General features: G+C 38.0%; 2 protein-coding genes and 1 non-coding gene across 3 annotated transcripts; 1 reads left to right on the top strand and 2 right to left on the bottom strand.

Moving 5' to 3' along the window:
* The first annotated feature begins 9079 nt into the window (after window positions 1-9079).
* SH3D19 (SH3 domain containing 19) lies at window positions 9080-86948 on the top strand. The gene is made up of 24 exons (XM_016211212.2): window positions 9080-9605; window positions 9685-9724; window positions 35713-35828; window positions 38419-38459; window positions 41752-42000; window positions 42970-43010; window positions 44615-44657; window positions 46386-46524; window positions 46655-46808; window positions 47530-48531; window positions 57490-57597; window positions 60004-60116; window positions 63949-64010; window positions 65046-65310; window positions 68028-68096; window positions 68263-68403; window positions 73147-73219; window positions 74224-74354; window positions 76412-76473; window positions 78183-78385; window positions 78843-78895; window positions 80542-80728; window positions 81125-81222; window positions 84431-86948. The coding sequence occupies exons 6-24, from the start codon at window positions 42995-42997 to the stop codon at window positions 84545-84547; spliced, it is 3036 nt and encodes a 1011-aa protein (XP_016066698.2). The 5' UTR covers window positions 9080-9605; window positions 9685-9724; window positions 35713-35828; window positions 38419-38459; window positions 41752-42000; window positions 42970-42994; the 3' UTR covers window positions 84548-86948.
* A 4800-nt stretch (window positions 86949-91748) lies between these two features.
* Window positions 91749-95728, bottom strand: RPS3A (ribosomal protein S3A). Its single transcript, XM_016211220.2, has 6 exons — window positions 95623-95728; window positions 94773-94876; window positions 94224-94411; window positions 92774-92982; window positions 92090-92199; window positions 91749-91914 (listed from the first exon to the last, which is right to left on the bottom strand). The coding sequence occupies exons 1-6, from the start codon at window positions 95682-95684 to the stop codon at window positions 91793-91795; spliced, it is 795 nt and encodes a 264-aa protein (XP_016066706.1). The 5' UTR covers window positions 95685-95728; the 3' UTR covers window positions 91749-91792.
* On the bottom strand, window positions 92416-92487 carry LOC148093265 (small nucleolar RNA SNORD73). Its single transcript, XR_015714439.1, has one exon. It is a non-coding gene; the product is annotated as a small nucleolar RNA SNORD73 (small nucleolar RNA).
* Window positions 95729-121896: the final 26168 nt, after the last annotated feature.

Genomic DNA, 121896 nt, shown 5'->3' with positions numbered 1-121896 from the left:
GGCAGGGGGGAGCTTGGCTTGCAACTGAGGTATGTGCCTTGGCCAGAAGTGAACCCTGGGACCCTTCAATACAAGGGCAGACACTCTACCCACTGAGCCAAACTGGCTAGGGTTGTGGGTGGAAGTTTGTCAATGAAGTGGAGAGGATGATGAGCGGGCCTGAATTTGCCAGAAGCACTGTGCTATTGTCCAGAGAATACATTCTCTATCCTTAGGTAAGGTGATGTGGCAAGGGCTGGACGTGGCTTTGCCTTTTCTTAAATAAAAGAAAAAATTTTTTATCACTCTAGATTAGAGACCAGGACTGCCCCACTGTGGATAAAAATCTCAGTTTGAAGACAGATCAGAAAAATACTCATCCATGTAGGAAAGGTTTGCAGAGCCTTACATCAGAATGAGGTGCCTGGTATTGGAATACTGTGGTTTTCCCTTTGTTTTCTGCTTCTCCGGAGTGGTTTCTGATATTTGCTCATTTTGCAGAGTCAGCTGTACAGGGTAAAACTTTGTTAGAAGAGCTGTGAATTAATCAGAAATAAAGGAAGAGGAAACAATAAGAATGGGCATATTGCTCTTCAAGGAAAAAAAATATCTTTTTACCTTAACAGCTGAAAAAGCAACCTGTGGTTAAATGTTATCTATCCTTTGCCAGAAATAACAATTTAAATCTTCGTTTTCTGGATTCTTGTGAAAGAAGTCCATACGATCCTAAAATATGGAGGCAGATTTCAGTGTTTCCATTCATTCATCCTACTCAGGAAATTCATTTTATTTAGACTTCTTTCTTGAGTCTCAGAAAGTGACTGTGAGGGCTTAATATGCACAGGGTGAATAGGGATGGGGAAAGACTTCAAGGGATGGGATTCAGGAGGGGGGCGATGGCAGACTGTGCTTGGCACAATTTTTCATCCTGAAGGAACTGCCTGTTTGCCTTTTAGTTCTATTTCTCCCTTCTGCTGCTTACTTTAGGGATTATTTATCACTTCTGTCAGAAGCTGCATTGGGAAAAATTTTCACAGTAGCCTTTGGTACAAAAGGGCTGGAAGAGGAAAGAAGCTGGAGCCATTGGATAAGGGAAGTTTTGGAAGCTATTTATGAGTACATTCCTATCTTCTTGACCAGTGATAAGCAAGAAAAAAATCTTACAGAATTAAAAGCTCCATATTGGACAAAGGACAATTAATCTTTTAGATAATTCTACTCACAGTATTATGAATTCTACCAATATTCAGTATCCCTGGTATTACTGTGGTAATAGAAAACATTTATTGAGCACTTATCATAGTCAGCCACCTTACTATCCTTTATATGCATTTCTTCACTTAATCCTCATTCAACTTGACGAGATGGGTGCTACTATTTATCCCCTTTTACAGATGTGGATACTGAGGCTTACAGAAGTTAAATGTCTTGCTAAGATCACCCACATAATAAATAGTAAAGCAAGAACTCAAAAGAAGGCCTGCCTGACTTAGAGTTCTTGCTCTTAACCTCTCTAAGTTGTCATACTGAAATATTTATGGATTTCCCATTCTAGGTGTGACCCAGTAGTAGATACCTGGGGACACTGAGTGCTAGCCTTCTTTGTGCAACCTTGTAATTCTAAAATGCACAAATTAACCTAAACAACGCAAAATCAAAGATAAATGATAGGATTAAATAAAGGACACATTTAATATAATCTTAAAAGATCAGGATTTGACCTGATTGGATTGGAAGGGAAATTCATTTGTCATTACTTTCCACTTCCTTTTGTGTTTGGATCCTGTGCCTGGCCCTGCACCAGTAGGACTTCAGTTCATTAGAGAAGTATCACCGATGTGTCAGGCATGGTGCTGAACATGGAGGTGACAAACACCAAGCTCTGTATAAGGGAGCTTGGTTTCCCAGGGGAATGGATGGTGATAATTCGATATAACACTGTTCATGCTGAGGTACTAGATATCAAGTCTGATTTTGTAAGACGTGTTTCATCCTCAAATTAGTTTGGGAATGCTGTGTTAAACAAGACTAAATTTTGTTGCCTGGTCAGCGCAACTCAGTGGTTCAGCATGGACCTATGAACCAGGAGGTCACTGTTCGATTCCCGGTCAGGGCACATGCCCAGGTTTCCGGCTCTGTCCCCAGTAGGGGGCATGCAGGAGGGAGCCGATCATTGACTCTCATCATTGATGTTTCTATCTCTCTCTCCCTTTTCCTCTCTCTGAAATCAATAAAAACATATTTTTTTAAAAAAAGCTAAATTTTGTTAATTGCAAAATTTGTCAGAGCCTTCGAGATACTAATAATGCTTTGTGATTATCCAAGAGGTTATTGTAATTTGGGAAACACTGAAAGCATTCCCTGTCATTGGGTCACTTTTGTCAACATAAGAATCGCCCAAACCTGAAAGAATTTTTATGAGTTTATTTGAGCCAAATGACGACAGTTGCCAGGAAGCAGAGTCTCAACAGATCGAGAAAATGCTCCAGAGAATGGCAGTTTTGCACCTTAATTTATACATTAGAACCAACGGAGGAGGCATATAAGGAGGGTTACGTGAAATTCATTGGTGATAGATTAGGGAGGCAGAGTGGGGAAATCTCTGGGACTGGATAAAGAGTAAAATGAAAAAACAAATACTTCTGCCCTGGCTGGTGTGGCTCAGTGATTAGAGTGTTGGTCCTCGAACCAAAGGGTCATGGGTTTGATTCCCAGTCAAGGGCACATACTTCGGTTGCAGGTTCAATCCCCAGCCCTGGTTGGAGCGTGTGCCTCTCTCACATCGATGTTTCTCTTTCCCTCCCTCTCTCTCTCTCCCTCTCCCCCTTTTTCCCTCCCTCCCTCCTTCCCACTTTCTCTAAAAATCAATGGAAAAAATATCCTTGAGTGAGGATCAACAACAAAAAAAGGAGACAAATACTTTTATATTGGTGGATACAGCATAGTTAACAATAAACATTTACAGTACAAAGAGATGGTATTTTGGGAACAAGATAACGATGAGGGGTTCTGTGTGGTCTTGCTTTGGTGGGAGATTGTGCCCTGAGGGGTCTGGAAAAGGGGATTACACAAATATTCCAAAGGTATGTTGTCTAAGATGCAAAAAAACAATAGACGGGCTCAGGTAAGGTAAAGATTAACCTTTGTCAAGAAAGATTACAGTCTAGGACATGACTACCCACCATCACTCTCTTTTAGTTAAGTTTTACATTCAGACCATCCTATATGGTTACTTTCCATCTCTGAGTTTGTAAGGCCACCAAGCAGGCCTCCCTTGAGCTTGCCAGGTTTAGTATGTGGCCCCTTATTCGTCCACACACTCTCAGGTTGCCTTTCTTATGGCATATCTTATTCCAGGTAAAATTTTTGACTTCTTTAGAAAAAAGCCATAGAAATAGCCTAATACTTTGAATATGCGCCTAATGTTTTTAATTTGGCAGGAATAAGATTTATATTTGACTAAAAGGTCTTTTTAACCTTCCTTAAATCACAAGTTTCATGTACTGAAAAAGTGAGATTTTTGTAACGAGAAGAGGTATGAAAGTAATTATTAAGATAAGAGAATCATTAGGGAGCTTCAGGTAAGGAGGGTTGATGGCACCCTGTCCTAATCCTGCTTCTGCTCCCCTTACCACCTTGCTTCCCACACCTTGAGTGGCACTGATGAAATGTCCATCTTTCTAAGCCTCTACCAAATTCACCTTGGGGTGAAAAGGGGCAGTACAGATGGTGGCTCGGATTTTTCATCTCTGAAACTACTGACATAAAAAACCCCGAGTCATAAAAAGCCTGATTCAATAGTTAGTTGAACTCAGCAATCAAAACGATTCAGTTGAACCATTTTAAAGAAGAATTATTAAAAAGAACTAGCAGCCCGTTACTAAATAGCTGATTATTCTTCTTATTCAAATGTGCTGTGTTTTTTCTCCTAAGTGTGGTTTGATTTAGTGAGAGCTGCTTTGAGACAAAAGAACAGACCAAATGTGGATTGTTTTAGGGCAAAGGTGACTCTTAAATTACTACTCTGTTTATAAAAAATAAATTATGTATGGGAATTCTTAGGAAGACACATTTTCCAGCAATATCAGTTATATCAATGAACCCACTACAGCCTTAAGGACACAGGGCAGAAGGGGAATGGGAGGGCATTAGAATGACCATTGTCAGCAAACATTCACAGAGGGCTGGCTGTGAGCAGAGTCTAAAACAGAGTTCTGCCTTCATCAGACACACTGATTAGCTATACGAGGACAGACACATGCCTAAAACCTTAAATAATAATACACACTGTTGGTGCTAAGTGTCAAGTGAGTGGTATAGGTAGTAATGAGAGTTCAGATAGCGTGTGGTAGGCAGAATAAAGCTTTTAATGACATAATGGAAGCTGACATTTATTGAGTGCTCACTGTGCACAGACAACGTGCTAAGATGTTACTGTCATTATCTCGTAATCCTCTCAAGATCTCTGGCATGTAGTGATCTGTAATTTTTCTGAGGCATGGTTTTATCTGGCTGAATTGGAGGGAAAGGGCCTGGAACCAGAAAACCCAGTCAAAACAACAGTCCAGATAGGTGCTGATCAGAACCTAAAATGCAGGTAAAGACAGTGGGTATGGGAAGGAAAAAATGGGTTCCACAGACAATCTGCTTCTTTATTGAAACATAACTCCTGTATTGAAAAATTTTCACTTCTGTCTCTAATATCTCCTCCCTGTGTGATTAGGGTGCTGCATTTTAATGAGTTTAGGCACTTTATAACAAGAATTAATGAAAGGTGTCAGTATTGACAGTGCTGTTAGACCAAACTTTTCCACTTACCCACAAGTGTGGGCAGAGGGCATCTAAACTTCTTTATAATAAGCCTCATTTTTCTCCTGCAGTGGTAACTCACAGAAATTGTCTTTAATTTCTTAGTGTTTTAGTTTTAAACCAAAAGAGATAGTAACTTTCTCACTGAAGTGCCAACAACAATAAATGTATTTATTGAAAACCTGACATCTAAAACAGCAATATACTAGTCACTGTGGGAGTCTCAAAAGTGACTAAAAATTGTTTTGTAAACCCACCTGAACAAGGGTGGTGAAATGGAACTAGAAAGCGGAGGTGAATAGGTATTGCTTGGCATCAGTAATATTGTAGAGTGAACACTGGCTTCTTTTTAAGTAGACATGGATTTGCAATTTTCTCTGCCTAAATATAAAAACCATTTAAAGATTTTAGAAAACCCTCTGAAACTCTGGTCGCAGATATTTAAAATTCCATTCACATTCTATTTGAGTAGAACCAGTTTTGTTATCTTTTAAAGAGTTATGAAAGTAAGGTTCTTGAACCCTGAATATCTTTTATCTTCTAATGGACGGATTAATTGTTTTATTTATTCTGCTTATCATAAGTAAATAGGTAATGATATTATAGCTGCAAAGAATTCTTGGTGAGTGGTGCAAAACATTTATGTAGGATTGATCCATTTAAAAAACGTACTGCATATACACCGAAGCTGGAATTTGAGAGTAATGCTTGAGAGTGTGATACAGAATCCCTTTATAGGTAATACTCATTCTAAAGAGAGATTTCAGTACTCCAGTATGTACAAGACAGATTCCTTTACACCACTTCGTACTCTATTTCAAGTGTTCCTGAGTGTATTCATTCACGTAGACTGAGTCTTCCCACTAATTTCAGAGAATGTTTTAGGACCTTCCACTGCTGACTTGAATTAGCATTGTTAAGTTCCTACCCAATGGAGTTTGATTTTCTCTTCAGTTAAGTGATCAAAGCCAAATCCTTAAAGCCTGTGTGTCTTATAATAGATTCTCAGAAGTTCTGAGTTAGCCATTCTTCTTAGTTTTAATCAAAGCAAAAGATAATATTTGCATTTTTGTCATCTTCATTCCCAAGTGTTTGTCATATTATTAGATTCAGAGTAACCCTGAATGGTTACACATCCATAGAATCTGTCTAACCATTCCCCAAAAGCTGTCCCTGCCAGAACAGGAGCCCATTTCTATATTAAGTCGAATACCACCTAAATACGTAAATATTAGAACCATGTATGACCAGATTACTTAGGACTAGAAGTCATGGCAGGAAAATTTGGGTAATCTGGAGTTCTCACACAGTCACTGACTCAGTGCAGCTTCCCATCACTCTCCTGATTCTCAGTCCCCTTACTGTGCTGTGGGTTCCCCCATTGCCTCCTTTACCTCTCCCCACAGCATTTGCATGCACGCAACCAGTGGCACCCTTTGTACCTGTCCTGCCTTATTTTCTGCCTTTTTCTGCTTGCAGGGTATTCTTCCATTTCCTCAATTAGCTTTATTAACCAGGAGACATGGATGAGTAGGGACAGGGAATGCAAGTACTCTCACACCGTGTGTGTGTGTGTGTGTGTGTGTGTGTGTGTGTGTGTGTGTGTGTGTGTCATGAGTAGGGACAGGGAATGCAAGTACTCTCACACCGTGTGTGTGTGTGTGTGTGTGTGTGTGTGTGTGAGAGAGACATAGCTACAAAGCCAACAGACTTACATAGCCATTTAGCCATGCTGACCTTCACATTGAGAGTGTACTGCTGACCTTTGACCTAAGTCATTATTGCGCTCATCTTGGTGGGCCCAGGGAGTTAATGCATTATTCACAGTAAATGTGCAGCATTTGGCAACTAAATTTTAGAATTAGAGCGGGGGACGGGGTGTGGAAGTGGAAGAGAGCTTAGAGGGGATAAATGGTAATAGCGGGGGAGTTTCTTACCAAAAAAATAATTTAAAAAATAAAGCTAAAAAATCTTTTTTGGTTAGAGATGGTGAGACTTTGGGCTAGTAAGTTATTTACATGATTTCTAAGTATGTAAAAGTTTAGGAAGTATATTCTCTTTTAATTATTTAAAAATTAGAAACTCTGAATAAAAAATTGGGGGGGAATGCGCCCGAAAGTATTTGATTTGAAATAAGTAAAATCCATACACTTATGGCACTGTATATAGAAGATGAAATTTTCATGTTTGCTATAGATCAGTTCTCATTTTTCTGTAGGGGATTTTATCCAAATGTTTTCTTATTGTTGGCAAGATCCAGATCTTGATCTGCCCTCAGTGCTTTGTTTTGTTCAGTCTTTGCTTCTGGACCAAAATAATAAGCACATATTATTTTGCCAGAAATTCAGCATTACCACTGAATGTATTTCTTGACAATTGCACAGTATTCTTGGCTGTCATGAACATTACTTTGCTTAAAATTAGAATATAAAAATATGTGTAGACACAGACAAACAATAGACACACACTACATATTTATATGTATTCAAGCTAAAAGATGGCATATGACAAAATTTGAAGTCAAATTATTTGTATACTTTGAGGAAAAAAGATCATATCAAGAACATGTATTTTAATTTGTTTTCTATTGTTAAGAGGTGGGGGGTGGGAATATTGTGTGAGTAATGGATAATTTATTCATACCTTCAAATTGTCAAATATATGGGATTTAGGAGTAAGATGTTACAAACACTGTGTATGCGTATTTACATAGAAATGTAACACTGAGTGAATTTGAGAGGAAATGTTTAAAATGTCCTTCAGCAGATTATCAACTTATTTTCTTGGACTTTAATTACTAGCTCCAGAGAAAAGTACTGTGGGGAGGCATTTGTATTTTCTTAGAACAGAAAGTATAAAAATCACTGTAAATTTTCCTGTTGTAACCAAGAATGAAGGAGAGCTGTGAGCCATTCCCTTCCTGAGTGGCCATATTCCAGCTGTGCAGACTGGTCATAGCACATCTGCCAATCAGAACAGGCCCTGGAGGGAAGCCCTCAGATGCGGAGTCTTGTTTACATGCATTGTGACTCTGTTTCTCTCCTCCTCCTATGTGTTGTACCACTAGGAAGATTTAGGGGGATTGCATGCCTGAATAAACTTTACAAAGAGTAGGATCACAGCCACAACAATGGTATTATGGGCAGACTTTGAGCTCATCGTTAGACACAGGTAAGACTTGTTGCTTTGTTATCAGAGGATAGCTGATCTGCATCCAGTTTCTAGCTTTACTTTGAGACATTATACTTTTGTTAGCAAAACTAGCAGGCTAACAGCTGAAGAACGATTGAAAATATGGTTAAAATGTGCGCTGTATTGCTATGACTAAATTTTTAGTACTCAATAAGTGAAAAACCGTGGTATTTTTATTTAAAGGCAGGGTAAAACTGAGTTAAGTTAAAACAAAAGTTTTAAAAGCATCAGTAACACTAAGTTACTGTGTAGAGAAATTGGAACTGGAAGCATATTAACAGCGTGCATTTGGGAGAGCATTATATCCAAACAAACATGTTTTGTTGTGAATCATCCTCCTTTTAGTCTTTCAGACAACAATGTCTTCCTGTGTACTAACTCTTTGGTTTAAAAAGACATTTCTTTATTATTATGAACCCATTCAGAAAGAATTGATAGATACACTTAACTATAAATCTGATTCCTTTTCTTCCATAAGTCTCTCCAGAAGTTTTACAGTACATTATCATTATGTTTATGCTGTTCCACCAACAATAAAATGAAGGGGAACAAAAGAATTCCTGTCTACTCTTATTTTGGGTTAAATTTTATTATGTTAGTAATAATTCAGAGGATACTTTAGAAAACTATGTTTTGACAACATTGCATAGGATTTTTTAAAAAAGTCATTGCGTAGGATTATATTGTGGCTTACACATTGCTTTCTATTGTTAGTTTTTCCATAACACTGAGACCTTTTACTTTGTCTTATTTTTAAGCATGTACTGAAAAAAAAAAATGTTATTAAGAGTCAAAAAAGATAACCTTTGGGTTTTGTGGTTCTTTCTCTTGTATATAACAGTCTTCAACATGATTGATAGCATTTTACAGCATTCCAAAGAGGCACTTTTTTGAAAACTTCAGGCATTCAGCTCTTGTCTCTTACCCTCCAGTAAGGGTTTCTCAACCTCAGCCCAGTTGACATTTTGGTGAGATGACTCTTTGTTGTAGGGGTGCATTGTAGGATGATTAGCAGCATCCCGGGTCTGTACCCATTAGATGCCAGTAGCACTTTCCTTTCCAGTTGTGACAGTAAAAAATGTCTCCAGATATTGCCAAATGTTCTCTGGGGGAGGGGTTGTAGGATCGCCCTGGTTGAAAACCACTGCCCCAGTAGACCTAATTATCTTTCAGATACTGAAATCTAACTTGTGAAATGCTCTGGGTGATAGAGAGTTAAGGATGAGGTTGTACTGGTCTTAGTGTATTTGCAGATGTTGCTGTAGCTGACTGCTGAATTTTTTCCCCTCCCTATCCTGTTAGAAGTTTTTGCCAACCATGATTCATGGAATGATTTTTTGGAGCTGAGTAATTTGTGGCTTTTCAATTTCCTTTCTTTCCTTAGCTAAATTTGTTTGGGTTTTAGCAAAGTGTTTAAAACAGCAAAGATCTTTGAAATGAAATAATACACATAATGATATATTTTCCAAGTAGACGATTTTAACCAACTGTGAAACTGTATATGCCTGTCTTTCTCTGTGTCCTTTCTACCTCCTCTGTCAGACATACTCTCTCAACTCTGATGAAGAGCCTTACACAGGACAGAAGACACAACAACCTTTGAACAGTTCTTGTGAAATATAATGGTATGGGAGCTGGTATTTAACAACTTTTCCAGGGCTTCTAAAGAGCATTTTGACATGTAACCATCTTCTTTCTTTACAGATCGCAACGAACGAAATAAACCAGAGCATCGTTCTTCAAGGTATGAACTTATAATATTTAATAATTCTGCATAAAGCTTCTCATTTGAAAAATACTGTTTGGAGACAATCCAAGTATCCCTTTCAGAGTTACTGTATATTTGAATCTTCTATGGTATTCAAAGACACTTTACAGGGAAATACTGTTCATTTTTTGAACAAAGATTTTTTATAAAATTATTGACTACTTACATATTTTATTTTGAGAATTCTATCAATTACAGGTAAATCCTTACAAAAAATTATTTTATCCCTATTTCCTCCCTCTTGTGGTTTATTTTCCTCGCCTTTCTTTAATTGGTGTTTTTCATGTGTATTGCCTTTTTTCTAATTGTAAACTAACATGGGATCATTGTAGAAATTTTAAAAATATTTTAAAAAGTAAAAACATTGAAAAGGAAAACAGTCTGCCTTTTATGAGCTAGAGATGGCTAGCTACTGCTAAATATTTGGTATAATTCCTCCTAGATTTTTTATTAGTATATATGTATTCCATTTGAATTCTTTAAGTTCTTATTAGATAGTTTCAAAGGGCCAGGAAGGATATATTGCTTAAGCCTCTTAATCACTCTGAAACTGTTTGACAAGATCTTCTTTGGCACTGAAGAATATTTTTTAAAATCCTTGTCAAATTTGGAGGTAGAAAATTGTTTAACTTCCACTCCTAAGAAAGAATTTGATTTTTAAAAACCCAGTTCTGTGAAGGATTGTAATTTTTCTAATATTATTTTCTCCTTTTTCCACATTCCATCACTTTTTCTTCACATTTTTGTGTTGTGGGAACTGATAAAATGATGATAATTCATTCATTGGGTTGACTGGCTTGGTAAATCAAACTTCGATGCTTTTTTTTTGCAAGGTATCAAACCCTGGAATGCATTGATCTCGAACAAAAATAAGTTAGTGAGCCTGGCCGGGCGTGACTCAGCGGTTGAGCATTGGCTAGGATCTAGGACATCACTGTTCGATTCCCAGTCAGGGCACTTGCCTGGGTTGCGGGCTTGATCCCCAGTCAGGGGCGTGCACGAGGCAGCCAATCAATGATAACTTTCTCATCATTGATGTTTCTCTCTCTCTCTCTCTCCCTCTCCCTTCCTCTCTCTGAAATCAGTAAAGATATGTTTAAAAAATAATAATAATAAGTTAGTGAGACTAATCTGGAGGAAAAATATAGCTGAATATTTGAAATATAAGACTGATATTTTTCAGGTATAATTCACATATATTAAAATTCACTCGTTTTGGTGTATGATTCTATGAGTTTTGGCAAAAATACAGTTATGTGACCACAACTACAATCAGAAAAGTTTGTGAAGTTGATATTTTTAATACTTAAAAACAAAAAAGCCCAGCTAGTGTGGCTCAGTTAGTTGAGTGTCCTCTCATGCACCAGGAGGTCACTGGTTTGATTCTCCATCAGGGCACATGCCCCGGTTGCGGGCTCAATCCCCAATAGGGGACATGCAGTATGCAGCCAATTGATATTTTTCTCATCAATGTTTCTCTCTCTCTCGCTCTCCCTTCCTTCTCTGAAATTAATTTTAAAAAATCTTTTAAAAAAGTAATAGTAGAGAAGAAAGACAATGTAAGGGAGAGAACTTTGACAGCATACTTAACTGTGAGTGACATAAAGTTGGAAGGGTAAAAAAATACTTAAAATTATACAATCAGGATCCATAAGACCTTTGATATACTGACGGTTTGACTGAATCAAAGAATATGAGTTTTAATTGGAACAAATGTAAACCCTTACACTTAGATCTGAAAGAAAATTTGAACACAAAATGGGGGAGATGTGACTTAACAATATATTTGAAAAGTCTTGAGGATTTAGTTCTTCACAAATTGATCATGAGTCAACATTTTTATGCCATTGTGACTTTCTCAAAAATGTAAACATTGATTTAATTATATTGAAAGAATTATAGTGTCCAGTATAAAAAATGTAACAGCTCTAGACCATACTTTTTTTTTTTTTTTAATATGTCTTTATTGATTTCAGAGAAAGGAAGAAAGAGGGAGAGAGATAGAAACATCAATGATGAGAGAGTCATTGATCGGCTGCCTCCTGCACACCCCCCACTGGAGATTGAGCCCGCAACCCAGGCATGTGCTTCGAACCGCGATCTCCTGGATCATAGATCTATTCTCATCTGCTGAGCCACGATGGCTAGGCTCTAGACCATACTTTTGATGTTGTATCCAATTCAGTCCATAAGGCCTTGAAAAATCAAAGTGTTCAGTGGTTGATATCACTTGGGGAGCTTAAAAAACACACACCAGAGTCCTAAGCTCCCAGAGATTCTCATTCAGTAAGTATTGAGTGAGTAGATCCTGGGAATCTCTATATGAAAGAAGTCCCCTAATAATTCTGATATATAGCAAGGTTGGGAACCCCTGGAATAGAAAACAGCTGAGTTGGGACAGGCACTATGAAAGAGGAGAGTAGGGTAGAAATCAAAGCTAAAGTCACAGGAAGACTATGTAAGGAATTGGGTGAATTCAGCCTAGGTGTGGAAGTTTTGGGAGGTGTATGAGGTAGAAATGACTGGCTTCAAACATTTAGAGAGCTGGCATGTAGAAGAAACTAGCAAAATTATTCCTCAGAAATGCTGTATTACCTTCTAAAAGGAAACAGAGATTCTTGGAGGACTGACTGATCCCAATTCTGGGGAAGGGGAAAGTACAGGTGAATCTGGACTTCTGATGTGACAAAAAGATAGGAAATGCTCAACTAATGGAGTAATATCAAAAGGCCTAGGAAGCAGCTTCAGGAGGCTCCCACTGGCCAACTGTGGGATAATTTGAGTATCAAAAATGTTTTAATGATAATGGATTCTAGCACATTGGCTTTTAAAAAATCCTCGTAGAAGAAATCATAGAATCAGCAAATCATAATTTTGTAATTTTCAGTATAATAGTTGGTTCAGACAAGGATCATCAATGGCTCCTAACACTTGGGCAGAAAGTTGTTGGAGGAATATATGTTCACAGTGCCTTAAAATGTGTTATTCCATTTTTAATTACTAAAGGGAAAATGTACTTTTCCAATAAAAATATCTCGTAATTGCATTCTTAATCAAGTGGCCAATTTATATATCATCATTAGTAAGACAACCTGACAGCATGTGCTTCCAGATGATGCATCAGCAGTACACATAGATAGCACTTATGTAGCTGTGGTGCTGGCAAAAAACAAAAATAATGTCATGAAATATGCAAAAAGGCTGGAAAAATATTCAAGATTAAAAGAGACTCTGAATTTCTTTTTAATCTGGAATTTTAAAATCCAGATTTAAAACAAAACACTATGGGGATAATTAAGAAAATTTTAATGTGAATTTCATTTTAGATAATAGTTTTTGTTTTGTTTTTTGAGAGTACATTTATTAAAGCTGGGACAGTGAAACAAGGAAGGGCTTAGGATAGAAGAAGCAACAGGAGAGAGACTAGGCAGGGCTGCTTTGGCTCTCTAGAAACATTATGGGAAAGAAGTGAGCCAAGGCGGGGTTGCTGTCCTCTCATTACATAGTAAGAGAAAAGGGGGCCTTGGAGACAGATTCAGGGGGTTAGTCAGGAGGAGCTGCCTCTGTCCATTGCTCCCCTGGTTGCAAGTTTCCTGGGGACTGTTAGAGTTTAGGAATTGCATACCTGTTGGGGAGCGGGGAGAAGAGGGGAAGGGGAAAGGTGTAATCATGCTCCTAGGAGGAAGAGTGAGCTGATAATAAGTTTAATATTACTTTTTTTAGATGTATAATAGGAATACTGTTATGTGGTAGATATAACAGTATTCTTAGGAGATATATGCTGAAGTATTAGGTGTGATGTAGTCTTACATTTGCAACGTACTCTCAGATGATTTCATGACAACAACAAAACACAGCAAGAGATAAAGCAGAGCAAATATTGGAAAATATTAATAATTGGTGCTTAGATGAAAAGTGTATGTGTGTTAACTATACTGTTCCTTCAACTTTTCTGTAGACTTGAAATTTTCAAAATAAAAAGTAGCAGTAGAAGTAACCCTTTTGTGTGTTCCATGGAATCCCAGAAGGCAGAATGTGAATCTGTGGGTAGAATGTTGAGGGAGTGGATTTCTGCACAATGTGAGAAAGGCTTTTGTGACATAGCTGGTCAAAGATGGAATCGACCGCATGTGAGGGAATACTGGCAAGGAAAAGATAGATTAGAAAATATTCACACATGCCTGCAGGTCTATGCACACTCAATAGCCAATAAATATTTGTTGAGAGGCCCTAATCCAGGATACAAGAGAAAACAAAGAAAGTTTCCAGCTTTGTGGAGCATGGAGCAACCATTGTTTTGTACTTACACTCCCAATCTCTTAGAGCTTGTTTACTGTAAAGTCAGGATCCAAGTCTTCATAGTTCTACTTACAGGCAGTGTTTTGGTACTCTTGAGGGTATTCAGAAAATATTTTATTCTTTAATCTCTAATTTATACTGTTAGGTTCTCAAGGACTGTGCTATTAGTCTTAGTTACCCTAGCTTAATGTAGTGCCTGGTATACAATAAGCCCCTAATAAATAAATGTTCATTGAATAAATGCCAAATGTAGTTCCAAGAGAGAAAGGGAAATGCCAGTATTTTCCCCTTGCAAATTGGGAAGAACTTGAGCCTCAAAAGCTTGCCCATGACTGTTATTGAATGTTTGTTAACAGCAACAGCAAGAAGTAATGCCCCGTAAGAAAGGAGAAATGGGCTTTGGCCCATATGCCTCAGGTGGGTTGGCGTCGCCTGTGCACCGAAAGGTTGCCGGCTCGATTCTGATCAGGGCACATGCTGGGTTGTAGGCTCCATCCCTGGTAGGGAGGCCATTGTTTTCTGTCTGGGTGTCTACTGAGATTGACAGTGATCTGTTCTTCCCCTGCCATCCTCAGCTGAGCAGGGCTACCCACCAGGCCAGCAGTACATCAAGCAGATTAATACCTACTGCATCAACAGAGCAGAAAGAAGATACAAAAAGTCATTTAATTTCGGTATGTTTGTTGGTTCTCTTCAGGCCATTTGGCTGCAAGAACGATGGGCTCAAAACCTAGCAAGGATAAGATAAGTGCATTTCTTTTTTTCCCTTTTTTTCTTTTTTACAAGACCAAAAACTCCTATAGCTTTTATAGTGAGAGATCAATAAATCTGGGACATCTTTCATTTTGGTGCTGAAATAAAAAGGAAAGGATAACTCTTATCAAGTTAAAGGAAATGTTTTATCAGGTATAGGCCAGTGCTAAGACCCCAAGGTAAAAAACAATGCTTAAGCTTTTTTTAATAAGTCTTGGTGGTGGTTTTTTGTTCTGATGCTGACATTTTAAAATTTTGCTTATTGCTGATTGACCAGTGTGGAAATCAGAAATCTCTGAATTCTTCTTGTCTTTTTCTTATTTGTTTAAATACATCATTTCCCAAATTGATGTCTCATGGAACATTTTTCTGTAGGATATTAATCAGTATGCAAGAAATAAACATTCATGCACAAAGACTTTTGTGAAGTGGTGAAATTAAAACAAAATTGTAGATATTTCTTTACTGTGATTCCACTAAGAGTCTTTGATATACTAAAGTACATTATAAAACTCCAAGTGAGAGATTTACTATACAGGATTTAAACTTTTTTGTTTGAACTTGTAACTTCCTTTCCCAGACACAGCTATTAACAACATCGTGAAAAATGTACTATGGAATGGCAGTTTGGTAAACTAATCGAGAGGGGAGTAAGAGCTAAAGATAATAGAGAAAGTTAAACCTTGTGGCAATTGGTGGCACGAATGGAATATTAGGTACTTTTTTTTTAACCACCCCACTAGCTCTTAGTAATAGATCCCAATGACTTATGCAGGGTGCAAAACCAGCTACAACAAAAGAAGGCAGCAAAACAGAATTCGAAATCTGTGCCTGAAAAATTATTATTTGAATCTGTCTTTCTAAAGCCCTCTTGAAACCACTTGTTATAAAATCTCCTTTGATACCTATTCATAAAATTCAATTAAATTTTAGTAAAAATCACAAAAAAGATTTTTGAGCTCAAGACAGTGATACTAAAATTCATAAGGAAGAGCAAGAATAACCAAGGTATTTTTGAAGATCAAGAGAAAGAGGAGGATTCTTGCAAGTAATAGTGTTTTGTTAGCAAACAGAGAAACAGGTCAATGAACAAATTAGAATCCACAACAGACAGATGGACACATGTAATTCTGCATTATGTGCTATGATACAGGCAGAATTGCAGATCAGTGGGGAAGGTGGATATGTCAACAGATGGAGCAGAAACAATTGATTACCCATATTTATAAAACTTTAGATGCAGTTTGTTTTATTGTATCATGTGAGGTAGAATATAAAGACATAAAAGTACAAAAGTAAAACTGAAACATTTTGAAAAAATATATGAGACTATCTTTATGACGTTGTGGTCAGGAAAGAGTTTGTAAGGCTCAATAAGTACAAACCACAAAGAAAAAGATTTGTCCACGTAGGGGGAAAAATCTAAAACTTAAGTACATGAAGACATCAAAAGCACGAGAAAAGACAAGTCATGATTGTGCAATTGCATATAGGTGCAAAAATTAGTGTCTGACCTTAAAAAAATACACATCAGAAAGAAAAAGACAAATAACTCAGTAAAACAGGGACGGAGAGCTCATGAAAGATGAAACCCAGGTAGCTAAGTATTTGAAAAGATTCTGTACCTTGCTACTATTCAGAAGGTATATAGTAACATGATAATGAGATACCATTTTGCTTACATCAAGTTAGCACAGAAATCTCAATGACTGACAAGTCTGTATGGGAATAATTTGGTATATCATTTTTAGAAAGCAATTGAGCAATATCTGGTAAAGATGAAAATGCCCATACCATACAACCCAGGAGGTATTATTTACCCTAGAGAAATTCTTTCACATGTGCCAAAGGAATCATGTATAAGAATGTTTAGAATATCACTGTTTGGATTAAGGGAACTACAGATAAACATGATGACAAAGATAAATCTCAGAAGCAGAATTGTAGGTGATAAAAAGCAGATTGCAGAAGGATAGGTACAGTGTGATATCATTTATAGTAAGCAGAGGTCAGCCAATGGGCCAAATCTGGCCTGCCACTTGTCTTTGTAAATAAAGTCTTATTTACTCATCCATGCCCATTTGTTTGCATATGTCTCCTTTCACATCACAGCAGCAGAGTTGACTAGCTACAACAGAAACCATATACCCTCAAAGCTGAACGTAATTATCTGACCCTTTATAGAAAAAGCTTGTGAACTCCAGATACCAAAAAATAAATTGCAGACTCTGTCCTAGGCAAAACAAACAATATGTTTACTGCATGTTTTTATGGTTACATATACATAATATATATGTAACCATAAAAACATGAGAGTATAATTTTTTATAAAAGTATTAAAAGATGCATGGAAGTGATAAATAGTGAAGTTAGGATATTGATTATCAAAGGAATGGGTCAGGGAAGGGTCCACAGGGAGCTTCAAGTGTATCTAAAGTGCTTTCTTTTTTTTTTTTTAATGTATCTTTATTGATTTTAGAGAGAGGAAGGAAGAGGGAGATAGACAGGAACATCAATGATGAGAGAGTTATTGATTGGCTGCCTCCTGTACACCCCCCACTGGGGATCAAGCCTGTAACCCGGGCATGTGCCCTGACTGGGAATCAAACCTCGATCTCCTGGATCATAGGTCAGTGTTCAGCCATTGAGCCATGCTAGCCGGGCTAAAGTGTGTTATTTCTTAAGCTAACTAATGGGCTTTATAATATTATCGATATATATTTAAAAACCCTGAAAAATTTCATAATTAATTAAAAAGGTGTGTTGAATCCTGTGGCACCAATAAACATGTTTTTATAGGACATGGGTATAAAACTGAGTGAAATTTTCTTTGATTATTTCTGAAACAGGAAAATAAAAAGGAGGAAATAATCAAGAATGTTCAGAAAAAAATATGATTAAACACTGTTCCCAGTTCACCTCTGCTCATAGTCTTACTCCTATAGTTCCCTTTACTTGAAGCATCATTTACTGCCCTGTAGATGTTGATCCCATTTTGTCACTGAAGAGTTACACAAGTAACACATGAAAACATTTGTTAGTAATAAAGAAATATGTGGTATCTGCCTTTATTCCATAGGCAGCTATCATTAAGAATCTGCTGGTACAATGTCTCTCCTAGTCTGCTTTCTATGCGTATATATGTACATAAATATATTCTATGCATTCATCAGTCTCATCTATGCTTCCATGTCATTGAATCTATTCTGTTCATCAGTTTATTAAGTTCTTTAGATTCCACGTATAAGCGAGATCATGTGATATTTGTCTTTCGCTGCCTGGCTTATTTCACTTAGCATATTATTCTCCAGGTCCCTCCATGCTGTCCCAAAGGGTACGAGATTATTATTCTTTACAGCTGCGTAGTATTCCATGGTGTAAATGTCCCACAGCTTTTTTATCCACTCAGCTACTGATGGGCACTTGATCTGTTTCCAGATCTTAGCTATTGTAAACTATGCTGCTATGAACATCGGGGTACATATATTCTTTCTGATGATGAATGTCAAAGGGATGGAGGAGGGCGGGTGGGTGGAGGGGGAGAGAGTAACCAAACAATTTATATGCATATATGCACAACCCAAGGATATGGACAATGATGGGGAGAGGGACTGGGGAGGGGGAAGGAACGGGGTGGAATGGGTCATTGGGGAGAAAAAGGGACATCTGTAATATTTTAAACAAAAATAAAATTAAAATATATATATATTCTATGCATATATATTCAAATAACATTTAGAATAAATGGAGAGATATATGTGTGTATATGTAGGTGTGTATATATATGTGTGTGTGTATACCAACTTGCCCTTTTAATTTATATTTAAGAAAGTTTTACCATGTCACTTTCCACTTCATTACTTTTTAAACTGCTACATAGAATTTTATATTATTATTTATTTAACCAGTCCTTTATTGATAGCATTTGAGTCGTTTCCAGTTCATAACAGAAATAATGTTGCAATAAACAGCTGTGTATACATGTGGAAGAAAAGTTCTATTGCTCCTTCCAAGATAGATTTTTTCTCAATTTTCTATTGAACACCTACTGTCATTCACAATTATTTTATGTTTTAAAGTTTTATATGCCCTACACTTCTATTCCCAATTCTCAGCTGCATGGTAGTTTGGTGCCACTCCAGCTTTAGTAGGGCTTGTTTCTCACCCCCCCCCCCCCCAGTGTGGCCTGAAATGTCACCACTGGGAGGGACTTAAATTCAACATGCAGGAAATATTTGCAGCACATAGTTCAGTACACTAAGAATAATAGTTGATGATGTTAAAACTCACTTTATCATTAAAATTTGAAGGGGTCTTGGTCCCCTGCATTGGTATCCTGATGTTGATCTTATAAAGATGTTGAGGATTTTATTTTGACACTTTATCATCATCATGTTATGGTTTAAATAGATGAGCTAAAAGCAAAAGATATAACTTGTTTTTGCTTTTCTCCTTTCTAAATATGTCTATTAAAATGTCATGCTCTGCTGGGCTTAGTTTAACTACTGTAATTCTGTGGCATTTCTCTGCCCCATATGTTTTTATTCCTATACCTCTATAAACTATAGCTTTTGTGTAATTACTTTCTGGCATTATGTTTTCTAAGCTATAAGAGAAACATTACTTTTGCTGTGGCATCTGTAATGCTATAAACAAGGTGAAAAGTTAAAGTGTACACAGGTTTTTTGGGAGAAAAACGTCCTTTTGCAGTGGGAGATGTGAAAGGATTATTAACATTTTATGTCATTCTACAGAGAATATATATATTATGTTGTTTTATTGTAGTTTTAAGAAATGTCACTTTAGCATTTCCCCCTGGTGTGATGGGAATGAAAATGAACTATTTATATGGTGTATCAATTGGGTAATTGAAAAGTTTTATCAGCTGGCCTACCACTGCCAGCTTAGTGTGGCACTTAGTGCTTAGTGTGGGGGCTTCTCTGAAGTTATTTCAAATTAAACTATCAGCAGGAGTTAACTCTGGAACAGCAGCTGCTCCTGTTTTATTACTTTTTCTCAAGATGGGCATGTATAGCCAGCCATTTCTCAGCAGTTTAGGGAGCACATGGAACTCCTGATCCTTAAATTTTTTCATCCTAATTCTTTCCTCTCTTTCCCCTGGGATAGTTATATTTCATATTAGTTGTTTAGTTTTCTTCAGTATAATTTAGAAGCAGTTATTTACACAGTTCTACAAAATCTATATTAAATACCCTTTAGTTGAGTAAACTTTGTATATATTTTTGTGGGTCTCAGTCTATCCCTGGGTTACGGTTTTATACCCCAGCTAATAAATATCCCTGTACAACTGGACTTTAATTTTTAAAAAATGTTTTCTCTTACTGGCATAGCATATATCACATTCTTCAAATGTATTGATTAGGACTATGAACCACAGAAGTGTACTAGCTAATTCCTGGAAGAATCTTAGTATGGACAGAATTGCTAAACAGTCATTCAGTAGCCCGGTCACCCCTGTGTCATTAACAGTAAACTGCTATTGATCAACATTTAGTCTTGTCCTTATACATAAATCCTTCTCAGAACCAGAAATCAGGCCTGGTCCCAAAAATACAATTTCAGGGTTGGGGTTTCCTTTTTTATTAGATGCTCCTCTAGATCAGCTATTTTTAACCGGTGCACCATTAAAAATTTTAAAACATGCAATACCTGACTCTTTTCCCTAGATTGTCAAATAAAAAAAATTACTGTAAACCTACTTTTGTCCCACCCTGTAAAAACATCCCTTCAATTATAAATCTGTTTCCTGAAGATAATATTGTTCCTAGCACACTGCGTTGTTTCCTGAAGATAATATTGTTCCTGGCACACTGCGTTGTCCAGACAGTGTGGGGATGCTGCTATCAAGGGATGACAAGTAGGACCTAAAGTTTAGCACCATCTACTGCCCAATAGTTTCTCTTTTGGTTACAGATTCTAAAGAGAAGCTCCAAGTAGAAAAAGTCCTAATAAGCTGAACTACCCTGTTAAGAATTTTTCTATATGGTAAATTCCTATCTTGAACATCACTGCTCTTTTTGTTTTAAATGAAATTACATTCACTTATTCTAATTATAAAGCAGAATATGTTCATGATAGAAAATTTGGAACAAATAAGTATATAAAAGAAAAAAAATCATCTATAATTCCAGCTTCTCATAGTTAATCACTATTATATTTTGACATATTTCTTCCTGGTTTTTATCTTTTCATACAATACTATAATTTTAACAGAGGTTCATGAATATACTGTTTTTAAATTGTTGTTTTCATTTTAACATATCGTGAACATTTTCCCATTTCAGTAGTCCTATAAATTATGATTAAATTTTCTGCTACAGAGTAAGAAATTTTTATTATTGGAAGTTTATTTAAAAATAAAAAAGAAAAGAAAAAATTGAAATCATTCATGATCCAACCACTGAATAATAACTACTCTTGGTATATTGGTGGGTCAGCCTTTCTGCTGTGCATACTTGGTATATTTTTGTAAAACATAATTAGGGTCATACGGCACATAGTATTGTATATTACCTTCTCTTTTTTACAAAACAGGAGTTTATAAACATGTTCCTAATATATGATTTTTAATAGTATTCCATCATGTAGGTATATCAAACTTTAATTATTTTGCTGCGGTCAGACATTTAGGTTATTTCCAATTTTTTCCTGTTATAAACAATGTTTTGGTAAGATTCTTATACGTGCATTTTAATGGACCATCACTGATTATCTCCTTGTGATAAACTCTTAGCAGTGGAATTAATAGATGAAAGTTCATGGATCAAAAAATTTTTTTCAGACTTTTTATATTTACTACCAAATTGCCTCAGTAAAATGCTGCATACTCACCAGTATAACTTTATTTAAAGATCATCCCTTACCCCATGTTGCTTATGGATGAACCAAAAGAAAATAATCAGTAAGGACTTTGTTTCTTTCAACTTGACTTGTATTTTTATGTTAGAATGCTCAGATTTGTTACCAAGACCCATTTATGTAATTTTTAGGCCCCCAAACAATACTTCCCAAAGGAATCTTGTATTAATCCAGAGCGCTGTAAATCCTCTTGCCCCGAGCCTTTTAGAGACCTCGTGGAAGGCATTTAGGAGTCGGATCACTTGGGTTAGAGGCATAGATGTCAGTGTGTGTCCCTTATGCCTATAATTGAAATCAGGACTGTTTGTGCTCAGGCTTGGGGAACTTCTAGAGTGACCCAAAATGAATACAAAAAATATTCCCAGATTATGCCCAAGATTGGAGGATTTTTGGAGGCAATCCAAACTGGATTTTGAAAAATACTTTTTCAGCTGTTTAGGTTCTGCTTGTGTTGGTAAAATCATTCAGAAAGGCAGTGGAATAGAAGGTAAAGTGCTTAGGTTTGAACTTCAGGCTACCTGAATTAGAATCCAGCTTTCCTTTTAGGAGCTGTATCCCTTGGGAAGTTTCTTAATTTTTCTGTATCTCAGTTTACTTATCTATAAATGGAGCTGATAATAATCCCCCTTAGGGTTTTCGTGATGATTATTTAGTTGCTGTATCAGTTAATGTTTCAACCAGAGAAATAGAACCAGTAGGAGAAGTATATTAAGAGATTTATTGTAGCCCAGCTGGGCGTGGCTCAGCAGTTGAGCGTTGACCTAGGATCCAAGCAGTCAGGGTTCGATTCCCGGTCAGGGCACATGCCCAGGTTGCGGGCTGCAGCTGATCAGTGACTCTCTCATCATTGATGTTTCTATCTCTCTCTCTCCCTCTCCCTTCCGCTCTCTGAAATAATAAAGATACATTTTTTTAAAAAAGAGAGAGATTTATTGTAGCTAATTGTAGGGGCTGACTAGGCAAGTCAGAAATCCATTGAGCAGATCACCCGGAAGGGCAGGCTGGAACTTACGCGGGCTGAAGCTGCCTTCCACAGGTAGTATTGTTTTCCTCATCAAAGAAGCCCCAACTTTGCTCTTACGGCCTTTCAGTTAATTGAATGAGGCCCACTCAGATTATCTAGGATTATCTTCCATAAAGTCAACTGATTGTGAACTTTAACCACATGAATTTGTGTTTAGTTGGGTAACTGGAGACTGTAATCCTGGCCAAGTTGACACATAAAATTGATCGCTGCAGTTGCTTTGGACCTCAGTTAAGCAGACTAAACCCACTTGGGACTGAATTTCAGTGTTACCTCTGCCTTTTAAGCTCAGGGCTCTTTAAGTGTCTATAACCCAGTTCTTTCTGACAGGTCTATTTGATGTCTGTTAGTTTTGTCCTGAGTAACTGTACCTTTGCATTATTCATGGTGCTAAATGGTTCCCTCTGTTGGAGCCAGATGTCTGGTCATGGCAGGATTCTATGCATGAATAGAAACTGATATCTGCATAAATACACTGGGTGGTATCTGCTGTTACCACATTTGTGTTACCCTTCCATGCTTAGATGAGCACACTCTACAGTGTGCTTTGTGTGGACTGGTGACGTCTGGATTGCCAGGAACCTGTTGAGGGTCCTACAGGCTTCAGACAGTGACAAGATACTAGCTTTGGATACTTAGAGAAAAGATACGGATTTGGTCCTCTCTTTTTACTAGCTCAGATTTTTCATAGCCGATTCTACGTAGCAGATGAACTTCCTTTTGGGAAGTTAATTGTAGTCCTTTGAGCATAATAAACTCTAACCTCCTCTCAATCTGAATACAGGAGGCTATCTTCTTTGTTCCCTCATGCAAAGTAGGAAAAGACTGGCCACTCAGAAGTGAAATAGCTAGCTGGAAAAGCGCAATAAGCATTGTTGGATACTTCCTTGTGGTCTTGGGTTTCAAAGCTTTTAGCAGTAGCTCTGGAAACAATGCCTGTAGTTGATCCTCTTGTGTATTGTTTAGGCCTACATTTCAGCAATTGGTTTGTTTGCAGTCCTACTAAATCTTACCTCATGCAGGTGTGGTGGCTGCAATGCAAGCAGCCCTTGCCTGCTTCTCTGAGAACTACCTCCCAGCTGAGGCATACACTCCTGGAACCAGGTTTCCACACAGCCTTACCCCATTTGTTCATAGCTGGCCAATGACGAGACTATGACCTATATGCTGTGATAATCAAGTTCTTTCTCTTGAAAGTTTAAACAAAAAGTACAGCTTAGAGCTGTGATTTTCAGAGCTTGAAAATTGTTTAGATTTGGGTTTGGTGCAACATATGTACAGATGAACGCTCGTGAGGTATGCTGATGAACAAGCAGAGAGAATCCAACTGTAGAAGGAGATTTGAAGAGGGAAGCAGAGATAGTGGGGTCTCAGAGAAAGTGAGGAAGAGTGAGGGCTTGTGCAAGAAGTCCCCTTGTTTCCCAGGGCAGCACGAAGTTCACCTGTACTTCCTGTTTGTGGGAATTCCCGAGATACTCTTGTAAGCTCATAAGTAAAACCTTTTTTAAAAATTTGAGTTTAAAGGGGTTTCAGTTGCTTTTACCCTCACAAGATAATATAATGCCTTTAGAAGAAATAACCATAATGATATTATAACTTAGAAATGAAAATTACATACTTATGTTGCCTTTGGGACTAACCCACACTCTAACCTTCTTTCAGGATTTATTTCCACCTAGTTTAGGGTACCACGAATATATTGAAAAAACAGAGCAGCGTAGTACTTTAAAGTATTTATGCACAAATCAGATCGCTGCCATATAATATAGTGTGTGAAGAAAAAAATGTATTGTTTGTCTTATGAACACTGAAATCAGATCTATGCCTTTGTGAGTAACATAAGCCTTTATTGTTTTGTCTTCTTCCACCAACAAAAAGCAGAAAAACCCCCACAAAAACCCTCTTTAATTTAGGATCTCCTAAAGCAACACAAAATACAGCCAGACTCATGAATTTCCAAACATTTATCTGCAAACACCCTTTGGCATGTTATATATTATGAATAAATTCCAGAAGTGATGAAAGTGCTAAATCATTTTCTAATACTCTTCAAGACACCTCCCCCTTCCTCCACCACTGCCTCCAATTTAAATCTTCCAAGCCATGGGATATTCAGTGGAAGAAGACAAGTTCTCAGGGTTCCTTAGTAATTAATTCACAGTTGTCACCTATATAAGTGATTTTTGTGTTTTCCTCTTAACATTCAGCTACAGGTGAACTTTTTGTGAGGCAGGAAAGCACAGTAACTGAGAACTCAATCTTTGGAGCCATACAGTCCAAGTTCAAATCCTGGCTTCATCATTTACAAGCTATGAGACCTTGGACATTTAAATTACATAAACTCTTTTCTCATCTGTAAAACTGCAGTAATAATAGTACCATCTTCTAAGGGTGGATGTGTGGATTGAGTGAGTCAAAAGATGTAAGGCATTAGAACAGTGCTCAGTTAGGTTAGATGTTATTATTGGAGATTAGTTATCAAGCCCAACTTTCTTTACTCCAATTGGATTAAGTAATTGATTCTTATTAAGTGGAATTTAAATTGAGATCTTGAATTTTGTTTTGTTTTAATAAATTTTTATTTTAGAATCATTTTAAATTACAGAAAAGTTACAAAGACAGTACAGAGAGTTTCTAAATGTCCCTCACCCAATTTCCTTGTTAACATCTTACATAACCCTGGCACATTCGAGATCTTGGAATTTTTTAAGTTTCATATTTTAAAAAATTTAGAGTAACTGGTAGAAATCATCCAGACATTTCCAATACTGTTAGATTATAGATGAGGAAACTGACATTAAGTTATACAGTTATGCTCACAGAGCAAGTAGTGACAAGGCTGAAACTGAACTCCAGCCCCCTCACACAGTTCTATGTCTGTAAACTATCAGAAGGCTCTTTGGTCCTGAGCCATCCATACCCTGTGTCTCCAGGAATTCAATTATAGACTTAATGCAAGCAGATGCTTTATGTACAAGGGTTGGTCACCCCTCTCTTCTCTTTGACCTCCTACTTACCTAAAGAAGCAACTTGATGTAGGTATTTAAATAAAGTAGTACCCTTTAATTTTTTAAAAATAGTGTTTGCTGATATTGTAGCTTTCAAATCTCCCATAGGTTTGTTCTGTGTAAGACCTGAGGCAAAACCACAGCTTGCATTTATGGTAGGCCTGTTGTTGGAAGGGTCACAACTTAAATATCATCTCTATGAAACATTGATAAATGCATATATATCAAACAGATGTATTGGGGTTTCTATACAATGATATATTTCAAAGCGGAATTCACTTATAATAGTTACTGTGTGTGATAAGCACTTTGCTAGGCATTGTGGTAAACCTAGGGAGTTGAAACCCTAAAAGTTAAATCTACAGAAATATTGCCCTACCCTGATTTACTTTAAACTCTACTAAGGTTTGCAGTCTTCCTGTCTCCTGAATTCTTCTTCCTTTTACTAGAACTTCTCTTTTCAAAACAGCACCCCAAATAGACCCCAAATGTGATCGGCCCTGTGAATGGGCCTGCTTGACCTCACTCCTCAGTTTGAACATGATTTCACCTTGAGAAAAAGTATTTGGGTTTTGACAACTTTTGTTGCTCTGGGGAACAATATTGTCATTCATTGTTTACAGTTCACTGTTACACATCTGCCTGTGGGGGATCTTTTCTAGTTCCTTCTGTAACATCTTACAAATAAAACATGGAAAAGTAGAATTTGCCTATCAGTGTTTAAAAACACACATGCATAATTGTGACAAATGTTTCATTAATGTAAGATGTGAATAGTAGGGGAAGCAGTGTGGGGTATATAGAAACTCTGTCTTTACAACTGTTCCATAAATCTAAAACTACTACAGACTTTTAAAATTTATTTTAAAAAAAGATTCTCCCCACAAAATATACATACAAAATTACTATGACAAAATAATTTGCAGTGATTCAGTATTAGCATGGTGAGCAGGTTTTATTCTGTTTCACTATATAAGATAAAATGATCAAGACTGATAAGCTGCATCTTTATTTAGTGGGTTCTAGGTCAGCACTAGCACAGTAACAAGAACTGAAAGTTCAAGGTGGAGTCAGACAGGGATCTGGTCCAGCCCTTCCCTTGCAGAAGGTCCCCCACCCTTCCTAAAGAAAGGTGGCGCGGGAGAGATGGCCCCACAGAAATGGGAAGGATTTGTCTTAAGACCGGTCACCCCGTCTGTCTTGGGCTGATGCAGTGAGGGCCCGGTGGTGCCCTGGGCTGCTGTGAGCTGGAAGGATCCAGAGTGGCCAGCAGGGCTTAGAGGTTTACACAAGCAAATGTTCTGTAACTGTTCTACTAATCATCTGCCTTTGTCACTTCATGCTGCTAAGAAAAAAATAACACTGATCCCCCTTGAAATCTTAGGAAGGCAAACCTAAAACCCACGGGAGTTACATGCAAAGAGGAAATCCAAGGCCAGGATGTTCAAACCATTTCCCCAGAGCACTTGGGCCCCTGCAGAGGCAAACACTGAGCCTGTTACTGGGGCTGGGAGACAGTGCAGAGGAAGGGACCCAAGAAGGACCTGCTTTGAAAGAGGCCCTGTGTGCCGTGCAGGCTCTAGTGACTAGAGATTTCTTCTTTATTCTGAGACATTTACTTTACCAGTCTCCATGTGGCTTCTTCTTTATATTCTTAGTTGTAGGACTTCTGTTCAGCTGAATTTCAGGCAGTTCTCAGTGATGGTTGTTCTGTAGTTTAGTTGTAATTTTGATGTGGTTGTGGGAGCATGTGAGTACACATTTACCTACACTGCCACCTTGATTGGAAGCCAGCACTTATACTGTCTTTCCGAGGGTCGGGGATCTGGGAGCAGCTTAGGTGGGTGATTCCAGCTCAGCATCTCTCATAAGTCACAATCCAAAACAAACATTTCTAATGAGGTGTTAGCGTTAAAAGGGAATACAAGTGCAGTCATGTGTCACATGATGATGTTTTGTTCAACAATAGACCACATATATGATGACAGCCCCATAAGATTATAATGGAGCTGAAAAGTTTATATCACCTACTGATGTCATAGCCATTGTAATGTTGTTACAATGTGTTTGTGTTTTTAGCTAAATGCTACTACACAAGAGTCAAAAAGTTAAAAATGTTTATAAAGTAAAAAAGTTACAGTAAGCTAAAGTAAATTTATTATTGTAGAAAAAATATTTTTATAAATTTAGTGTAGCCTTAGTGTACAGTGTTTATAAAATGTACAGCAGTGTACAATAATGTCCTAGCCCTTTCTGTTCACGCACCACCTACTCACCCAGAGCAACTTCCAGTCCTGTAAGCTCCATTCATGGTACCCTATACATGTGTACCATTTTTTATCTTTTATACCATATGTTTATTGTACCTTTTCTATGTTTAGATACTATTGTGATACAATTACCTATAGTGTTCAGTATAGTAACATGGCCGTATAGACTTGTGGCCTTGGAGCAATGAATAGGCCATACCATATGGCCTAGGTGTGTAGTTGGCTATACCATCTAGGTTTGTGTAAGTGCACTCTGTGGTGTTCGTACAATGAAATCACCTAACCGCCTTGTGGTTAAGGAATGCATGACTGTCAGTCTTTCTGTTAAAATTTTAAAAGGCTGCCTAAAGTTTGAAACATTTTGATATCACAGGGACAAAAACAAAAAAACTAAAGGCGGCTTCCTAATTACGTTGGCACAGTTGCATCTAAAGCACAAATCAACTTGTATTATAGTTTATAATTATGAGTTTATGAGTCTGGCTCCTCACCCAAAAGCAGTTGTTCATCTTTGTATCTCCAGGTTTGGTACATAACAGATGATTGGTTAAGGTTTCCTAATTTGAGACAAGACACTTTCAAGTGAACTATAGAAACAACTAGAAATCTGAGTGCCTCAAGAAATGTATTTCTTTTTGAGGTTTCTTGCAAAAGTAAATAAATGAGGTAGAGAAAACTTTCTGATTTGTATTTCAGTGTTGGTTTTCTTCACGCACTTTCGTCTTCTCAGGCAAAAAAATCATCCATTAGCCCTGCTTCCCCACTACCTAAGGCTATTCCACATCAGCTGACTCTCTGGGGGAACTGTGGCTGCTGTTGGTGATTGCCCTGTCATGGGGATTCTACCCAGTCCTTCTTAGACCATTGGTATCGGGGTTGTCAAGATGCAGGTGGCTTTTGGGAATGAGGTGGCATCAGGAGTAGAGCTTGCAAGCATGTCTTCACTTCTAACCCCACCACCAATAGTTACATTTCTCTCTGTTCTTTTCCCTCCATCTCCTTCTTGTTCTGCTTTTCTTGAAATTCTAGGAAGAATCCCAAATATCCTCTGAGTGGTTTCAACTCAGCATGCAACAGCTGTATATCTCTAATTGTGGCCTCAGTTTTAGCAGTCAGAGTATGTGTCTGGAAGCAAAATGTGTAACTTTATCACACTAGCTTTGGGTGTTTGCAGAGGCTTTCATCTTTTTGCCACTCCATCAAAACAGGAATGATATTTGTTACCTAGCCAGGTGGACCTACAGGTAGAGGGAATTACTAAATAATGTATCTCCTTTTTGACTTGTTTTTTCTTAACAACCTTACTATCTATCCATCTGCCTGTCTGCCTACCTACCTGTTCATTCATCTATCCATCCACACATTGATTTCAGTTGATTTCTCTTGTTATGAATTCTTATAACAAGAAGGGACATGGCCCAAGAAATAATTAGTATATCTTACAGACATTTGTAAGGTGACATGGCCATTGATTAAAGGTGTGAGCAGGATGATCTTGAGCACCACTAGAAGTTTGAATTAGGACTCGACTGTCCTGCCAAGCCTGTTCTAAAAATGCCAACACTGGACTTGCTGGGAGTTTGAGGAGTGACTTTGGCTTTGGCTTCTGCAAGAAGGTAAATATCCGCACATTCTTGCCAATGAGAATCTGTTTTATTATTTTTTAAAGTTTGGTTATACTTTAATCTCTCTTTCAGTTGTATTTAATTTGAATTGACATCCATGATTAGTTCTATATTTGTGATATATTTTTAAAAGATTCTAGATATCTTTAGGTGGTTCCACATTTTCTAATCTGTGTTAAAATTGCCAGCCTAAAAGAAAAGACACCTAAAAACTAAAAGCTTGACTGTTTACTTTTCTCTCTTCTCCACTTAACTATAAGCTCTTTTAATGCAGGGCTTCATCTTTTTTACTCTCATCTCAGTACCTAGGAGAATCCCTGGAACCTAGAAGACACTGAGGAAATAATAGTTACATTAATGATTTTTAAATTCTAAGTGTTTATGTTCATTTAATTTGATTGTTAACTCATTTTTTTATTTTATGTTTAAGCCGTGCAGGTTTGTTAAATATATAGATCGCTGTGATATTTTTGTAAGCTGTTTTGAAGTTGTATGCATGCTGCTGTTCATATTAGAATGCTGGGGGGGGTTTACCCCTAATGGCCTGTAACATTTCACATCAGTCTGTTTCCAGAGAATGATTGGTTATCTGATGGTTTGAATGTAATTTTAATTATTCAAAGGACATGTTTTGTTTTGTTTTTGCCATAGCAAATCTTTTTAAAAAATAACTTAAAATTATAAATGAATAATGTTTATTACATAAAGTAGAGACATAGGTAGAAAACAAATCAAAATTCTGTACCTCTCAGAGCCAACTATTGTTAACATTTTGGGCATATGCAGTGATGTGCTGATAAATGTTTAACAACCAGCTCCCGTAGTGTAATTCCAATATGAATGTTGGTTGATATTTGTATTAATATTAATGAATAAGATGAAAGTGAAACAACCAAAACATATGTCAGAATTTCTACTCTTTTTGTCAATGACGGATAATAGTTTTCAAATACTGGAAGAATGTTTCCTCAATTTTTTGTGCTATTCATAATGTAGTAGCAACAAACACAACAGGCTTCTAAGTTAAACCTGCATTATTAATATTTTCTCCATTACTTTTTTAAGTCTAGAAAGTGAATGAAATGATAAATTAGGCTATTGTTTTGCCAGTATTTTTTATGTAAAGAACACCCAGTATGACCAGTTTCAAGCTACCAACATGACACCACCAATGGTGAAGTGGAAAGAGATTCACAGTAATACTTCATTATGTGGTATTTCCATGGTAAAGACATGATAGACAGAAAGAATCTCAAGAGCATAGATCATAGTAAAGGTGGTAAAATGATTAGGAAATGATGAGTTTTGAGTATTTATTGCCTTTGTTTTAGTGTGATTTACTTAATTACAAGTTTATATAATGTATATAAGTTTACATAATTTTAAATAATGGCTATATTTAACAACTGGGCTGCAGAATTTCTGAGAATTTAATTGTTAGCTCTGTTGAGCCAGTATGAACAGACTCCAGCACATCACTGAATAAATATGATCTCACTTTTCTTGTATTAATATAAATATATATGTTTACTTATATATTTGTATGTATATATATGTTTTAAAAATAAGATGGGGCCTGGCCGGGCATATGGCTCAGCGGTTGAGTGTCGACCTAGGATCCAGGTGATCGGGGTTCGATTCCCGGTCAGGGCATGTGCCTGGGTTGGGGGCTCGATTCCCAGTCGGGAATTTGCAGGAGGTGGCCGATCAATGACTCTCTCATCATTGATGTTTCTGTCTCTCTCCCTCTCCTTCCCTCTCTCTGAAATCAGTAAAGATATATTAAAAAATGAATAAATAAAAATAAGGTTGGGATCATACTGAATATTCAGTTTGGGTACCTGTTTATCTACCTCATAGAAGTAAATTCAGATATCAGTTGGTCATGCTCTGTTGCTTTGCCAGACTATCTACTTCAGGCCATTTCACAGCAGGTATAGCTGGTCACATGGGGGACTAGGTGAGAATGGGTGAATAAATGCCTCTTCTCTTCAGTATGGAGAGAAGAGGAGAGATTGAATGGGAACAGAGGCAGCATAAGTCTCCTGTGTAGCAGGCTGGTGATTGTAAAGTATGGAGCCAGTGTGGGCTTCATCATTCCTCAGGCAGCGTCCTCACCTTGAGAGTGTTTGGAAACCTTGCTCCTCTCATCCACAATATATTGCTCCATTCATTGCTTACCTGGACCCCATATCTGCGCTTCTCTCCCACATTTTCTTCTCCATCTCCTTGCTTGCTTTCTTTCTGCTTCTTTTTCATGCTTTTAGAAAGCAAACTTAAATTTACTCTCTGTGAATCTTTTTAAATATCCTGAAAAAATAAAACTACTTGTTTGTGGGCACAGTGTCTATAGACTTAATGAACACTCTCATACACTTAAATGGAGGTATCCTCAAATACATAAAATATATCCTAAAACTTGCTTTTCTTTGGGCTCCTCAATCTAGAAATTTCATAGATTGAGTAATTTCATGTAAGTATTGGTGGTCATACTTTTAAATGACTTTAGAGTCCTTTAACTACCAGATTTGTTCTTGGTATCTAATGGAAGAATTTCCCACTGACCTTGCAAAAAATATTGTCTGGTGGGCATGCTGCTTATACTCCTTATGTAATGTAGAAATTGGAAAAGTTGTTAAATACTTCCAGTAAAAGTTTTCATAGTGATGGAAGACGATTTGACTTTGAGTGTTGGGCACATAGTGCAATATACAGATCTTGTGACATAGAAATTCACACCTGAAACCTAATATGATCCTATTAACCAATGTCACCCCAGTAAATTTAATTTAAAAAAAAGTTTTCATGCCTGCCTACTCGAAGTTTCTTTTCGAATTCCCAGAGAAGAGCAAGCAAATCCGTGTGTTGTTAGAGTGAACTCAGCTGTTTCTGTGTTCCTTGTCACATTCTGGCTCACAGGCTTTGGCTTTATGACAGGAACTCTTAAAGAACTGCCTGTTTTTGAAGGACTTGGTTAAATGAATGTTTTTAATGGATTTGTTTTTATTAATAAAATAAGGACCTTATCTGTAATTACATTGCTTAGATGTTGCTGTTTTGTATATGTTTACTACTTCATTGTTATTTCCCCCACCATAGATTGAGCCTGTTTTATTCTGGCTTAGACATCAGTGAGATTTGGTGAAAAGATAGAAATGTATTGCTGTAGGAAGCTCTAAAAGGGTAAAAGGAAAGGTTTAGCCAACCTGAAACATTTGATCAAGTGATTACAAAACTAAGAAATATGTGGCTGAGGTATTCACCTTTAAAAGAGTTTTGTTTGTTTTTTAAATTTTGGTGTAGGAAAATCTTAGTTTCTCATAACAATTTATTTATCCATTTCTATTAATAACATTTAAACCAAAATATCTGCCTCAGTATTTCAAATTTTAAAATGGAGCTAATATTTCAGAAGTTCAACTTTTTTTAGATTTTAAAAAGTCAGAGTTTCAAACTGACCTAATTTATTTCTAACTTTTTGGAAATGTCAATGCTTTAATCAGTTACAGATGCTTAAAATGTGTATTTGGTTTTGCAGTGAAATACAGCAAACTGTCATTCCCTCGCCACAGTTTTATTTTAATCCCACAAAGAATGGAGAAACATGGAAGCATGTTTCTCACCTTTTTTCTTTCCCTGCTGTCTTCTAATAAACTCACTGATTTTTCATACATTTTTATTAATTGTACAGTTTTATTTTTCACAAGAGAATATTATACTGGTTAATTGAGATGAATTTTTTCTCATTTGAAAACTGCCACATGCTCAGGCTAAGGCATCTCCTCAAATATGCATATGCGTGTACACACCCCTTTGTTTATAACATATTTTGTTGTTATCCAGCTCCAAATATAAATTGCTTCTGAAACTACAATTTGGGTTCTGGTTTTGATTGCCACATCATCAGGAGATACCAGGCACCTATGCTATGCTATTCTCTCTTCTAGGTTTTAATACTAAATGATTCAAAGTGAGCTAGGAGTGATGTCAAAACAAAGACCAAAAATATTGATCTATATTAATTGTACCTCCACTAAATAATTAATCCTCTTATTTTATAGGTGTTAGGACACTGTATGTGGACTGTGATGAAGGAAATATTTGCCTTTAAGTTTTCCTTCTATAGCATGACCAAGGACTCTTTGGATTTCCACCAAGCTTTCTGAGTCCTAATTTCTTGCCAGGTGGTATCCCCTGATAGTCTCATGTCTTTCGAAGGAATTTTCCCTGAGCCACGTTTCCCCTTTATGTCCATAAGGAAGTGTCCAAAGGAATGTGTCAACCTTTTTTGGTAAAAGCTCTGCTGCATGTGGTTTTTGGAACCAGGATGACAGGTTTAGAGAAGGGTGTGGGTGGTCTTTTCCTTTTTTAATTTTTTTAAGAACTTCTCTTTACATCCTTTAAAAGTCATTATTAAATAGGGTGTAATGGATGAGTCAGTTGTTTTTAGGAGACTTGTTCTTAACCTATGATCTAAAATATTTTATGGTCCAGAATCTGAACATGCTGAGAAGACTTTAAAAATTGGCTTAATTTCTTTAATTTGCCATTATTATTATCTTGTAGTTTAATGTATTTTAATAGCAAACTCATAGAAACAGCACAGAAGACAGACAACATTAAAAACATGTACTTGCATGTAGGACAACTCAGAAAAGTATAATGAATGGGTGGAATCTACTGTATGATAAAAATGCTACAAACAGCATTTAGTTGCCATCAATAAGAAATTTACTTGTTTTGAACTCTGCATCTGGCAGATTGCTTGCCTTTTTCTGGAGTTTCATTTTGTTCTTTTATTTGGGACATATTTCTTTGTTTCCTTATTTTGGCAGCCTCCCTGTGTTTGTTTCCATGTATCAGATAGAGCTGCTATGTCTCCCAGGTTTGGGATAATGGCCTTATGCAGTAGGTGTCCTGTAGGGTCCAGTGGCACAGCCTCCCCATTCACCCGAGCTGGGCACTCTAGGTGCGCCCCCCATGTGAGCTGTGTGCACGCTCCTGTTGTAGTTGAGCCTTGATTGCTTTTGGCATGTCAATGGGAGGGATTTGCCTACAAGTTAATCGGCCGGGAGGACTGGCCGTGACCACCGTGAAGGGTCTGCTGTGCAGGGGCTGACCCCACAGAGCAGAACTCACTTCACTGGGGTCAGGTACCCACTGAGTCCACCCCTTGAGTGTTGCTGCTGGAGGTGGTTGGGTGGTGCTTCAGCATGATCTGAAGTTGCCCACCAGATACACTGGCTCTGGGGCCTCCAGGCTCAACGTGGCTTCTTCTTTATATCCTTAGTTGTAGGACTCTGTTAGTTAGATCTCAGGCGGTTCTGAATGGTGGTGGTTCTGTAGTTTAGTTGTAGTTGTGGGACATTTTGAGTACCAGAGTACCGGGTTTACCTATACCGCCACCTTGACTGGAAGCCTGCCTTCTGCTTTTTAAGCACTGCTGCTCCTGTTATCAGGTGCCCTTGTTCTCAGTGAGGCAGATTAAAACTACTCCTGAGGTGTGAGAGTCAAAGACCCTTCCAGGAGGGAAATGAATGGTTAGGGGAAATGGCCTTGAGATCCTGAGGAAGAGAACCAAAAGGGATCAAGAGAGAATTGTCTCAGGTCTCATTGCCTGATGATGTATCTTCTTCCAGGACTCTGGGGCTCCTTGGCTCTTCAGAATCCCATTCTAGCCTTTCATCCCACTCTCTTATGATAAACCCTTATCAGGTTATGCTGTAGGATCACTCTCTACCACCACCTTTGCACATAACCTTAGTTAGTAGTTAAGAAGGTATTTTCAAGAATGGAAACTACATTTTTAAAGAAGTTTCTTACCCAAATGAAATGAATTTCTAATGATGAGATTTCAGTGGTGAAGATGATGATAACAGTTTATTATTATGTGTGCCCAACATGCAATCCATTTTACCAATGAAGAAAAATAAGGCTTTGAGCTTAGGTATCAGGCTAATCACTTCATAAGTTATATAAATGTCTAATCATGGAACTGTACACCTGAAACTGATATAATACTGTATGTCAACTGTAATTGAAAATTTAAAATATATATATATATTTTTAATCCTCACCTGAGGTTACTTTTTCCATTGCTTTTCAGAAAGAGTGGAAGGGAGAGACAGAGAGAGAGAGAAACATCAATGTGAGAGAGACACACTGATTGTTTTTTCCCCACACGCACTCTGACCAGGGCAGAGGATTGAGCCTGCAACCGAGGTACGCGTGCCCTTGGCCGGAATTGAACCGGGACCGTTCATTCCACAGTCTGATGCGCTAACCACTGTGCAAAACTGGCTAGGGCAAAATATATTTTTTTAAACAAAAGAAGCCAAAGGCAAAAGATCTGGATTAACTCTGGCAATGGCCAGGACATAGGTTTATAAATTTAGAATGGAATGAAGATGCAGCTTTGCAGTCCTTTGTTTTGTCATGGAGTGGCCTAGGCTCAGGTTCCATCTGAACAGCAGAAACCAGAGGACAGCAAAGTGAATCTCTAAAAAAAAAAACCACTGTTTTTTTAATCCTCACCCAAGGATATGTTTTTATTTATTTTAGATAGAGGGGATGGAGAGAGAGACATCAATGTGGGAGAGAAACCGATTGGTTGTCTTCCATACCCACCCCGACTGGGGATTGAACCCTCAACCTAGGTATGTGCCCTGACAATTATTGAATACACACTTTGTTCCAGGTACTGTATAAAATGCTTTAATGGACTCTCTCTCTTACTCTTTATAACAACCTTGTAAAGAAGTTGAGTTATGCTTGCTTTTACACAGGAGGAAACAAGGGGCCTTAGAGAAAGTAAGTAATTTGCACCAAGTCATACCAGCCAGAAAGTGGAGACACCAGAAGGGAATATGGACAGTTGGACTCCAGAACTAGCAACACTCAAGGGGTGGACTCAGTGGGTACCTGACCCCAGTGAAGTGAGTTCTGCTCTATGGGGTCAGCCCCTGCACAGCAGACCCTTCACGGTGGTCACGGCCAGTCCTCCCGGCCGATTAACTTGGAGGTAAATCCCTCCCGTTGACATGCCAAAAGCAATCAAGGCTCAACTACAACAGGAGCGTGCATACAGCTCACATGGGGGGCGCACCTAGAGTGCCCAGCTCGGGTGAATGGGGAGGCTGTGTCACTGGACCCTACAGGACACCTACTGCATAAGGCCATTATCCCAAACCTGGGAGACATAGCAGCTCTATCTGATACATAGAAACAAACACAGGGAGGCTGCCAAAATAAGGAAACAAAGAAATATGTCCCAAATAAAAGAACAAAATGAAACTCCAGAAAAAGGCAAGCAATCTGCCAGATGCAGAGTTCAAAAAAAGTAATAATAATATCACACCAAATCAGTGTTAATGAGTGAGGAGATTATGATGTAGACATTCAGTAACGTCCCTATGTGTTGCCTGGGCACACTTTGAACTTTGACTTTTTTATCCTTGCTTCTAAATACTGATTTTGATTCTTTTACTGTACCTGAGTCAATAGATACAATATTAACACCTTGCTGATTGGCTATTTTGAGCCAGAACTCGCTCATACAGCTGGCTACTTTGGTCAGCAAGTTGTTTAAAATTACTTGAATTAATGTAAGTGCAAACACAAGTTACCTCGTGACCAGTCAGCTAACATGCAGATTCATTCCAGTTTTACACCAAGAAGTTTCTCCTAAAGCCTTCATCGATCTACTTGCGTTTCAGTGCTATTATCTCTTCTATATTACCTCATACTATATTTTTTTAAGTAGTTGTTTACAGAAAGCCTTCAAGACATTTTTAAAAAATCAGTATTGCTGAAAACACTTGTCTTTATATTATGGTCCTAGCTGCATGGTATTGTAGAGCTTTTTTTTTCTTCTGTGGCAGAATAGTATATATTTTAAGTATGTCTCCCATAAAAGGGCTGGTATGCTGTTGTGTCTTCCTATTGTACTTATCTGAGAAACAGCAAGAGGATTTATACAGATTACCACAAGTAGAAATTTTAAAAGAGCATAAATTTAAAAATAAGTATAAATTTTTAAAGATCATTCTGAAAAAAGCTGAAGAATTTTATAAATAAAAACTTTTTTTCCTAAATCATATCATTAAACTTTCATGGTTGTATATTTTTTCTAAATGATTGAAAAAGTCCAGCTGGTATGAATAAAGACAACAGACAAACAGGTCCAAAAACCAATGGCACAAATCTTTGCCATTCCAGAGGGTTTGAGCCCTGTGTACACAGAGGCTCGGGAGAGTTCTGTGACTTGCCCAAGGTTACACAATTAGAGGCAGTCAAGACTGACCATCTATTGAACAAACATGAAAGCAGAAGTCTTCTTTTTAGATGGTGATGTTTCAGTTCTGATCTTAGGAGGAAATACTGTTGGTCCTTAGGTCAAATTCGCTATAAAAATGATCTGTTTTGACCTGAGAAGTTAGGAATTCCAGTGTCAAACATCAGATGGGGGCAGGGTTCAGAATTTTTGAGCACCATGTAATTGCTATGACTTCCTGAAATTCTCTGGAAGACACAGTACATAGGTAGCTATAAAAGCAACTTCAAGGCAAAATTTTATTTATACTGCAGATATACTTCACCAGCCTCCTCATCTCCCATAAAAGATCTTAAATATCAAAGGCAGTTTTTAAATGTTTTTTAATTTGTGTTTTGTAAAAAGTATAGACCAGTGATTAATGTATCAGACTTGCTACTTGGCGCCATATTGAGTCCCCGAAATGACCTGGCATGATGAATGATTCTTCTTCAAAGGATTAATGAATGTGTAATAAGTTTCCTTTCTTTCTTTTTCTAGCCAAGGACCCTTGTCATCCATTAGAGCGGTAATCAAGAGATGTAAGTTTGTTTTTTCCTGCTCTATGTTTTCCTCTGTAATAATTTTAAATGATGGTTTAGATTTCTAGCAAGCGATTGTGTTTGATGAATCTTACAAAGAATCCAACAAGGGGAGCTTCTCCTAAGGAGTAATAGGCCATTTCAGACATGCAGCTAGTTTTTCAACTTTCTTTTTAACTTTCATTCATTTATAAGCCAGTTCCTCAGAACATTTTTCTCTTATAGAACTAAGTTGTTAAAAAAAAAATCTGGATTATCTAGTCAGTTTCTATGATTTACTATAAATTTTATGTAACCATTTTCTATGGGCCGTGACATCTCATGGGTTTGAAAAATACCAAACAAACCCTGTCCTTTTTTATTTATTTGCTTCCACAGTATTTTTACTTATCTGTAAAAATGCCTATGTAGATCGGCTCACACTTCTACAAGGTAGAAGTTCCGTAATGGAATTCTATCCAGAATGGTAGAGTCATACTTAACTAACTTTACCTCTTGGTTAAAGCATTAAAACGTGCTCTTGGTGTGTAGGATTTTAACATTCTTTTTTATAAAGATTCTGCAAAGATCCCTTTTCCAAAAGGAACATGGTTTACCCATTATAAAAAAAGATAAGGCAAGGATTTTAGGTGTTCTTCACTTTTTTGAGCTGAGATCGCCACCTAAGGGAGATATATACTACTTTTAGAAACATAATTTATAATATGCAGTATGAATTTAGGATACCCACGGGTCGTGAAGAGCATGCATTTGAACTCATTGCGGTGAATAATTTGTAAGGTGGCAATACAGAAAGATACTCCATAGTTTCTGCGTTTCCCCACATTTCATTTTTGTTGTTGGTGAATTGTAAGCATATGGGGCTGCCACAGTTTGTGTTGAAGGTAGTTCAGATATGAAAATAAAAAATTCATGACAACTTTATATGCCTTCGAGTGGGGAGAGAGAAGGGGCAGGGAGGTAATTTAAATAGGAAATTAGCGCCTGGAGTTTAGGCAAGTATTTCTTTCTGAAGATGCAGTTCAGGGGTAATCAGGGTGATAGGCCAGATCCTGGGAATCGCTGACCATTTAGGGAGGACATGCAGAGGATAAAATGATGGCGAGGGATAGAATCTTGGGAAGTTATGTCTGGGACCAACCTATGTCTGCAGGGTGCTGTAGGGCAAGAGATGCACGCCCCAGACGCCCAGCCCTACCGAGGAGAGGGCTTCCTTTCATGAGTCCTGTCTGCTGGCTCCTGCCTTCGTTCTCTGGCTTCTTACCTGTCCTTTCTCTTGGGCTTCAGGACTTCTTTGTTGGGCGTTGTAATCTGTACCTGACTTCCCATTGATCCTTCAGCATAGATCTTGCTTACCCTGAGGCCCCGTGCCATGCAAGGCTTAAGAAGAAGGCAGCTAAGGAGGAGTGGGCAAAAAAGGCTGAAAAAGCATAATAGAAAAACTAGGAGATGGCTGTGTGTTAGAGGTCGAAGGAAGCAAGGTTTTGGAAAAGAATGAGTGAACCACAAATAGCTCTTAGTGCTTTAGCAAAGTCAGACACAAGGCGGCTGAGAATAGGTCATTGTATTGGGCCCTCAGGAGGGCAGCAGTGACCTCTGAGAGAGCAGTTTAAATAGATCACAGTTGGAAGCCACACTTCTATTTGGACAATGAATGGAATATGTAGAAGCTGGGACAGCTGGGTAGGCTACTCTTTTATTAAATTTGTTGGTAAATAGGAGAAGGAAGGGTTGTAGCTAGAGAAGGGACAAGGGTCAAGCAGAGAGGAGATTTGAACAAGTTCACAGGCTGTTTAGGAAGAGGAATCTTGGAAGCCTCTGGAGGCAGCAGGGAAGGAATCAGTGGAGAGATCAGACTGGAGCCAGAGAGAAGAGGAAGTTGGCAAAGCAGCCCAGCAGAGAGGAAGGAGGAGGTGGAACAGTGGGAAAACTCTTGCTTTGAGGAAACTTAAAAAAATTTTTTTTAACTAACCCAGTTGTCTTTTAATTCTTATGTGTTACTTTGTATACACTAAAGAAATATTTGTTGGTTGTACTTATTACTGAGAGGGCAAACAGATCCTCACATGATGCCATGTAAATACAGAATGAAGAATCACTGTGGCATCCCTTCTCTTTTTCTCTTTGCCCATTCTATAGGAAAAAGTTTTAAACAATTTTTTTTTTTTTTTTTTTTTAAAGTCTTTATTTCAGAGAGAAGGGGAGAGAGATAGAAACATCTACGATGAAAGAGTCATCGATCAGCTGCCTCCTGCATGCCCCCTACATCATAGGTCAATGCTCAACTGCTGAGCCACGCTGGCCAGGCTGTAAACAATTCTTGTCTTACTCAACCCACTGAAGTGTTGGCTTTATTCCAGACTTAATCATCTAACCCTGCCAAGGAGAAAGACTTGATCACATTTTTAAGGCTATGTTCCTTAAAACAGAGAGGAGATTTGAACAAGTTCATAGGCTGTTTAGGAAGAGGAGTCTTGGAAGCCTCTGGAGGCAGCAGGGAAGGAATCAGTGTATCTGGGAATCTGTATCAGTCTGATTTCAATCAAGCCTTGCGGTCTTTTTTTTGCATTTATTCTCATCAGCCCTAAATATTTTGGGTAAAAACCTTAAAGCATTCCAACTGAATATATCTAGAATTCCATGATTTTCCTTTCATTAACTTTTTAAAAGAAAATTATTCTCTAGCCTGGCCAGGCGTGGCTCAGCGGTTGAGCATCAACCTAGGATCCAGGCGATCAGGGTTCGATTCCCGGTCAGGGCACATGCCCGGGTTGTGGGCTGCAGCCGATCAGTGACTCTCTCATCATTGATGTTTCTGTCTCTCTCTCCCTCTCATTTCCTCTCTCTGGAATCAATAAAGATATAAAATAAAATAAAAAAAAGAAAATTATTCTCTGAAAATGAGAAATAGCTAACATTCATTGCCTACTGTAAGTCAGGAATTGTTCACATACATTATAAAATAATGCTCTACATGATAGGTGTTAACCTCATTTTACAGATGGTAGGACACTGAGCCTCAGGGAGGTTAAATGGCTTCACAAGGTAGAACTTAGATGTGAACCTAGACTTCCTGACACTGGTGCCATGAGCTTTCCATTGCATGGGCCTTCTTGATACCATGTCACATGCATCTAGCTCACACCATGTCTCAAGCAAATGTAGTTAGTTATTTTTTACTATTTTGATTTTAATTGGTAAGGATTATAGCAAGGATGCTTATAATGTAATAATCCTTCTGTGTGTTTATTTCTTCTGGTCATTATTTAATCAATATTTTTGAATTATTTAGAATCAGGACAAGCATCCACCTCTCCTGGCTCCACAAGGAGTTAAACTGCTTCAGGGAACAAACTGCTCCCGGCCCTTCCTGTAATGGGCTGTGTGCCCTGGGATAATTCATTTAACCTCTCTGTATCTCCGTCTCCTCATCTGTAAGGTTGGAGTAGGACAATCACATGCTTATGATCCTGGTGGAGTGTAGACGGAGTCTTTATTAGTATTAATATTGCAAATCCAGATCTCAATCTCTTGTAAACAGGTGAATATGAATTTGTTTTGTACTTATAATTTAACCATATGAGCTAGAAAATTTCAAAATAATTCTGTAAAATATGATAGCTTTAATTGAATATACTGCCTTTGTTCTGTGGCTTTAATCCAAAACGCACGAGAGACCATCAGCAGCTTGTAGCAGGGGTTAAAGGGAACATGTTGGTCTGTCTGTATGGGCTTTGGTGGCAAATTCAGTTTTGCTGGCAATGAGTACATCAGATCTGTTTAATCTGGGAAAGTGAGAATGGATTAAGCAGATAGTTAAGAAATTAGCAGGAAGAGTGTGAGATACTACATGAAAATCTGCCATGAACATCTAAAGTGTCTCCAGCTGCTAAACTTGTTCGACGCTTATAAAAATTGCCAGTCATTCTGTAAGGATCAAGAGAGAAAAGAGATTTCATAGATGAGTGAATGTGAAAAAATAATCAGAGCAGGAGAGGGGAAAACAGTGCTTCTGAAAGGATGTAGAGATCTGTGAGTATGACTGGGAGACCTTTTCCCCTCATTTGGCTACTTCTAGAGGGGGCCTGTTACTAATGGCCTCTGATGTGAAAAGGCAGAATCAAGTGAAAAGGCACTGATTTAAAAGGATGTAAATTGACTATTGAGTTTCCTTTTAAGTATATTTATACTTTAATATTGATTCCTATTGAAGTAGCAAATTGATTTTGTAAAATGGTTTTTAGATTTTTTACACTGTTAAAAATTAAAGGTAGATTTTAATTTTTTTACTGTGGTTATGTGTGTGGATATCTGGTCTCTACAGACATGTCTTTGCCACAACATACTTCTTTACTCCCTGAAACTGGTTCATCAGCTTTTCCTTTCCGTAGAAGTATGCAGAGTGTCGTGGCAAGACAGTCTTGCTCTCGAATTCCTTTTAGAGCATAGGCAACTGGGTTCACTCTTTTCTCCCTTTCCTCTTCTATAACCCCTTCTTTTTTTCCCTTAGCACTCATGAATAGTGCACAGCAAAAATGCCCCGTGGAAGAGGTATGTTTGTGACAATAAATAACGTGATGTCTTGTGCAAGTGCTGTGTCTGCTGATCCTGGCTTTAGTGGTGATGGGGATGTGATTGTAATACTCAATGAGCCTCTGACTTAATGAAACCATTCTTACAAATCAGACACACCACTCTAAGCTTTAGCCTCTCTGTCCTAAATAGACCGATACACCTCAGCTTGGTTTAACTCTTGATAAAAATGTAAGTCACACTAGTTGATGATATGAATACAGGACATCCTCCAACTTGAGATCCAAAGGTTTTGGTTTCAAATATTGGGTTTGCTTTGCCAACCCAGAATCAATTCAGCTGTCATAGCTCCAACCCCAGCATAAAGTTCATTCTCACCTCCCCCCTCTACCCCTGCCTCCCTAGTTTTGTCAACCTCCTTGTTCAGAGAGAATCAGGAGTTAATAGGAGGAAGAAAGAGAAGATTCATACCTTCAACCTTTATAAATCAGAAGAATTGAAAAATTAGAGTATTGGAGGGATATGAAGGTAACTGGTAGAAATAGTTAATATCTGAAACAAATTCCTGATCTTTTCTGTATAGTGTATGAAGATTTTTTAAAAAGATATCTTTAGAATGTACTCCTTGAAAATAGGGGTATAATTCTCTATTGCATATATGTGTAATATGTGACCCTATATGTGACATAGCGTCCAGATAATCTGATAAGATATAATTTAATTTTTAAATACAGTTTGGAAAAATTTAAATGATCCAGCTTTCTGAGATTGAGGCTTGAGAGAAAAATCAGTGCTGCATATATAATATATGCTATAAATGTGTTTATAAAAGTGATTTGAACATTTTTGCATTTATTATCTATTAATTTAAGTACTAAAACAGCTTAAAGATGGTAAAACTCCAGAAAAGTTAGAAAATAGATGAAAATTTGACCACCCTCACTCGCTTTACAATAGAGTTATAAACAAACATTACAAAAGTATAGTCATGGGTAGGAATAATATGTAACAAAATTTTCTGCCCATTGTTATTTCGTCATAATAAAGCTCTTATCATGCAGTTTCTATTTATAACTGTCTCTCTCTCACTCGCTCTCTCTTCATTCATTCTTTAACTTACTTTCAGAACTGCAAAATCTGCTTTGGAGAATTTTTTAAATCTATGCTTGCTTATGAATTCAAACATATAACTGTAATTAACTTTATACCATATGAAAGATCATTTTTACTTGCTTTTCTATTATAGATGTTAAAATCCATACATTCTGCTTTTCCTCCATGTTCCTCTCAGATATTATTCCCTCTAACCTAATTCAGGTATAAAATGCCTTTATATTCTTTCTCTCTTCTATCCTTATCAAAACATTCTCTTTAAGGCACTATCCTGTATCTCTATATCTATAGTCCAGTATGTAGAAATATATCATTTATTAGCTACTGATTTTTAATAACTATAATTTATTTTGCAAAAAATAAATAAGTTATTTTAAATCCTTCAAAAAATTAATATATATGACATCAAGTATAAGTTAATTTTTTTCCAATAATATACCCTATAAAAATTTAAATAGTTATTGAATATACTAATTTTGTACTACATCAATATATTCTTTCTTTTATAGCTGCTCGGACTTCTATTCAGAGTGAGCTTCATCGAGATAGGAGGTATGGTTATATTTATAATAGAAGGTATATATTCTGCTAATAATGAAATGAAAGTGTTATCAGTTAGCAAGTTAAATATTTCCCTTTCATAAGCAGTGTATTACAGCATTCTGCCTCATCAATACATTTCCTGAATTAATCTATAAGTTTGAGTGATGGAGATTTTGCTTGAAAGAAGAAGCAATACAAGTCTGAAAGTGTTCTTTTGAGAGTAATTATTTACTGACATGAATTTGAAAATGTTTATTAAGCAACTACTATGCATAAACCATTATTGGAACTGCTTTAAAAAGTACTTTGTACCTCATAGCTACTCAGTATATGTTGCATAGATAAGTGGATGGATGACAGGATAGAAAATTGAATGGAAGATAAAGAAAGGAAAAGAGGCGGGCAGGCAGGCTGGACCGATGATGGCTGGCTGGAGAAAGGGAAGGAGGGGAGGCAGGAGGACTGAGTCACTGGATACATAAAAGGAACGACAGATAGATAGAGGGCTGAATGGATGGAAAAGGTCAATGGGTGGATAAGCGGATGGATGGGTTTTTGTAAGATATCCTCCCTGCTTTCAAATTTCTTATGGTATAGTATTGGGGAATGAAGAACAAGTACTTTAGAGTGAGACATTACCCAAGGTCAAATCCTAACTTTACTTTCTCACAGCGTGACCTTGGGCAAGCTACTTAACCCTTCCTAACTTCGATATCCCCATCATTAAGGTGGTACAACCTTATAAGGTTGTCATATGGATTAATGCACGTAGAGTGGTTAATATTTGTTAATTAGTAACTTATTATTTAGTTAGACAAAAGATATAAGCAGAGGTTCTTAGGTAATACCATTCAAATTTAATCAATGAGCAGGTTCCACCATTTCACAAGCTAGCATGAGAGTGTGTCCGTGCACAGTTTTGATAATCATAGTGCTTTTTGTTTTTGTTTTTTTGTTTTTTGCACAGAGTGCTAGAGAAAGGAAGAGCAGGTACCATCATCTCTATTTGTTTGGACAGAAAATTGAGGCCCAGAGAGATTGATTGATTGGCTCAGTTACACAGTTGGTATTTGTTAGGAAGTCAGGTTTAGATTTAAACATGAAACTATGAAATCAGGTTAAGACAATGATGAAAGAAGCCATGCCTAAATCACTATGGCTCCTCAGTGTTAAAGATTAGTCATCAAATTCATCTGTAAAACTGACGAGGAACACAGGCACACACACCAGGGTCTAGAAATGAACATGTGAACTCTAAACACTTAACAATAACTTTGAATTGGGACAGAGATGGAGTGAGGGGGAAAATTCTATTTACATGGTATCATTTTCAAGTCTATACTTTATAATAACAGAAAATGAAACAATTCTATTTGAGCAGTATACTTTTCTACCTTATCGTGTATTTATCTTTGTACTATAACCTAGATAGCAGAGCCCTGGAATGAAGAGCTTGTATGGGCCTTATTTAGTCCATATTCTTATCAACCAAGTCAGAGCTAAGTGTGGTTAGGGTATATCTCTAACTTTTTGAGGCCAAAATCGTAGAGGATGACTGCCGTTTGATCCCTTGAAGCCTGCTTGGGTGTACTGTTAGAGACAGCCCAAGCCAGACAGGTCATTTCTGTGACTATGGTAGTTCCTGTCTAACTTTTTTGGGTGGTAGTTGTTTTCATGAATCTTTGAACATAGCTTGTTACCAACCTTCAAAATCTCACTGAGGCTTCTGTCTGCTAGGCGCCCGGAGATCACCATTGTGGCAGCTGAGCCGCTGAGGCCAGCCTCATGGTTTCCAGGAGCCCCACCCCCAGGATTGGGATTTCCCTCGTCCTCTGCAGCAGGCCCTTGGAGGCCCAGTGAGCTGGTTCCTGCTGAGGTGAATAAGTACCACATTATCTCTTTGCATTTTATTTTTTAAAATGAAGTTGAAAGATTAGAACAGTGAGATTATTAACATGTTGGCTGGCACCCATAAATGTCTAAAATCTTCATTCTTTATGTTACAGCTCCCACCATCTTATGAACAAGTCATAAAAGAAATCAACCAAGTTCAAGTTAATACTACAAATAATAATAATGCTGCTGCCTCTCCAAGGCACACTATTACTTCTGCAACTCAGACTGACTTTTCAGAAGAAATAGACAACCATCTGCCTCAAAGTAATGCAAGTAATTTATCTTCCCTAATTCTGACCTAGTTTTCTAGGAAAGTAATCAGTAGACTCTAGCCTTTAAAATAATTTTCAACTCATACATAATTTATTGAGCTCTGCTTCCTAGTCAGTGTGATCATGTGTGCTTTCTTTATTTGAGTTTGCTGTGATTATAATAGCTCATTCTCAGAACCCGAAGCTCCAATCTCTTGGGCTCACCTTAATTCATATCATAAAACATCATCCTTTTAACTCGTGGTTGTTATTACTGCTGATGCTCTTTATTCCCATCGGGAAGGATGTTATATTTAGCAACTTAAACTTGGTAGGATGTTAACAGTGGTTGTCCTGTTAGGCTTTTTAAAAGCATTGTATCAGGATAACAGATGAAAGTAAGTTACTTTGGAAAGTAAAGCAAGAACCGTTGGAATTTTGATAGCAAGAGAGAAATGATTTGTATGATAAGTCTACTGAGAATCCAAAATGTAATGGTGTTTTAAAATATTACAAAATGAGTATTTCTTATATGAGTAAATATAACTTGAACACTTGTGCAGGAAGCTGAGTATAAACATTTTCCCATTGATTTTGGAATTACATTTTACTAACTAAGGAAACCAAATTCTCTTGATACTCTACATGTATATCTTTAAAAAATCTGTGTGTCTTCTGTTATGTTTTTAAGTTATAATGTTGCAATTTCTTTTTGTTCATTTTGGTCTTATCAGCACTACAGGCACTTCTCAAACCTCTTCAGCCTCCCCTAGGGGTCTCAGCCAGTGATCTTCCCACAAATGTGGCGCCTTTAATAGTCTTTGACAATTCTGAAGAACAGAATTGTCCAGAAAACTCCAGTGCTATAAGATGTCCAGTGCCAAGACCAAGATCAAAAAGCAACCTCAGACCAGTAGCCAGAGAAACTCACATTAAAAAACAGAATCTCCAGATCAGCCCAGAGACCACAGAAGAGGAGTCGTCTCCCAGCCGACCCCAGTCTCTGCTGGACTATACCAGTGACTTGGATAGTCAGGCAGCGATGAACATTATGAACACAGAACAAAGCCAAAATAGCATTGTTTCAAGGATTAAAGCATATGATGGTCAGACAAATACAGAAACCTCTGGACTGCCCAAGAAACCAGAAATTGCTCCCCGTGTACTACCCCCAAAGCCTGCTTTTCCCTCAGGAAAACCCTCCATAGCTCCCAAACCAGCTGCTAACAGAACTTCTGGAGAATTGGACTCCTGGAATGAAAACAGACACATGGTGGCCCCTAGGGAAGGGCTCACCTCACACTCTCCACCGCAAGAAGTAGGGAGCATCCCAGTAACCAAACCTGAATTGCCAAAGAAACCAAATCCTGGCCTTACACGAAGTGTTAATCATGAGCTTCTGGGAGGAGGGCTGGTGGCTGAGAGCCCTGATAGCAGGAAGAGAGTCCCAACTCCTGCTCCTCGGCCTTTGCTGCCGAAGAAATCAGTTTCCTCAGAAAACCCCACCTGCCCTGCAGCTTTGCTGAAACCAGCCACTGTTCCTCCCAGGCCCTCAGTGGCTCCACAAGCCAAAGCATTCAGGTCACTGGGTGAAGGATCCTCAGCCAACCACCCAGTCCCAAGTCTGCCAAGCAAGCCTCCAGGGGACATCGACCTCATCAGCTTTGATGATGATGTCTTACCCACCCCACCTGGGAACATGGTTGAAGACTCTGTTGGTTCGGAGATGGTTCTGGGTAAGTAAAAGTCAGACGTGGAGGGGAATCTAAACTAATCATAGGGTCCCTCGAACGGCATTTGCTGTTTTAGTTTCCAGTACATACGTTATTGAAGTATGTCTGTGCATGTGTATGTGTAGACAGGGTGAAACAGAGAGATTAAGAAACATGGAACTGGGTAGGAGATGGAAATCGAGAGGGAAGGGAAAGTATGGGATGAGGAGATGGAGACAGAGAAGGAGGGAAGCATACATTGATTACTATTATACAAGCCAAGAATGAGCAGCCTGGGACTAGGGACTAAACTAGGTGTGAGGCTGGCTCCCTTACTCTGGCAGGTGGAGATTCAAGCATTAGAAGGAAGGAGGGGAAACTTCTCATGGATGGGAAGTCATGCAATGGTCCCAGAAGGGCTCCTGAGATTGAACTAGCCCTGCTGGGAGTCCCTGAAAAGGGGCTAGCCCTGGGGAGGACTCTGGCAAGAGCAAAGCAAGGAGTAGGGACCCAGCCATATGTTGCAATTTTTTCCCCCCATAATCTTTTTATAACCTCTTCCCTTGAGAATGCAAAGTTTTGTAAATAAATGAAACAGTTGTAAGTTTCCTGCCAAGATCAGGACAATTAAATTTCCCAAGAGGCAGAGAGTATTTTCTCTCTCTCACTTTCTTCAACTGGAGGGTGTGATGGCGAAGCTTATCTTTGATTTGTCAAACTAAGCTGCTCTACTTGTCATTAATAAGATTTCTTCTACTGCTTTTTACTTATTTGGGTAGAATTTTTATCGTATAAGCTTAATGGTATTTTCAAAAGGTTAGCTGTCAGCTTTAAAAATGTTTATCATGAATCAATGGTATATAAGCTCTGTGATTCAAAACTAGATTCTGCACAGCATAGGTGTATTTCAATGATAACAAATACATATTTATTAAATGTTTATCATGCACACAACATGGTAGCTGACTGTACCATGCTTTTTTCATAAGGAGTAGAAGGAAAAATGTTAGAATATATTGAGTTTCCACAGTGTTCCAAACCCTCTGCTAGATACCCTGACATCCATTATTTAATTGAATACTAACAGTAACCCTCTGCAAGCTATCATTAGCCTCAATTTTCAGATGAAGAAAATGAGGCAGAGAGAGATCAATGGGTAACTTGCCCAATGTCATAAAACTATAATTTTCCAAAGCAGAATTCAAACTCAGTCTTTTTATTTAAAAAAAATTTTTTTTTTAATTTATTGATTTTAGCGAGAGGAAGGGGGGGGAGAGAGAGAGAGAGCACACAGAAACATTGATTTGTTGTTCCACTTACTTATGCATTTATTGGTTGAGTCTTGTATGTGCTCTAACTGGGGATCTAACCCACAACCTTGGCACATCGGGCCAGCACTCTAATCAACCGAGTTCCCCAGCCAGGGCACTCAATCTTTTTATTCTAAGTGCAGTAGTTTTTTTTCACTATATCATGTTGCTACCCAACATTTTCATGAAGCCTTAAACCAGACAACACATTAAAAACTTTTCAAGTCTTGGTTATATCATTTTCTTACTTAAACCTTTTTGATGTTACAAGGTTCAGGGTTAGGACAGGGATGGGTAAATCCAACAGCAGCAAGCTGTTTAAGGGCTGGAAACTGTATAGGCCAAGAAAGATCTCCTTTTGTAGAACTTCCCAGATGCTGTGGGAATGGCACTTAGTTAGTAATTGCTGAGACTATATTCTGTGTCATTAAGCAGATAATTACAGTCATCTTCAAAAAAGAAAGGTCAACAATATACCTTCAACATGAATGCAGTCTCATGCTTCATCCTCAACCTTTTGTGTCTTGATTTCTACACTTCATTGCACAATGTTTAATTATTGAGTCAGTCTTTTAGCAAAATGTGTAACTTGCTTGCCCTACCTAACTTTAACCATTGCTCTTTTTTTCTTTTTTTAAATATATCTTTATTGATTTCAGAGAGAGGAAGGGAGAGGGAGAGAGAGAGAGAGAAACATCAATGATGAGAGAGTCATTGATTCGCTGCCTCCTGCACGCCCCCGACTGGGGATCGAGCCCGCAACCCAGGCATGTGCCCTGACTGGGAATCGAACCATGATCTCGTGGATCCTAGGTTGATGCTCAACCGCTGAGCCATGCTGGCCGGGCTAACCATTGTTCTTGACTGTGGAGTTACACTGAACTGAATACCTTATGTTCTTTCTAACCTGCTCCTCTTCTATGTTCTGCTTCTCTCTTGGTGATACTGTCAGACTCCCAGCCTCCCCTAGAGAATCCTAGAGATTGTCTTTGAGTCTTCCTACTTGTCGCACAGTGGCTAGTTGTTTGGACTTGGAGTCAGACTGGCCTGGGTCTACTTAATTAGTATATGACCTTGGGCAATTTACTTAACCCCACAATGCCTTGGTTTCCTCATCTATAAAACATGATAATAATACTCCTCAAGATATTGCAGGGATACATGGTGATTATGAAGGAAAGCCCTATCTCATGGTCTGAAACGTGTTAAGTGCTCATTAAGTAGCAGTTGTTGTTACTTCTTGCCCTTCACATCCAATTGGTTACCGACATCTACTGCTTTACCTTCTGAATCATTCTTGAATCTTCATCTCAATTTCATCCCTCCTGCTACTGCCCCACTTTAGGCCTTTATGCCCAGGTGACTGCAGTGGCCTCCTGAATTGATCCCTCTTTCTTCCTCAAACGCAGCATCCACCATGTTATGGCTACCCATGCGATTCTTCTAGAGTGTACATTGGACCTTGTTGCTTCTTTGCTTATTGCCATCCAGAGGCCTTCAGGATCATCTCTGAATTCCTCAACATATAGAGGGCTTTTTGTTTCTTTTTTGATTTGGGCTTTGTGACTTTTTGATGGTATATCAATAGCACTGTCTTTGTAAATAAAGGATTATGGTCTCTTTGTGAAACCTTGCGTAAGCATCCTGGCATGAGCCAGAAACTGGGAGAGGAACACAGAACAAAGGAGAGCAACTCACAAATACGTCTTTCCTTCTCTCTCTTTTCTGAAAAATAAAGAAAATCTAATAAAATAGTTTTCATAAAATGAAGTTGCCATATTAATCTCAGGAAATAGAGATCAGAAAATACTGTAGCTATGAAAACATTGTAAAGATTAGAAAATTTATTAAAGAAAAACTCATAAAGCCAGCAATTTAATATTAGATTCATTTCATGGGTAGAATGCCTTCCAGGTTAATGTAATGGAGCTGAGAAGTGTTAGCAATTCCTCTTCACACCTTTACAAATCATATCCAGTTGTCAAAAAAAAGCAGAATACTTCTGCTGTCAGCCCCATTACACAGACCAGAATAATAGTTTAGCAATCAATTTCTGCTATTAACAGAACTCAAGGGAAAGAAATGACAGAAAAGCAAGCCAAGAATGGTGAAACTAATTATGATGACAAGCATATTATTAGAGACAGGTAATGGGCAGAAAACTACATTACCATCAGTGTTTTTCTCAACCCAGTAATGAAGAGTGTGCAGATATCTGTGTAAAGGGGCCTGTGAGTTTGGCAGCAGGTGGAGAACAATTGGTTATGTGTATGAGGGGCTAGAAAGAGGGCAGAATAAACACTAAAAATCAAAGTAGAGAAAAATGCCATTGACCTTCCTGAGATCTAGACAAGAGATTCTTTTGGAGAAACTTTGTGTTTTTTCTGTAGAAGCCAGAGCAAACAGTCAGTAATGGAGAGACTTGTTGCACTGCGGTTCTTACCCCTTTCCGGACCACAGAACTCTGAGAATCTGATTAGCTTGTGAATCTTCTCCCTCTTTTGAAAAGGTAGTTATATTTTTCAAGGTTACAAATAAGAGCTAATTATTATGAACTAAACCTCTCTAAATTAGACAAATTCAAAAATACATATCTGCATTATTTCCTATTAAATAGAATCGCTGAGGAATAGTCTCAAAAAGAGAGCTTTTATTTTTTTAGTTACTTTGTGGAAAATTTTATGGCCATTATTGCCTTGATAAAGCAACAGAAGGGACAAGAATTTTCACTTTTTCCCCCTTATTTTTAAATGGTTTTTATTTTGGTTTGTTTGACAGGGGTGTTCATCTTACAACTTTTTTCTTGATATCGAATATATTTCATTGGATTTTTTTAGTTACAAAGTAACATATATTTGTTGTAACAACTAAACCAGTATAAACATTTAGTGAAATAAATTAATCTCCAGTCCATCCAAATCCCCAGAGTAACCAGTGGGAACACTGTTGTATGTAGCCTTCTGTGCCTTTAAACATTCCAAACCAAAACTTATAAACAGATATACATACATATACTTTTTCCTGATTTTTACAAAATTAACATGCTATACCCATTACTTCGCAGCTTGCTTTTTTTATTTAACAATGAGATTCCTGGACTTCTCTTCAGACCAGTAGATGCAAGTCTTAAACCAGCTTGAGTGCATGCATCACAGTTGATTAACTTTTCCCCTGTTGATGGACATGCAGGTTGTTTTGTTTGTTTTCAAATTTTTGGATTTTTTTTTTTTTTTTTTTTGCTACAACAAAAAAATGCTGCAGTTTCTCTCTTAAAAAACATTTTCACTTCTACTAGTGCTTTTTTTTCTGAAGAATAAATTTCCAAAAGTGGAGCTACTAGGTCAAAGGTTATGACCTTTAAACATAAATTTTTTATTATTATTTTTCAGTCACAGTTGACATTCAATGTTACATTAGTTTCATGTGCACAGCATAGTGGTTAGACATTTGCATAGCTTATGAAGCTATCCCCAATAAGTCTAGTACCCACCTGACACCATACATAGTTATTACAATTTTGTTGTTGTTAATCCTCACCTGAGGAATAATTACCAATCATCTGAGTGCTAATTATTAAAGAGCAGCTAATGACATTAAAAATAAAGATCCAAAAAGAGTGGGTGGCTAGGAGACTTTGAATACTTTGTATTGAAGTTTATCTATGCTACTTTAATTTAAATCCTTTAGGTTTAAATAAAATGCCTGGAGCCTTTAATGCATAGTGTGCAGAATTTGGGGCTGGGCTCCCTGAGGCCAGTTCCCCAAAAGCAAGCACATTTGGATGCCCCCCCCCCCCCCGCCGTGTCCAGCCCTTTAAGGGCACTGATTGGCCTCTTTTCTCAGTTCCCTGTCCCCTTTGTTCAATGCCCTCACTCCTGGAATTTGAGAGAGAGCGTAGGTAATATACTGACCCAGAATTTAGTATGAGTTGGGAAACAACTGCAGTCATTTCATGCTCAAGATTTTTTTTTACCTCCACACCCACCCCCCAAAAAATCATCAACTAAAACCTATAGTCAAACCTCAATTCTCAAACATCCCCTATCTTGAACAATTTGGTTCTCGACCAAGTTGTTCACAGAAAAATGTCTCGGTTGTGGAACAAAACTTTGGTTCTCAACCCAACAGCCCTTTCATGCCAACACCTGTGTGATCAGTCACGTATTTCTCAGGCAACAAAGGAGATGATGCACGAGTAAGAATCAGTTTACCTCACATTGTTAACATATCAGGAAATTGTGCTGTGAATATTTTTGTGTGGTTTTTTTTTTTGCTTTTGTTGCTGTTTATTATTAAATACATACAGGAAGTCACCATGGGTCCCAAGAAGATTAATGATAGAAGCAAAGTGAAAAGGAAAGTTGTAAGAACGGAGCTTAAAAAAGAAATAATTGCAAAGTATGATAGAGGTGTTTGTGTGTCTGATCTGGCTACCAAGTATCGCCTGGCAAAATCAACGAATAGCACAGTTATAAAACACAAAGGGGGACCATCACGAATGCTGATGTTGCTAAGGGTGTGAAAGTGCTCAGCTAACAGTGATCACAGGCAACTGAGAAAGGTTAAAACAGTATCATTTGGGGGCCTGGAACAGATTAATTCAATTTACATTATTTCTAATGGGAAAAATGATTTGATTTTCAAACAAATCACTTCTCGAAGAGCCTTCCGGAACAAATTAAGTTCGAGAACCAAGATTCCACTGTGTTAATAACCAGCAGATTACAGGTCCCAAAAGTAGCCTTTAAAGCAGAAATGCCACTTGAAAGATAGAACACATTGAACAGTTATCAGCCTTTATCCTTTTCTAGAATTTTTGGTCCTTTTCCCAGCAGAAAACAGAGCCCTGAGAGAATGGGATGTTACAGCCACGGTGGGGAGAGGAAACTTGGACAGGTTCCTGGGCAGCCAGGTCTCTGCAGCAGCCAGGGGAGAGGGTGGCTCCGTGGAGTTCACTGGGTGCCAGCAGGGGCCACGCTGGCAGAGCAGAGGCAATGACAGGAGAGAGAACAGAAGGGAAAGATACACGCAGAGGAAAGATACTATGTTTCTGTATTTGAATAAATGTTTACATAGGTCTTCAGATTCTTTTGTTTTAGCTAAGTTTACTCAGAATAGATGAACCATTCAGGGAGTTCAGATTTGGGTAATGCTTGCAATGATGGGCAATAACACAAGAGTACCTACCCCTTTCTATCCATTGGTACTGCTGTTTGCTAAAGACTGGATGTATATTATTCAAGTTGGAAGAATTATTAGAATATGTAAAATCCAGTTTTTGGAAAGACGGATATGGCACCCTCCCCAAGCTTACCCTCCTGTTTCATGCTGCAACCTGCTTCCCTTCTGCCCACACCCGAAGTGCCTCACTTGCTCTACTTTTTCCTTTTTCAGTCATACCTCTCACCTTCTAATACACCACATAAACTACTTATCTATTATATTTATTGTGTATTGTCTCCATCTCCTTGCTGCAGCGTAAGTACCATGAGGGCAGAGTTTTTGCTTTGTTCACTGAAGTATTCCCAGCACCTAGAATAGTGTTTGATGTGTAGCGGGCGCCCAACCAATATTGAATAACAGAAGTGGAAAAGCAAATTACAAAGAAATGGATATAAAATGATCCTGTTTTTGTTTTGTAAAATACCTACATAATAATACATGTACTATAGGAAAAAAATTGTAGGCAGATAAACCACATTTTAGATAATAATTACTACCAGAGGGATAGGATTACAGGAGATTTTCTGTCATATGTTTCTTAATGTCTCCCATTTTTACAGTACTACTTTTGAAGTAAAAAATAATGCTATAACAAAATAAAGATTAAAGAAGTTGGTTAGACCTAAAAGGAGCTTTGTTTGTTTTGCAGGAACATACATTACAGTGAAAGAAAGTTATACTGTTACAAGAGCCTTTATAAAAAGTTTGATGTTGTTTTGATAATCTTGAGTTGGTTTTTTGAACTGAGACAAGACTCACCTCATTTGTGAACTGATAGGGTTCCACTGAGGGACCATCTAATTTTTTTTCTTCAGTAATAATTTTACCTAGCATGCCATCTGGGGGCCCTTCTTAGATGGTAGATAATAAATTTGAAATAGGATTGTACTTTATTCTTATATCTCCCCACCCAGCACTGGCACATGGTAGACATATGTAGTTGAGCAAGTGGCAAGTGAGTGATACCTTTGGTGGGTATAGGATGGTAGGGTTGCCTGACAAGTGAGTGGCAGAGAAGGAGAAGCATTAGGGAGCGGAAAGGCCTTCTTACCCTTAACTCTGCTCTTCACGTATCCTGCACAGAGCTGGTCAGCAAAAGCTGTTTATTGAACTGCAGCTCATAACAGGCAGAACATGAATGCTGTTCATTGCAGGAAGGAGCTACGGAGTGCATTGTTTGACAAGGAGTGTCTTCCTGAGGCAGGATCCATAGAACAGGTGCAGAATTACAGCGTATACTCATCCTGCCTCTTGTTGAATGAAGGCAGAGGCGGCCTCCTGAGATCCTGTGTGCTGTATAGGGTATCCTTTACACATCATTTCATTTTATTTTTGCTGATCTATTTATTTTTAGATTTCTCATCTTTAAAATTTTTTATGGTCATTTTTCCAAACTACTGAAAAGAACATTGACATTAAAGGCAAAAAAAGGCTATTCTTTTCAGTAAAAAAAAAATTTTTTAAAATTGTTTAAAATACTTTTTCTAAGCATATACATGTCTATTTTATTTATTTATTTAATTATTATCTGTTTTAATCCTCACCCGAAGATATTTTTTTCCATTGCTTTTCAGAGAGTGGAAGGGAGGTAAGGAAGGAGAGAGAGAGGGAGAGAGAGACATCAGTGTGAGAGACACATCAATTGTGTCTCCCACACAAGCCCCGACCAGGGCCAGGGATCAAGCCTGAAACCAAGGCACATGCCCTAGGCTGGAATCAAACCCAGGACTGACCCTTCAGTCCTCTGGCCAACGCTCTAACCACTGACCAAAACCAGCTAGGGCCATAAAATGTGCATTTTAAATGAATCAGTTAAGGTGGAGAAATGACAAGTCATATATCCTTACCCCAAAATTAAATATTTGAAAGGAAATGTCTATTTTATTTCCAGGATAAAACGTTTTTCATTTTCATGTTGCTGAAATGTAGTTTTACTAAAGTGTTAAATTCAAGACTCTCCTGAGCACCCGCTTTGTGCTAGGCACAATGCTGGGTAGGATGGCGGCCCCTGGTGAGCCCTGTGGGTAAGTTTTCCACAGGAAAACACAAGAAGGCACAGGAGTGTGGGCTGCAGAGGTCTTTCTTCCTAGGGGTGTGGGAGGCTACACATTAGGGGGAAAATTGCTCCTCGGTTCAGTTGCCCCTCATTTTCAGGCAGATACTTATGAAATGATTGCACTCCCATGAAAGATAGCTTCTACATAATTCAAGATTGTCCTGATCCCTCTCATCAGAGAGGAAGAAAAGCCACATGAATTATTTACAGAGCATCAAGTTATTTCCTTTCATGAGCTCCAACTTTGTTTTTGTCCCTGCAAACTGAGATTTTGTTTATCCGTGAATAGTTTTCCTTGGGACATGAAAAATATGACTCTTTAATTATGAATGAGGTTTTTTGTTTGAGCCCATGTTAACTAAAACATGCAAAATAAACTGTGTTTTTCATTAGATCCTTTTCAGCTCCCCACAAAAACAGAACCTACAAAAGACCTAGCAGTTCAACCAGCACCCACCAGGAAGCCCACTGTGATTCGAATTCCAGCCAAACCAGGAAAATGTAAGCACTTTTCTGCCTTCTTTATTTGTTTCTCCAAGAGCCTGGGAGAAATATATGCTATTTTATCAATGCCTGCTTTTGAAATCATGTGTAATCAGCCATTTATTATTATTCATAGTCAAGACATTTAAAAAAAAGTTGTTTTTTACAATTCTTTAGACAATTAGTACATTAAATTTGGATTTTATTTCTTTTTAACATTGTCTTTTGGTAGAGAGACTAAAGGAAGACCGAAACTCAGAATTATAATATCCTGTCCTAGTGCCCTTGGTAAAGTATGGTAGGAAAGTAATTGAAACTGATAGCAAATGAAGTTATATGCGTCTGTAATATAGAGTATATTATTCCAGTATATATGGGAAATATATTATTCCAGTCAGCATAATCTAAACATAACGATGTTTACTCTTTTCTGCACACTTATATATTGGAATAATAGTCCTGAAATCCTGAAACTGGTATATGGAAGAAGCACCTTTATTTCTTATCCTGACAAACCTCCAGGCACTATTAGAAAGTTGAATTCTATCCTGCTATAAGTGAGAGAACTGAAGTGCTAGTTTCTAGACTCGAGAGTTATTTCTATTTCAAAAACCAGTTCCCCACAATTTTATTATTACAATGATCAAGCAGTGCATATATGCTGTGGAGGAAGAAAAGCATGACTTTTGGTGTCTGAAGAGCCTCGAATGGACAAGTGAAGAAAGGAACAGGTTTATGGTACAGGACTCCTGACGGTTTCCTCATTGAGACCTCTGTGGACCACATTATTTGAAATTGGAAACCTCCACCTCCCCCCACACCCACACTGGATAGTTCTTGTGTCCCTTACTGCCAGTCGGCTGTCTCCTCTCTACTTTCGTATTGTTTCTACTTTGTACTCTTAATTGTTTGTCACAACAATATTATATCCTAAACGATTCATTACTTGTTAAGAATAAGGAAACTGTAGCATAGAGAAAGGCTTCCAGATGGTGACTGAGTTGGAATGTTTCCATGCATGTTAATTCCCAGGGCAGCACTGCCTCTCACCAAGAACGCTTACCTGTCTCTAAATCACTGTTTGTCTAGTATTTGGCCTGGGTGTTTTCCTCCTTTTGAGTGTTTTCCTGTCTGTGGATAAAATAGGGACCTGACAGATCATCCTCTTGTTCCAGGTTTTTCCCGTGAAATGGAGGCAGAGAGTGTTCTTTCGAAAGACAGGGAAAACCTCCCATCTCCTTTGAATGCCTAAGCCATGTGTAAAAGATGGGTTTAGCCTCCTTTAGTATGTAACAGCCATCCTCTCTCCAAGTGTTCCTGCACACAGATTTTAATTAACTGTCACTAATTTAATCTGGTCATCTTTGTTTTCTTCTTTTTAAAATGAATTGGAGGTGCACAATCACTGAGGGAAGAATGCTGGTTGGATGTAAAGATATTGTTTGTTAAATTGAGGGAGCAATCAGGGCCCTTAATCTGGAGATAATGAATTACAAAACACATTTAACTATTTGGATGGGGGAAGGTTGGATACCTCACCTATGAAGAAGCAGCACACCTATTCCAATGAGCGTAGCCTTTCCAGTTCAAAACCCTGGTTCTGACAGTTACTAGCATTAAGACCTTGGGTGGCTCATATATTTTCTTCTCGGTTTCAGTTTCTTCATCTGAAAAACAGGGAGGGTATTATTTAGTGTAGCGCTGTCCAATAGGACTTTCTTCAAAGACGGAAATATTTCAGAACTGTGCTGTACTGTATGGTAGCCATTTGCCACATGTGGCTATTGAGTACTTGTAATGTGGCTAGTGCAACTGAGGAACTGAAAATTTAATTTTATTTAATTTTAAATAATTAAGATTTAGGTTTAAACTACCACATATGACTACTAGCTAATGCACTGCGCAGATCTAGCACATAGATAGATCTTGGTTGGAGAAATGTATGTGGGTAAAGTGCCTTAATGCCTGACATTTAGAAGGTTCTAAAAAATGTTGGCTGCTGTAATTATTTAATATCATTTTTACTCTCTATAAAACATTCTGTAGCTGATGTCCACTAACCCATCAATTTTTTTTTTTTTTTAATATATCTTTATTGATTTCAGAGAGAGGAAAGGAGAGGGAGAGAGATAGAAACATCAATGATGAGAGAGTCATTGGTCAGCTAGCCCACAACCCGGGCATGTGCCCTGACCCAGAATCGAACCCCAATCGCCTGGTCGATGCTTAACCGCTGAGCCACCCTGGCCAGGCACCCATCAATTTTCTGAAGTTTGCTGGGAGTTCTTTCTCATTTGCTTAGCTATCCATGTTTGTGTGGATCTTTTATGGTAACCATTTTCCTAAGGAACCAAGCTGCAATCATTTCATCCTCGGAATCCCCAAAGACCAGAAATTATTGATGAATTACTGCTGTTTTTCCAGGTTTACATGAGGATCCACAAGGCCCACCTCCTCTCCCTACTGAAAAGCCTATTGGAAACACTTACAGTACAGTATCTGGAAAACCCAGTAATGTTGACAGAACTAGAAGCTTGGTAAGTGGTCATTATAGATTGTCGTAGGTTGAAGACCAAGCGATGCGCTAATTTTAAGTTACGTTACTACTGGTCAGATTAAAAAATACCTTTATTGCAAGTCATTTTCTAAGTTCCATGTATTTATTTAATGTGATGTTTTATATTTTACAAATCCCTATAGAACAAAAGAATTAGGCCAATTCATTGTACTGCATCATAAAATAATTTGTCCTATACCAATATAATGGTTATGTCTTTTAAGTGGCACTAATAATGAGGAAGTTATGAAAAAATCTCTAAAAACTGCTAATATTTGTGGAAATAAATTTATTTCAATTGTCAGTTTTTATTTAAAATACCAATTAGTGACATAATTTTAAGAATTACCATAAGAATTTGTTACTCTGAAATTTAGGGGAAAATTATTTTTAAATTAAACAAAATAGTGCTTTACTGTGTACTTCTTAACAAATGGTGGGCAAAGAGTTTTAAATATATATATTTTTTCTTCAGCCTTAATGCAATTTCCCTATACTTTTTGAAATTCCCATAAGATAGATAATCTTTAAGGTTTGTTTCAAAAGAAACCAATACTTAAAGTCTGTGAAACAACTTTTCAGTTTGAATTTCATAATAGTTTTACATTGTGCATTAACTATGCTTATTTTACATGCAAACCATCTAATCATCCAGTTGAAAAGAAATTTCTTTGAAGAAGACATTAAATTGAATTAGCTAATATTAAGTTAATGAGATTTTCCTGTAGGCTGAATTAAAATTTAGTGATCACTTGCATTTTCAAAGTGCTTGGTAATACATTTTTATTAAAACTGGGCCAAGAAATCCCAAAAGGGGATGATACCATACTATTGTTGAATAGGAATATCCCAAATTTCCACGGAGGAAAACTTACCTGAGAAGGTCACAGCATCTGCTCAAAGGGTTATAAAAGGGAGTGAGAGAATGATGAGTATTAGGCATACATATCATTCACTGAAGTCATGGGCTTTGTAAACTACATGTGAAGCTCTATTAAAATACGAGGTATTACATTTGGTGTTAAGCAGTCCACAAAGCAACTCCCACATTTTAGAAAAAACAAGAAAAAGAAGTTAGAATAAACTAAACCATCTGGAGAAGTACTATATTCATAATTGTTTATACCTCACATGAACAACATGAGGAAAATCCTGTCCTGCACTGTTTACAAAGGTGGAGGGTGGGGCCAAAGCATTCTGTGCTGAACTGTAATAAGTACATCCCATGAGAGACACACTGGGTCTGAAGGGAGAAGAGGTGAGAAATAGACCACAAGTTAAATGATTTGGCTGAAGTCACACAAATAGATTTCTAGGGCCAGAAAGTCAGATCTATGAGAAATTCCTTTTGTTTGAGAGTTACAATTACTGAATGGATTTTAGACCAGAGGGCATAAAGGCTTCAGGTGTGGGTGAGGATCTCTGGAAAAACTATTTCTCCAGTGTAATGACCCGTAAGAACAGGCTTGGTCTTTTCCAGTGTGTCATCTGATAAGGCACAGGAAAAAAACCTCCACTGTTTCTCCTGCCTTCAGTACTGGGGAACTTTCCATCTCAGGACAGATTTTGCAGCTTTCCATCGTTGCAAAATCTCACTTTCTTCATTTAAATGATGAGGGGCTCCAGGGTGAGGAACATCAGGACCCTGTGACCATTCTGTCAGCAGAGGCAGATGTTTCTGTGTACCTACCATGGGAACCCGTGGCTCCCAAAACCTTCCCCAACGAGGCTGCCAGCCGGTGCAGGAGGGAATCATAGGTATAGCACAGAATGTGGCTCATGAATTCAGGACCTAGAAGTGGTACCAGTTCCTGCAGAAAGTAGAGGAGAAGCATCTGCAAAGGCTGCTCAGTCATTCCAGCAGATGAGAGTGTGGTCTTAGAAGAAATGTTTGTCTTTTGAAAATATAGCTAAAAACTGGGACTTATTTTGATATTAGAATATAAAAAAGAATTCCAAAGCAGATGAACAAAAAAGATGGCATCTCCAGATCTACAGGGACAGTACAGCAGAAAAACCAACTTCTTCAGGAACTAAAATGCCTATCCAAACACATCAAAAGCCAGAATGCAGGGATGTCAGAGCAGCTCCAGTTATGTGTGGAATATTATTGAAGAGGAGGAAAGCCCTAATCAATAATCTTCCAAAGAGTGTTGGCAGAACCTGTGCATAAACCTGAATTTGAGCCAATACTAAGGCAGTTATTTCTGCAGTAACCATTTCCCTATACTCAGTGTGTCAGATACAGCAGTGTGTTTCAGAGGTACCCAACATTCCTTGGGGATTTGAAGATACTGCCTTTTTTCTGATTTAGAGTTTGCTCATTGTAGAAAATTGAGAAGAAGATATTTAAGATTGTTATAAAATAGCACCATCTGGAGAAAACTACATCTGGTATCTGGTACTAGATTAGGATTATATGATATCTATTTATTACAGTACATCATCTACAACTTTCTATGTCAAATTTATATGTCTATATTTTTTAAATTTTGCTTTTAATTAAGGTATCTAACAACTATAATGCTGAGAAAAAGCAACAAACGTTCCTGTCTATCTACTATAATGTTTCTCTGCTTTTTTTAATTTTAAAAGTGTCCAAAGAAATAAATGATTTTTTTGAGTATCACAGTAGTATTTGTCAGGGGGAAATATCGGCAGCAGTGTATTTATAAGGCATGGATTATAGTCTGTAATATTACAGGGTTTATGAGCTGGTGACTTTCTTCACTACATTAGCTGAACTCATTAGTGAAACCAAGTTTTAAGGGCAGCTTAATTTGTTTTTAAAAATGAGATTTTAAAACATTGAAACATATTTCAATGATCGCAGCTATTGGCAGTTAATCATTTGATATTTAAGGAAAAGTTATAAATATTCAGTTTGAATTAAAAACCATGGAAGTGATTTTTAACTCATTTATATACGAGAAGGAGGAAAAGTCTGGAATAGCTCAAAGATCTCCCAAGGTATAGTTAAACCTCTTTTACAAAAAAGAAAAAGGGCAGTGTAATTTTAAAAGGCTGGCATTTTTCTCCCTTATGAGTTCCTGGAGAAATATTATTTTCTGGAAGTCAGTGTTAGGGGCTTAGAAAGTAGAAAAGGTTGAGAGAGACAGAGAGAGAGAGAGATCAGAATTAGAAGAATTTGGTGAGTACTCTTCTCAGCACATCCCACCCTTTTGCTGTAATGATATGAGCTCTCTGCTTTCTTGGGCCACGTCCTTTTTTCCTCAAATGCCTTCCTTTCAGGCCATCCCTTAAGCTTCTTTTATTGCTCCCACATCCTTCCAGCTCAGAACCCACCGCACCATCCAGTGATGCAAGATCTGCCTGTTCTAAGCAAAACAAATTAATCACCACTTATAATGTGTTAAACTTAGGAGCAGTACATATCTTGTGTGTCATCATGGGTCACATAAGAACCATATGTTTTGTTTTTTTTAATTCCCTACACTTCTTGCTTAAATTGCTACTGTGTAACTTATCACTGTTTAAACATCATTCTTGATACCTTTTGAATCTGCTGAGTGTATAACCATGCAGGGCAATTGGTTGGGCCATGGTCCACAATAACAGATCACCATTCTCCTCCTCTATGTCTTCACTTGTATAAGGATATGGACAATTTAGGTGGGAACATGGAATGAGTTAATATTGCTTAAGACTAAAAACTTTCTAACTTGTTTTACTTTCTCTAACTCAGCTATGTTTCCATTTATAGATCCAGCCAAAAAGTTGTCCACAATTCCTCTTGACGAGGTCTTGTTTCAGATGAACCTTAACTAAAAAACATTCTCTGATACTTGCAGGAATCAGACCAGGCTGTTCAAACAGGAGGCTCTGTGCGAAGACCCCCAAGGCTGCCACCAAGGTAAGTGTGGGAAAGCTTTAAAAAAGTAAGTTAGAAAACAATGACTCAGAGACTGGGCTGTCCTTCTTGTCATCAAAACCAAGTGCTGTTGGCCTTAGATCTCCTTTTAGAGATCCATTAAACTCGTCAGTTCACTCAGGCCAATAGCCTACAGTCTGCTTCTGATAGTAGGTTGTAGGAATCTCTGCTGCTTCTTTGAACACAATCTCAAAAACTCACAGAACACAAACGTGGATCTCTGTTACTTTTCCTCAAACTAACAAGACTCCTTTCTGAACCTAGAACAACTCCACTTCTGGAATGAACACACTCTCACACACTCACCCACTCCCCGTTATGAGGAACCAGCCTGGTTTTGGCATTTCCTAAGGGAGACAGGCTCTGTGAGCTCAGTGGTGACCTGCCTGCCTGAGTTCCAGGGTTGTTTGAACAAAAAGCTGTGATGCTATCAGATGTTACTATGTTAGAAATTGTTTCTATCATAGGGATTAAGGAAAGGCTTTCAAAGTAATGGATGTCCTATCTCATTTTCAAAACAACTTTCTTTATATTAATCTAAATTAGAGTTGGAATCATAATTCCTATAACATAAATATTAGGGGAATTTGATATTCCTTTTCTAATCATGGACTAGACCACATCATGTATACCTGACATTTTACTATAAGCTTTTCATCTCAGACTTTGGTAGAAAGTGCTTAGTTTCCTGAAATAGTCATGGTGTATTTAAAAGCAAATGGGGCCTTTGAGAGCGCATGAGAGTAAATGCTTGTTTGTCTTGAACTAATGAATCTCCAGTGCAAGATAAGAGGAAGCTGGAAAATCATGACATTTCCTCTAATAATATAATGTTTAATGCAGCAGCCATTTGCTCAGAAATAGCATACCCTGCATGTTTAGGTAATTGTATTATATTAGCAGAAAGAACTCCCCCCCCCCCCCCCCCGGGTGTGTGTGTGTGTGTGTGTGTATTAGGACAAAACAGAATCTAATATTGATGAAACACTGACTCACAGCTCCCACATTGCCTTTCAGACCTATAAATGGAAAAGTCATACCAGCTCGACAGCCTCCTTCCAAGGGGGCCCCTGAACGACCACTTCCCCCTAGACTTCCTGCAACCAGAACATCAAATAAAAAACTGCCTTTTAATTGTTCTTCTTCTGACATGGATCTTCAGAAACAACAAAACAGCTTGGCATCCAGACTCCCAAAAGCCAAGAGTCAAGTTTTTAAAAGTCAATATCCAGTGCTACCCCCTCGCCCTAAACCAGGACACCCACTCTACAGGAAATACATGGTAAATTTAGCTTTTAAAGATGTTTGTGGTTGCCTGGCCAGGCATGGCTCAGCGGTTGAGCATCGACCTGGGGTCCAGGCGATTGGGGTTTGATTCCCCGTCAGGTCACATGCCCGGGTTGCGGGCTCGATCAATGACTCTCTCATCATTGATGTTTCTATCTCTCTCTCTCCCTCTCCTTTCTTCTTTCTGAAATCAATAAAGATATATTTAAAAAAAAAAAAAATTTAAAAAAAAAGATGTTTGTGGTCAAAAGGTTTGTCCTGAAGTAATATATAAGATAGATCCATTATTCCTTAGAGGAAGACGATGAGACAAATGTGGACTTGACCCTTGACCCTAAGAGTGCTTTAGATAAGTAGGCCATGATAAAACCTAGGTCTTTAAAGCAGGGTTTCATTATTAGGAGAAATATAGGAAGAAGAAGCAGTGCAGGCAGGGATTGACCAAACAAGAGCTCTGACAGACCTAACCAGTAGATTAGACTGATGGGAGTAACTGATAGATTTTGTATCCCTTACCCACAGCTTAAAATTTAAAATAAAATAGAAAGGTCTTATTAAGATGAATGGTTTTTCCCTAATTTTCCCCTTTTGTAAACCTAATTATCATGGGCCATTTAATAGGTACCAGTTAGAAGTTTTCATCAATAATTGGGATAGTTGAGCCCTGACCAGTGTGGCTCAGTTGGTTGAGCATCGTCCCATGTACCAAAAGGCTGCCGGTTCAATTTCCCAGTCCGGGCACATGCCTGGGTTGTGGGCTCGGTCCCCTGTAGGGGGTGTGCAGGAGGCAGCTCATAGATGTTTCTCTTTCTCCCTCTCCCTTACTCTCTTTCTCTAAAAATCAATAAAAATACTTAGGAAAAAAAATAATTGGGATAGTTCAGATATTAATTGTTTTGTCTTATGAGTATGTTTCTCATCATATGACCTTAAACCTTTGTCTTCATTTCCCATACTTAAAAACAGAGTTGATGTGCTCTCTCTACTTTGGTTCGGTTAAAAAATAAGGAAATCAGATCAGACCTGTTTGTTTTTTTTATTTTATTAAATTTTATTGATTGATTTTTAGAGAGTAAGAGAGAGAAACATCGATTTGTTGTTTCAGTTATTTATGCATTCATTGGTTGTTTCTTGTATTTGCCCTCACCAGAGATTGAATCTGCAACCTTGTCCTATCAGGACGATGCCATTAACCATCTGAGCTAATAGGCCATTGCCTGTTCGTGCTTTTTAAACAATAGTATGACAGTAACTTTTATCAAGAACAGCAACTAATAATTTTATATTGTGCTACATTTCCATCATTGAGCCAGAAATTATTTTCACTTTAATCCATTTAGAGTTTTATAAAATCCTCCTTAGTCTAGTGTATTCATATACATTCATATTCAGTTAAACTGATGACATTTTTAATTGCTGTAACCCAGGGATATTGTTTGGGTTACATTACTTAAAAATAATAAGTAAATAAAAATAGTAGCTAATAGTGTTGAGTACTTATTTTAGGCCAGGTATTGTTCAGAGCACATTATATATATATAAAATAACTCATTTACTCCTCACACCAACTCTGTGAGGTAGCTACTATTATTACCTCTATTATACAGATGAAGAAAATAATACACAGAGCCATTAAGTAATTTGTCCAGGGCCACAAAGCTAGTTAGCGGTGGAGCCAGCTTTTGAACACAGATCAACTGACAGCCCATGCTCTTAACTATGTTGCCATACTGTGGAAATGGTGCTTGTGGTTCTGAGCATAGCTGTGTGATGTCAATTAAAGCATTTAAATTACTCAGTAAATTTAAAATAATGGTATATTAGAGTAGATGTCTCATTTTGAAATAATTTCTTAAATTCCTTGTTTTTTACAAGGTTACCCTACCATTAAATTGCTAACCAGGAATCTGGGTAGCTTGAGAGCCCTGGGATTCTGACGGAAATGCTGGGAAGTGTCACCACCCAAGCCCTCTCACTCTGCATCTTTGCTCCCGAGTGGTGGAAGGGCCCAAGTAGCCTCTATTTCCTTGTTGGAAGTGAGCTTGTGTGATCACATTTCCTGGATATGCTTTATATTGTAAAGGCTGTCTGACCTGTACTCATCAGCCAAAATGGACCAAGGCAGGGAACAGAGTCCCCTGGCCAGGGTGGGGTACAGACGTACAAACCTTTCTAAGATCAGACACAGCTGAGTGCACCAGAAAGTGATTGGAGTCAGGCAGTGAATTGGGTTTAAGTAGACGCTTGGTAGCAGAGAGGCTCTATTAGATGAGATCCAGGGCAAATGAAGCAGTCAGTCAAGCACTGTAGAGGAGGTGCCAGTCCCTGATCAGCCTTCAGAAGACAACAGCCATTGAGAGCCCTGACTCAAAGGCAGTCATTACAGGTTATGAATGCAGGTGCTAAGTATTTTTCCTTCAGACACCCAGGGGACTTGGTGGACCTTGTCCTATAGAATAGAACTTCCTGGTTCTAGCTGTTAAAGAGAACTTTAGGCCACATTCAGCTGTTGTGGGCTCAACTCCATACTCCCAAGAACTCAGTATCCATGAGAAATGACAGGCCCCACTACACCTGGAGTGTGAGGAAGCCAAGTAAAGATTTTCCTGGAGAAGGTGTATTTTAGGCACACCTGCCAAATCCCCACATGACCAGCAATTTTTGAGGAGGTTCTTTGATTGTGAATAATCCTTTTACTGGTTTACATTTAAGCTGTCTGTGCCTCATGGAATTGCCAATGAAGACATTGTCTCGCAAAACCCCGGAGAACTCTCTTGTAAGGTAAAGTAGAGCGCTTTACTGACAAATGTAAAAAAAATTGCCAGTCTCTGTTATCACTGTTTTACACATTATTAAATGCTTTAGGCTCCAAAGATTAAAATGTGGGAAAAGTAATAATGTTTTATTAAATAATAATTGCTTCAGAGAGTGGTATTGTACCTTACAGCGTGGGGACGTACTTGTGATGCTGAAGCAGGCAGAAAATAATTACTTGGAGTGCCAAAAGGGAGAAGACACTGGCAGAGTTCACCTGTCTCAGATGAAGATTATCACCCCACTTGATGAACATCTTAGGAGCAGACCAAACGTAAGGAATTAATATTGTATAGCCCTCATATCACCCATGGCAGCATGTTTCGTAGAACTATTAATTATATCTCATTCTCAGATTTTTATTAGTATTTTTTAAACCAGAGTAAAAATTACAGTAGCATTTTATTCCATTTTAAGAATAAATTACTTCTAAAAGACTTGCCACTGTCTTATTAATCACCTTGATACACAGTGACTACCACGTGCCTTGCCTTCTTCATATCATGCTGACTTAAAGCAACCAGAGCACTCAGGCATTAATTTTCAGCTGTGAGAGCCATTTATTTTTTAAATAATGTAGATGCTTACTAAAGTGCCAGAGATTAGTTCCCTAGCAGAATGGATAATTATTTTAAAGGGACCCCTATAAATGCTCAGCCTGACATAAAAAAGCACTTCCTGTTAAGATTTAAGCTTAGTGTAAACCTCATCTCTTCTGATTATAGCTCATAAAATAATGAAATGAAATGTAATCCAACAACGTGAGGTTACAATTTAGGCCTAACAAATTTGTGGATCCGGGGAGAATATAGTGATCATCAAAAGTCTTCGTTTAGCAAGAAAAATGCCATTGAACTGTGTTTAGAGGTATATTTTTAAAAGAGCTTCTTAAGTAACCCAGTTAAATTTTCACTGTTAGTTAAAGTAGCAAACATGAAAAATAATATCCACCAATTGTTTAATCCAACTAAAGTATTTGGTTTCCCATTCATCCTAGTTTTCATAATCTAGTCCAATTCTCCCTTCTTAGAAGGCAGTTTATCTTTTGAAGTTTGCTGAGAAAACTAAAAATTTGTATATTGGAGAGCAGAGAAGATACACATTAAGCTAATTGCAGCTAGGATACTGAAAATTCTAAGTTTAATTCATGTGGGGAAGGTTCTTCTATCACTCATATTCTTTGTTTTGATCCATCATTATCCATCTGTCACAATTGCCCTTCCTCTCTCAGAACACACTGACAGGTAACCATGGGAGTTAGGCTGCCAAAAAGCTTTTCTTTATGAAAAGTAGAAGCTAAAAAGATGAGAATTTATTCTTTTTTTAATATACCAAATTTTTTTCCACATTAAACATCTCATTTATCTTGTATCGTAGACTTGCAAAGCTGGCCTCTACTGGCCAACTACAGGTGATACTAAAATGAAGCCTAGTTTAGGCTTCTTGGTTCATGGCTAGCATCACATTTTTTAGAAAGTAAATCTTACCTTTTTGAAAGCCTGGCTTTTAAGGTAAAGATTTCTAAAAAATGTGTTATACTTTCCCTTGCCTTAGTAAACAGAAAATATCAAATGAGATCAATTGAAGTTGAATCTGCAGATCATGTGGAAAGTGGGAGATTGTTATTTTGTTGCAAGCACATATTTGGGCTTCAGGGAGATGGGTTTCTGTTCCCTTTCCACCACCTCAGTTATCTCTAAACTGCATTTTTTAAATGTGTGAAGTAGTTATGATAATTCTTCACAGAGTCATTTTTAGAATTCATATATTATATATTCCATTTATATAAAAGTACAGTATAGGTAAATCCAGAAAGTAGATTAGTGGTTGCCTAGGGCTGGGGGTTGGGGAGAGTGGTGGTGAATGGGGAGTGACTGCTAATGGGTAGGTTTCTTTGTAGGGGTGATAAAAAGTTTTAAACTTAGATTGTAGTGATGGTTGCACAATCCTGTGAATATAGTAAAACTATGTATTCTTTAAATGGGTGAATTTTTATGATGTGTGAATTATATCTCAAAGATGTTTAAAAAATTAAATGAGCTAATTAATGCATATAAGGTGTTTAACACTGTAAGTAGTATAGTGAGTGAACAATGAATATTAGCTATTCTTATTACTCATTTGTATTAGCTGTTAGAGCCATATTAAAGAGAGCTTTGAAATAAATTAGATTTACCTACCAGATACCCACCCTAATGGTGTGGTCTGAGTTATATAGACCCCCTAGTGGCCAAGCCTTTTCCTCTTGCCCTTCACCTACCAGACATGGTTGATGAGCAGCAGCATTCCTAGGGGTTATCCCCGCACTAAAGTCAGAGAGGGAAGCTAATTGGAAGACACAGGTTATTATCCCACCTCTTCTATTCTCCAGGCTTGATTATGTTTAGACTGTTGAGATTCATGTTTGTGTTTTGTGTGGGGTAGGCCTCTGACTTCATTTATTTTCCATGTGGATAGCCAACTAGCCTAACACAATTTATTTATTTTTCACTTGAAATAATTTTTTATTTTTCAATTAGAGTTGACATACAATATTATATTCATTTCAGTGGTACAACCCAGTGATGAGCATTATTTAACTTACTAAGTGATCATTACTGATAATCTCACTCCCATCTGACACCATATACAATTATTAGAATATTATTGACTGTATTCCCTATGCTCTACTTTACATCCCCATAACTATTCTGTAACTACCAATTTGTACTTTTTTTCTTAAATGTTTTTTGTTTTTTTAGAGGAAGGGAGAGAGAGAAACAGTGATTTGTTGTTCCACTTCTTTATGCATTCATTGGTTCTTTTTTTTTTAATCCTCACCCGAGGATATGTTTTTATTGATTTTTAGAGGGAGGGGAGAGAGAGAGAAACATACATTGATGTGAGAAACATCAATCTGTTGCCTTCCATACACACCCCTACCAGGGATTGAACTCGCAACCTAGGAATGTGCCCTGACCAGGAGTCGAACTCCACAACCTTCTGGTGCACAGGATGATGCTCAACCAGCTGAGCCACTTGGCAAGGGCTCATTGGTTGATTCTTGTATGTGCCCTGGCACTGGAACCCTGGGCTGAGGGGGCTGATGTGGGGCTGGGACCACTTGCTCTGTAGGGGGAACCTCTATAGCTGCAATATCCCTCCCAGTTGTTATCTGCCACATGTGGTGTGGGACCAGCCTCTTCCACATCTCCACCCCTCCTACCAGTCTTGATGTGGCTTCTTCTTTGTATCCTTAGTTATAGAACTTCTATTCAGCTAGATTTCAGGCAGTTCTGAATATGGTTGTTCTGTAGTTTAGTTGTAATTCTGATGTGTCTGTGGGAGGATGCAAGTACTACATTTACCTATGCTGACATCTTTAGCAGATGTTAGCTGAACTCAGTGTATTGAATAAGTCATTCCTTTCTCCACAGATGTAAATCAGAAAAAAATGAAAGCCATGTATGTATGCATATAATAAATTATGTAAATAATTTTTAAAAGCCCCTCCAGATTTAAAATATCCCACAATTCCTTTCCATAATCCCTGAAATTCTCATGATGCTTATTTATTTAGGGGAAAGCACTAAGCGGCCCTTAAGAAAATGTCAGTGTTACTTTGGTAAACTCATATAACAGGCTGCCTTTAGCCATTACTATCTTGACCTAAGTTGGTATTTCAGTTTACCTAACTTGAGAGAATGCGGCACACCTCCACAGGTGCATTCTCATTGAAAGAGCAGGTGAGATTTAGAGAAGATCTGAGCAGAGATGCTGCAGGATGGAAATGGAGAAGTTGGACCATTATCCACAGTGCAGTCTGATCTACCGGGCACATCATGGCCAGGCGAGGGGTAGAGGGATAGAAGTATGGAGATACCCCTGAGGTGACAAGTCATTGAAGGAGGTGAAGAGACAAGAAGGGGCACAAAAATCTGTCTACATTTATTTTGCAAGTTTGCCAGTGTTGAAGAGTTTTAAAATTGTAACTCCAAATAATATCCTTCAGTCAGATTTGATGATGATGATGATAGGCATTATTAGCCTGTTTATATGAAGAAACTAAGAATAACAACTGCTTGTTATTAAGGAAAGGTCACTCTTCAACTTCCCCCTCTGCTCTAGCAAATCTATGGCAGTTGGCTAGATGGTTAGAGAATATTGAATTCTCTTTGCTAATTTACTTAGAATTGCTATTGAATAAACCATTCAGATTAAGTAGAAACTCCAGGCCAGGCATAGGAGATAGTGTTGGATTTTAAATTAGAGAAAACATTCAGTTAAGTGGTAATAAATGAAATGGATTTTACTTTTGTGAATTATACTTTTGTGGAAGTCATTAGCTCTTTTCATTATGAAAGGCAAGTGCATCAATTCCAGAACTTTCTTCAATTCCTATCTTAATACAGATAAAACTTCTAAGGCTCTGTTCTTAAGATTTAGTGCTAGTGCCATGTCTGAGTGGTTAGAGTTTCAGCCCTAGGACTGAAGGGTCTCGGGTTTCATTCCTGGTCAAGGGCCTGTACCTGGGTTGCGGGTTGCCTCCCCTCACCCCAACCGGTCAATGTGTCTCTCTCACATAGATGTTTCTCTTTCTCTCTCCCCACCCCCTCCACTCTCTGAAAAAATCAATGGAAAAATATCCTTAGATGAGGATTTAAAAAAAAAAGATTTAATCCTGTTTGTAGTTTTAGGGAAAAACTTCCCTAGATTGGTAAAGAAGTCAAAAAACACTACTTCAGTGTAAAATAGGTCCTAGTGGGGGGGAAAAAGTTGGTTAATTCTGTCTTGTTTAACTCTCTTTGTTTAAAAATGCTAGAGGATATTATAATTGAGTTATCTCTGCCTCCCTTGGCAAGGACACATTCCTTTTCAACTTGATATTGATTCTCTTATTTGGCTCAACTGTATGTTTTGCATCCTGTACTCATAATGTCAAGAGGACTCTAATGAGGAAAAAAAATTGGTCTCAGAGTGACTGTAAATCCAGCACCCATCCTGCATACTTCATTCACAACCCTGTTTTCCCCCTTAGGATCCAAGCCACACTCAGAAGCCTGTTGACAGTAGTGCTCCTCATGCTGTTGTTCTTCATGACTTTACAGCAGGTAAGGACATAAATAATAAAGTAGCAGAGCCCTTAGGATCCAGGCGCAGGCATCCTCCTTGGTTAATCCTGAGGGACATCATTCTTCATTCTCTGTGCATCAGAGCCCTAGACTGGCAGGGTCATCTTACCAGTCACCTGTACCCAACCATTCCAGAATGCTTAGCTGCATACCCTTGCTTTTGAAACTCTCCATGAGAGAGAAAGAGAGGATGTTTCCCATATGTGTGAACAAACAGCAAACTACCTACCAGTTACAAACTTTTTAACTCTTTCAAAATAGTGGGTACCAATTATCGATTATAATGAAATCATTTCTAATTTAACAAATTAAGTTCTTTTCTCCTAAGAATTGTAAAACCTACACACATAGCTATTACTTGTGAGATGAAATATAATTTTTTTTTAGAAATAACATTTCCCTCCAAATTTTACAAGAAAATATAAATATTTTAAAATCAATTTTAAAACACCTTTGATATCCAAGGCTACAGATAAATTCTTGATTTATTTATAACTTCATTGTATCCACTTGGTAGACTGATTTTCATTTTAGTGTGAGTAAATTTACTTGCTAAAGAGCTGTAGTATTCCCTTAGTTAACATTTTGAGATTGCAGTAATTTTTAAGCATGATTGAGAACAATAAGAATATTAAACCGTGTCTATAAAACCCTTTCATTGTTCACATTGTATTCAGCAAAAGGTTTATATTGGCACAGTAGGAATCATTGGTCAGCACAGTGTTTGGTGTGCTTTTTAAACCATTTCCCATTAGTCAGTGTAGGATAAATGTATCTAATTTGATCTTAAAAGAAGAAGCTGGTAACAGCAATATTTTTTAAAAAGATATATTTTTAAGTCAATTTGATTAGTATAATCTGCTCTCTGAATCAGTAGAACATACTGCCTCGGTGGACAGAACTAAATACTACTTTGTGCTCTGCTTTAGTCAAGTTTGCAACCAGAATAATTTATCATACATAATTATAATTTTATTTTACAGAGCAAGTTGATGATTTGAATCTCACTTCTGGAGAAATTGTTTATCTTCTGGAAAAAATAGATACAGATTGGTATAGAGGAAAATATAGAAATCAGACGGGGGTATTTCCTGCCAACTACGTCAAAGTAATTGTAAGTGGGTCATGATTGTTTTAATTGGTCATACGTTCAGTGGGTTCCATGTAACTTTCAGTTTGGAAAAAGTAACTGGAGGCCTAGATTCTTGGGTTCTAATTCTCTCTTTTCCATTGATTCATTTGGTGTTAAGAAAATTCAAAAAATAAAAGTTTGTTCAACTAGATAATGGTTAATTGTTAATATATTATGAGGTACTGGAACTTAATTCCTAAATGCTGTTTGAAATCCTAAGGTGAAAAAACACTACAGGTCAACTGGCAAATCAGCTCTTCTTGAAGGATTGATAAATACTTAAGAATATATGTTAATTCTTTGAAAAATTTACTGAACAAGACTCAAAAGGTACAAGATTGTCCTGAAGGATTGTTTTCTGAGGCTACAGTACCACTTTTCCTTTTCTTTGAAGCACATTTTGTTTTTTGTTTCTTTCATTCCGTTTATTTTCTTCTCTTAGAAAAATAGACTTGGGAATACTAAAGTACTTTCATTGCAGGTAGTGGTCCATTAATGGGTTTTCACATGATGATTTCAAATCTGATTGGGGAAAACTATATTAAATTGTCAGAACTCTATACCCCTTCACAGCCTGACTTGTAACAGCAGACCTGTACAGTCAAGCCCTATAAGTGCTAAGTCCAGGTGGCTATGAAACATGGGGATAAAATACAAAGACTGCCATTTTGTCACAATAAAGGAGTGTGACTCCGTCTCTGATGTAACTTACTAATAATGGAAAATATCAATAAAACTAGCATAAATAGTTGAGCATTAACAGCTATTTGGGGGGGAAAAAGCAATAATTTTCCATTATATCAGAGACTTAGAAAACAAATTTAACAGAGATCCTGTATTTTTCCAATATAAATGAATTGGAGTCTCTTGAATTATAAAATGTGGGCCTTACAAATTGTCCCGTGTGTGTGTGTGTGTGTGTGTCTTACAAATTGTCCCGTGTGTGTGTGTGTGTGTGTGTGTGTGTGTGTCTTACAAATTGTCCCGTGTGTGTGTGTGTGTGTGTGTCTTACAAATTGTCCCGTGTGTGTGTACACACACACACACACACACACACACACACACACACACACACACACACACACACACACCCCCCACACACCCCCACCACCACCACCACCACCACCACCACCACCACCACCACCCCCGATTCTTTGGGAAAATCCAGCCACATTCTCTAAATTAATATTAAGAAGAATGTTTTAGCTCTCTTCCCCATTTTTCTTCTGCCCAATGTAGCAGTACTTTTAAAACCACAATTACCTCACTGAAATAAATTACACTGAATCTGCTACATTATTGGTATAAGTATTATTTCTAAGCCTACGAGTTTAAAAAATTGTTTTGAAACTGAGCTTTTGGAATTCATCAAGAGGGCGCTGATTTGTTTAATAGAGGCCTCACAGCTGTCAGTGGTTGTCAGACTGAATACCCCAGGGCCAAATACTTTGTTACAGCCTGGCTCCCCTGAGCCTTGTGAATGAGGTGCTCTTTGAAGGGCTCACTGCTCAGCAGACACTGAGACTCCTTTCTTCCTCCCCCGTCACATCGATAGGAAAAAATGTTCCACAGTTAGGAAAATGGAGAGCATCCACAAGTTTGATGTACATGTTTTATTTTGGGGTCAAGAAAGTATTGCAGAATTCTGCCAACACTGTGAATAGGTGTGGTAGTGGTGCCCAAATACCTGATGCCTTGTCTATCTTAAGTCCTCCTCATCTGAAGTTCTCAGCGTAGAAGGGATATGGGATAGAGAAAACTCAGTCAGGGGTAGAATGATATTAATGTGCTTATTCCAGCAGATAAGAAAAGGATCGATTGGCTGTTCAAGGAAGGCTGCCTCACAAGTTATTATTATTATTTTTTTCAAAACCCAAATTCTGGATTTCTTACTGTTAGCTCCTATGGTACCATTTAATCAGTTAAACACCTATCTAACCTGGCTAATTTCGATCATGTATTTCCTAATTACTTAACCTTAAATTTACCTTACTAAAATCTGAAAAAATATAATTTTCACCTTGACTTGTCTTTACTAGATTGATGTTCCAGAAGGAGGAAATGGGAAAAGAGAATCAGCTTCATCTCATTGTGATAATAAGTAAGTTTTATTTGTATTCTTTTGTACAAAATGCAAAGGAGGTGAGCATTTATATCATAATTACCAAGCTTAAACACTTCAGATTGTGATTATTGATTCCCAGTGTGTCTTTTCAATTATGAGGAAAACTTTACTTGTTTAAAAGCCATAGTGGATTAAAATGCTAATGAAAATTCATCATGCTGATTCAAGACGACCTAAGCAACTCCTTGTATCAATACAGCACATGTAGACAGCAACAAGGAGCCTACCTTGCTGCTTCCCACAGCCTGGCCTCAGCTTGAGCAGAGATAGTTTGTCATCCAGTATATTTTATTTGGGCCATCTGGTGTTTATCTACCAACAATTTTTTGGAAGGTTCAAAACTCTTGTCATAGAAAATACTTAACCTTATAGAAATATGAACCATACAAAAACTGCTAGACATTTTGTATTGTTTTGTTTTTAAGAGGAACTAGAAGAAAGTAAAAGAAGGGTTAAGTTGGAGGGGTCTTCCTTTATGTCTGAAGACCTTTTCATGAATTTATACTCTTTTATGCATCATTGTAACTTTTTTGTGATTTAAAACACTGCCACAGTGCAACTTTATGTTCCAGTTAAATGAGTAAAATAAAAGAATTCACTACCTGCTGAAGATTGTAAACCTGTCTTTGAATAGGTCAGACATAAGGAGATACTCCCTGAGGACTTTAGAAAATAAATGCAAAGGTTACCACAAATAAGAAAACTTCTGATGCCACAATAGTTGAATTCTCTTTCAGGTTCAGTTTTTCTCCTATTTTTAAGCTGCATTTAATGTGTCAGCAGGTTGAATTTGAAGTGGGCTTTCACAGCTCTTGGTCCATTGACCTGACTTAAATCAGAATTTGATTGGAGCCAGTACCAACCTTTTCTCTTCAGGCAGTTGCATCTCCTGTTACTATTGAAACTTCCTTCCTAACACCTCAAATGGAAGGTTTGGTATGAAGTCATGTCTTCTAGAGACACAGTTTTATCTCTGCTTTTGTCTTATTTTCAGTCAAAAATGCAGACCATTTAAGGATTGTTCTAAATTCTCAGAAATTAAGCCTTTTTAAAGGAGATGCAAAAATCATTTTTAAAACAACAGTGTTAGGTAAAAGATTAAGTATTTATAAGATAGTATGCCGAGCTTCTGTTTTATTTGAACCTTCTAGTTTTGAAGACCATTCATTTATATACACAACTCATGACTGATTCAACATATATTGAGCATTGACTCTGCCCAGCTGATGCCCGTTGCATTCTGTCATGGAAGTTTGATGACTTGCCCTGCGATTCTCAGGGTTAGCGCTCCTAAACTCAGTGTATTTAAATCAAGAGGGTTCAGACTGAGCCATGGATTACTGTGGTCCAAGAATACAAAGACATGGAGACTGGGGAGATTCTGAAGTGCTATAAAAGTGGCCATGAGACATGGCAGCGTAAGCTGACCACGAGCTTATGGAATTCTGAATGTCTCTGTGACACTGACTTGTAGCCTTTCTGCGTGGACAGGTTCCTGCCTGAAAAGTAAGGACTATCATTTAGAAATATAGCTTATTCTTTTTCATGGAAAAGTTCAAATGATGCCTAGTATACCGTGCTCCCTGGTAAACACAGAATATGTATTGAAAGACTGAATGAAGGTTTTAAAGCATTTTGAAAATTAGTACTCTCTAGTTTAACCCACAAATGTAATCTTTGTTCAGAGGTCCAAGATGTGTTGCTCGGTTTGAATATATTGGAGACCAGAAGGATGAGTTAAGTTTCTTGGAGGGAGAAAGTATTGTTCTTAAAGAGTATGTGAATGAAGAATGGGCCAGAGGAGAACTTCAAGGCAGAACTGGGATTTTCCCCCTTAACTTTGTGGAACTCGCTGAGGATCATCCCACCTCTGGTTCAAATGTTTTAAGTGAGTATAGAGAATATCATTTTTTATTATGTTCTAATTGAAATAAACCAAATAATAAGATAGTACTTGAGCTGCACAGTAACTCAGTGCCATTTTTTTTAAGGTAGAAGGAAAAATGATTTTAAAATGGTCATTTGTATGGGGTACTCTCACTGTGGTAATCTCTCGGAGAGCCAGCGTTGGTGTTTTAGGTAATTAGCAGTAGCTTCATATCAGAAATGGCCGATGAAGAATCATAGACTTTTAAACAGAAATGGACTATAGAGTATAACTAATGGTATCTTCCTTCACTTCACAGTAAAGGAAAAAAGCCCAGCGAGGGTAGTGCCTGGTCAGTTACGTAGCCAGCACCTGAAGAGGCTGGTCTGCAACACCAGGCTTCTTGTTCTCCCCTCCAGTTTTTCCTCCAATACCATATGGTCTTCACATCTGAAGTTTTGACTTTTTTTAAACATAGGCACAAAGGTACCACCGAAGACCAAAAAAGAAGATTCTGGAGCAAATTCTCAGGTAGGCTGCTTGAATAGATAACTGTAATGAAAGCCAGGTTTCAACTCTGGGAAGAATATTAAAATCGTAATTACCCAGAGGAAATGTTATGAAGTCATTTTTCAATTCATATAGTAAATGTTTGAAACAGGGGTGGGAAAAAGTAGGTTTACAGTTGTGAGTATGAGAGACACAGAGTTTATTCTTATATCATTATTTATTAATAACTTACTTATTTTTATTAAAACTGTAAACCCACTTTTGCCCCCCCCTATATTTAGATGGTTAATATCTTTACTGCATGTAGAGCTCATACAAACAGACTAGAAAGACATGCAAACCCTGATAGAAAACAGGGAAAAAGACATGTTGGAGAATTAAAGAGATAAAGAGATAGTATAAGTAGCTGATATTAAAAAATATTTAACCTTACTAGTAATCAAAGTGCCTTATAAAGCAATGATAAAAATACCATTTAACTTACCTAGTTAACAAGAATTCAGTACAACTCAACACTAAACAAGTAATTATATGAGTGTTAAAAACAAGAACTTACAAATGATTATTATTTTTTTTTGCCCTACAAATAGCGTAAAAAAGAGAAAGTTTTAGTCACAAAGATAGTCATAGTGGTCGTATTATAATAGGAAAAAATTTGGAAACAACCTAAATATTATCATTATTGGTAGAATATTTTGAGGCCATGAAAAACTAGATTTTTAAAATAAATGTAATGGGAAGGAAATGTAGGAAATTGAATATATAGCATAAAATGACTAGAAGGAAATATATTTATTGACATTCAGTTGCCCCTAACTGGTAAGATTATAGGTGGGTGGAGTTTTTCCCACTTCTTCATACATTTCCAAACTTACCAAATATTTAGGAGCATTTGTATTATTTTTATAATGGGAGAGAGAAAACACTGGAGTAAAATTTTCACATACTATCCTTGGCCAGGTGGGTAGCTCAGTTGGTTGAGCTTCTTGAACATAGAGTTCCCATCCCAACTTGGCAGAGATGCCTCTTCACAGAGCAAAACCTTCCTGTAATGTGTTCAGGGTAAAGGCATTCCTGTTGGCACATTCCATCATACTAGCCCATCACATTTGGGTGGCTATTCTGCCACTCTTAGAGCTAACTATGCCTCATAAAATTAAAAGTGTGAATTAATTAAGCCTGGTGCCACAGAATCTGATAGCTTTTGAATCAAGTAAAGCCCAAGGAATTAGCAGACTGCCCATTCTGATCCTTCATCATTTAGAAGAGTTCACTGGAAATGATATGCCTTACCAGAACTTTTTTCATAGTGTCATAAATACTGTACATGAATATTGTATGCTTTTACCTAATTTTTAAAATACAACTAATATCATAAATCATAATTAGAAAAAAGGTTTTGCTTAAATATTATATATTCCTTAAAAGCGGAAAAGCCACAAATTCTATCACATCTGTCGCATAGAATTATATTTTAAGATAAAAAGTTATTGGAAATTTTTATTTTTGAAACTTGATAGCAACATAAAGTGTTGGGGATTTAAAGAAACATTCGGGCTTTGAAATCTTATGACTCCTTAATTTTCCCCCCACCATTTTTTAAGCTTTGTAGAAATCAATTTCAAATAAAATCTCACATTTTTTACCAAACTTCTGATTTGTAACAGGACAACAGTCTTTCTGGAGAATGGTGTGAAGCTCTTCACAGTTTTACAGCAGAGTCCAGTGATGACTTACCCTTCAGGAGAGGAGACCGGATCCTGATCCTCGAGCGTCTGGACTCCGACTGGTACAAGGGCAGACTTCGAGACAGGGAGGGGATCTTCCCAGCAGTCTTTGTGCGGCCCTGCCCAGGTACAACTACAGGAAATGACTCTTATTCTCTAAGGGGAGCCTGAGACCTTTAAAGCAATATATATTTCTTTTTGCTCTGGCCATGCCCAGTTTAAGTTGTTTGCCTTCATTTGAAAAAGTTGATTCATAAAGTTTTGTAAACTCTCTTCTTCATATATTTTGTTAGAGTTATAGGGAAAAAAGATAAAAATGCCTTCACTTGATAATGGCCAATTCTTTCCCCTAAATATATTTTCTATAATTTTTTCCTGCTAAGAGAACATTCTTCATCATTTTGCAAGTTAAATAAATTGGAAATTAATTGAAAATATTTTTTCCTGGGAATGACAAGGGGTTTCTTTAAATATTTGATTTGTTTTTAGTCCAGTGTCTTTCTGTATTTTGGTGTTTTCACAGCTGACGCTAAAAGTACGTCTCCTTTATCACTGAAGGGGAGGAAAGCCAAAGCCTTGTATGATTTCCATGGGGAGAATGAAGATGAGCTTTCCTTCAAGGTCAGAATGTGTATTTTTTGTGCCCATGTTAAGCAGCTATAAATTTTGAAGTGTCTTCCATCGAAGGGTAGAACATTTGGGTGGCATATTGACCATTTGTCAAGAATGAACAGATCTCCTACTCTAAATCCAAAGAACCAGATCAGACAAAGTGAATAGGGCAAATGTAAATGATCCGCAAGGCATTTAGTTACTCAAAGAAAACCTTATTGGCTTGATAGCCCCACAATCCCCAAACGAATTTCTTATTCCTAGGCCTCGTAACATCAGATCTCAGTAATGTTGGAGTTTTCATTGGTAGCCGTAATAAAGGATGCTTCCCTGTATGGCCCTTGTATCTTACTATTGTCATGTGTATGAAATCCATGGAGAAATCAGTTGGTATCTACTGCATTTGGCTACTGCACCAGGGCCTTATAAGACACACTGGAGTCTTATCCAGAAATACAGTGACCTGGAAATGATCCCAAAACATTAAGCTACTTTGCCAAGGGTTTTTTTTTAGAAGCCTGCAATATAATCTTACTTTATCAAAGATGTGCCTCGTATTTCTTTTTTTAAGTAAAAACAATTTTCATGATCCTGTTTCCCCAGTCCATAGTTAGACCATAGTCAGAGGAAAGCTCCCTGGGTAGTACTTTGGGACTGTGCCAGAGGAAGGAGGGTAAGTTTAGTAGTCATTGCTCTCAGAAGAGCCTGTGTCAGACAACAGTAAATTTTCCATCATTGGAGATATTCAGAGAGCCAAGATGCCATAGAAGAATGAAAGCGTCAAGGAGTGATTGGACAAGATGAGTTTTAAAACAGTGGGTCCCTAAACAAGGTTGTCACCTGTCTATAACAAAAGGAGGAAAGCAAAGTGCTATTGGGTATGTGCAGGCTTTGGGGGGCCATGGGGTAAAAGCAGCATGCAGAGATATGTCAGTTATAAGGTTGCTAACTTTCCTATTTTGTGATAGGGTTTTCCTTCTGAGAATTTCTTTTATCTTTTTCATATTAAAATGTCATTTTTATTATAAAATATTACATATTTTATATTTAACAGTAAATGATAGATAGTTCTCATGCAAAATTATAATTTGGTATCTCTCTCTCTCTCTCTCTCTTTCTCTCTCTCTCCTTCTTTCCAAAATTTTTTGGTTCTTAAAACCCAAATGTTTGGAAGCTGTTGCCCCAGTCCTTTTTAGTCTTGACAGTCAGTAACTGAAAATTATTCCTTTTATCTTTACATAGAATGTTACTTCAAGTGAACAACCTGGATTCACACTTTTTGGATGTTATTTTGGCATTCATTTAAGTTATGTCATATGAATAACAATACACTAGTATCTTTCAGAAAATAGGTGGTCATCATTTTACAAATGACTGTAAGCAAGATAGTTCTAGAGTTTTTAGCTAAGGAATTCTGCACTGCCTTCAGTATTGTTGATCATTAATATTTTATTAAATATCCACAAAGTAGTAGTAGATTTTTTTTTTTAAGTTGTCCTGGCCCTCGGTAAGTGTGGAACAGGGCTAAGAAAAATAGTTTTAGTCAACCATTATGTTATAATTTAGGAACCAGAAGGAACTTATTTATGACAGAAACTTTGAGTAACCAGAAGTTTTACAGATTTTAGCAGAGTAAAGTAAATTAATGACATTTGATATCAGCATTTTTCCTTTCCATTTTCCATAAAGAAAGGCCTTAAATCAGATCATTTTTTCCCCCCAGAGGCCTATGTACTAGGCTACAAATAAATCCAGTTAGCCCAATAAAGATATTCTTTAAAGTAGCTAGAGTCATTTTGGACAATTACAGAATCTTAAACTCAGATTCTAAGAAATTATTAGGAACAATACAGAGCAAAATAGTTCCCAGAGGTAATTTTAAAAATTATGTCATCTGTTGAAGATTTATAATTCACACATGAAGAAGATACACAGTCCTTTACTGTCCTGATGAGGATTAATCAGTGTTCTGAGTCCCAGTGAAGCTCTTTAAGGCAGGAAGAATGCAGATTTGATATTGAGGCCAGGGAGGGTGGAATGCACCAAATGGCAGAGATACCGCCATTATGTGGGAGAACAAATGTACAGTACAAAATGCTCAGCATGACGAGAAAGGCGATCACTGTAAAAGCCTTTCTAAGTGAAGAGGTCTGCTGTAAAATGTGGTGGCCATGTGCCTAATGGTTAGCAATAGAGGCCCTGAAATCACACTAGATTTGAATCCTGTCTCTACCACTAACAGGACATGCGACACTAAGCAAATTACTTAATACCCGAGCTTAAATTTCCTCCTCTTTAAAAGAAGGAAATCTATACAAGTATTTCTCTAGGACCACAGTGTTGTGTATATGAGTTAATTCCTATAAAGTACATAAAATAGGACAAGGCATACAGTAAGCACATGGCTCACTCATCTCCAAGTCTTTGCTTAAATGTCATCTTCAGTGGGGCCTTCCCAGACTGCTCTAATGAGATGGCAGCCAACCCCACTCTTTCTTTCTCTACCAGCTTATTTGTCTTCCCACTCTAGAATGTCTTTGCCTGGTCAGTGAGGCTCGGTGGTTGAGCGTTGACCCATGCACCAAGAGGTCACCGGTTTGATTCCCAGTCAGGGGCTCGATTCGCAGTAGGGAGTGTGCAGGAGGCAGCAGATGCATGTTGATTCTCTCCCATTGATGTTTCTATCTCTCCCTTTTCCTTCCTCTCTCTTTAAAATCAATTTAAAAAAATATTTTTTTTAAAAAAGAATTTATTTAGAATGGGTTCTTTATTCATTGCTGTATCCATAATGCCCAGAACAATAGTGTCTGAAATATAGTGGTTGCTCAATAAATAATTGTTAGATGGAGGGTAGAGGGGACATGCATACACACACACACATACACATACATATACATACACAAATATATGTGATAGCTGGTGGTGTTATTTATTAAAGAAGAACTTAAATTAGGAGTGAATTTTGGGGGCACAAAATACAAGCAGGAAAATAAAAGGGCAGCAAGAGTGACAATGGCAAAGAAATGAGCTTTGAGGAAAAAAGGCATAGAAGTGGCATCATTAGGTGCAGATTATCTTTGTGGTATATCATTCAATCCTCTCAGCAAATCATGGTAAGTTAAATAAAGAGAATATACATGCCTTTCCAAATGGGCTGCCTACTATGTTTATACTCAACAGAAACTAATAATTATTTCTAATTCCTATCTTCTTACAGGCTGGAGATACAATAACAGAGCTGGAATCTGTAGACGATGACTGGATGAGTGGAGAACTAATGGGAAAATCTGGAATATTTCCCAAAAACTATGTTCAGGTTTTACAAGTCAGCTAAAGATGAAGCTTGACTGTGTTCCTTGGCACAAGAGCTCACTTGAACTATCACTTTGACTATCAGATATGGTTTTTTGCACTATTTTTTTAAACTGAAAGAAATATCTATGCTGTACATGGCACACTAGAATTTTCTGAAAGCAGAAAATGTCTAAGTTTCATAATTAGCTTTCACTCAGAGTAGAAAAGTGCAGGTGAAAACCCATGAGCAACATGGACAACATCAAAGAGGGTGAGCAAGACAGGTAAACACTTCCCCCAGGGAAAGCGCCTGGTGACAAGGGAGGCTTACAAGCAAAAGTTGCACTTGGACATTTATTTTCATCAGCAGAAGTCAATTAACTGTGCTTCATTTTTTCACTTTCTTTTAAAAGGAGGACATTCAATATTCTACATGCTGTAACTATCAGGGCATGGTTGGTAATATAAATTTCATTTTTTATATTCAAATTAATTCTAACAGCTTAAGTTCATTATCTTCATTCTCAGGGCAAATCCTTGCTTCAGGAGGGGGTAGTTTATTGACTAGTTGGAGCCTGCGTAAGAACTCGGTGAATCAGCTCATGCTCGCCAAATGCTTCTTGTGTTAATAAGTGTTTCCCCTTTGCCCAAGGATTTGCAGGGGGTTAAAATTTGATGCATCTTAGTCAAAAGAACCAAAACCACCCTGAGATGCCGTGCTAATATGACTAACACTTCCACATACCTGCTGTACTTATTTTTTTCCTCCATTTATACTTTATACAGGCTTGTTATAAAGCATATTTTCTGAATCTACAATCATTCTTTTGACAATTACTGGTACCCAAAGAAAAATTCATTTTCTTTGTGTAACTCCAGTAATATGTAAAAACTGTGTCTTGTTATAGTGGTACATTATGAATCACATATATCTCAGAATACAGAGCAACTGTTAAGATGGAAAACAATACCAAGCCCCCATAGCTCATTTCTTCCCAGTATAATCAGAATGAAAAATAATTTAAGAAGGCTGATACTCTTTGGGGTTTTCCCCCCCAGCTCATCCCTTCACAATTATTAAATAAAAAACCACTTTCCTGCTGTATCCATTGTTATACATGCCAGGCTTAAGCTAAAAGCAGTTCTTTATAGGACTGAATCAATTCTAGTTTATGAGCTAAAGCCAAATAAGTTGAAGACAATCTTCCAAACAGATCAATGGAATAGAATTTCATTGGAAAACACTTTCCCAACAATGTTCATGACTTTCTTCTATTTTTAAGAAGATTTTGATATACTGGGCCACTTTTTAGCTTTTGTTATTGTTTCCCATTGTCCAAAAAGTTAGGCAGCCAATGGTCAAACCATTATGTGAACACAAGATGGAGTTTTAGAAGGGAAGAGCTATTTACTTCATCTTTGATTAAAGGTCACCTGCCAGTTATATAGTTATAAATGATATAGGGGCTGCATTTTTCTGTATGTTTTGGGTAAAGAAGACAATATAAAGAAAACTCTTGTCAAATTTTACTCAGGAGTAATTTCATGAGAAATGGATGACTTAAAGCATTATCCCAATTAAATTCCCATTTCTAGCAAGCTGTATAATAGGAAGTAGGGTGTGTCTGGAAAAGGACATGAGATATATTTCTTTGCCTGTTTTATTTTAACATCTTATATTAAAGATCATGAAAACTTAGCTTTATTGGAGAAAAATACCCTCTTAAATTTTGGCCTTCTGTCAGCAGAATAATAAGTGTCATAGTTGTAAATCTACTTGACATTGTAATAAATGCAGCTGAACTTTTCAAAGTCCTTTTCTCATACTAGACCAAGTTTTTTTGAGAATGGAGATGGTATCTTCTCTTTATAATTCCAGCCCCTTTGCTCAGTATAATCTCAAGAAAGGTAGGATGGATGGATGGATGGATGGATGGATGGATGGATGGATGGATGGATGGATGGATGGATGGATGGCTTATTTGGCAATACCGGCTTGGATACACTGAGATCTAATATCTTTCCTCCTTAATTTGACAAAAATATTTATTGAAACAAAATTTTGCAGTTTTTATGTCATTTCACTTCATCATGCTACAGTTTTTGCTTGTCATTTATTATCCACTCAACTGACAAGAAGACAAAATGTAGCTTGGTATGGGTTTTCATAGGTACTTTATTATTCTGTATATTGATTGAGCATAATTTTTATAGTCTGAATTTCATAGGGGAAAAATAGGAATGTATTGTTTTTCCTTTCAGGAATTTTAGGTGAAAACCTGATATTGTTCATCCAAGACTCCTCAAAGTAGAATCTCCAAATACTTTTTAAAAAAATTACAACTAGAGAATTCATTTAATATATTATTCTTACCCATTTGATTACCCCTTTGAACACTAAAAGCAGATTTCATTAAAAGATGCACTTGTTTACATGGCTAGAGGGGTAATGTAATAAATGTCTTTTATTGTGCTCTAGGAAATCACAGTTTTTGAATACAGCCTGAAACATTCCGAGTATCAGTATATTTATCAAAATTTGTTAGAACTGGTATTTTTTAAAATATTCTTTTTCTATAGGGTTTTCATACATCAGTATTCTTAACAATAACTTAGTTTTTATTCAATTTCTTAAGCTTAGGTAAATATACCTAGAGAAATACTGATGGCTATATGGACAAATTACAAGGATATTTGTATAATCATTAATGGTTTATTCCTTTTAATTAATGTCAAATGCATATGGGCCATAGATATGACTCATAATTCAGTGTCATTTTAAATGCCATTGAAAACTTTTAACAGTGAATTTTTCCAGAACAGGAAATAATTTTCTAACCTATGCCTTTATATTTCACTGTAATTATAGAGGGGGGAAAATACAAAGCCTATTTCAGAACAACAGCACCATCTAGGGGCCTCTCACCTAATGGCAAGTCCATCCTGTTACACCACAGAGGAGCGTCTTCGGACCAGAGCTGTACCTGCAGAGGTTAAATGATTTGCCTAAGGCCATACAGGTATGGCAGAACCTAAAGCAAAACCTAGCTCCACTGTTCCCAATTCAGTACTTTCTCCATTTGTTGTGCTGAAGTGGTACATTTCTCTTTAGCAGTTAAACAAGTATAATTGATCTGTTTTATTGGCCTGAAAAGTTTAACTTCTTTGCTACAATAGGATTAGGACAAGTTATAATGAATAAGCTAGTAAATTTTTATTTCAAAGCCTGAGACACATTCTGGGTTTCTTAAAATGAATCGTAATTGTATGTACACCATGGATTGTTTATCTTCAGATACTGCAAAGTAGGCAATAACTCAGTGAAATATTTCTCAGAATAAGTAATGATTCAGATTCATAATTCAGAAAGGACAATTACCTCCAGTTGTCTATCTTGTTTTAAAAGAAATTGACTGACACTCTTAATACCAAAATATTGGCCCATATTTAGTTCTTTATAATTAAAATAAAGCTACATTTCTCTCTCCAGTCATATCCAAGTTTTTTATTGGATAGAGCCCTGACTCAAAGGATCACCGATGCCCACCACACTGTTCCCCAGGATCCCAGTTGGCCAACAGCTGAAGAACAGTTACTTCTGAAGAGCCTGAGTGTGTGGCTATCCCTTCAGTGCAGTACTATGCCTAAGACTACACTAGGGAGACAGTGGTTTCTTCTCTTTAGCCATATGAAATATCAAAGTTGTTAAAAATATACAGTGATTGAAAAAAATCCAACTGATCTGTATATACAGAGCATTCTAGGGGAAGATGAATGTGTGTGAGCAGGCTGACGCCTGCCATCTTTGCTGGTGTGAGGGGCCTCGTTGGGCTGTGAGAAGACCTAGATGTCCACAGCAATAAGGGAGTTGGGGGCAAGTTCATAGAACAGAAGAAAACGGCAGTAAGACTAGTTATGAAGGATGACTTCCCCTATGCAGGTGTGTCGGGCTGATCCTGTTGGATGGGGCTGATGATGGCCTCTATATCGTATTCTGTTTGATGGACACCAGGAGGGACTACTTTATAAAGAGAATAAGGGTAAAGATGAAACTGTAGAAGCCGAGTATCTTGGGGAAGATGAGAATCAGGATCCCGGCTTAGCAGACCATGCACACTGATGTTCCCCCACACACAGCCGGCAGCCAAATCACTCAAGCTGGTACTGAGCTTCAGAAAGTTAGATTTTCTTTTTTAGGATTTGGCAGTGAGGATCACTACCATCAGGCCATAGATAGCCAATTATATTGACCCTGACCACTAGAATGTGGGACATCTTGATCAGATCTGGCCACGTGATCATGGAGGTGATGCCCAGCCCACCTGCAGAACTATACCTGTAGTCTAGGTCCTGAATACCATGACAACCAAGAAATCCACGACAGGAAAAAAAAATGTATTTAGGTTTGGTTCCAGACTTGAATGGGTGTGACGAGCCAATTTCATTGTGTGGAAAGCATACCCCAGATTAGGACATACACAAAAATACAACAAGTCTGTGACCTAGCTGGCTAGACCCACATTTTTAAAAATTGGGGTATGATTTGCATAAAATAGATAACAAAGTACATAATTCTAAGTTTTGACAATTATATACTCATATAGCCACCAATATATAGAACATTTTCATCATCCAGGAAGTTCCTCATACCTCTTTCCAGTCAGTTATCTCCCCCCACATCCACTTACCCCTGCGGAGCAATCAGTTCTCTATCATCATAGATTCATTTTGCCTGTTCTGAAACTTAATAAAAATAGAACAACATAGTATCTGCTCCTCCCTTCTGGATTCTTTTGCTCAAATTAAGTGGTATAACAGGTGTTTAAAATTTTAAAGCAGCTACTCATTTTCCAAAGTGGTGGTACCATTTTACACTCCACTATTAACGTCTGAGAGTTCCAGTTACTCCACATTTACCAACATTTTATCAGTCTATTTGTATTGTCAGTTTCAGCCACTGTGGTTTTGATACAAAACCAGTAACAGTACTGCAAATAGACTTCTAAGAGCTTATGACACCTGAATTCTTTACTTTATGGTCTTAAATGGAAGCTACCTACCTTTCATAGCTTTCACACTTGCATTGCTTATCACATTATATCCGGTAGAGAATTACCCATTAAGTCAGTGTGACTGGAATACTATTAATGACTGTGATTGTTTCCTCTTTAAGGAATCATGAGTGCTCGCCACGGCAGCACATATACTATAAAAAAAATCACCTTATTGATACATTCCAAAATGTGGCTTCAAAATACTGAGGAGGAAGTGTCAGGAACTGGGCTATTTTGACATTTTACCCAGTAGCCTGCCAGTTTTATGGATGCTGGCAAGACACAAGACTCCTGGGTCAAAAAGGAAGGACTTATTACTGCAAAAAGCAATAAGTCGGAGCTTCATGTTCATTTGTTTCCCATCCCACAGAAGTGATTCAAATGGCCTATCACACAGTGGGTTGCATAACGGAAGAGGAACACTAACATTTACCACAATAGTTAAGTGGCAACAAGCCTGCTTTTTCCAGGGGGAGACATTACCTCGCCCCTCAAGGTTTCTCAAGAGGATGCAAATACAGCCCTCAGAAATGGCCCAGATAGAGTCATCAGAATTGAAGTCTTGGTATACTCAACAAGAGCACGCAGGGACAATCAGGATCCATAGCTGATTGCTTCCCAGTTCGCTCCTCTGCATGACACAATCTTGGCCAAACGAGATTTTTTACCTGAGTATGCTCCTTCATCAGCGATTGCCACTGGTTAATCTAAGAGGTTAGACTCATACAGTTAAAGCTGTTATCTGTAATATTCAAAGTAGCAGATATAGCTAACTTGCAGTGACCACCTCAGTCATTCTCTCCAGGTGCCCCGACTCTGCATAAATCCAAGGGGGTGTAGGAGCAGTAGGTCTTTAAGCTGCCCTTATGTATTCCAAGGCCAGACTATTCATTACAACCTGTGCAAATGAGTTTAAACTGATCTGCTAATCCTTGGTGTTACTGGCAGTAATTAAAGGCAATAGATGGGCTAAAACCTGCCTGAAATGGAGACCTCTCATGACCCATTTCTTCCCCCCACATACAAAAATGTAACTCAAGGGCACAGGTCACTTTCAGGTTTAGTGGTAAATGTCCAAAGACTGAGCCTAGGGCTCTCCAACATACTACGGTCTAAGGATGACCTAGCAAAGGAAAACCAGTAACATGGGAGGAAAACTTTGAAGTGAGATTTAAAGCACAGTTAAAAACTGGAGGATATCAACTGTCAAATGTCACTTAATAGAGGTAAAGTGAAAAGCCAAGAATGAACCATTGGACTTAGCAATAAAGGCAATGGTAATCTTGACAGCAACAGCTTCCTTTGGAGTGGTGTGAGGGAGAGGGGAGCCCTAACAGTTCATCCAGTGACAAGGCAGACAATGTGAACACACCCATAGGTGGCAGGGTGGAAGTAATGGGAATCAGCTGAGTGCAAATGAGAACGAGGTTCGAAGAGAGGAAGGGTACAGAACAGACCCAGTGGAAGAGTAAGTACTCAATAGTGGGCTGCATTAAATGGCAATAATCAATTTCTCTAGCCAAGTTCAGCTTCACAGTGCAGGTGCACAGTGGGGCATTTTACAGCTATAGGAAGAGATAGCATTTGGGTTTAAAAACAAAACTAATAAACTGATGAACAAAATAGATCCAGACACAGAAACATGGAACAGACTGAGGGATCTCAGAGGGAAGGCAGGGGTGGGGGAGTGGGTGGGGAGAGATTAATCTAAGAACTTATATGCATAACCTATGGACACAGACATTGGTACGGGGAAGGCCTGGGGGTGGGGTGGATGCAGGGTGGAGGAGATCAATGGGGGGAAAAAGGGGGACATCTGTAATACTTTCAACAATAAACTAAAGCCAACTGGCTCTCTCCATTAGTCAGTCTATCTTATCATAGACTGGGCATCAGTATTACATAACTCCAGAAACTCTAGGAGCAGGGCTCTGCAATGTTTTAACAAGCTTTCCAGAGGGCTTAAAAACCATCAAAATTTAAGCCATATTAAGGGTTTCGTTTTATTAGCCATCTCTAACTAATCTCCAGATCACTACAGCTTAAAATAATCACTACCCTTTCTCAGCTACTTAGAGCAATAGTTAAAATCCACACAACAGGACAGAAAAGTTCACATTACTATCAGTTCAGAACATACAATTCACCAAGCTGTTAGATTTTAAAAGAATGATCAGAAATAAAATATCACAAATAAGATTTTTTATTCATCACCATTAAATGTCTGAATTTTAAACAGATTCCTGGACCGGGGGCTCATATCCATCAGCTCGTTCAACTTTAGCACCTGTCTCATCCCCAGTAGCTTTTCCAGAACTGCTACCTTCACCATGAAGCTCCATGAGTTTTCCCACTAAAAGGAAGAAAAAAAATTCTTGTTACAGTATACATATCTTGAAACATTGGTCCTTCAATGTTGTGTAGGCATGACAGAAAAAAAGCCACTATCTGGCCACCCAAAAAACAAACACAAAAAATGCATTTGACCATATAAATTTTTTTCAGGAATCCAGTGATTTTTCACTTACATTCAAACTTGGGCTTCTTCAGCATCTTGACTTTTCTAACAAAGACATCATGGAGTGGATAAATAGACTGACAAGCCTTTTCTATGTCTTTTCCAATGCTGTCTGGAATCCTACAAACCAGTAATGATAGATTAGAATAAATCTACATGGAATATCCCCCCCCCATTTAATCCATAAATCCTCATGTAAGACAGTCTACTACTGCCCCTTTACAGGTGAAATGATCTGAACTACACAGCTATAGTTAGTAGCAAAGTTAGCATTTGAGCCTTCTGAGTCCAAGCTTTGTGCCTTTTCCATTACACCCTCTTAGCCAACAGCATGGGAACATCAGAAAAATGTTTTAAGTTTTATCACTGGACATCATATGGGACCGAAACATTTTGTCATCACTTATTCCCATACATTACTGGTTGTGGAGGGTTTTGTCTATTCAATATATTTTCTAATTAAGACAAAAGCACTTCTGTGCTCTAAGGCTCACTAACTGCCATGAGACAGCTTCATTCGTAAAAGGATAAAGAAACCAAATCTTTTGCTAAGCACTGGGCATACTTTCATTTCAAGGGATATAACTAGATGGCTTCACAGACAGGATTTTAGCACAGGTCTGTCTGACTCCACCTTGTCTTACCTGCTTTCCCTCAGAGATTCAGAATGGTGTGAGGGAAAAGAAACACTTACAATTTATTGACCACTTCTTTCAAGTCATTTGTCTGCACCTCTCGGGTCATGATTTCCATCATCTTCTTCCGGATTTGGCGGACCTGTTGATGCTGAGCATAAGAGGTCTTCCGAATCTGATTGTTGCGTTTTTTAGTAAAACCAACACAGAATAGACGAAGCAAATAGCCATCCGTAGTCTTGACATCAACATGAGCTTCAATCATGGTCTAGTGAAAAAAAAAAAAAAAGATACTGTCAGATACACCAGGTTTTAATGTTATTAACTTTTATTCCTCAAATTCTATAAAAAAACTGGAAGTACTCATCACACAACATAAAAGTATAATATAAATTACATGTCAAATTTCCAGAATTCACATCCTTGAAGTGAACTTACCCAACAGTCCTCCCTCCTCCTCTCTATCCCCACCATCACGGGCAACAGCACCCATCCCCTACTTTTTACAAATGTATGACAGCCTTTAACATTCTTCCCTTCCACCCAATCAAATGTACTACTCTGCAACACAAGAGGAAGATAAGTTCTAGGAGAGACTCTACAATATGGACATTGACACTTACATTTTTTAATAAAAAGTGTTCTAAATAGGTAAAACGTTAACACTAAATGCATATACTTTTAAATGTCCTTTACGTTCCAAACTAAAGCCACACTGTGGATTAAATATTCAATTTCACAGCTAAAATACAATTTAAAAATCCGTTAGTCCTATTACTGCCTAAATTTAAAAACCAAAAACTATCTTAGGTAGCAACAAGAACTAAATCGCCTCTTCTGTATTTTGTAAATTGCATACCTTAGTTAATATCCCCAAACTGGACAGTTATGCCAGACACATCTGAACCCATACAATTATTTCCTATAACAATCATACTGTTTACTAAATGCTGTGTCAAGCTTTGTGCTAAACATGAGAATTCATCCTAACTCCATGAGATGACACTCTTACCTACATTTTTGAGATAAAGAAATCAAGGCCTACCAAGCTTAAGTTACTTGCCAAAGAGAACACAATTGGGAAATGGAGTCGAGATTTCAATTACACATCAGAGGCTCTGCTGACTCCTATTAGCCAGAGGTCATCAAGGCCAATCCAAACCACCCTTTCGCTTTAAAATCCATTAGACTTTGAGGTGCAAAGATATTCTGAAGACAGGCAAAATTAAAAACCTAAATCTAGATGTTCCTCAATCTGCGACTAATCTGTGCAGCAAAATGTTAAATCTTGAATTCAATTTAAATAAATAGGAGGATCATAGTTTGCTTACTGCTGTTGCTGGAGTTCCAGTGCCAATTCCAAAGTAAACAAGAAAACATCAAGGTTTTAAAATAAAACCTAAACCTCAACTGTACCATATGATCCTTGCTGTAATGACACCATGACATGACATTACACTTTGGTCATGCATGCCACAGCACCATGACTTAAGGAACTTTTGTTCTCACCTGCCATTTTTTGACCATCGAGCACATTTTGTCACGGGTAAGATCCATGCCATGGAAATTAGTCAGGCAGTTTTTGCCCTGAACATCCTCAGTAATTAGCTTGAATTTTCTAAATGCAACTTCATCATTCTGCAGATCAGCTAGGCTCACTTCAAAAACACGACCCTTGAGACCATCAGATGCGATTTCTATAAAACAAGAATCAATTGTCTTAACATTATGAACCACAAAAGCAAAGTCAAGCATAAGTTGAGCTCAGAAAGTTAATAGTAAATTATATAAAGACCTTAACTCTTGTTAACCAAATCCATATGGACACCAATAACTTACTGACAGAGCCCATTAAAAGCTCAAAATTATCCATGCACATTTTCTTAGGAATTTTAAAATCTGCTTCTACAAGTGTCCCCAAAACAAGCACCACTGGGGCCAAAGCTGCAAAAAAGGACTGATACTTCCTTCAAGTCTCCCACTAGAGAACCAATAATAGTACACCATGATACAAACAGGTCTCAAAGATAAATTCAAACCAAGAATTAGATTACTCACTGGTTCCTTGAGTTCTTGTGACTAGCGTTTTCCCGATATTTCTTATATTGAACATAGCTGGTGCTTTCACATCATACCAATCTTTCTTAGAAAATGGATCAACCCTGGATTTACAAAAAAAAAAACAACAAACAGGTTTTATCGCAGATCACATAATTCTTTACTTTTATTTTCCTCACTAATGATGACAAAAGGCTAGCTGGCATGTAGAAACTGCAATAAACTATTCTATTCCTCGCACAGTGAGATGAGGGAGCATGTGTAAATCCAACTCTTCCCACTGTGTCCGTCTCAGTTAAACCACAAATGTAGCTTCCCACCCCAACTGGCTTTTCCACCACACAGGCAGCAATGCTTCCAAATAACATGCATGTCTCCTGAACTTAACTGGTACAGGAAGACGCATACTGGTAACCCAGGCTCTTTTTAGAGGGCCTCACGAAAGCCTATTTGGAGGTCCCAGGTTCCACCCGGTCCAAGGAGAGGGGCGAAGAGGGATCCTGGGTGGACAAGAGTGCCTTCACCGACTCCAGCTCTTGGAGTTGCACCCATTACCGGCAGACTTTATGAAGCCTGTGAGCCTACAATACGAAACACGCCAGACCGGGGTAGCGACAGCAACCCGGCTCAAACGGGCGCGCACGGGCTCAGAAAGCCAGGGGGAAGACAGCTGGCCCGCCGGGACGCAGCACCCAGATCTCCCAGGCCTCGGATGGGAGTTTACCAACCCGGCAAGGCCAGCTCAATCCGACTGGCATCCTCGTCATCCGGCCCACGCCGCGACCCAGAACCCTCCCGCGGAGTCTAGCAGGACCCCAAAAAGCGGAGAGCCACGACAGTCGCCACTTACACTTTCTTCTTGGCTCCCTTTTTGCCGCCTTTCGTAAGGCGCTTGTTCTTTCCCACCGCCATGGTGCTGCTCAGGGAGCCAAAAGGGCGGAAGTACAACTCGCGCGAGAACTTAGGCGTATGAAATGGGGCGGGCGCACCGTCGACGTGACCTCTGACCTCTGTGTTTCTCGGGCTTCAAGAATATCGCGATAACAGAAAGGCACGCCCCCCCGACTGCAGCAGAGACAGCGCCCTCAAGTGTGGGGAGGCTGCTCGCTGGGAGGCTGCGGTCAACCGGCGCGGGCGCTGCCGGCCTGAGGTGCAGGCTTCGGGTTACCGGTGGTTTCCGTGGCTCTGATGTTCGGATTTAAGTTTCCGTGGAAGGAGAGGCCCACTGAACATCGTTCAAAGCTGAACTCACCATCTCATCTTTAAACCTGTTTCTTCTCCAGAGCCTGGGATTTGGAATCGTTAGATCCAGGTTCAGATGCTACTGCCCACGTTTCGCCTTGTGACCTGTCCATGCTTCAGTTTCCTCGTGTTTAAAATGGAGATAGTAGCCGCGGCTGGGTGGTTCCGTTGGTTAGAGCGTCGTCCCGTACACCAAAAGGCTGCGGGTTTGATTTTAGGTCAGTTAAAAAAAAATTTAAATTAAAAAAAAGTAATAATAAAATAGAGATAGTAATATAATCTACCTCACAAGATTGTTAGGGTTGTGTCACTTGGAAGGTGCATATTGGTGCTGTTCTGTTTGTCGATACGGGTCCTGGTTAGTGGGGTATGTTAGCTTTGTGAAGCTCACAAGCCGTGCACTTACTTGTGTGCTTTTCTATATGTTTTTCATACATTAATATATTCTTTTGTTTCTTTTTAAAGTGAAGCCCTGGCCGGCTTTGCTCAGTGGGTAGAACATCGGCCTGTGGACTGAAGGGTCCCGGGTTTGGTTTTGGCCGCCGGTGGCACTTCATCCCTCGGCCCTCGGGGGCCTCGTGCGGGAGGCAGCCAGTCGACGTGTCTCTGTCACACTGACGTTTCTCTCTTTCTCTCCCTCTCCCTCCCACTCTCTCTGAAAAGCAATGGAAATAATATCCCCTGGTGAGGATTAAAAATAATAATAATAATAATAAATAAAGTGAAGTGAATCTTGCTGAATGGTTCCCTGAGGGACTATGGTTCCAGTGTTCCCAGATGTTTGGATCTTTTTTTTTTATTTTGAGAAAAGCTGGGAACTTTTTATGTGAAATCAAATTGTTCAATTTTTGCAACTAATAAAAAGAATTTTTTTGTTTTAATGTAGGAATTTAACTAAGTATATCCTGGCTGGATGTGGCCCACTAGCTTCAAGTGTGCAGCCTCTGGAAAGCTGGCCCATGCAGGCTTGGACCTCAGACAGTTGAGTTCCCTTCTCTAACTTCCCCTCCTGCAACAAACCCTTTTACCAAGCCACAAACGACCCACTCACAATGCCCCAGAAGCCTTTAAATCCTATAATCCCTTCCAGTACTTCTAGCCTCCATCCCCTACCTTCTCCTACCCCCACCTTCTAAATCTTCCTAAATCTCCAATCCTATCCTAAAATCTTTCAATAACTCTATTAATCTCATTTGTTTATAGGATAGTGTCAAAGTCCTTACTTCACAACAATATGAATATTCTTAACCCTACTGAACTGTACGCTTAAAATGGTTAAGATGGTAAATTGTATGTTAGGTGGGTTTGTTTATTTTTCTTTCGTTTTTGGGGGGAGGGGGTTTCACCACATTTAAAACAAAAAATATCAATGTCCAGCTCTAGCTGGTTTGGCTCAGTGGTTAGAGCGTGGGCCTCGGACTGAAGGGTCCTGGGTGGATTATGGCCAAGAGCACGTACCTCGGTTGCAGGCTCAATCCCCAGCCCTGGTCAGGGCAGGTGCGGGAGGCAACCATGTATCTCTCTCATATGGATGTCTCTCTCACATTGATTGCCTCTCTCTCCTCTCCCCCTGTCTCTCTCTCTCCCACCCTCTCTGAAAAGCAATGGAAAAAATATCCTCCAGTGAGGATTAAAAAAAAATTAAAAAATCAAAGTCTTTAGCCAAGCCTACAGACACTTTTATCAAGCCCTGTTCACCTATCCTTTTCATCCTCACCACGTCTTAGCCTTTACCAGGCACCCCAACTCCAGTCATCTAGAACTATTTAAAATTCCCTGAACAAAATGGTTTTCTCTTGCCTTCTTGCCTTTTTCCTCATCATCAGGCAAATACCTGCTGTGCATTTTCAAGATAGCTCAGCTTCATTTCTTCTTTCAGTAAGAGACTGATTCCCAGAAACAGGCTCCCAGGAAGCCTAGCACTGCTTAACTTCCTAGTAACTAGGGATTAAACTTGTCCCTTTCTCACTGTGAGTGGGAGGGCACACAGTGCAATCTTTTTCATATTTGTGCTCCATTTCTTAGCACATAGTAGACTCTCAGAATATTTGTTGGATGAACAAATAAGAGGTAGGTGACATTAGTGCTGGTTCTAAGTTTTGAACTTTAGGATCAATCCAGATTTTCAAAATAATTATGGGAACCAATAGGACCGCTATTTTAAAATTTCACCATGTTATAAAACAAAAAACAACTGCCATTTACTATGAGCATCATTTCATTTTAAAATTGTTTTGACCCCCAAAATAAAAATAAAGAACATATCCTCTAAAGGGCCAATCCTTTTATTTTTTTCTGTGAATGACACCACAAAAGGTCAATCCTTTTAAATAAATTAGATTTTTTCATAAATCAGTTTTGAAAAACTCTATAGTCAATCTTTTTCTTGTCTAATTGCAGACTGGCAAAAACTAGAGACCAGTAGAAATCAGTGAGTCCTTCTAAATACAATATTGAGTCTAGTAAACTCTGTATTCTATACTTATAGAATTATTGACTAATTTTATTTTATAACTGGCAGTTCACTAGCTTATAACTTTCCCAGTGGAAAACGTTATAGACTCCAAGGCTACGTACCCCAGAATGAAAACCAAACTTGCCTTCCTCCCGGTCAGATTCCTCTTTCTGCCCAAGAGTTAAAAAGCCACAGGGGAGACATTAATGAAGTCAGCTACATTTGGTTTATTCTAGCAACACCAGCACCTAAGGGATTTGTCAGAGGTATGTATTTCAATCCTCAACTTTGTTTTGTAATAAAAGCTTTTTTAAAAAAAATTTCCCTGACACTGTTACATTAAATGGAGCCATCATCAGTTTAAATTATATTGAAAGAAGAAAGCACCCCATAAAATCAGTTTATTGAGTCTTAACCATCTGAGAATTTCAAAATTAAGATAGAATACAATGGAATAGAAAGATATCAGGATATATCAAACCTAGGAAGGTGTCAGTATTTCATTACTTTTCATCTGCAACTAATCTATTAAATCCACCCAATGTTTTGGAATTTTTATTACTGTTTTTTTTTTATTTTTTTTATTTCTAGACGTTCCATTTAACTCTTTTTCCATTTATATCACTGTAGTTTCTTATTCTTTGCAGGCATCTTCAATATGGATTTAAACCCAGTAAGCATGATTGCTTTACGGTCACTGTATGATAGGTAGTTCCATTCTCTGAAGTCTCTGCCAGACTGTTTCTATTGTCTGTTTTTGTGCTGGTTCTTCCTCATGAAAGTCTAGTTACCTTGAGTTCTTAGTTATATTTGTGTACTGGTCATTGCGTTTGAGACCTAGGATGAAGATACCCTCTTCCAGAAATAATATGCATATCCTGCCATACAAGGTCCTGCAGGCATTTAACTTTTGGTGCTTTGTGTGGGTTTTTTTGTCTTGAGGGGGAGAGGGGGACGTTAATTGAGTTTTTAGCTTTAGGTTTCCTGGACAACCCAGGAGTTTCCAAGGAGCTGTAATTCCCAGTTGGTGAACACATGGAGATGTGGGGAGAGTGGTGCTCTCAGAGGGCTTAGAAGCTCCATGCTCCTTCTCTATATCTCGCCGTATGCATCTCTTCCATCTGGCTGTTCCTGAATTAAATTCTTGTATAATAAGGCAGTAATCTGGTAAGAAACATGTTTCTCTGAGTTCTGTGAATTGCTATAGCTGGTCCTTCAGAAGTACAGGGGATAACCAGGACTTGAGATTGGTGTCTGAACGGGAGCAGCAGTCTGTAGAACTGAGTCCTTAACCTGTGGGATCTGACGCTATCTACAGGTAGAGAGTGTCAGGATTGCTTGTTGGCTTGGGAGCCCCCCCACACACATTGGAATGGGTTCCAGAATTAACATCATTTTCTCCCAGTTTGTAAATACTTTCTGATCTTATTTCCTTCTCATCTGCAGCCCATGGTTTTCTCACCAAAACTCTGTACTTACTTGGAGCTTTATACTTTAATCCAACCCTGCCCTGAAAACCCTAAGCCTAGTTCAATATGCAATCTACTTTCCATGGTCCTATTGCCCCCAGTTTTTTTCACCCCTCTTTGTATCTGTGACCCCCCTCCCACACTGATTCTGCAGTCCCCTCCCACACTGATTCTGGGCTTGTTCATGGGACTTGCTTTGGTCAAGGGATATTAGCAACTATGACTCGAGCAATGGGTTGAAAAAATGCTGGCATACATGGGGCTTGCTCTTTTTCTGTTCTTTAGAACACTTGAGCTCACTAACTTAAGAAACCTGAGCCAGCCTGTTGGAGAATGAGAGATCATTTGTAGCAGAATAAGTATACCCAGTTGAGGTTTCTCCAGAACAACAGTCATCCAACCATCGGGTATTTGAGTAAGGCCACCCTAGACCATTTAATCCAATAGTATTGGTCCAGAACAGAGCTACCCAGCTGACACACAGAGAAATAATGTTTATTGTTTTAAGTCATTAAATGTTAAATGTTGGGAGAATTTGTTTTGCAGCAAAAACATACATTTTGTCTGTCCTTACATTTACCCTTACCCTCAGAGCATGATTAGAGAAAACTGCACATTTCAGACTGGAACTATTAGAAATTAATGGTATCACATCTCAGTTGGGTCCTTGAGGTCCCTGTCAGTCCTTTCACCTGCCAGGTACCCTTCCCCTGCTTCTCAGTGTCTTATTATTCCAATCCTGCACATGTTCCCCCTGTCCCCACCTCAGTCCTGTCCTTTGTCATGTTTAGAAAACAATATTGTTGGCTACTTCAAACAATGTGGGGCCTTGCAGGCTATAGTAAGGACTCTGGACATTTTTCTGTGTGGAATGAGAAGCCATTGGAAGATCTTGAGCATTGGAGTGACACTGTGGCTGCTATGTGGAGAATACAGTGTAGTAAAGCAAGAGTATTATCAAGAAGTTAAAAGGGGGTGGGTGGGTGGAGGGGACCAGTGTGGGGGAGGGAAGGGGACATCTGTAATACTTTCAACAATAAAGATACAGTTTTTAAAAAAAGATGTGGTAGCTTGGTCTAGGGAGGTAGAGGAGGAAGTGCAAAGGGTGAAGAAGGGTGGGAACAGAGCACCATTTATGGAGACTAAGATGCAAATGACATCCTCTGGAGCTGTGAAATGCAGTTGCCCTAGTGGTGGGAGGCAGTGAAAATTCTGATTATATTTTGAAGATAGGAACCAACAGAATTTGTTGATGAATTGTTATGTGGGAAGAAAAGGAGGAATCAAGGATAATCATGTTCTATTACAATGATGGGGGAAGGGGGAAGGGGGAAGGGTGATCACCTACCCTACACCCTCTGGGTGGAAGGCAGACTGTCCTAAGTATCTTTCTAGTCTTGAAAGAATGAATGAACTACTTAATTTATGGATGAATCCTGATTAATAATATTACTTTATAGCAAATTACTCAACTTTCTTTGGGAATATAGTTTGTTTCCTTGCTTTTCTATTTACAAAGTGAGAATAGTATATAATGAGTTCTCATTGTAGAGTGTTATAAATGGGATTATTGAAATGTGCTCTACACCAGTGCTTCACAAAGTCCAGTCATCAGAACAGTTAGAGGTCAACAAACTGTTATCGGCTGCCAATGAGCTAAGGAGCTACTGACAGAATGAAAGCAATTGTGTCACTAAACACACTGTTTAGTTCAGCTGACTTTTTTCTCTATAGTAAAACCTTGTCTATTAAGGAAATAGTACACTGATTTGCATTCTGGCTTAAGCTCCTTAGCCTGTTGCCAAGTTGCACCTTTTGTTGCAGAACTAAGGATCAGATGGATTCTCTAAACGCTGCCAAATATTTTATTGGGCCTACCAAACACATTTAAAGCCTGGTAAATTTCTTAAAGTCCCAAGATGATCTTCAGAGTTATATAGAGGGGTGATGTATTTGAAAATGAGAAAATGCCATTTTTGAAAGGACTTCAGAAAGCTTAAAGGCAGGAGGATGTAGTAGAAAGAACATGGATTTTGTAGTCAGACTTGGTTTCAAATCAGTGCTGTCACCTGCTATGTGACTTTATATTGTCTTTTTTTCCCCCCGTCACCAGTAAGTGAGAATAATACTCTTGAATAACAAAAATTCAACCAAGTAAATTTGACAGATCTAATTGGCTTTGTTGAATAATTCATGAATCAGGAGGCATCCCATCTAGCGAATAGAAAGGAGTTCTGCAAAGCTACAGAAAAGGAAAATTTTTAAAGGTGCAAAGGAGGTGGAAAGAAAGGAAGTTATTAGCAAAGAATGTATTGTTTCAAGGAAGGTCATCCTCCTCAGGGGAACCAAAAGGGTCTCTTGGGGACATTATCTCATTGGGACTGACCAGGTAATTCCATGTTGACTAGTTAAAAGTTAGCTCCCTGGGAAACTGAAACTGCAATTAGATAAAGTATTAAATCTTGATTTGCTGATGTAGGGCTTAGCACAAGTTACTCCATTTGGGGCCTGTTGTATCCCATTTTTTGTAACAATACTTAACCTCCTGTGGTTATTTTAAGGTTTAAGCGACACAATATACATTAGAAGCCTAGAACAGAGCTTAGCATATAGGAGGAACTCGGTAACTATTTACTCTCCTTTTTTCTCTCTCTGTCTCCAAAATAAATATCAGCTGCCCACTCACAGTCAAGTCAGCACCTCTCTATCCTTACCCTTGTTAAATGTCAAGTGTTGCTCTTATTGGAGTCATTTCCCCTGCCTGCCCCTTCCTGGGTTATTTGTTGTGGATTACAGACAGGAAGAAAGAATTGTTCCAGGAGACAGAGCAAGAGAATTGAGAAGGAAAACCAAGATTAAATCTGTACGCAGTGATATTCGTGTCATTACAAAAGTACAGTGGTACAATCAAATTAGGTTCCTTATTACCATCGCTAGGAACAGCACACATCCAGGAGACACTGTTTTTTTTTTTATACCCACACAGCCATTGTTGTTGTTTTGAGGTGGGAATTGAAACCACTTTCCTCACGCTGCAAGAGTACAAGTAGTAGAACTTTCCTTCTGGTCAACAACATTTCACAAAATGAAATTCGAGGGCTAGTATCTAGTATTGTCTTGTTTGGCATCATGTAGATCTGGGTTCAGTCTCACCTTACCATAGAGTAGTTTGACTTACGAAAAGTTTCTAATCTTTCTGAATTTGTTTCTCCTCACTCTATTAGTTGGAAGTTCAGTTCAAGGTCAACATGTTGCACAACTCCAGGGAGGCCACTCACATAGATTGCACAGTTGGTTAAACAACTTTGTTTAGAAACTGTAACAAAGACCTAAGTAATAGTGGCATAAACAAGGTAGAAATTATTTCTCACTTATGTGACTAAGTGTATACAGTCCAGGGCTGATGTATAAGCTCCCATAGTGTTGGAGACTTAGAAGTTTTTAATGATTTGATCAGTCTTATTACTCTACCATCCATAATGTGTTGCTCTTATCCATGTGGCCCAAAGTGAAAAGTCAGCCTTTAATCCAGCAGAGAGGGGAGGGCATGTTCCTTACCTTGCAGAATACCAGCCACAAGTTCCACACCTCCATTCTCCTCAGATCACTTTGCTGTCCCTAGCTGTAAGAGAGGCTGGGAAATGTAAACCTTAGTTATATAGCCATGTGCCTACCAAAAATTATATTACTTCCCAAGAATGGAAGGATGGACATTTAGGAACAACTGCTCTCAGTCTGCCTTAACTGTAAGGTTTTTGTGAAAGTTAAATATATAGCAAGGTACATGATACAAAGTAGATGCTCAAAAAAAGTTCTTCCTTTCTTTTTTTTCATACCCCTACTCTCACCCTTTTACCCCAAAAGGGAACTTATTTCCAGCAGCCATTTATTAGGACATTTACAACACATAAGTAAGAATTGTATCCCTCCCTTCCCCCTTCCCTCCCTCCCTTCCCCCTTCCCTCCCTCCCTTCCCCCTTCCCTCCCTCCCTTCCCTCCCTCCCTCCCTCCCTCCCTCCCTCCCTCCCTCCCTCCCTCCCTCCCTCCCTCCCTCCCTCCCTCCCTCCCTCCCTCCCTTCCTTCCTTCCTTCCTTCCTTCCTTCCTTCCTTCCTTCCTTCCTTCCTTCCCCCACCCTTCCTCCCTTTCTCCCTTCCTCCCTCGATTCCTTCCTTCCTTAACTGACTAGTAACAAAGTTTCATCTCTTTTAATAGTGTGGACACTATAATGAATGCATGATATAAGAAGCTTGTTAAAGGGAGGCACCAGAAAGAACTTTGAATGTGCTGATTTTGATCAGAAGCTGGGTTTCTAAGATCTGAGTAAGATCATGGAAATCGCTATAAGCAAATTTATGTGAGCAGTTCAGGGGACCCCACCATAGTCAGGGTCCAGATGACTATGAGAGTCACTTTGGCCTGTTGCTTAAGGGATAAATTAGTGGTTTAGGAAAGAAAGGATCTTGGTTCTAGAGGGAATATAGTCTGGACTTGGTTGGAAATATTTTCATTAAGAAGAAAGAAAAGCGACTTCAAAGGTCAGATACAGGGAAAAGTGCTTTTCACAGAATGGGGAGTAAACAAAGGATGATTTTAAAGAAGGTGCATTTATTTACTTGTTTATATATTTATTCATTCATTAGTGGTAGGCACTGTGAAATGTGGGGAAGAAACATAGGCTGTGGTGCTTGCTTCAGAAGCCCATACACAAAAATTAGAACAATACAGAGATTACCCTGTATGTATGTACTGCCATGAAGTCCATGCATAGTAAAGTCCAACTACAAATACTTTGAAAACATTGTGCATGTTGTTTAAACTTTTGCTCAGAATAAATATCCACATACACACATCTACCCTCTGCTCCCAAAATCTGTATTGCAAATAGCATAGAGTCTCCTCTTAAACAGCATGGAGACCCTTTCAAATAGGATCTCTGCAGTGATATTCATTGCCATTGCAACAGATTTTTACTTGTAAATAAAATATTTATTTATTCAATAGTGTTATCTAAATGTTTGAGACCTTCTCAAAAACTTAGATACCATGTAATTTGCAATTAATTGTCATGGCTTCAATCCCAGCTTTCCCATCAACTAGTCCTATAATCACTAGCAAGTCACTTAATCCCTCTGATCTATAGGTTCCTATAAAATGGAGACAGTAGTGCCAGCTCTATCCACTTCACAGGATTATTGCCATGCTGTCAGTAGAAAAACAAATACATAGAACAGTGTGGGTTATCTTTAATTGCTATAGTTTCAAGCCTTGAACATACACCAGCATCTAGGGTAATACTAAATTGTCACCTAATTTTTCTGAGCACCTAGAAAGATGAGCTCAGACTGAATTTCTCTTTTTCTCTGCTAAACTACCAAACAACCTTATGTTTTATGTTCCTATTTCTGCATTTTTCCTTCCTAGTAATTTTTGAAATGAGAAGTGGTTTAAGTGTTTAAGCCACTGGAAGTTACACTGAAAATACTGAGAAAAAAAGGTAGAAGCTTTTACTATATTAAGGCAATGGGAAAGAAATTATCTTAATCTCTTTTAGTCATTATTTTAATCTCTTTTAGTCCTCACGACAGTGCAGTAGGGTAGGATTATTTAATGAAGAAACAAGACTCAGTGGTTTATCGATTTGCCCCAAATCACACAGCTGCAAATGTAGAGCTAGGATTCAAACCCAAGTTTGATTACGGAGATTAACTTTTCTTTCTAATTCCCATGTGATGTTGATTCTGCTGTTTTAAGAACCACTCGACAAGACTCCTGTATTTATCATCTAGTATTTGTAATACTGTATTAAACACTGGGTTGGAAGCCCAGAATGTACTAGCTAGGGAGCAACTCAGATTACCACTCTTGAAACATACACACTCCTTTTTTGTGCACTAAAAACGTAAGTTAGAGGAACAAAAAACAGCAAATGCAAATCCAATAACATTACATCTGAATAGATTAACCAATCAAAAGGCAGACATTGTCAAGCTGGATTTAAAGAAAAAGATCCAACTTTATACTGTCTGCACTTTAGATTTCAAGCTAGAAAGTAAAAGAATGGAGAAGGTATGTCACGCAAACAACAAAGGAAAACTAGAGGGGCTGTACTAATACCAGACAAAATAGACTTAAAGTTGATTAACAAAAAATGCTTTTAGAGATAAAGAAGGATAGAACAACTAGACAGAAGACCAGTAAGGAAATAGAGGACTTAAACAGTGCTATAAACCACTTAGAGCTAATGGACATGTAAAAGCGTTGGACTCAACAACAGCAGAATACACAGTCCAGGATTCTCCAGGATAGGCCAGACACTAAACCATAAAATAAACCTAAATACACGTAAGAGGATAATACAAAATCTGTTCTCCAACAAGAATGGAATGAGATTAAAAATCAGTAACAAGGAATGTGTGTGGGAAAACTCACAAGTATGATTTATTTATTTGTTTGTTTGTTTAATGTCTGAGACCAGTCCCAGATGCCAGCCCCATAGCTCAGGGAAGTGCACTGTGCTTAGGGACCTGCTCAAGTATGTTTAATTTAAACAACACACTCCTAAATACCAAAAGGGTCAAAGAAGAAGAAAAAAAGGGAAATTCAAAAAAATTTTGAGATAAGTGAAAATTAAAGTACAACATACAAAAACTTATGAGATGAAGCTAAAACAGTCCTAATAAGTATTAAACATTGTGTTGGAAGCCCAGACAGAATATACTGGCTAGGGCACAAATAAGAGGAACAAAAAAAAATTATAGCTGAAAGTACCTTTATTAAAAAAGAAGAAAGATTTTTCATTAGTAACTACCTTCTGCCTTAAGACACTGGAAAGAGAAGAGCAAACTAAATCTTAAGCAAGCAGAAGAAAGGAAATAATAAAGATAAGAGAGGAAATTAATGAAATGAGAATAGAAAAACAATAGAGAATAAGTGAAAACAAAAACTGGTCCTTTGACAAGATCAACAAAACTGACAAACCTTTATCTAGATTGACCAAGAAAAAAAAAGACTCCAATGATTAGAATCAGAAATAAAATAGGGGCCCGGTAGGGCACGGCTCAGCGGTTGAGCGTCGACCTAGGATCCAGGCGATCAGGGTTCGATGCCCCGCCAGGGCACATGCCCGGGTTGTGGGCTCGATCAATGACTCTCTCATCATTGATGTTTCTGTCTCTCTCGCTCCCTCTCCTTTCCTCTCTCTGAAATCAATAAAGATATATAAAAAAAAAAAAAAAGAAAAGAAAAGAAAAAGAAATAAAATAGGGGACATTACTGCTGACTTTACAGAAATAAAAAGAATTATAAAAGAATACTATGAACAATTGTATGCCAATAAGTTAGATAACTTAGTTGAACAGATTCCTATAAAGACACAAAACTGACTGAAGAAAACACAGCCAATCTTAATAGACCCATAAAAAATATATTGGCAACAACAACAAAAAAATCTACCCACACACAAAAATGCCAAGGTCCAGGTAGTTTCATTGGTGAAGTCTACCAAACATTTAAAAGAATTAATGGCCCAGCCTACTTGGCTCAGCAGTTGGGCATCGACCTAGGTTCCAGGAGATAGAGGTTCGATTCCCGGTCAGGGCGTATGCCCGAGTTGTGGGCTCATCCCCAGTAGGGGGCGTGCAGGAGGCAGCCAATCAATGACTCTCTCATCATTGGTGTTTCTCTCTCTCGCCCTCTCCCTCTCCCTTCCTCTCTCTGAAGTCAATAGACATATTAAAAAAAGAATTAATGCCAATTTGTCACAAACTCTTGCAAAAAACAGAAGATAGGGAAACACTTCCCATCTCATTCTATGAGGCTAGTATTACCCTTGTAACAAACTAGACAAAAATACCACAAAAAAGGAAAACTAAAAACCAGTGTCTCTGATGAATATGATGCAAAATCCTCAACAAAATTCCAGCAAACCAAAATCAATCACATACAAAAGTTATACACCACGACCAAATGGGATATATTTCAGGAAAGTGATGTTGGTTTAATATCCAAAAATCAATAAATGTAACATGCTATATCAACACAAAATCAAAAACACATGATCACCTCAATAGATGCAGAAAAGGCATTGACAAAATACAAAGTACTTTCGTAATGAAAACACAACAAACCAGGAATAGAAGGGAGCTTCCTCAACCTGACAAAGGGCGTCTATGAAAGTCCCACAGTTAACAGTATACTTAATGGTGAAAGACTGGGTGATTTCTCCCTAAGATCAGCAATAAGGCAAGAAAGAAAAAATAAAAGGCATCCAGATTGGAAAACAAGTAAAACTATATTCACAGATGATCTGATCTTGTATATAGAAAATCAAAAGAAATCCACCAAAAAATTATTAAAGTTCATAAACTAGTACAGTAAGTTTGCAGGATACAAGATCAGCATACAAAACAATTATATTTTATGCACTAGCAATAAACAATCAGAAAAATGAAATTAAGAAATATTTCTATTTACAGTAACATCAAAAAAATAAAATATTTAAGGATAAATTTAACAAAGGAAATACAAAATAAATACCTGACTAGAAATAACCCCTGCGTGGTTAGCTAATTTTCAACAGGAGTGCCAGGACCATTGAATGGGGAAAGAATAGTCTTTTTTTTTTTTTTAATCCTCACCAAGGATACTTTTTCCATTGCTTTTCAGAGTGGAAGGAGAGAGAGAAACATTGATGTGAGAGAGACACATCCACTGGTTGCCTCCCACACATGCCCCCACCACCGGGGCTGGGGATCAAGCCTGCAACTGAGGTACGTGCCCTTTACTGGAATCAAACCTGGGACCCTTCAGTCTGAGGGCTGATGCTCTAACCATGAGCAAACTGACTAGGGCAAGAATAGTTTTTTCAACAAATGATACTGGGACAAGTACATAGCCACATACAAAAGAATGAAGTTGGATCCTTACCCCATACCATATATAAAAATTAACTCAAAATGGCCTAAAGACTTAAATTTATTAAATTATAAAACACTTAGAAAAAATAGAGGTAAATCTTGACCTCAAGTTTAATTGACTCCTAGATGTGACACCAAAAGCACCAGCAAAAGAAGAAGAAAAAAAAGATAAGTTATGCTTCATCAAAATTTAAAACTTTTTAGCTTCAAATGACACTATCAACAAAGTGAAAAGATAATTCACAAAACAGTAGAAAATTTGCAAATTATATTTGATAAGGGGTTTGTATATAGAATATATAAAGAACTCTGTCAACTAGTCATAAAAGATTCAATTGAAATGGTCAAAATATCTGAGGGGAGATTTCTTAAAATAAAAAAAAGATGTATAAATGGCCAACAAACACATGTAAAACTGAATGTCATCAATAGTCATTAGGGAAATGCATATCAAAATTACAATGGGAAGAAAATTACAATGGGATATTACTTCACATCACTAAAATGGCTATAATAAAAAAGAGACTCACAAGTGTTGGTGTTAAGAAATCAGAACATTTATACACTGTAAATTAATGCAGTGACTTTGCAAAACAGATTGGCAGTTTTCTAAAATGTTAGACATGGAGTTTCCATTTGACCTGGCAATTCCACTCCTGGGTATATAACCTAAAGAGTTGCAAATAGGTATTGAAACAAAAACTTGCTCACAAATATTCATAGCAGCACTACTCACAATAGCCAAAAGGTGGAAATAACCCAAATAATCCATCAACAGATAAATGGATATACAAAAGGTGGTACATCCATATAGTGGAATATTATTCAGCCATAAAAAATAATGGTGCCCTGGCCAGTTTGGCTCGGTGGCTAGGGCATCAGCCTGTGGACTGAAGGATCCTGGGTTTGATTCTGTCTAAGGGCATGTACCTCGGTTGCAGGCTCAAACCCCGGCCCCAGTTGGTGCTCGAGCGGGAGGCAACCAATCGATGTTTCTCTGTCTTTCTCTCCTCCTTCCACTCTCTGAAAAGCAATAGAAAAATATCTTTGGTTGTGGATTAAAAAAATGAAATTAAAAAAATAGTGGCACATATTACAACATAGATGAATCTTGTAAACATTATCCTAAGTAAAAGAATCCAGACACAAAAGACCATATATTGTATTATTCCATTTATTGAAATCACCAGAGTTGCCAGATCCTTAAAGACAGAAAACAGATTAGTGGTACCCCATGGCTGGGGGGGAGGAGAAAATGAGGAGCAACTGTTTAATGGCAGGATTTCCTTTTGGGCTGATGAAAATGTTCAGGAACTAGATAGTGGTGATGGTTCCACAATATTATGAATATATTAAATTGACGCTAATGGTAAATTTTATTTGTATTTTATACAATAATAATAAAAAAACAAAATTCATGTACCTACCATCAAGTTTAAAAAATAAAACTTTTCAAATACAGAAAAAGCAAACTGACTTTAACAAAAATGGATTTTTAAAAATATTTTTTCCATTGATTTTTAGAGAGAGTAGAAGGGAAGGGGAGAGAGAGAGAAAAATAGATGTGTTGAGAGACACATCGATTGGTTGCCTTCCAAATGAGCCCCCAAAAGGCCTGATTGAACCTGCAATCCAGGTATGTGCCCTTGAGCAGGAATCGAACCCCCAACCCTTAGGTGAATGGGCTGAACTTCCAACCACTGAGCCACACCGGCCAGGCCTGGATTTTTAAATCTGGGTAAAAGGGGCCAAATATGTGGAGATGGAATATGACTTGATTTTGGGTGGTTGGCACACAATGCAATATACAGATCATGTATCTTAGAAATGTACAGTTGAAGCTTATATGATTTTTTTGTTGTTAATCCTCACTTGACGATATTTTTTCCTTTGAATTTTTTTTAGTGATAGTGGTAGGAAGCAGGGAGAGAGAGAAATATCAATGTAACAAAGGGACATCGATGGGTTGTCCATCCTGACCAGGGCCGGGGATGGAACCTGCAACCCAGATCCATGCCCTTGACCTGGAATTGAATCCCCAACCCTTCAGCATGTGTGCTGACACTCTAACCACTGAGCCATGCTGGCCAGGGCAAACCTAATATGATCTTTTCTTTAAAAAAATTATGTCATTTTTGAGAGTGTTACAGATGTCCCCCATTTTATCCCCTTTGGCCCCCTCCACCGGGTTCCCACCCCACCCCAGGCCTTCATCTGTCTATTGTCTCTATGGGCTATGCATATATGCATATACGTTCTTTGATTAATTTCCCACCCACTTCCCCACCCGCACCTTCCCTCTGAGATTCCTCAGTCTGTTACATGCTTCTATGTCTCTGGATCTATTTTGTTCATCAGTTTATTTTGTTTATTATATTCCATATATGAGTGAGATCACATGGTACTTGTCTTTCTCTGACTGGCTTATTTCACTTAGCATAATACTCTCCAAGTCCCTCCATGCTGTCCCAAAGGGTACGAGATCCTTCTTTTTTACAACTGCATAGTATTCCATGGTGTAAATGTCCCACAGCTTTTTTATCCACTAATCTACTGATGGGCACTTGGGCTGTTTCCAGATCTTAGCTGTTGTAAATAATGCTGCTATGAACATAGGGGTGCATAAGCTCTTTCTGATTGGTGTGTTGGGATATATTCTTAGGATATATTCCCACTTCTGGGAATATATCCTAAGTGGGTCAAACAGCAGTTCCATTTTTAATTTTTTGAGGAACCTCCATGCTGTTTTTCATAGTGGCTGCACCAGTGTTCATTCCCACAAGCAGTGTACTAGGGTTCCCTTTTCTCCACATCCTTGCCAGCACTTGTTTGTTGATTTATTGATGGTAGCCTTTCTCGAAAGTGTGAGATGATACCTCCTTGTGGTTTTAATTTGCATCTCCCTGATGATTAGTGACACTGAGCATTTCTTCATATGTCAATTGGCCATTTGTATGTCCTCTTTGGAGAAGTGCCTATTCAGGTCCTTTGCCCATTTTAAAATTAGATTGTTTGTCTTCTTCCTGTTGAGTTGTATGAATTCTTTATATATTTTGGAAATTAACCCCTTAGCAGATATACCACTGGCGAATATGTTCTCCCATATAGGGGGGTCCCTTTGTATTTTGAGGATGGTTTCTTTTGCTGTGCAGAAGCTTTTTATTTTGATGTAGTCTCATTTGTTTATTTTTTCCTTTGTTTCTCTTGCTCTAGAAGATGTATTGGCAAAAATTCTGCTACGTGAGGTATCTGAGATTTTACTGCCTGTTTTCTTCTAGGGTTTTTATGGTTTTGAGACTTACATTTAAGTCTTTTATCCATTTTGAGTTTATTCTTGTGTATGGAGTAAGTTGGTGGTCTAGATTCATTTTTTTGCATGTACCTGTCCCAAAACATTAATGATCTTAATAACCAATGTCATCCCAATAAATTTCTTTAAAAAAAAGAAAAAAGAAAAAAATGGATTAAAAAAAATTTTTTTAAGCAAGGTCGAGGCTGGTGTGGCTTAGTGGTTGAATGTTGACCCATGAACCAAGAGGTCACCAGTTCAATTCCCGGTAAGGGCACATGCTTGGGTTTTGGGCTTGATCACCAGTAGGGAGCGTGCAGGGGGCATCTGATCTCTCAGCAATGTTTTTATCTCTCTCTCTTCCTCTTTCTCTAAAAATCAATAAAAACATATATTTTTTAAAAAAAGCAAGTTAGGGTCTTTTACTTCATATGGTATGCCAGAGGCCAAAATATGCCAAAGTTCAGAGTTACTTTGCTAGGTTGTGGGGAGCCATGGTGATTTATTGAGCAGTGAAGTGACACAATCAGAGCTCAGCTTTAGGAAACCTATCTGGCATCACAAGTTTAATTGGAGGGAGTTGAACTGGGGGCCAAAACCACTTATAACAGTCTAAGCCCCTTAGTCCCTAAATTAGGTATGGTAGGAATGGGAAGAAACATATGAAAAACTCCATTTGCCCTTTTGTCTTCTTTTATATCCACTGCACCTACAATCAGTTTCTGTTGTAGCAGAAGTTAGCAGACTAGATGACAAATAACAGTATCCTTCTAGATACGGGCATATCTAGGGCTTCCCCAGGGCAAACATCAGACCAGGAAATATTGGACAGCCTAAAAGGCTTTTTGCTAAGCAAGGAGTTTATAATATTTGCTTTCTTACTCTATCTCCAACTGGCCTAAGATAAGTAACAGGTGTCATTTATTGATCATTTGCTTAGCGAATTATACATATTTTTTTATTAGCTCACTTAATCCTTTTTTTACAGCCCTGTGAAGTGAGTACTACTTAGGTACATTTATGGATTAGTAAACTGGAGTTCATAGAGAAAAAGAAACTTGCTTTTAAGGTAAGTGGAGTTGGACTTCACATCTGACTCCAAAGCCTGTGTACTTACGGAAAAAGGAGGGGGAAAAGTTAAGATTGAGAAGCATGGTGTTTTTACTGCTCTTATCATGTCTCTCTTCCATTTGAGCTTATAGTTTTCTTTCAAAAGGGTCTGGATAAATGTATTGTTTTCTGGAAGTTTGAACATGTTTATTTTAATTAGTCCTTTGGGGACTCACACAAAAGACTTCCTGTGCCCATCTCTTCTAAGAATGTTGAGCTGCTGCGTCATAGTCTGGGAAGGATAAAGTCACAGAGCAAGGTGATGCTTCTGATGTGGGGAGGTGGGGAGGTGGGGAGGTGGGGAGGTGGGGAGGTGGGGAGGTGGGGAGGTGGGGGCCTCCACCCAAGAGTTGGGCTTTACCTGTGCTGAGTATCAGAGAAGAGGTAGGAACTGAAACAGAAACCAAAACCTAGAGGGTCAGGAGGGGGAACTGCAGGTATTTGGCTGGGAGTCTTGAGAATTGACTTTAAGGCTCTCCTGGAAGAAAAAGAAAAGCTGATCTCTGCAGTCTACCTTGGCACCAAAACTGAAGATGAATGAGCCTTAACAAAAGATTATCTAGGTTCGTGTTACTCTTTTTGTTTATTTCCCTCTTGTTATCCCTAGGCCTTTGGTAAATCTTTATTTAAACGTTTCAGCCTGATTTAACTAGGCCACAAGGAGTTAAAGAAAAAAGAAAAAAAAAGAACGCTATCCAACTTAGACCACAAGCTAAAAGATAGGAGTAGCACCCTTTAGGCCAGCCTGGTGGTGGCAGCATTAATTGTGAGCTTCCAAAAGTAAGGTAAAACTTGGAACATCAAAGCTGGGGTTTAGCCTTAGTTGGTTTTGCTCAGTGGTTAGAGCGTCGGCCTGCGGACTGAAGGGTCCTGGGTTCGATTCCGTCCAAGGGCATGTACCTCAGTTGCAGGCTTGATCTCCGACCCTGGTCTGGGCTTGTGCAGGAGGCAACCAGTCAATGTGTCTCTCTCACATCAGTGTTTCTCTCTCTCTCCCATTCTCTCTGAAAAGCAATGGAAAAAATATCCTCAGGTGAGGATTTAAAAAAAAAAAGCGTGTGTGTGTGTGTGTGTGTGTGTGTGTGTTTTGAGTCACTATGTGGAATATATTTCGTACCCTTGGTTATGATTATAAAAGTTTGAAAATCATTGTTACTGGTATATATCTAATGAAATCAGAGTTATCAAGGGGGAAAATCTTTACATTTCTTCATGGGTTTTTTCCCTACTTTATAATTTGTGCCCTCAGAGATTTTTCCCTTTAACACATGTCAAAAATAACCTCCCTTTAAAAAATTATTTTGCGTGCTTTCATTCAGGAATTTTGCACTATTTAATAGTTCACAGTTCTGTCAACACCTTTATTCCTGGCCTGCCAGGAATGGAGACAAATCTGCTGGTGAAGTTAGGGCCTGGAAATAGTGATCTTTGGTGGGATTTGAACTTATTTAACCTCTTTCAAAAGTGAAAGGTTTAGGCTTTTCCCTGTCACATCTGAGTCAGGATTCACTTGCGCCTGCTGATGAACAGGGATACTGAGGCTCTTCACCTGAAAGACTACCAGTAGTAATGTGGAGACAATGAACTACTTACTCCTCACCCCTTAATTGCTTGGTCCTTGTAGTCTTTATTATGATTCTAGATAAGCTCAAGTGTCATTGTATAATGTAAATGTCTTTCTGGGATCAAGACAGGTCACAATGCTCCCTCTCACACCCCTATCCCTTGAGTTCAATCATCAGTATTTATACCGTAAATTCTGAACCTTAATCATACTGAATTACATGTGATTAAACTGTTTCATACATGTATGCCATAGTTAATGTGAATTTATTTACCTCCCAGACATTTCTCATCATTTTATAAGTTTGGTTTATAAGCCAGGTACTCAGACATATCCATTTACCACAAAAGGACAGAACCACCTCAGTTATGGCTTTATTGCTTTGGGGGAGGAGGTGGGGAATTTCTTCAAAACAGATGAGAAAAAGATTAACTGATATCTCTTTAGTGATATCAGTCAATAATTATAACAATTCACAGGCACTTTAAGGGAAAACTAAGGAAATCCAAACAAAAGCAAAATCGTACCGAGTATAAATAGTTGACTGACATTTAATTCACTCCTGATGGCTAGTCTAAAGCAGTCATGATTATTCTATTATCCTTGCCAGTAATTGGTTCCAAATTAGTCATGTGACTAGTTGTGCTAAGGTTCTTAAAATTGCTTCCTCACTCCTAAGAGTGGTCTTCTTTCTCTAGATGTTGACATGTCTGAGCTCCAATGCCAAGAATTTCTGCTATCATCTTCCTATTGCCTGAGGATGAAGTTATTAGTGAAGGACGAAGGAGGAAGGATGACAGGGTAAAGGGATGGTAGAACCCTGGATCCTTCATGACATTATTATGCAACTGCATCTATCAACCCTGCCCTACTGGTGAACTTCCTTGTTATATGACGTAATAAATTTCCTTATTGTTTGAATATTATTGGTTTTATTAATTATTTACAGCCAAAGCATTCTAACTGATCTACTGAATGTTAGTGCCCCTTGGTAACACTGATTTTCCCCAGGTGCTGCTAAAATGCTTTCTATAACTCCTCCCGTATTTTCCAGTGCAGTTAGAGAACCCTCTGGAGAATACACATGGCTCTAAAACTCTAGAAACTCTCCCAGGTACCCCACCCTTAATATCTTGTCAGGATTACTTCGTGTCAAAAGCTGCTATCTTCTTCCTTTTAGCCACTGACCTCCAATGCAGATTCAGGCCAGGTTTTAGAATTTAATTCTTTTCTTAACAAGAAGCATAAAAAGTTGCCACTGGTGCCTATATCTGTTACTTAAACTCTTTTTAAGTTCTGACTAGACTGCTAGAATAGGTTTCTAACTCCATATTGCCCTTCTTCTTGCCTGTTACTGACAAGTTGAAGGGACTACTTACAGTCTTCCCTTCAAGAGCTCCCCCATTGTCTGACCCTCACCTGCCTGCCTGAATTCTTGACCCATTCCTTGTCTTACTTTCCGTGCATTCATGTTTATTTACAGCATGATAAAAATATTTACAAGAAGGAAATGAGTAGCCCAAAGTACACTGCAAAAGTATTTTAATAGGAGTGACCACAATAGTGGTTCATATTTCTTATGCCTGTTTTCTTTCCTGAGGAAAGGAGAATTTATAAGCTGTTAACTTTGTATGCTCTGCATGAATTGTTGTAAAAGTTTCAGATGCATATTGAATTTAGTTTTTTGTTTAACTACCAAAGATTCCAAAGAGAGAGAAAAAATTAACCAGAAAGATTTATTTCAAGAGCAACTTTTATTTAATTAAAATATCATTAGCAATAGTTCAGTATATAAAGGTAATAACTTACTTAATATAGCCATTTGTCATTTACAGACACCACCCCATTAACCTGAGTAATCAACTTGGTTTCCCTTCAGTTTCATTTAGTCAGCTTTAAGGGTAACCACAGATTTTTCTATGGCTTGTGTTTGTAAAATAGTTTCTTACAATCTGCTTTATGTGCATTTACACATATGAAAAAAGTCAAAATATATTAGAAAGCCTTTATTCTTATATATTAACTCTGTGAAATTTAATTTCCTACCCATCAAAATATTTTTCCTTTTATTTATCAATTAGCTTTCCTTGTTCGTCTTGTAATATACTCCTTTTCTATCTGCTATAAAGTTCTATGAAACTATTCATTATGTGCTAGGAAAACATTATTCTTTATCCAGATCTGCAAAGGCTTGTTTAAAAAGCAATTTATCATCAAAATTTTAAAACTTTTGAGCTTCAAAGCACACTATTAAGAAAGTAAAAAGACAACCCAAAGAATGGGAGAAAATGGGTATAAATCATACATCTGATGAGGGACTTGTATTCCGAATGCACATTTATTCTTTTAATTGATATTTTTTAGAGAGAGAGGAAGGAGAAGGAGAGAGAGAGAAACATCCATCAGCTGCCTCATGCACACCCCCTACGAGGGACTGAGCCTGAAACCCTGGCATGTGCCCAACCAACTGAGCCACACGGGCCAGGGCTCCAGAATGTACAAAAAGCTCTTACACTCAATAATAAAAAGACAAATAACCCAACTAAAAATGGGCAAGGTATTTAAAAAGACATTTCTCCAAAGAAGATATACAAATGACCAATAAACATACAAAAAGATACTCAACATTATTAGTCATTAAAGAAGTACAAATCAAAACCACAAGGAGTTACCACTTCACACCCACTAGGATGGATGGTTGTAATGAAAAAGACAATAACAATTGTAGGTGAGGATTTGGAGAAATTGGAGCCCTCATATATTGCTGGTAGGACTGTAAAATGGTGCAGCCATTTGGGAAATCAGATTGGCAGTTCCTCGAGTAGTTAAACATAGTTATTATATGAGGTAGCAATTCCACTCCTAATTATAAACCTAAGAGAATTGAAACCATATGTCCACACAAAATTTGTACACAAGCCCGGCTGGTGTGGCTCAATGGTTGAGCGTCAACTTATGAACCAGGAGATTGCAATTCAATTCCTAGTCAAGGCACATGCCCAAGTTGTGGGTTCAGTCCCCAGAAGGGGGCGTGCAGGAAGCATCATATCAATGGCTCTCTCTCATCATCGATGTTTCAATCCCTCTCTCCCTCTCCCTTCCTTTCTCTGAAATCAATAAAAACATATGAAAAAACAAACAAACTTGTACACAAGTGTTTATAATAGCAAAAAAAAAAAAAAAAAATGTGGAACAGCCCAAATACCTATCAACTAATGAATGACTAATCAAAATGTGGTATATCCATATAATGAAATATTACTATTGGACCTGTTAGGCTTGCCGAGGAGGAACACACTAGGCCAGATGAGAAGGTAAAGGCAATTTTAATAGGGCATCTGAATACAGATGGTTAAAGCATCTGAATACAGATGGACTGAGCTCCAAGTAGCATCAGGTGGAGTGGCTGGGGAGGAAGTCTCTTTATAGGGTGTAGGGAGAGAACTCTTTGGCGTACCGAAGTTTTTTTTGAGTGGGAGTGAACAAGCCTTATGAACAGGTTGTTGTTTGAGTTCATCTAAAAGTTCCTTTCTCATGTAGGGGAGGGGTGAGCCCTCAGGAACATTAAGTTTTTGTCCAAACCCAACGGGGTCATGTTGTGGATTGAATGTTTGTGTTTCCTCCAAATTCATATGTTCAAGCCCTCACTCCCAATGTGATGATGTTGCGTGTGTGTGTGGGGGGGGGGGGGGGGTGCGCTTTGAGAGGTAATTAGGTTTAGGTGAGGTCAGGAGAGTGGAGCCTCCAAGATGGGATTAGTGCCCTTAAAAGAAAAGGAAGAGACACTGGAGCTTCCTCTCTCAGCTATGTGAGGATAGGGTGAGAAGGTGGACATCTCTAAACCGGGAAGAGGTCCCTCACCAAGAACCAAATCTGCCAGCACCTTGATCTTGCCAGGGTCTGGGGGGAACACAGAAGAATGAGGAGTGACTACAAATGGGTATAGGATTTGTTTTTGGGGTGATGAAAATGTTCTAAAATTAGATAATGATACATAACTCTTGAGTATACTAAAAATTACTGAACTTATAGTTTAAAAGGGTGAATTGAATAATTTGTAAATTATAGAGTATCTCAATATAAAAGCAATTCAATTTTCTATTTAGGTTCTGTTATTGAACAAAACTCTTAATTCTAGAAATAAGATATTCAGAATCAAGATAAGAAGCATATAGAAAAATATCAATAGTCAACCATGATGAATCATATCCAAATTCACATTTTACCCTCTCAAATATTTTCCCCATGATTTATACATACGCTTTCCCCTGAATTAGCACTGTTCTCTGCATTGAAGTAACAACGACCTCTAGAGAGCTCTTTACATGTCCTTGAGGAGGTGAAGGATATAATTAAAGTAATAGCCCATCTATTGCCACTGACTGGGGGTAGAGTCAAAATTGGCACCCATCTTTATTGCTGCAACCAATTTGTTTCCAAACCATCAAAGAGATTTCAGAAAGAAACCAAGTGTACATTATCATCCAAAGACTGCAGTTTCTATCTCAAGACTTTTAAAGGGAGACACTTTAGGAGCTTTAGGGTCCAGTTACATTTGCCGATTATAAAATTTGTCACCATTCCTTCATTAAGTGAGATGGAGAATTCCACAGATGATGAATCATGGAAGTCCAGATGAATCTGTGAAAAGATGCTTAACCTTCCTGACATTTAAGGAAGTGTGCATTAATATTACAACCAGGAATCATTTTACTCCTTTGAGATTGGGAAAGATTTAATAGATTGATAATATCCAGTGTGGAAGAGAGTGTTTGGAAATAAGCACTCACATCTTACTGGGAGAATAAAAAGGGATGATTGGTTTGGATGGTAATTTTCAGTGTTAATTATTTACTTTTAAATATGTATACCCTTTGACTCATCAAATCCATTTTAAAGAATCTACTTTTGAGGAAAATATTCACAAATGTGTAAAGATAAAAGCACAAGAATAGTTACTGAAAGTTTATTCATAATGAAAATTGGAAACGAACCAAAAACCCATTAATGGAATGAAGAAGACCACCTTCAGTATTCCAAGATTCTTCATTAAGTGGAAAAATAAAGTGGTTTGAATAAAATATATTGGATAAATAATGTGAAAACACATTTGTAAATTAATATTGATATGACTTTATACAATCTAGGCACATAATAGGTACTCATTAAATATTTAGGTTAGGTTAGAACTAAACACATAGGTTAAAAATGTGCATTTGAAATCTAGAGTTTCATGCAAAAAATTATCAGATATTCTATGAGTGGTTATAGTTGACTTTGATTTTCTAAATTGTACATTCCTGAAATATTTGACTTTCTTGTAAAGATTATGCATTTCATAATTTAAAAATATATATTTGTTGTTCATAAAAAGGATTAATGATTTTGGCCCTGGCCGGGTTGCTCAGTCGGTTGGAGTACTGTACACTAAAAGGTTGTGGGTTCTATTTCCGGTCAGGGCACCTACCTACGTTGTGGGTTTGATCCCTGGTCAGGGCACCTATGGGAGGCAATGGATCAATGTTTCTCTCTCACATGGATGTTTCTCTCTCTCTCCCTCTCTTTTCCTGCCTCCCTCCCTGGTATCACTTCCTCTAGAGTGAGCAAGCTGTCATGATGCATCATGACAGGAGACATCCTACCAAGAGGCCCAGCTGGTATGATGAGGAGTTGAGGCCGTATTCAATATCCCATGAGAAAGTTACGCCTGCTAGCAAGCACATGAATGAGTTTAAAAGGGATCCTGCAGCCCCAGTTGAGCCTTGAGATGATTACAGCCCTGGTCAATGACTTTATTGCAACTTCATGAGAGACCCTGAGCTAGAATCATTCAGCTAAGCCTTTTCTGAATGCGTGACCCATGGAATCGTGAGTTGATAAATATTTGTTGTTGTTTTACACCGTTAAATTTTGGGGTAAGTAGTTATGCATGAATAGATAACTAATCCAAGGATAATGGAGTGCTAATAAATGGAACTCAGTACCCAGACCACATCTAGAACATTTACTTTCTTTAGTTCTAGGTGCTATCTTTATGCATATTGACAATCTGGAGTGCATCCAGGGAAGGGTGATAAGAATTGTGAAGGAGCTAGAAACTATGTCACACAAAGAATACTTGAGTGAACTCAGGGCATTGGGGTAGAAAAAAGGTAAATTTAGAGAGAGATTTGATATCTACTTTCAGGTATCAGAAAATCCTATGGAAGAGCTACAAGAAACTAGACCTTAAAAAGTATTATTCAGTGGTCCAACACCCTCATTTTATCGGTCAGAAAAGAGGCTCAAAGTGGTTATGATTCTGACCTAATGTCACATGACTAGTTAGTTGCTGGTTGACCTGAAAATATAACTCTGGATGTCTGAATCAAAGGCAGTTGTGGTTTTTGTAGCTCCAGGGATTTATTGATAGAAGCTATAGGAAGGCCAACTTTAATTATTTGTGAGAAAGAACTTTAGCTCTTCAAAAATTCAGTGGTGTAGTGGGCTTTCTGATATTGGAAATGGCTAAAATAAATGACTTGGGTACCTGCTTATTTAGACATTGTCTATTCAGATTACTTCCAATCTTTCAACAAACTCTAACATGTGATTCCATAATAATTTTAAGGTTAAAAAGAATATAAAACAGACCAATATTTACCATGACAGTAAAAACAGAATTCTTGAATCTTTGAAACAAAACCCACTTTCTAGAAAAAACAAACAAACAAACAAACAAACAAAAAACCCAACCAATACATTTCCATTAAAGAATACCGGAATGAAATACAGGCATAGTAACAAGAGCTAAGCTCTGGAAACACAGAGTTTTACTCTTCAAGAAACAAAAATAGAAGAGAATGTATTTTTAGATTTGGATTATTTGTGAAATGGAAAGGGACAATATAGTGAAATAAACCTAGGAAGTGGAGGTGCATGTTCTCCTCCCGTTTACATCATGATGAACAGGTTCAGGAGTTACCAGTGTAGGGCAGAGGGTAATTATTGTGGAAGTTCTATGTATAATTCTCTCCAAATATAATTAAAAATTAGAAGATGGATAGGCTAAGAGATAATTCCTGTAATTAGACTGCTAC

The sequence above is a fragment of the Miniopterus natalensis genome, chromosome 4, assembly GCF_054644295.1.
Source record: "Miniopterus natalensis isolate mMinNat1 chromosome 4, mMinNat1.hap1, whole genome shotgun sequence".
Taxonomy (NCBI): Eukaryota; Metazoa; Chordata; class Mammalia; order Chiroptera; family Miniopteridae; genus Miniopterus; species Miniopterus natalensis.
This window is presented reverse-complemented; position numbering and strand designations above follow the sequence as displayed.

Bases quoted from the DNA above. Each gene is read 5' to 3' on its own strand.
- SH3D19 (XM_016211212.2), top strand. The intron at 48,532-57,489 runs GTAAGTAAAAGT...GTTTTTCATTAG, and splicing joins TGGTTCGGAGATGGTTCTGG to ATCCTTTTCAGCTCCCCACA. The intron at 78,896-80,541 runs GTAGGCTGCTTG...GATTTGTAACAG, and splicing joins ATTCTGGAGCAAATTCTCAG to GACAACAGTCTTTCTGGAGA.
- RPS3A (XM_016211220.2), bottom strand. From the start codon at position 95,684: ATGGCGGTGGGAAAGAACAAGCGCCTTACGAAAGGCGGCAAAAAGGGA. The intron at 94,412-94,772 runs GTGAGTAATCTA...CTTGTTTTATAG, and splicing joins CACAAGAACTCAAGGAACCA to AAATCGCATCTGATGGTCTC. The intron at 92,983-94,223 runs GTGAGAACAAAA...TTTTTTCACTAG, and splicing joins CGATGGTCAAAAAATGGCAG to ACCATGATTGAAGCTCATGT.